This window comes from Dama dama, chromosome 20, assembly GCF_033118175.1.
Source record: "Dama dama isolate Ldn47 chromosome 20, ASM3311817v1, whole genome shotgun sequence".
In the NCBI taxonomy this organism is placed as follows: domain Eukaryota; kingdom Metazoa; phylum Chordata; class Mammalia; order Artiodactyla; family Cervidae; genus Dama; species Dama dama.
The window spans coordinates 103,688,539-103,832,197 of NC_083700.1; the positions used below are offsets into that span (position 1 = coordinate 103,688,539).

General features: G+C 42.4%; 4 protein-coding genes, 1 long non-coding RNA gene, 1 other non-coding gene and 2 pseudogenes across 8 annotated transcripts; 6 read left to right on the forward strand and 2 right to left on the reverse strand.

Moving 5' to 3' along the window:
- Positions 1-441: 441 nt before the first annotated feature.
- LOC133041814 (U6 spliceosomal RNA) lies at positions 442-569 on the forward strand (annotated as a pseudogene).
- A 7,105-nt stretch (positions 570-7,674) lies between these two features.
- TRNAA-UGC (transfer RNA alanine (anticodon UGC)) lies at positions 7,675-7,746 on the reverse strand. The gene has a single exon. It is a non-coding gene; the product is annotated as a tRNA-Ala (tRNA).
- A 7,745-nt stretch (positions 7,747-15,491) lies between these two features.
- RHBDL2 (rhomboid like 2) lies at positions 15,492-66,727 on the forward strand. Of its 2 annotated transcripts, none has more exons than XM_061122324.1 (8): positions 15,492-15,745; positions 38,159-38,424; positions 41,142-41,290; positions 42,990-43,102; positions 57,792-57,892; positions 59,492-59,552; positions 65,339-65,400; positions 66,165-66,727. In XM_061122324.1, the coding sequence occupies exons 2-8, from the start codon at positions 38,179-38,181 to the stop codon at positions 66,342-66,344; spliced, it is 912 nt and encodes a 303-aa protein (XP_060978307.1). In that variant the 5' UTR covers positions 15,492-15,745; positions 38,159-38,178; the 3' UTR covers positions 66,345-66,727. The 2 variants fall into 2 exon arrangements, with proteins under 2 accessions (XP_060978307.1, XP_060978306.1); XM_061122323.1 differs by lacking the exon at positions 15,492-15,745 and adding an exon at positions 16,468-16,492.
- LOC133041550 (uncharacterized) lies at positions 21,979-30,312 on the reverse strand. The gene is made up of 3 exons (XR_009689262.1): positions 27,330-30,312; positions 25,711-25,803; positions 21,979-24,858 (listed from the first exon to the last, which is right to left on the reverse strand). It is a non-coding gene; the product is annotated as an uncharacterized LOC133041550 (long non-coding RNA).
- On the forward strand, positions 43,110-50,003 carry LOC133041554 (NADH-cytochrome b5 reductase 3-like; annotated as a pseudogene).
- Positions 66,728-70,417: 3,690 nt separating the features above from the next.
- On the forward strand, positions 70,418-73,517 carry GJA9 (gap junction protein alpha 9). The gene has a single exon (XM_061122322.1). The coding sequence runs from the start codon at positions 70,949-70,951 to the stop codon at positions 72,488-72,490; it is 1,542 nt and encodes a 513-aa protein (XP_060978305.1). The 5' UTR covers positions 70,418-70,948; the 3' UTR covers positions 72,491-73,517.
- A 148-nt stretch (positions 73,518-73,665) lies between these two features.
- MYCBP (MYC binding protein) lies at positions 73,666-80,660 on the forward strand. Its single transcript, XM_061122325.1, has 5 exons — positions 73,666-73,821; positions 74,016-74,088; positions 77,803-77,851; positions 78,042-78,171; positions 79,418-80,660. Exons 1-5 carry the CDS (start codon positions 73,738-73,740, stop codon positions 79,460-79,462), a joined length of 381 nt encoding a protein of 126 aa, XP_060978308.1. The 5' UTR covers positions 73,666-73,737; the 3' UTR covers positions 79,463-80,660.
- Positions 80,661-83,733: 3,073 nt separating this feature from the next.
- Positions 83,734-106,376, forward strand: RRAGC (Ras related GTP binding C). 2 transcript variants are annotated; one of them, XM_061122327.1, is made up of 7 exons: positions 83,734-84,046; positions 85,777-85,980; positions 86,936-87,135; positions 89,587-89,701; positions 90,659-90,801; positions 92,494-92,642; positions 106,229-106,376. In XM_061122327.1, the coding sequence occupies exons 1-7, from the start codon at positions 83,810-83,812 to the stop codon at positions 106,336-106,338; spliced, it is 1,158 nt and encodes a 385-aa protein (XP_060978310.1). In that variant the 5' UTR covers positions 83,734-83,809; the 3' UTR covers positions 106,339-106,376. The 2 variants fall into 2 exon arrangements, with proteins under 2 accessions (XP_060978310.1, XP_060978309.1); XM_061122326.1 differs by lacking the exon at positions 106,229-106,376 and adding an exon at positions 96,608-98,155.
- The last annotated feature ends 37,283 nt before the right edge of the window (positions 106,377-143,659 follow it).

Below are 143,659 nucleotides of genomic sequence, written 5' to 3' on the forward strand. Positions count from 1 at the left end.
GGCATTTCTGTTTGATCTCTTCAACTCTCTTCATTGTATCAGTGGTTTTATTCCATAGCTCTCTCTGTTATTTGACAGTGAGAGCTATGGAATACATTTTTCAAATTCAAGTGAATTACCCCTGTGAGTTCTATATAGTTGCTATCCAGAATGCTTTAGTCCATCTGATCTTGTGAAGATTTCATTCTTCTTGAAGTTTTTATGACACTTGGTTTTACAGAATCTGAACACCTTTGGAAACAAACATGATGCTGTGGCCTAGGCAAACAGGGCGGAACAGAAATAACACTTCTCAGTCCGCTTGTTGAACTCAATGGGGATGTGCAGGCTTAAGACGAAGTGATATAGCCCTGCCACAGAAAGTGCTTCTCCAAGACAGACTAAATTTCAAGTTCACTTAGCTGACATGAAATCTGTGGAATTCAGGTAAACAGGTAGGTGTTGCTCACTTTGGCAGTATATATACTAAAATGGGAACAATACAGAGAAGATTAGCATGGAATCAATGATACTCAATGATTTTTGTGCTCAAGAATGACACAAAAATTCATGAAGTGCTCCATATTAAAAAAAAGTGAGGAACATTGCATTAATCAGAACAATCTAAATGTTTTGCAACCAAATGGTCTTTAGTTCTTTACTTACTTCGAAATATTTAAGCAAATGATCTAAATGAGAAAATACTATAAAGCCTCTTTCAGAAAAAATTTATAAAGATCTTTTTAATTGACCTTGATTTATACTTGATTTTTTTTCCCCTTAAACACACAAGCACAGAGTCTCCTATAAGAAAGGATTATTAGGCTTAATTTGCTTGAGGACACTGAGATGTTAATAGAGCTTCCCAGGTGGCATTAGTGGTAAAGAACCCACCTGCCAATGCAAGAGAGGTAAGAGATATGGGTTCAATCCTTGGGTTAGGTAGATCCCCTGGAGAAGTGCATGGCAACCCACTCTAGTATTCTTGCCTGGAGAATCCTGTGGACAGGAGCCTGGCTGGCTATAGTCCATACGGTTGCAAAGAGTTGGACATGACTGAAGTGACTTAGCATGCACGCCCTCACTGAGATGTTGATAGACTTTGAATTTCTAAGTTTCTTCCACTATATTCCATTTTGCATGTAACTTGCATCCTATCAGTCTAGTAAAAGTCTTTTTTGTTTTGTTTTAGTTTTTGATTCTTCAACCACAAACTTAAAGAACATGGTTCACTTAAAGAACATGAAATGTAGAATAGATGGAATCCATTTCTGCTTATAAATAATCTGATAGAAAATGAGGACAGAGCCATCGTTTAAGGTGTAATCAAGACAGAACTTCAAGGAATCCTTGAACAATAGTAACTTGCCAAGAAAATTCAAGACACCTTCATTAACTCTCAATATTCTTTATTCTTTAGTCCCATTCAATTGTATGTACATATTATTTTCCAGATTATTATGTCATAGACTGAGGTGAGAGGGAAATATTTGTTTTCAATATAGTCCAACAACTTTGGTAGCTAGGCTCCAAGATGGTACCCAATAATCCTCTCCTTCTGATATTTATTTATTTGTTATTTAAAAAATGTTACAACCGAAAGGTATTAAGAAGCCCAAGTGTCCATCAATTGATATATGGATAAAATATAGTAATTCTATACAAGGGAATATTTTTTCAGAAAAAAAATTTCCCAGTTTTATTGAGATCTGATTGACATGTAATACTGTGCAAGCTTAAGGGACATAACTTGATAATTTGGTATACCTATATATTGCAAGGTCTTCCCTCATAGCTCTGTTGGTAAAGAATCTGCCTGCAATGCAGGAAACCCGGGTTCGATTCCTGGGTTGTGAAGATCCCCTGGAGAAGGAAATGCAACCCACTCTAGTACTCTTGCCTAGATAATCCCACAGGCAGAGGAGCCCGGCAGGCTACAGTCCATGCGGTTACAAGAGTTGGACACGACTTAACAACTAAACCACCACCGTATGTTGCAAAATGATTGTCACAGTAATTTTGTTAATAATTTTGTTAATGATTTAGTTAACATCTCTTAAACTACATAATTACTTTTTGTGTATCTATGGGAGGTGGGAATATTTAAGATTTACTCTTAGTAACTTTTGTGGCCTTGTGATATTCATTCTCTTGTGTTCTTCCCCTCCACGTTTAATAAAGACTGACTTGTGAGATCTTTAGAGTTCTCCCAAAGTGATAGTATGAACCTACTGAGCGGAGGTCATAAAGTAGGTCTTCTGCTTTTTAGTCTCTTGGGTAACTTGCTTTTGAGGAACAAGTCACTATTTTATGAAGATTCTAAGTAACTCTGGGAGATACTCACATGGAAAGGAACTGGGACCTCTTACCAACAGCTGACACCAACTTTGCCACTTGGAAGCAGATCCCATAACCCCAGTCAAGCTTCCAGATGACTACAACTTTAGCTGACATCTCAAATGCAATCTCATGAAAGATTCTGAACTTCCCTGCCAAATTGCTCCTGCATTCCTGACCCACAGAAACTGCAAGATGTAATAGTTTATTGTTGTTTTACCCCATTAAATTTTGGGGTAATGTGTTATATAGCAATAGATAATTAATATAATCTCCATTTTCAAGAATAATGACAGAAACCCTCAGGAAAGCAAGGACCTCAGGCTGGCAACTATAAGGAACTGAACTCTGCCAACACGCAGTGAACTCCAGATGAGATTGTATTCCTTTTGGACACCTTGATTGTATCCCACTTCAACACTGTGAGATACTGAACAGATGACTCAGCTAACTTGTACCCAAACTCCTTACTCATGGAAACTGTGAGATAATAAATTTGTGTTGTTTTAAAAAAGAAGAGTAATGGTAATCAGGGGAGCCTAGCGGCAATGTGGTCTGTAACAGTGTAACAAAATTGCTGTCTCCAGATTTATCCCTAAAGATGTATTAAACAACAGTACATTTATTTTTGTAAGTAAATTTGGGGAAAAAATATCCTATTTAGTCCACAAAACTATTCCAAGAAGGCATTGCTAGTTTTAGGGGATGAACTATTTAGCAGATATTATGAGAAATGTCACAGGAAAGAGGTCTGACAAGCTTGGGAAGTGCTAGGTGAAGCAAAGCTGAACAGACTTCTCTGTTTGATACAGGACTTCTTAGAGCCTCATGATGCTGACATGCACTATGACTCTTCAAGGGAGGATTATAATATGAAACACTTCCTTTGCTTAATTAACCAAGGAACCCCTTTTTTTGGAATCATCTAATGAGACTAAAATTCATGGAATATACTTGGGACACTGGCCAAAGAGAAATGACCCATACTGTACGATCCCCTATTATCAATATTGTCATTCAGAACCTTCAGAGATAACTGTGTCTGCTTCAAGTATACAGAACAAATAGAAGTTTAAATTTTTTCTTGTATAATCTATAATAGAAAATAATCTGAAAAAAAAGAAAATAATCTGAAAAAAAATGCATATAAAACCAAATCACTTTGCTGTAGAGTTGAAACTAACACAACATGGTAAATTAACAGTACTTCAATTTGTAAAGAAAGCTTTAAATTTTATAAAACTGTAAAATATGGCAATAGAAAAATGAAATCATAGAACTCTGCAAAGAAAATAGAGATATTATGAACAGCCTGGGCTTCTGTGGTGGCTCAGATGGTAAAGAATTTACCTGCAATGGGGAGATCTGGGTTCAGCCTCTGGGTTGGGAAGATTCCTTGGAGAAGAGAATGGCTACCCACTCCAGTATTCTTGCGTGGAGAATTCCATGGACAGAGGAACCTGTAAAACGTCTTTTGCTGGGCAAAGACAGCTTCTTCAATAAATGGTGCTGGGAAAACTGGATAGCTACATGTAAAAGAATGAAATTAGAATACTTCCTAACACCATACACAAACATAAACTAAAAATGGATTAAAGACCTAAATGTAAGACCAGAAACTATAAAACTCTTAGAGGAAAACACAGGCAGAACACTTGATGACATAAATCAAAGCAAGATCCTCTATGACCCACCTCCTAGAGTAATGGAAATAAAAACAAAAGTAAATAAGTGGGACCTGATTAAACCTAAAAACTTCTGCACAACAAGTGAAACTATAAGCAATGTGAAAAGACAACCCTCAGAATGGGAGAAAATAATAGCAAATGAAACAACTGACAAAGGATTAATTTCCAAAATATACAAGCAGCTCATACAACTCAATGCCAGAAAAACAAACAACCCAATCAAAAAGTGGGGAAAAGACCTAAACAGACATTTCTCCAAAGAAGACATACAGATGGCTAACAAACACATGAAAAGATGCTCAACATAGCTCATTATTAGAGAAATGCAAATCAAAACTACAATGAGATATCACTTCACACCAATCAGAACGGCCCTCATCAAAAAGACTACAAACAATAAATGCTGGAGAGGGTGTGGAGAAAAGGGAACCCTCTTGCAGTGTTGGTGGGAATGTAAATTGATACAGCCACTATGGAAGACGGTATGGAGATTCCTTAAAACCTAGAAATAAAACCACCATTTGACCCAGCAATCCTACGCCTACGCATATACCCTGAGGAAACCAAAATTGAAAGAGACACATGTATCCCATTGTTCATTGTATTTACAATAGCTAGATCATGGAAGCAACCTAGATGTCCATTGACAGATGAATGAATAAAGAAGTTGTGGTACATATACACAATGTGATATTACTCAGCCATAAAAAGGAACACATCTGAGTCAGTTCTAATGAGGTGGATGAAGCTAGACCCTATTATACAGAGTGAAGTGAGTCAGAAAGAGAAAGATAAAGATCATTTTCTAATGCATATATACAGAATCTAGAAAAATGGTACTGAAAAATGTATTACAGGGCAACAGTGGAGAAACAGATATAGAAAATAGACTTATGGACAGGAGGAGAGGGGATGAGAGGGTTAGATGTATGGAAAGAGTAACATGGAAACTTACATCACCATGTGTAATATAGATAGTCAACAGGAATTTGCTGTCTGGCTCAGGAGACTCAAACAGGGGCTCTGTGTCAACCTAGAGGGGTGGAATGGGGAAGGAAATGGAAGGAAGGTCCAAAAGGGAGGGGATATATGTATACCTATGGCTGATTCATGTTGAGGTTTGACAGAAAACAGCAAAATTCGTAAAGCAATTATCCTTCAATAAAAAACAAAAATTTTAAAAATGTCTTTTGCCCATTTGTCTGTTTGGTTGCTTTTCCTTTCATTCTCTTTGATGAAAAGCCATTCATTTTAAAGTGGCTAGATTTATCAATCTTCTCCTTAATAGTAAGCATTTATTTACATCTTTAGGAAATTCTTCTTAGCCAAAGTTCTTAAAGACACTTTGTTATATTTTCTTCCAAAAGTTTAGACTTTTTGCCTTATTTGTTTCAGTTCTTTGTATATTTGGAATTTAATTTAAAAATGCTCTTATTTTGTTTGGCTACAGCAGGTTGTAGTTGCAGCATGTAGAATCTTTGGTTGCAGCTTGTGAATTCTTAGTTGCAGCATGTAGGATCTAGTTCTCTGACCAGAGATGGAACCTGGGTCCCCTGCAATGAGGGCATGGAGTCTTAGTCACTGGACCATGATGGAGGCCTTGAAAAAATGTTTTTAATATTTTCACTATTTATAGTAGTAAGCATTGGAAGGATTGATGTTGAAGCTGAAACTGCAATACTTTGGCCACCTGATGTGAAGAGCTGACTCATTTGAAAAGACCCTGATGCTGGGAAAGATCGAGGGCAGGAAGAGAAGGGGATAACAGAGGATGAGATGGTTTGATGGCATCACCGACTCAATGGATATAGGTTTGGGTGGACTCCGGGAGTTGGTGATGGACAGGGAGGCCTGGCGTGCTGCGGTTCATGGGGTCGCAAAGAGTCAGACACGACTGAGCGACTCAACTGAACTGAACTGAAGCTCCTAATGGTCTTTGAAGGTCCTTACCACTTAATATTCACACCCTTGAGTAGTTTCCTCCCTGAGGGAATCAGGGCTGATTTCTATGATGGTAGTAGTGATGATGTGTGACTTTGAGAGTAGATTATAAAAGGCATTGTGGCTTCAACCTCAGTACCTTGGGATGTTTGCTCTGGGGTAAATCAGCCAGCAGGTTGTGTGAACTCAATCAGCCCTGTGAAGAGGTCCACAAGGAAAGGAATGGAGGCCTCCTGCTAACAATGTGTACCAACCTGCCAACAAAGATGAGTGAGACACTTAAAGTGCATCCTCTAGGCCCAGTCAAGCCTTCAGATAACTGCAGCCTCATTAGAGATTCTGAGGACCATTCAACAAGGCTGTTTTAGAGATTAAATGTAAGACATAATAACTGTTTGCTGCTAAAACTGAATCACTAAGTTTTGGGGAAATATATAGCAATCGGTCATTAATACACTGTTTAAATATATTATTTCTCTATAAGTACTACTTTTGCTGCATGCCAAAAAATTTGACCTGTAATATTTTGGTTTCAAGTATTTCCTTTAATTTACTTTTTAAATTGAAGTGTAGTTGATTTACAATGGTATGATCTATTTTCTAGTTTCCATGATGATTTCTTCTTTGACCATCAATCATTTGAAAACACTTTTTTTAAATTTCCAGATTTTTAAATTTATCTTTCTGGTATTTTTCTTACATATTTTATTATTCTGGTAAGATACACATAATGTGAAATTTGCCATTTGAAGCAATTTTAAATATATGATTCAGTGGCATTGGTTATATTCACCATGTTATAAAACTATCACCATAAAACTAAGATCATGGCATCCAGTCCCATCACTTCATGGCAAATAGAAGGGGAAAAAGTGGAAGCAGTGACAGATTTTCTTTTCCTAGTCTCCAAAATCACTGTGGATGGTGATTGCAGCCATGAAATTAAAAGATGCTTGCTCCTTGGAAGGAAACCTATGACAAGCCTAAACAGACTATTAAAAAGCAGACATCACTTTGCCGACAAAGATCTGTCTAGTCAAAGCTATGGTTTTTCCAATAGTCATGTACAGATGTGAGAGTTGGACCATAAAGAAGACTAAGCATCGAAGAATTGATGGTTTTGAATTGTGGTGCTGGAGAAGAGTGTTGAGAGTCCCTTGGACTGCAAGGAGATCAAATCAGTCAGTCCTAAAGAAATCAACCCTGAATATTCATTAGAAGGGCTGATGCTGAAGGTAAAGCTCCAATACTTTGGCCACCTGATGCACAGAGCTGACTCATTAGAAAAGACTCTGATGCTGGGAAAGACTGAAGGCAACAGGAGGAGGTGGAGGCAAAGGATGAGATGGTTAGATAGCATCACTGACTCAATGGACATGAGTTTGAACAAACTCCAGGAGATAGTGGAGGACAGGGAAGACTGGTGTGCTGCAGTCCATGGGGTCGCAGAGTTGGACCTGACTTAGTGACTGAACAACAAAACATCAAGAACAAAGAGAAGACTTAAAAAGCAATGAGAGTCCACGGAGTTGTACACTTAAGGATGGTTAAAATGGTAAACACTATGTTACGTATATTTTATCAAAAGAAGTTTTGAGAAGCTTAACTAAGGTCAGCAGTTCTAAATCAAAACCTTCACCAATCTCTGTAACTTGCAGGCGTGTGTGTGTGTATGTGTGTGAGCACGAGCATACTCAGTCAACTGCGTCCACGTGGGAAGCCCAAAATATGGAGATGCTGGGGATTGAACCCAGGGCCTCATACATGCAAAGCATGCGCTCTACCACTGAGCTACATCCCCTGACTAGCTTTTAGTATGGTGAATTTCAATATGGTGAATATAGCCAGGGATCACGCTGCATATATCAGTCCTTCCAGTTACCCTACTGTTGGTTTTTCTGGCAGTCAAGAGTTCCTAAATTTCTCTAAGTGAAATCAAACAAAGGAAAATGCCCAGGATTTTCAGACTCTCTTGTTACTTGCCTAGACTTCCAGTCATTGCTATTTGCTTTTTCTTGGTTGTAGTTTTAATTCCCTCTAATTTATTGCAACATATTAAACATAATTAAATTATAGCTTATAATTCAAAATAGCAGTATCTCGGTACTTTCCTGGTGGTCCAGGAGTTAAGAATCTGACTTGCAGTGCTGGGGACACAGGTTCAATCCCTGGTCTGGAAAGATCCCACAGGGCACAGGTCCCCACCCACATCCCACTAATCCTGTGTATCACAGGTATTGAGCCTAAGCCCCAGATCCTGGGGGGCCGCAACCATTGAAGCCCAAGTGTCTAGAGTCCATGCTCTGCAACAAGAGAAACCACTGCAATGAGAGGCCCAGGCACCACAACGGAGAGTAGACCCCACTCACCGCAACTAGAGAAAGCCCATGTGCAGCAATGGAGACTCAATGCAGCCAAAAATTTTTTTAAAAATTAAAAATATATATATATTTCTGATCTTTATGGGTATGATCCTCTAGCTGGTTGTAGGGATTTGTTTCTTCGAGTAGTCAGAGACTTTTTAAAAAAATTGTGAGTCATGTTGAAACTTTGTGGGAAATATTTGAGGACTGAGTTTAATCATATTCTTTAAGAGGAAGTTTGGGTTTGCTTCTCCCAGCTGTCTCTCTGTCCTGCCAATCCAGAAACACTCTAAATTTTCATCTTGGGGTGTTTGGTTGATACAGATAAGGAGAGTATGTCCCTAGGTAAACACATATAAGTGGAGGCATGGGATAGAGAATTCTCAGGAGAGGCAGTTTTGTGTTTATTTTTCACTCTTCTCTGATCCGCGTGAGGATATGTCTTCAACCCCACTCCCACTCTCCCAGTTTTTGTTTTTAGTTTGCCCGCTGCCCACTGAGGATATTAGTGGCTTGGGTGCTGGAGAGGTGACTCAGCCTTGCCCTCTGACTTTATTTTCTGCTCTCTTTAGGCCCAGGATGGGCTTCCCTGTAGCTCAGCTGGTAAAGAATCCACCTTCAATTCAGGAGCTCCCGGTTTGATCCCTGGGTAGGGAAGATCCCCTGGAGAAGGGTAGGCTACCCACTCCAGTTTTCTTGGGTTTCCCTGGTGACTCAGATGGTAAAGAATCTACTTGTAATGTGGGAGACCTGGGTTCGATCCTTGGGTTGCAAAGATCCCATGGAGGAGGGCATGGCAACCCACTCTAGTATTCTGATCTGGAGAATTCACCACAGTCCATGGGGTCGCAAAGGGTCGGACAAGACTGAGTGACTTTCACTTTTACTTTTCCGTACCTCCATGGTCCATGAAAACACAGATGCTGAGTCACTAAGAATCTGCATATGACACTGGTGCAAATATGACTCTCACACTGGCTTACTCCTGTTTTCTCCTAGAGACTCCTCACATTCCAGTCTGGGTCAGTCATGCATTAAAAATATTTTCTTTTCATTTTATCTAGTTTCTTTTGTTTGTTTTTGCTTTTTTTTTTTTTTTTTTTGAAGTGGAAGTCCTCAGTCATGTCTGACTCTTTGTGACCCCATGGACTACATAATCCATGGAATCTTCCAGCTCAGAATACTGGAGTGGGTAGCTGTTCCCTTCCCCAGGGGACTTTCCCAACCCAGGGATTGAACCCAGGCCTCCCACATTGCAGGTGGATTCTTTACCAGCTCCACTGTATTAGATTTTCTGTACTTTTTCATAGATGAGTATCTTTTTAACAGTTTATTTGTCTTTTAGACATAGAATGCTAAAACCTATAAGGGAAGATCTCTTATTGGGAGACTTCTCTTTGCAGTTCATCTAACCTGTTTAGGCAAGAGCTCAGCATTCGGGAAACATGCTACTGGGAATCTGGAGGAATACGAGGAGTAGCTTGTTGCAGCCTCAATTATACCACTTTTTGTTAGAGCCTGAGTGCCTGACACCCTGGCCTTAGAGTTGTCTGGGTGGTCACTCTCCATACCTCCAGTGACTCACCTATACTTTTACCAATTGCTATGGATCGGACAAGGAGCTTGGTAGCCAGAAGCCAGAGAGACATGTCCTGACACCTGCTGGTGGCTGAGGGAGTCTTCACCTGGGAAAGGTGGGAACCTCATTTTTGGTGCCCAGTTTGAAAGTTCAACAAACATTCATTGTTTCCTACTTCGTGTCAGATTTGGGGCATAATTGCGTGGATACAAAGATGAAACAGTGAAGGTTATTGTTCTTGAAGAACTCATAATCCCAGGGCATACTTTTTAGCAGGGAGAGAGAGACACACACACTTAGGTATTGTAACTACATTGCGGTAGGTGTTATGGTGTGTGTGAGAAAATAGAACCTATGTGTGGGTCTCTGCAGCCAGTTCCTGGCTCAGCTGCTGAAACCCTTGTAGTTCCTTAATAGATAAGAGCATCTTTCTTTCTAACGGGGCAACTCTGAGTGGGCTCCTGGAAGGGGGCTGGTCACCAGAAAGATCAAGCCATGGTTAGAAGCTTGGAATTTTCAGCCCTGCCTCCACCCCCACGTCTCCAGTGAGGGTAGAGGGCTTGGAAATGGGAGTAAGTAATTGATTACGCCTATACAAGTAAGCCTCTGTAAAATGCCAAGAGCATGGGCTTCTGAGAGCTTCCATGCTGGTGAATGCAGCCAAATACTGGGAAGTTGTGCGCCCTAACTCCATGGAAACAGAAGCTCCTGCTCTTGGGATCCTCCCAGACCTCATCCTGCATGTCTTCACCAGTCTCTTCATCTGTATCCTTTATCATATAATTTTTTTTTATTTTATTTTTTCAGTGGGTTTTGTCATACATTGTCATGAATCAGCCATAGAGGTACATGTATTCCCCATCCCGATCTCCCCTCCCACCTCCCTCTCCACCCGATTCCTCTGGGACTTCCCAGTGCGCCAGACCCGAGCACTTGTCTCATGCATCCCACCTGGGCTGGTGATCTGTTTCACCATAGATAATATACATGCTGTTCTTTCAAAATTCCTTTATCATATAATTTTTTAACACACTGGTAAATGTGTTTCTGAGTTCTGTGATCCACTGTAGAAAGTTAATCAAATCTGAGTAGAGGAATGCGGGAATGTCCAATTTGTAACTAAGTTGTTTAGAAGTTGTGGGTAACCTGTTATTTGGGACTGGCATCTGAAGTGGGGACTGTCTCATGGGACTGAGTCCTTCATCTATGCCATGTGACACTCTCTTCAGGGCAATCATGTCAGAACAGAGTTAATTGTAGGACGCCCAGCTGGGGTCATAGAGAATTGCTTAGTGGTCACACATTTGGTGACCAGAAGTGTCAGAAGTTGTGTGGCAAGTTCAGAGTGCCATGGAAAAGATTTGTTAACTCTGCATCTCTTCATAAGGAACTCTCTGTAGCTCCCAGGCTTACTTTTAGTTACAGCTATAAGCAGAGACAAAGTGGAGTCTCCCTTCCCCTATGGACATTTTTAGGAAAAGGAAACAAATTGACCCAGCCTGAGTCAAATGTCCTCTTTCTGAGGACACTGAAAAACCAATGCAACAAATTCTGGGTTCAGATTACATATACGATAGCCAAAGTTTTGAGGGATGAATGAGGAGGAGCTGGGCGTGGTGAGCTGGAAAGGTGCGTGGCCCTTGCCTTCCTATAGCACCCAAACCCAAATCAGTCCTACCATCCTACTATGTTCTTTGCCAGAGCAGCAAAGCCCAGTCCTAAACACTGGGCTGCCTGGGAATTCCCAGGCAAAAGATCTAGATCTCATGATGTTGGTGGGATGAGGAGGGATGGTTCTGGGTATGTTACTTTACAAAGAAGAAGCCTGGTTCACTGACCTCGAGGGAAAATGATCTTTATATACAATGGAATACTACTCAGCCATAAAAAGAATGAAATAATATTGTTTGTAGCAACATGGATGGAGTTAGAGATTAACATACTAAGTGAAGTAAGTCAGAAAGAGAAAGACAAATACCGTATGATATCACTTATATGTGGAATATAAAGCATGACACAAATGAACTTCTTTGTAAAACAGAAACAGACTTGCAGACATAGAGAGCAGACTTGTGGTTGCCAAGGGGGAGGGGATGGGGGTGGAAGGATTGAGAGTTTGGGATTAGCAGATGCAAATTATTACATACAGGATGGATAAAGAAGGTCCCACTGTATAACACAGGGATATTCAATATCTTCTGATAAAACATGATGGAAAAGAATATGGAAAAGAATGTGTGTGTATATATATATAAGTATATATATATATATAAAATCACTTTGATGTACAGCAGAAATTAACACAATCTGTAAATCAACTATACTTCAATAAAATACATTTTTAAAAAGGGAATGAGTATGATTTTGGTGAATTCACCACAGTGCAGGACCAGGCTCTGAATTTTGCAGGTTTAGAAACATGAGCTTGTCAATGTTTCAGAACTGACATGATTTGTAGGTACTGATCCATATGAATGGGGTTCAACAGCAACCAATACACAAATCCTAAACAAGAATTTTACAAAATGTATTTAAAGGCATATCAGTCTTCTCCAGATCTGTTTCTCAAATACCTTTTTGAACCCCAACTGAATGCTGAACCCTGTGCTGGGTGCTAGGGACACAGAGATAAATTAGATACAGGCTTTGCTCTCTGAGAGCTCCCTAATTTAAGTGTTTGTTGGGTGTGGGCAGACACCTTCCCTCTGTGAAATCACACAGCTTGAGAAACCAAGTCATAGTCAGGAAGCAGCTTGTTGAGGGTGAGACAAGAGCAAGGGAGACTGGTTGGAGGCTGGACTGCACTGTGGTGTCTCTGACAGCCTGGGTCCCGCTTTACTTGGTGGGGAGAACTGGATCCTGGAGTTGAGTTGGCACAGCCACTGTTCCCGTGCAGTTCTGCAACCCAGCACTTCCACTGCTGGCCTCAGAGGCTCTTTGCACTTTTATGGCTGCCCATAGTCCCTTAAAGCAGGACCTTTTCTCTGTAGACGGTTCCCCTCTTATGGAAAATCTCCCCCCAGATCTGGGAGCTGAACAGTGTTGGTGGCATTCGCCATGAGTCTCATCCATTTCCCATTGATCTTACCATCATGTCACTTAGGACAGGAGCTGCCCTGAGGGCCCCTCAGCCTTGCTTCCTTGTTAATCTGTGTTGTTCTTTTTATTTAAGGGTGCAGGCTCTGGAGTGCATGTGCTGAGTAGTTAACAGCACCCAGGCTTGGTATCTTTGTTTCCCCACCCCGGATCAAATGTACATCCCCTGCATTGGAAGGCAGATTCTTAACCCCTGGACCACCAGGGAAGTCTCCACGTATATGTGTTGTTCTGATTGGACTCTCCATACTCCTCTGTGAGCCTCTACATTACTTTGGTCGAGTTTCTCTCCTCCCAACAGTTTTTTCAAACATTTGACAATTCCCTTCAATCTTCCACCCAACCTTTATCCCTCTAACAGGTGACCGTGCTATCTACTTTAGTTAGGAAATAGGAGTGGGGTGCCACTCCATTAAGCTCCTGAGGAAAGGCTCAGCTATCCATCTTTAGTGCTTTGGGGCATCTTCCAGGGCCACCCCTCCTCACTTCAGCTTACTTGCTCTGTCCACTCCAATTTGCATCTGTTTTTCTGGCCTTTCTGCTCAACCCCTATAGTGGGGCCGTGTTCCCTTTCCAGCCAGTTCATGTGTTGAAGCCCCAAGCCCCCATGTGATGGTACTGGACATGGAGCCTCTGGGGGGTAATTAGGTCAGGAAGGTGGAGTCCTCATGATGAGATGAGAGCCCTTCTGCAAAGAGATGCCAGAGAGCTTGTTTCTCTCTGCTTTCCACCAGGTGAGGACCTGGAGAGAAGGTGACTGTCTGCAAACCAGGAAGAAGGCCCTCTCTAGATATTGATCTGCCAGCACCTTGATCTTGGACTTCCCGGCATCCAGAACTGAAAAATGAGCTTGTTTAAGCCAGCCAGACAGGAATTTGTTTTTCACTTCTGGCTGCACCCTGCGGCTTTTGGGACCTCAGTTCCCCAACCAAGTAGCCAATTCGTTGGAAGGTGGAATCTTAACCACTGGACTGCCAGGTCCCTATAGTATGTTGTTACAGGAGCCCAAAGTGACTCAAACCCTTGGCTCTCACTTCTGGCCATTTCCTCTTTATTTATTCCCTCTTTATTTATTTGGCTGTGCCAGGTCTTAGTCACAGCATGCAAACTCTTAGTTGCGGTATGTGGGATCTAGTTCCCCGACCAGGGATCAAACCTGGGCTCCCTGCATTGGGAGTGTGGAGTCAGCCACTGGACCACCATGCAAGTCCCCTTTCCTCTTTCTTTCTCCTACCCTATGCTCTGCATGTCTCTTGGTATTTCCTAGGGTCCTGTCTTAGATTCCCTTTTCTCCTTTCTCTGGTTTCTCTCCCTGAGTGACCTCACTCACTCCCAGGGCTTCAGTTGCTATTTCTGTACCACTCCTAAATATCTTTTTTCCAGCTGTTTGGTTCCCCTGTGTGAGATAATAGGGGAACTATTACCTGGTCTCTGTCCCAGGTTCCTGGTTTAGAGAGAGCGCCTAAAAGTCTTGTAATTTCCCAAGTGATAAGAGCGCTGCCAGCATCTTTTTGTTCTAATATTTGGTTTTTGACTCTGTCCCTGACACAAGGCTCTTAAAACACTTGTAAAACTTCTCAGTCCAGATAAGAGCACAATGAACATCTTTTGTTTTAACGAGGTCACTCTGGGTGAGCTCCTGAATGGGAGTTGGTCACCAGAAAGACCAAGCCAGGCAGTGTTAGAAGATTGAAATTTTCTATCCTCTGACAGGACAGAGGGGCTGGACATGGAGTTAATAATTGATCATGCCTATGTGAGGAGGTCTCCATAAAATCCCAACATTAGGAGTTCAGGGACTTTCCATGTTGGTAAACGCATCCACCTACGGGTAGGGTGTTGCATCCCAACTCCACGAGCACAGACACTCCTGTGCTTGGTAGTCATCCAGACCTCACCCTATAGATCTCAGGAAGGGAACACAGGAACCTCTGATGTGTAGCTAAGTTGGACGAAAGTTGTGGGTGACCTGGGGACCTACTTCTTGCAATTGGCTTCTGAAGTGGGCAGCAGTCTGAGCCCTTCACCTGTGGGATCCGACATTCCCTTCAGGTAGATTGTGTCAGAACTGAGTTAAATTGGAGGACACCCAGCTGCTATTGCAGAATTGTTTGGGGTGGGTTAAATCCACACATCTGGTGTCAGAGTGTTGGATGGTATTCCTATGTGAGTAAAGAAGAAACACAGGAGGGAAGACCGTTTTTTCCTTAGACCCCCCCTTTCTCCCACCATCCATTCTCTGTCTGGTTCTGTCTTGCTCTGGGTCTTGGGGCACGGACCCCTGTGGGATGCATCAATAAGTTCTCTTGCTCTCCGAAGGTGGGAAAAGAAAGGAGTCCTCCGGCTGCGGTCTTTCTCCAGAGAGCTGCGAACGCAGAGCAAGAAACCCGGGAGGGTAGGACTAGGAAGAGGATCGGAGTTCAGGGCCGGGGCCAAGGAGAAAGAGCAAAGGGGCGGTCACAGGCTCCCTGGCTAAAACCCAGACAGGCGGAGCGAGACGGCTCTTTCATCCAGGGCCAGCCCAGGGCTGAGGTTGCCGAGCTGGCTGGCCCGGCCCAGGCCCTCTCAGGGCTGGGAGGGGATTTCCTCGGGATCCCTCCCCCGGGGGCTGGGCGAGCGGGAACCTGTGCGGAGGATTTTAATTTGAGGAGCGACCTAGGAGTGTCTGGCAGGGCGGGAACTTCAGGACACCTGAGGCAGCCCCTTGGGCTGGAAGGCAGGGAGCAGCCTGTCCTGCCTGGGTCGCACCTTGGCCTCCCAAGGTAAGCTGCGGGCCCTGGGAGCCGTCGACCGGGTCCCTCCGTCCAGCGGGTGGGGTGGGGTCGGGGGGAGCGCCCGAGGCCCAGGGCCGACCAAGGTGTGCTCCCTTGGCAGCCTCCTTCCGGAGGAGGCTTCAGGAGTGTCCGCTCCTGCTACTTTCATTTTAAAAAAGTTGGCAGCAGGTTGGGCCAGGAGTCAGGGGGCTCTGACTCACCCCTCTCCCCGATGGTAGGAGGACCAGGTAATGCCATTGCCCCTCTGAGCCTTGGTCAATCTCTCGTCGTCTTTCTCTTCCTTCATCCCGTTCTCCTCAGTAACCTGTCCCCAACTCCAGGCCCCCAGAGCTCTCCTCCCTCCAACTGAGCCAGACCCTAGTCCTCCCTAGAATTCTGCCCCGGGGGACCACAGCCAGGGCCGGGCAGTCTCTGGCTGCTTCCTACCCAGCAAGTCTCCGAGATTGTTTCCTCCTTCCTGCTATGGGTGTCTGAAGGATTCTGTGCACTCCTTAATATGTTACTTTTTATTCTTTATTCATGATTATCCGCCGGGGGTGGGGTGCTGGGATGGGGTGGGGCAGGGGTGACGTTATGGGTGGGACACACAGTTTCCCTCTGCCTGGGAATAAGAGGACTGAAATTTATTTCACAAATGTATGGTGATCATCTATAAGCAGGTGGCCAGCGTGACAGAGTGGAAACATTTTGGAGTCTTAGAGGCATTTGGATTGATATCCCCGCCTCTTCCTGAAGGTCAGTTTCCTTATCTCTAAATAGTGTTGTTATGAAGAGGACATGAGATGTTGTTGTTGTCGGGACTCCATGGACATGAGATGATACATATCAAACACCGAGTCCAATGCTGGGCACACAGCAAGGCCTCCAGAAACACCTGTGCGTCTTTGACCGCTTCCTGCCATGACCCGCCCTAACTGCCGCCCTTCCCTCTTTATCTTGTAAAGATGTAGCAGACGCCCTTGGCCTTGAAGGCGCTTGAGCCGACCTGTAAACCCTGAGCTGGGAGTGAAGGGGCTGAAGGGAGGGGCTGAATAGGGAAAGCGCCGCCTGCCGTTTGAGGTTAGAACAGCATCAGGGCTGGGACCTCTAGCTGGAAGGAAAGGAAGGCTCTCCCGCGGTTTCTGAATTTGCATACTTAGAGTCAGCGATGGGAACCCGTCAGTTCCTACAACCCACTCTACCTGGCCTCAGGTTACACCCTTTTAAATGGGTAATCTCATTTAATCATAACCCTATTATATTATCCTCAGCCCCATTTTACAGTTGAGAACATGAAGATACAAACAGACAAAGGGATTTGCCTAAGGTCACATGGCTAATAATAAGTAGTGGATCCAGAATGCAAATCTAGGTCAGACTCTGGATTTCTTGCATTTTGTTCAAATCCTTATTGTCCTTCAAGTTTCTGTGTATCAGAAAGAACAAAAGGCCATCAGCCTTCCCCCAGCTTCCTCAACACTGGCTTCTCACTTGCTGTACATCAGTTCATCTCCTGCTCTGGGCTGCTTCATCCAATTGGGAAGAGCATAGTCCTCCCCTGATTCATTCATTCAGTCACTCATTCACACTTCATTCATTCATTCATGTGCTCTGTTGGTCCTATGTATATGTTCACAGCTTATAGTGAGCACCCTGTATGTTTCTGATACAGAAATGTTCGAGGAATCTTTTGTGAGTAAGTTAATTCAAACAATCTGATTTGTTCTGTGGGTTCCATAATAGGGATTCAAAGATGAATAAAATAGGTCTTCCCTGGCGACTCAGTGGTAAAGAATCCTGCCAATGCAGGATACACAGGTTTGATTCCCTGATCTGGGAAGATCCCACATGCCGTGGAGCAACTAGGTCCCATTCACCACAATTATTGAGCCTATGCTCTAGAGCCCGGGAGCTGCAACTACTGAAGCCCACTCACCCTAAATCCCATGATTTACAAGAGAAGCCACCGCAAGGAGAAGCCTGCACACAACAACTAGAGAATAGCCCACACAGCAACAAAGACCCAGCACAGCCAAACATAAATAAATAACTTTAAAAGATGAATAAAACAGAAGTTCTATCTTCAGGGCTTTCAGAACCTTGTGGAGGAGACAGTGATAATACAAAGAAGACAGTGGTACCCTAAGGGGCATTTAATTCTTCCCTGTCTGCTTTATTCATTACTGTATCCCTTGCTTAGCACAATGGCAGGTGCATAGTAGAGGCTTAATAAGGCTTTGCAGAGGAAATGTTAGGACAGAGTCTTGGAGGGGGTGTTAGGACTTGGCTAGGAGAACAAATTGGGGAGGGAAGATGTTCTAGCAGAGAGAGATGCTCATGAAAAGGCCTAGTGGAGGGTGGGAGCTAGAGTTGCTAGGCTCTCTGTAAGACCAAAACTAGCAGTTACCAGTGGGGAGAGAGAAAGGGATCGGGCAAGATAGGAGTAGGAGACTGAGAGGTTCAGGCTACTATGTGTAAAATAAATAAGCTACAAGGATATATTATATAGCACAAGGAATATAGCCAATATTTTATAACAGCTTTAAATGGAGTATAACCTATAAAAATTTTGAATTACTATGTTGTATACCTGAAACTAACATATTATCACAAGTCAACTATACCTCAATAAAAAATTAATTAGAGGTAACAAGGAAGAAAAGAATGAAGGTGGATTCTCTTACAGACAGAAGATTATTCTGGTTTGGCTGATCGATTTGACAGTGAGGACTGGTTTTGACAATTGGATTATATGGCAGACATTTTCCATAAATTGAGCAAGCTAAATCTGTAGCTCCAAGGTTTGGAGGAAGATATATCTAAAGCATGTCTCTAATAAAGACTATGCCAGAAAGTTCTATCTTGCAACTGATTTTAATTTGTGAGAAATAATTTATTGTTGACTTTAAAATGTATGAGAGTAACATAGCTTATCCAAAATTCTTATGGGGCTTCATGAGTAAGACTGTGAACACTACAGGTGTATGGCACACACAACATCATTGTCCAGGGATATTACAGTGGGGACTGATCAGGTGAGGTGAAGTGACTTGTCTGGAGATAAGCAGGAAGCAGAACTGTAGCAAGGACCAGGGTTTTCTAGGTGTGGCAATTCAGTGTTCTTTCCAAATCTCCTCCTTCTTCCTTCTTCTACTCACTTGGTGGTTTATTCAGCAAACAGTAAGCATCATTAGATGGGATAAAAAGGAAAACGTCCTACTTTCCTGGAGCTTATATTCTAGTAGAAAGAGACAGACAACAGATAAACAAACCAGATTTTTACTTTTACTTATTTATTTGACTGCATCAAATCTTAGGCAGTGAAAGGAGAAGAGAATGGCAGAGGATGAGATGGTTAGATAGCATTACCGACTCAATGGACATGAATTTGAGCAAACGCCAGGAAACACTGAAGGACAGGGAAGCCTGGCTTTTGTGCTCCGGTTCATGGGGTTGCAAAGAGCTGGACACACACAGCGACTGAAAACAACAACAACATTGAGTCTTAGTTGTCATACCAGAGATCTTCTTTTTTGTTGCAGCACGTGGGCTCCAGAGCTCCGGCTCAGTAGCTGCTTAGTTGCCCCATGGCATGTGGAATCTTCCCTCATAGCTCAGTCAGTAAAGAATCTGCCTGCAATGCAGTAGACCCGTGTTTGATTCCTGGGTTGGGAAGATCCCCTGGAGAAGGAAATGGCAATCCATTCTAGTATTCTTGCCCGGAAAATCCCACGGACAGAGGAGCCTGGAGGGCTACAGTCCATGGGGTTGCAAGAGTCGGACACGACTTAGCGACTAAACCAACCAACCAACGAATGTGGAATCTTAGTTCCTTGACCAGGGATTGAACCCATGTACCCTGCATTGGAAGGTAGATTATTAACCACTAGACCACCAGGGAAATCCCCAAACCAGATATTTTTAGATAGTTAAGAGTTGAAAGTGAGTTAGAAGGGGGACGTGATAGAGCATATGGGGTGGGCAGAGGTTGGGCTGCCACTACAGAGAGGCCAGAAAAAGAGCTAGCCTTGAGTGTATGTGCTGGGGTGTGGGGGGTGAGGTTTGGGGGGTGGGGAGGAGAAAGGGTTAGGTAGCGGGAACAGCAAGTGCAAAGACCCTGAGACAGGAGAGAGCTTGGTGTGTGCTTGAGACAGAAAGAAGCCCTTCTGGTTGCAGCACAGAGATGTTGGGAGAGTAGGAGAAGGTTAAAAGAAGGCTGGAGCTAGGTGTTGCAGGATTTATCAGCCATGCCAAGGATCCTGTATTTACCTTGAAGACAATGGGAAACCCTGAAGAATTTTATTCATTTATATATTTATTTATTATTTTATTTATTTATGTATTGGCTGTGCTGGGTCTTTGTTGCTGTGTGTGGGCTTTCTTTGGTTGCAGTGAGCAGGGGTACTCTCTAGTTGCTTTGTGGGGACTTCTCGTTGAGGTGGCTTCTCTTGTTGCAGAGCATGGCCTCTAGCGCGTGGGCTTCGGTAGTCGCCACACATGGGCTCAGTAGTTGTGACGCATAGGCCCAGTTGTTCCAGGGCATGTGAGATCCTCCCAGACCAAGGATTGAATAGTGTTCCCTGAATTGCCAAGTGGACTGCCAACCACTGGACCACCAGGAAAGCCCCCCACTGAAGGATTTTTAAGCAAACAGTTGGTGTACTCTGACATGATTGTGTTCTGTTTTGGAAGGGGGGCGGGAATGGAAACAGATGGAGATTAACTGAGAGGCTCTTTCAGGTGAGATAGCTGCCGTCCACTCTGGTAGGGGGTGTGAAGATGAATGGTGATCACGGGAAGGCAGAATGGTGTGGAATGTCATGTCATCCTCTAGACCTGATGAGGGGTGCTAGTAACTGTTGCTATATAACAAATCAATATAAAGCCTAGTAGCTTCCAACAACAGCCATTTGATTTTGTCATGAGTCTGTGGGTCCGGAATTTGGGTTTAAGTGAGGAGTTCTGCTGCATGTGGTGTCAGCTGAGATCATGCCCTCGGCTATATTCAGCTGGTGGATGAACTGGGCTGGAAGGTCCAAGAAGGCTTCACTCATAGGTCTGGCATTTTGGTGCTCTTCTACGTGGTCTCTCTCTCCTTGAGAGTAGCTTGGACTTCCTCATGGGATGGTGGCCTCAGTGGAGGTCATTCTTCTTATATGATGTCAGACCTCAAAGAGGGAACATTCCAAGTAGGGCTGCAGATCTTTGCAGGCCTGGCCTTGGAGGTATCTGGCACGACTTCTGCCTCATGTTATCAGTCAAAACTAGCCACAGGTCTGGCCCAGATTCAAGATGGGGAAACAAAACCACCTTTTAGTGGAGAAGCAGCAAGTAATACGCTCCATCTTTAATCTACCAGACTGAGCTTCTGGAAACTGAATAAGCACAGCTGCCCTGATGATACTGACCCACCTCAAAATCTAAAGCACCGTTCAGTAGCGCCCTCTTCTTACCCGAGGTTTTGCTTTCCCCGGTTTCAGTTACCTGAAGTCAACTTTGGTCTGAAAATATTAAGTGGAAAATTCCAGAAATGAACAATTCATAAATTTTGAATCGTGCACTCTTCTGAGTAGCCTGATGAAATCTCAAGCTGTCCTGCTCCATCTGGCCTGGGACGTGAATCATTTCTTTGTCTAATGTATCCTGCCCAGTCATCTAGCTGCAGTCTTGGTTATCAGTCACCCTTATTTTACTTAATAATGGCCCCAAAACACAAGGGTAATAGTGCAATTAATTGGCATTAATAATGCCAATTATCTGTGACAATTCGGATATGCCACAGATAAGCTGTAAAGTGCTTCCTTTAAGTGAAAAGGTGAAAGTTCTTGACTTAATAAGGAAAGGAAAAAGGGAACTTCCCTGGTGGTTCAGTGGTGAGGACTCTGTTTCCACTGTAGGGGGTACAAGTTTGATTCCTGGTCAGGGAACTAAGATTCCACAAGTCACATGGTGTGGCCAACAACAACAACAACAGTGGTAAGAAAAAAAATTGCATTCTGAGGCTGCTAAGATCTGTGGTAAAAATCAATCATCTATGAAATTGTGAAGAAGGGAAAAAAAAATTCATGCTAGGTTTGCTATTTCACCTCAAACTGCAAAAGTTACAGCCACAATGTGTGATAAGTGCTTAGTTAAGATGGAAACAGCATTATATTTGTACAATAAGATATTTGGAGAGAGAGAGAAAGATGACAACATTCATACAACTTTTATTACAGAATATTGTTTTAATTATTCTATTTTATTATTAGTTATTTTTGTTAATGTTTAATTTATAAATTAAACTTTACCATAGGTATGTGTGTATAGGAAAAACCATTGTATAGATAAAATTTGGTGCTACCCACAGGTTCAGATATTCCCTGGGGACTTGGAATGTATTGCTGTGGATAAGGGGTGACTACTGTATACTGTGTTGGAACAATTTATAGATCTTTATTCTCCACTGGGGAATAAAGAGGGCCTGGGGAATAGGAGGTGGTTTTGTTTTTGTTTTTTGGTGTGTTTCCAGAGTATAGCATATACAAGGCATTCAGGGTATGTTGTCGAATAAATTCACACATCACGTAAGAATTCATTGGTTGTCAATCATAGCATACATGAGAATCCCCCAGGGAGCTGTTACAAAGACAGGCAGATTCCTGGGCAAGACCCCAGCCCAGAATACAAATTTCTAGGGCAGGGGGTTTCAACCTTAGCTGCACATCAGAAAATCCCAATGCCCAGGCCCTAGCACCAGAGGCCTTAGTTCAACTGATCGGGGGTGAGCTCAGACATTAATACTGCTTTACAATCTCCTCAGACAATTCTGATGTGTAGCCAGGGTTAAGAACCACTGCCCTGGGATTAGAACCAGCCATCTCCACTTGACTTTTTCAGATGATTCTGTAGGTGGTTAATGTCAGGGTGACCAGCTGTCCTTGGTGTGCTCAGGACTGTCCTAATTTTAGCACCCTAAATCACTTATCCCTAGTCCCATGCAAAGCAGCACAGTTGCTTACCATCAATGGACCATTTTTTAAGAAACATTGAAGATGAGGCAGTGAAAGCCTTTTTGAAGAATACCTACAAATACCTAAAAAGAGCAGTGATTCTGCCTTCTTACTGAAGGGACTGAAATAGTATCATAATGTTATCAAACAGATCCAACTCCTTGAATTAAGGAGGTTGGGAGTTTTCTTTCAGCCCTGTGCTCTGGTGGGCTAGGTCATTGCGTGCTGCATGCTAAGTCACTTCAGTGGTGTCTGACTCTGTGTGACCCCATGAACTGTAGCCCGCCAGGCTTCTCTGTCCATGGCATTCTCCAGGCAAGAATACTGGAGTGGGTTGCCATTTCCTCCTCCTCCAGGGGATCTTCCCAACATGGGGATCAAACTTGTGTCTCTTACGTCTCCTGCATTGGCAGGCAGGTTCTTTACCACTAGCACCATCTGGGAGTTTTCCTTTAGCTCTGTGCTCTGGTGGGCTAGGTCATTAGCCTAGTTAAATAGTGTGTCTATCTTTGGGACTTCTTCCATATTCTATTTCCTAGTGTGCATGAGGCAACTCTGAAAGTCTGATCACAATCAACAAGGAAAATGTGTTAAGAATAGTATGGGATACAACATAAAGCTTTGGTCTTTACAGTATGTATTATTATTACTATTATTTATTATAATAGAAAACAAAAATGTTATAATAGAGTATTTAAATAGCTCTGTGGGGAGGCAGCGGGTATACTAATAGTGGAGTGGCTCAGGATCTAGCCTCAGAAGAATGGGACAGTGCTCTGGCTTTGCTTTTGATGTGCAGTCACAGGTACCTCTTTTTGCCTTAGTTGTTCATCTGTAAAATGGGAATAAAAATGGTGTCTTCTTCACAGGTCAGCTAGTAGGATTCATTGAAATACCACAAGTGATGGGGATTCCCTGGTGGTCCAGTGGTTAGGACTCAGTACTTTTACTGCTGTGGGCCTAAGTTCGATCCCTGTTCAGGCAACTAAGATTCTGCAAGCCTTGAGGCGTGGCTGAATGAAACAAAAACAAAAAATAAACTAAAAACCCCACCAGTGAAAGTGGTTCTGTGGATTGGGAAAGGGCAGTACCATGATGGTCTTTGAATGGGAGAGACACAAAGAAATTATTCCACTGAGAGGTCTTGTACATGACCAGAGTCTTGGTCCCCCCACCTTGAACCACAGCCACAGTTGTGGGATTCCAAAGAAGAATCTTTTAACACACAGTAGGCATGCAGAGACCTCAGGAAGAAGAGCATCCCTACCTTAGGTGCCCTCACAATTGAGGGCAAGTGTGTTTTGCTTCAGGAAGAAGGAACACTTTTGGAAAAAGGGATTTGTGAAGGTACTTTCTATTTTGTTTTGAAATCTTTTGCCTATTTATTTCAAGTGTATTCTCGGAGATGTAGCGAAAAGAAAACAACCACAACCACAAACCCATAAATTGGAAAGGCTGGTTCTTAATTTCTGTAGCTAAAAAAGCCCTCTTTCAGGCTATAACCACAGAGAGATTGCTGCAGGACTCTGGAATGAGGCATAATGATGGTCTGCAGTATGATGAAGGAGGCTGTTCGTCTCTGTGGCCCAGAAGCCCAATCCGTGGCCTCTCCAATTACCCAGGTTGCCCGGCAACACCACCCAAAGCCTCCCCACCAGGCCCAGCTGGGCAGCAATTGGGTACACCCAGCATAGTCTGTTGCCCAGCCTTCTGGACACCCCGGCCACATCAAGGCTGGACTCAGCCTCTGCAAGGGCCCGCCTGGTACCAATGAATGGGTGGGGCCAGCTGTTTAAAAAAACAATTCAGATGTCTGAAACCTATTTGTTCGCGTGCAGCTGGGAAAGCAGCACAAGTTAGTGATCGAAAGCCTCTTCTGCCAAAGAGGAGTTGTCCTAAGGTTGGTGGCCTTGGCAGTGCTCTCCTGGGTGAGGTGAAGAAGGAAGGTGAGCCTGACTTAGTCCTCGGGTTCTCAGAGAATCACATCCTTTCTCTTTCCTGGACGTCCTTCTCCATCTTGACTCCTTGTGGCAGTGATGGGAGTGGTGGGTGTTCCCAGTCCTGCTTGCCAGTTCTTCTACAGCTCCCATCTGGGAACTCTCAGGGCCTAGTTGGAATCTGATTGGAGAGCTGGAGGAGGAAGTGGGAGGAGGAAGGAGGGAAGGATGGGATGAAAATACTCAAAACTATGCACACTTCTTGAACACTTGTTACATGGAAATCACAAGGCAGAGGAACACGTGGGATCTTTGGAGTCAGATGCCATCAAAGTCTCCTGTTCCAGCCTTCTTCTCACTAGCTCTATGACCTTAAGCCAGGTACTTGGGAAGCCTGAGTTACCTTATCCATAAATTGGGGATGTTATTATCCCAACTTACAAGATTGTTGTAAGAAGTAAAGAAGAGTGTGCTCTTAAAGTGTTTGGCATAGAACCTGGCACACAGTAAGTGCTCACTATTATGGCAACTCTTAGGATTTCATTTGATTCTTACAATAATTCTGTAAGACACTGAGGGGAGTAGAACTCGAGTCTTAACAGTGCCAAGCACAAGGAATAGTGCTCCCTGAAGACAGGTAACAATTCTTTTTGTAACCAATACAGCATGGTAGCTCTGCAGTCTCAATGAAGGCTCAGTGGTGGCAGAATGATGACAGTGGGGGGGGGGGGTTGTGCGGAGGAAAAGGATGAGAGAAGTGCTTCTCGGTTTAAGAGAAATAACCAAAACTCTTAGTTAATATGCTGTACATGGAATTCCTCTCTCCTTCCCTCCCTCCTTCCGGTATTTATTTCTTTTTTTTTTTCTCAGTTTGTTTCAATTGTTTATTAACGGACCAGATTACAAAAATAATCCTGGTAGATACCTTAGTTCATCCTTCTAATAAGCCTGTTGATCTGGTCTCCGGTATTCTTTTAAATAAACTTTGTATTTTGGAACAATTGTAGATTTACTAATACATCATAGTTGCAGAGAGTTTGTTTACCTTTTACTCAGATACAAGTATTTTCTGAACACCTTCGATGCATCAGGAACTTTCTGGGCCTGAGGAATACGGCAACAAAACCATGTCAGCCTCCTGTTGGAAGATCACAGAGATTGTGAGATAGAGTGGACCTCTAATAGTACTCACACTTCTGACACCAAATGTGTGGGTTTTCCATGTCAAGCAATTCTGACGCTGACTACCCCACAGACTAAGGACTCAGTCCCACAAAGCTGCTGCCTATTTCAGATGCCAGTTGCAAGCCTAGGCTTCCAGGGCTTTTGACCAGATGGCTATAATTTCAGCATTTCTGTCACCTCCCTCCTTGGGTTCCATAATTTGTTAGAGCAGCTCGCTGAACTCAGGACAGGACATTACCTACTATTGTCAGTTTATTATAAAGACTACAACTCAGGAGCAGCCAAATGGAAGAGATGCATTGGGCAAGGTATGTGGGAAGGGACGTAGAGCCTCCACACCGTCTGTAAATGCATCACCCTCCCAGCACCTTGAACTGTTCACCTAATCTGGAAGCTCTCCTAACCCATTTGTTTAGGATTTGTATGGAGATTCAATTACATAGGGATGATTGATTAAATTATTGACCACTGGTGGTGAAACTCAGTTTCGAGCACTTCTTCCCATCCCAGAGGTGGGGGACTGAAAGTTCCAACCCTCTAGTCACATGGCTGTTTCCTCTGGCGACCAGTCCCCATCCTCTAAGAATAACTTCATTTACATAAACTCAGGTACAGTTGAAAGAGGCTTATTAAGAATAGCAAAAGATAGTCCTCTCACATCTATCGCTCAGGAAATTTCAAGGGTTCTAGGAGCTCAGTGCCTGGAGCTGGGGAGGAAGACCAAATATATATATTTCTTAATGTATCGCAATGTCATGGTAGATTACAAGATCACTGGAAGGAAATAAGCAGAAACAAAGGGAGTCCAGGCAATTGGAAGTACACCAAAATTACAGAGCCAGGTAGGCAAAAAGAGCCACCTTGTCGCTGCTGCATGCTCACTGCTTCAGCCTGCATGAAGCACACAGCTGGCATTGGACGCTGGGTACCACACTGACCCCAGTGGCAGGCTGGATGGATACCAGATACTGCTGCCATTGCTTCAAAGTGCACCATGTGAAGAATCTTCCCCACCCACAGCTCCAGTCCTCCACATTTTAAGCAAATGCAACTGATTGCTGAAGCCCAGGTCACATACCTGAGCCTAATAACCTGGAAAAGTGGGTATCGGACATTTTTAGCTTTTGTACTGGGAAGTGGTCCCTGCTGCCCACCTAGATTCATGAAATGAGTAATTGGCTGAGAAAATTAACAAATGACCATTACATAAGCATTATCAAAAGAATACCGTGGAAGTGTTAGAGAACCAAACTTGGGTCCACTCATCCACGCACTGAAGCCAATCTACTGACTCTGGGTTGTGGTGAAGGAAAGTCCTGTGTTTATTGCAGGGCATCAAGCAAGGAGTCCAGGGTGGCTAGTTCTCAAAACACCTGAACTCCCTAATGGGTTTCAGCCAAGCATTTTTTTAAAGGCAAGGTGAGGAAGGGGCGACCCAGGGTGTGTGATCAGCTGGCACACAATTCTCTGATGAGGTACCAGGGTGGTGCCACGGGGTTAACATCAATCCTTAGGTTCAGTAGGCCTGGGGGCTCTGTGCTCATGGTCATCAGGAGTCAACATCTTTCATCTGGTGGGGGTTTTCGTATCTGCAAAACAACTCAAGAAATGTGCATCAGATACTGCTATCTAGGTACTTTAGAGAGGAGCTGAAGCAGAGGATATGGCAGAGAGGTCTATCCTGGGAAGGCCCCAGAGGGTCCTGCTCAGTTACAGAAGTCCTTAACTTACATTTTTTTGACTTAATTTATAACATAATTTTGAGAAACACTATATTGAAAATGCTATATGGCATTTTGAGGGACTCCAAGGAGTTCCAGTCCTTCACGTCTCAGTGCAGAAAGAATTCAGTGAGAGGCAAAGTGATAGATAAGAAGTAATTTATTAGAACAGGATGCTTGTGAGGCTTATAAGTGGGCAGGCAAAAGGTGCTCCACCCCAAGAACTTAATGGGCTACAGTTTTATAATCAAAGGAGAAGTCAGAAAAGGAGAAAACCACTTTCTTCCTCATTCTTGAGCAGATGTCATGCTTCCATCGTCACCTCCTCCTCTATGTCAGGTGGGGGAGTCTTTTTTGTCCCTACATGGTCAAGACACTATGACCGTAACTATGATTGTCATGACGCTATGGAAAAATTATCTCAGATCTTAGTACCTTGAGGATCTTTCACTTTGAAATGTTACCTTTCCATAAATTATTGTTTTTTATGTGTGCAGAGAGCATGTCCTAGGGGGTCATTAACTTACCGGGCTCACTGGGCAAGATGCAGGTCTCATGCCACCATGGTTTACTGTCAGGGGGCATGTCTCATGCTTGTGTTGTGTGGTTTTGTTGCTAAGCAGCCCTGCTTGGTTTTGTGGTTAAGCAAACCTGCTTTCTTGAGTGATCATTAACTTACAAGGGTCTCCCATACTTTTTTCTTGATTTATAGTCCCCTAGTGGGATTAACTATTTAATTACCAACTTTGTCTCTTTACTCTGTCCTGTCAGTATTCTCAATAGTGAATAAGGGCACCTAAGAGGTCTTTGGGCTTCCCTGATAGCTCGGTTGGTAAAGAATCCACGTGCAATGCAGGAGACCCCAGTTCGATTCCTGGGTTGGGAAGATCCACTGGACAAGGGATAGGCTACCCATTCCAGTAATCTTGGGCTTCCCTTGTGGCTCAGCCAGTAAAGAATCTGCCTGCAATGTGGGAGACCTGGGTTTGATCACCTGCAGAGGGGAAAGAATACCCACTCTAGTATTCTGGTCTGGAGAATTCCATGAACTGTATTGTCCATGGGGTCACAAAGAGTCGGACATGACTGAGCTTCATGACTTTCACTTCACAAGCGGTCTTCAGAAAAATCCCTTGCCAATGTCTAGAGTCTCCTATGTAAATCCTCTTATGGAAATCTCTTTTTCTACAGATATATATTTTTTAAAGGCAAATCACCTATTCTGGGTAAATGAGCACAGCCCTCCCCTTTCCAATCGTTGGCCAGCACACTGGCTCCATGATTCATAACAAGAGCAATGGTTATACCAGGTAAGGTCAGGAAGTAGAAAAGTTCTTTCCATTTTTCCTCTTTTTGAGAATAATTGCTAACTTGAAGGGAAGGTCTTCAGTTCTTGCATGTAGGGGAACATCTCCATTTTTAACCAGAAGGTTCTGAGTGTTTTCTACTTTTCCAGTATTCTTTTTAATAATCTACCCCAGTTGTTCTCTAAGTGTAGGATGAGAACATTTCACAGCAGTTCCACCCAGTTTTGATCTGAATGTGTGTGCGTGTGTTCGTGTGTGTGTGATTTCAACAGAGTTGACAGCCAATTGCTGCAGATAAAAGGTAGCAGCTGAGGCATATTATCAAGTTTACATTCAAGAAAGCTTAAGAAACCTGCATGATCTTTGCTTAATGAATAAGGAAGCAGTCAATGTAGTAAACAATTCACTCCCTGAGTAACACTGATGAGAGTGACGAAGTAAATAATTGGATAGCTGTAGACGTTTTTATATTTCTGAGACTTATATTGTGTTGTAATCATTGCTGACTTGTTTTGAGATCTTGTGCTATGGACCGAGCCTCCAGAAATTCTGGTAATCCGGAAAGTTCAGATAATCTATCCCAACTTTGATTTATAGAACCCATGGCGTATATAGGCTACACCCTCATGATTAATGACATGACCCTAGCTTAGACTTGCTTTGTGAGGCCCTAGGGAGGGGAACCTTTGACCCAGGAAGTGCTGGCGAGCAGATTTCAGCACAGTATTAGGAAGTAGAACTATCAGAAAATACAACAACCTGATTAAAGTACTTTAAGGTTCTTTGTAATTTTTCACTACTCTAAATGGTTCTGCTCTGAACATCTTTGAACGATAGCCTTGAGTACTTGCTCAAATACATTTCTAGAAGTAGATTTCTACAAGTAGAATAAGTCTGTTGAAAGGTATATGAATTTCATATTTTATAGAAACCGCCCAGTTGCCTTGTGAAAGCCTGCATCCATTACACCTCATAAACGGCGTCCATTTCCATATAGCCTCATAAGTATGGATCAGTGTTTTTCATTGTTGCCAATCTGGTCAGTAGTGTTTCCATGGTGGTGAATTGTGTTCAGAAATTCAGCTGTGGGAGCAGAAGGTAAACAGGAGTGGGAGGGACAGGGAATGTCGGATGAGAAGCAGCACCCGTGGAGATGAACCAGAGGGAGGCCTCAGTATTCATGCGACAGGCGCACAGGCAGGTACGGAAGTCACAGTGTGATAGTGTTTGAGAAGAGAGATCAAAACAAAAGGCCGCCATCTCTACCAACATGTTCATCTGTTTCTAGAATCTACTACAGTAGGTAGACCTAGATGTCAGATCCCTTTACTGCATGGACCAAGGAAGAAGGTCTTCCCTTGTGGCTCAGACAATAAAGAATCTGCCTGCCATGCAGGAGACCCGGGTTCGATCCCTGGGTTGGGAAGATCCCCTGGAGAAGGGAGTGGCAACCCACTCCAGTATTCTTGCCTGGCGAATCCCATGGACAGTGGAGCCTGGTGGGCTACAGTCCATGGGGTCGCTAAGAGCTGAACACGACTGAGTGGCTAATAAACACATACCAAGGAAGAAAGCAGACACAGAGTGAGCTCAGCTAAACTGAATGTGTCAGATACTTTTGCAACACAGGAAATATATTTCACTAAAGTAACTAAAATGATGGCCTTGAGTTCATAACATTTCTGAAAATTTTGAAGTCTGGAAAAAAGAGAAAAATTGTGGGGGGAGATTGGGGAGCTTGTTTTTCCAGCTTCTTTTGTAGGGGCGTGTGTGTTAGTCACTCAGTTGTGTCTGACTCTTTGTGACCCCATGGACTGTAGCCCGCCAGGCTCCTCTGTCCGTGAGATACGCCAGGCAAGAATACTGGAGTGGGTTGTCATTCCCTTTTGCAGGGGATCTTCACAACCCAGGGATTTAACGTGAATCTCCCAGATTGCAGGCACATTCTTTACTGTCTGAGTTGCCAGGGAAGCCCTTTTATAGATGTAAAGTTGTGTTATTAACAATGTGGAATTTTATTTCCTCATGAAATGATCATGTATGACTAGGGCTTATTAACACAATGTTAATCACTCCTACTTAAACTAATTTAAAAAAAAATTATTTATTTACTTTGCTGCATTGAATCTCAGCTGTGGCATGTGGGATCTAGTTCCCTAACCAGGGATTGAACCCAGGCCCCCTGCATTGAGAGTGTGGAGTCTTAGCCAGTGAACCACTAGGGAGTGAGTCCCTGAACTTCTTTTAAAAGTGCCTTAGTATTTGCATTTAAGAGCTGCTGATCTTAAATCCATACTCTGTTTCGCCATTTATGAGACATGAGACAAACTAGAAATAATCATCAATATTCAAGGAAAATTAATAAAATAATGGATTGGCCAAAAAGTTCATCCAGGTTTTCCACAAAATGTTGCAAAAAGCCTGAATGAAATTTTTGGCCAACCCAATAGTTATCTCTATACCCTTAAGAGTCTGACCCTCAGAGACTGGGTGAGTATGAGGGAAGAAGCCTTTATTTTCAGTAAAGTTACTGGGAAAATAGTAATAAAAGGGGACTTCCTTAAATTTATTAACTATAATCTATTATAATATACAACCTTGCCTAATGGAATGCATTTGAAAAAAAATTAAATGTGACCTAATTCCTAGTAATTTGCAGTGTGAAAATAGACCCCAGACCCAGTCCCACCCTTCCTTCTAGCCATCTATCTGCCTATCCACATACCCACTCATCCATCCTTAGCTGATAAGACTAATAATTGAGGTGTGTTTACTAAGTGCCAGCAACTGTTCTAAGGCTTTATATGTGTTATCTCAAATAATCTTCCCCAAAATGCTATGAGGTGGTGATGCTAGATGCAAACTATTACATTTAGAATGGATAAGCAAGGGCCTACTGTATAGCACAGGAAGCTGTAATCAGTATCCTGTGATAAGCCATAATAAAAAATAATACAAATAAAAGATTGTCTGCACGTGTATAACTGAGTCAGTTAGCTGTACAGCAGAGATCGGCACGACACTGTAAATCAACTATACTGCAATACAAAAATTAAAAATGTCATGAAGTAAGTGCTATCCTTATCCCCACTTTAATTTTTTCTTCCCCACCTCATTACTTGGCTTGCGGGATCTTAGTTTCCCAACCAGGGATCGAACTTATGTACCCTGCAGTGGAAGTGCAGAGTCTTAATCACTTTATTTTTTTTATTATTTAATTAATTAATTTATTTATTTTCAACCACTTTAAAATGGGATCTAGGATTTCCTGAAAAATTAAACATAGAATTACCATATGACCCAGCAATTCCACTCTTAGGTATATACCTGAAAGAACTGAAAACATGTATTTAAATAAAAACTTGTATTGGGATGTTCATAGCAGCTCTATTCACAGTGGCCAAAAGGTGGAAAAAATCCAAATGCCCTTAAACACATGAGTGGATGAACAATGTGGTTTTATTTATTTATCTATACAATGCAATATTATTCAGCCATAATAAGGAATGATATACTGACACATGCTACAACATGGGTGAACCTTGACTTTAAGTGAGAGAAGCCAGGCTCAAAAGACCACATATTTTATAATTCCATTTATATGAAATATCTAGAATAGGTAAATCCACAGAGACAAAAAGCATATTAATGGTTGCCAGAGGCTGGAGGGATGGAGCAATAGGGAAGGGACTTCTTACTGAGTATGAGGGTTTTTTCTGGGGTGATGAAAAAATTTTGGAAATAGATAGTGGTGATGGTTGCACAACACTATAAATGTATTTAATGCTACTGAATTGTATATTTTAAAATGGTTAATTTTAGGGACTTCTCTGGCAGTCCAGTGGTTAGGACTTTGTGATTCCACTGCAAGGGGCCTGGGTTCGACCCCTGGTTGGGGAGCTAAGATCCCACATGCTGCTCGATGTAGCCCCCCCACCCCCCAAAAAAACAAAATTCCAGTGAAAAAACTTAGAGGGTTTCTCAGGTGATGCTAGTGGTACCACTTGGGAAGATGTACCACCTCCAGTGCAGGAGACATAAGAGACGTGGGTTTGATCCCTGGGTCAGAAGATCCCCTGGAGAAGGAAAGGCACCTTACTTCAGTATTCTTGCTGAGAGAATCCCATGGACAGAGGAGCCTGCTGGGCTATACTCCATGGGGTCGTAAAGAGCCAGCCATGACTGAGCATCTGAGCATGTGCATGAGAGGAAGTTTAGCTACCTTGGACTAAGCTGAAAATGTCAGTAACATTGGGTACTGTTGATTAAGCACATGCTGATGACAAACAGTATATTCTATCTAGTCTTTCCAGTGACCTTGAAAATTTATTATTATTATTTAGTTTGTGTGTGTGGTAAAATACACATAACATAAAATTTACTATTTTAACTGTTTTTAAGTGTATAATTAATTCACAGCATTCACATTGTACAACCATCACCTTCATCCATCTCCAGAACTTTTTCATCTTCCCATACCGAAACTCTGTACCCATTAAACATATACTTCTCCATTCCCCCTGCCTCCCACCCCGCGAAGCCCCCATTCTATGGCTCACAGTCCCAGATCCAGGGCTATTTACTGGGGTGGCATATAAAAATAAGACATGGCCATTCCTCAGATCTGTCCAGCCTGTGTACCTGCCCTTTAGTGACCTTGACACTGCCTTTTCCCACCAAGTTAGAGAAGGCCAGTTGCAGGAGGACAGTGTCACTGAAGCGCGCAGAGGGATGCCTGTGGCTGGGTAGTGGGAAAAAGTTAGCCAATGGAATGTGGTTGGGATGAAAGGCAGGGATGAAGGGTTTTCAACAGGAAGCTCAGTTAGGAAAGTGGAAGGTGAGAACTGGGAATATTGCTTGCCTTTTCTTCCCAGATTGTTCAAAGGAGTACGTGAGATTTGCATGATGATGTGCTTTGAAGAGACTGGGCTACTCTGCACACTTTGTTAGAATTCACATTACAACAGAAGTGGATTTGTTTAAAGGGCATAACTTAGCAGAGCAGTTTCGATCGGGGTTGCAGATGACAAGGTGTTTAGTGGGTACAAACTCATCTTTCAGACATTGACCCACATGGGAAGGGAAGAAATAGTACAGTGCTTGAGACTTTAGGGTCCAGCAAAGGTCTCATACAGATGGCTCTGTTTTTATTATATATATATATATATATTTTAAGTTTAAGGTGTACAACATAATGATTGTTGTACAACTTACATATATCATGAAATGATTACCACAGTACATTTAGTGAGCATCCATCATTTCATATAGACACAACATTAAAGAAATAGGAAAACAATATTTTTCTTCATGACTAGAACTAGTGGGATTTATTCTCCTAACAACTTTCATTTATAATGTACAGCAGTGTTAATTATCTTTATGATGTTGTAGTGTTACATCCCCAGTACATATGTATCTTATAACTACAGGAGAGGTAAGAGATGTGGGTTCGATCCCTGGGCTGGGAAGATCCCTCTGGAAGAGTAAATCACACCCCACTCCAGTATTCTTTCTGGGAGAATTTCATGGATAGAGGAGTCTGGCAGGCTACAGGCAATGAGATCGCAAAGAGTCAGACACAACTGAGTGAGCAGCAGCAGCAGGAATTTGTACCTTTTGACTACCTTCATCTAATTCCCCTTCCCACCCCCACCTTTGGTAGTCACATATATCTGATGTGGCTGATCTTTTTTTCTATGACTTTGTTTTTGAAATAATTGACCCACAACACTGTTATTCCTGGTATACAGCATAGTGATCTGTTATTTCTATACTTTTCAATATGATCACCATGAAAAGTCCAGTTGTCATCTGTCACCATACATAGCTATTACACAATTATGGACTGTATTCCCCACACTACATTTTTTTCCTGTGACACTTATTTTGTAACTAAAATGTACCTCTTTATCTCCCATCTTTTTCTTACCTCCTCCCAACCTCCTCCTCTCTGGCAAAAACCTGTTTGTTCTCTGTATCTATGACTCTATTTCTGTTTGGTTGTGTTTGTTCACGTGTTTTATAGATTACCCATATAGATGAAATCATACAGTATTTTTTGCCTGACTCATTTCTCTTAGCATAATGCCCTTTCAGTCCATCCATGTTGTTGCATAGCAAGATTTTATTCTTTTTCATGGCTGAGAAATATTCCTCCGTGTGTGTGTGCATGTGTGTGCATACCACATATTCTTTATCCATTCATCTATTAATGGGCACTTAGATTGCTTCCATATCTTAGCTACTGTAAATAATTTAGCATTTAACAGAGAGGTACCTTTTCATTTTCTTTGGATAAATGCCTAGAGATGGAATTTCTGGATCTAATGGTAATTCTACTTTTCTTTGAGGAATCCATATACTGTTTTCCATGGGCTTCCCTGGTGGCTCAGTTGGTAAAGAAACCACTTGCAATGCAGGAGACTCTGATTTGATCCCTGGGTCAGGAAGATCCCCTGGAGAGGGAAATGGCAACCTACTCCAGTATTCTTGCCTGCGAAATTCTGTGGACAAAGGAGCCTGGCAGGCTACAGTCCACAGGGTCTCAAGAGTTGGACACAACTTAGCAACTACACCACCACCATGTACTATTTTCCACAGTGGCTGTACCAATGTACATTTCCACCAACAGTGCATGAAGGCTCTCTTTTCTCAGCATCCTGGCCAACACTTGTTATGTTGTCTTTCTTGATAACAGCCACTCTGTCAGGTGTGAAGTGATTCTCATTGTGTTTTGATTTTTGTTTGTTTGTTTATTTTTGTCTGCACTGCATGACTTGTTGGGTCTATTTTCCTGACCAGGGATTGAACCTGGGCCACAGCAGTGAAAAATGTGGAGTCCTAACCGCTGAGATGCCAGGAAATTCCCCTCGTTGTGGTTCTGATTGTGTTTCCCTGATGATTAGTGATTTGCATCTTTTCATGTGTCTGTTGGCCATCTGTATGTCTTCTTTATAGGAAAAATATCTATTCAGGTCCTCTGTCCATTTTTCCATTGGGTTGTTTGTTTGTTTTTTATGTTGGGTTGTATTATGAGCTCTTTGTATATTTTGGATATTAACTCCTTGTCAGATCTATCATTTGCAAATATCTCCTCCCATTCAGTAGGCAGCCTTTTCCTTTTGTTGGTAGTTTTCTTTGCTGTGCAAAAGCTTTTTAGCATGATATAGTCCCATTTGTTTATTTTTGCTTTTGTTTCCCTTTCCTGAGGAGACATATCCAGAAAAAATATTGCTAAGACTGATGTCAAGGAGCAGACTGCCTGTGTTTTCTTCTAGAAGTTTTATGGTTTCAGGTCTTACATTTTAGGCTTTAATCCATTTTGAGTTTATTTTTGTATGTGGTGTGATGCTATCGTTCCCCCATTGTATACTCTTGCTTCCTTTGTCATAGGTTGATTGCCCATATGGGTGTGAGCTCATTTCTGGCCTCTGTTCAATTCCTTTGCTCTGTATCTGTTTTTGTGACAGTACCATACTGTTTTGATTACTGTAGTTTTTTAAATTATAGTTTGAAATCAGAGAATGCGGTACCTCCTGTTTTGTTCTTCTCTTTTAAGATTGTTTTGGCTGGGTTATCTGCGATACTAACAAAGCTTAAGCTTCAGATTTCTACTTACACAGGCTTCTTCTAAAGCACTCTAAGTACTTTTATAGTTTTTCTATTTTATAATTTTAATTTTGTTATTTTTTCCAAAGAAAAAATAACATTTTTATATGTTTAAGCTTCCCTCCCCCATATTGTTTAAGCTTCAGCATCCACAAAATGTGGACCACTCCTACATAAAGGGCAAAAATCTAGTGAAATCCCATCATGCAAATTATCATCATGGTTAATTCTCCAGATTTTTTCCCTGTGTATCAGTACATTACTTTCTTAAAAAAATGGATTGTACTCTATGTAGTGTCTGGCAACATTATTTTTTTCCTTTAATGTATTTGAGCCTCCCCCATCCCTGCCAGGGGCTCTCCTGGTGGCTCAGTGGTAAAGAATCTGCCTGCAATGCAGGAGACCCGAGTTCGATCCCTGGGTTGGGAAGATCCCCCAGAGGAGGTCATGGCAACCCACTCTAGTACTCTTGCCTGGAGAATCCATTTTTTGACTATGAAAATACTTGATTAAATAGTTCAACCAGGAGTAAAATATAACAGAACTAACTAAACCAAAAGGAGAAAGACGGTACAGATAGCACCATGACACATGGAGAGGAGGGAGTATGTGGTCCAGGCCTCGCTGTTGCAGACACGCTGCCTTAGTGACTTCTGCATCTGCATGGTGTCTCTTAGCATAGCTGTAATTACACAATTATTTGTGTGATTTTCTTGACCTCAGCCTCCTCCATGACACTGTAAACACTCTGGCATAGGAATGGTCACCTGATACATAGTAGGTGTTCAACAGCTATCTGTTGCATAAATGCTTGAGTGTTTGGATATTGAGGATTGAGTTCAAGGGGATACTGGCTGTAGAAATTAGCAGGAACTCAGCCAAGAGTGCCAGATGTCAAAGAGTTGTTGGGAAGAAGTGTTTTAGCGAGAGTTGCAGCGCTGCCCCTGGAGGACCAGGGAGCAATGGCCCACTTAACTCATGTGCCACAACGGCACCGGTGGCATGTTAGAAAGGACACTGATAATTTAGAAAGAGAAGATGTGGCTTTAAATCTGTTTTTTTGGGGGAGTAATTTTTAAAACTAAAATGGGTGCCTGATACATAGTACCTCTCAGCATGGTACCTGATACATAGTCGATGCTCATTAAACAATTTTTGATTTGGAATCAGAAACCAGAGACCAGTGTTTGGCTCGGGAGTAGAAGCAAGATGAAACTAAGAGTTGAGAGGAGACTAGTCAAAACTGAATTCGTTTACGCATGTGCGTGGCTTAGACTCTGAGATGCATTGCCTCGCGGCAAAGTTATCTCTTACAGTAATGATTGCCTTGGGAGTCCGTGGCAGAGGGGAAGGAAAGGGTGTATGAGGTAGAGCTGCCATCCCAAAGCTCCAGTCCGCCCTTTGGGTGCTGACAGTAGGTAATTCCATAAGTGACTTCTGGGGAGTCCTCTTCCTCAGCTGGGGAGAACTAACTACTTTCTCACAATTATATTCGGATGGTGAGGGTGTGGATGTTACGTGTATTTGGGCAACAGATCTTCAGCCACCTTCTACTGACTCACGGGGAAGGCACTGGAAACCAATGGTTGTGCCAGAGCGCCCAGGAAAGAGCTACGGCCCAAAGACTATAGGGTCGTCTGTTTTCCCATGACAGTCTTGTTCCTTTCAGGTGGAGGAGGACCCAGGACAATGGCTGCTGCTCACGATCTGGAGATAGAGGAGGCTGTGAATCTGAATATGGATAGAGAGATGAAGGAAGAGCTGGAAGAGGAGAAAATGAGAGAGGGCGGGGCAGATAGAGACCCCTTCAAGCCTAGAAAGGTCCACAGGATTGTCTCAAAATGGATGCTTCCTGAACCTGTGCGAAGAACATACCTGGAAAGAGCCAACTGCTTCCCGCCGCCTGTGTTCATCATCTCCATCAGCATCGCCGAGGTAAACATGCCGGGTGGTGTGCACTGCTGCGAGGACTCCGGGGGGGCTTTAGATCAGATCTAGAGGAAAGACTGGGAAACATGAAGAGAGCTTGGGGGTGGCAAGTACGGCACACACTGAACCTGGCCTCGTCCTCCTCAGAGGTCGGTTCCCAGGTTCTTCCTGCCTTCCCAGGCACTTTCAGTCAAGTGTTGAGTTATTTTTCAAACAACTCCTCTGCCCAGCAGTGACCACAATCACAGTGGCTTCATTTCATTTTAGTTGGTGGGGGCTTTAGAGATCAAATGATCTCTGGGTTTCCAATTGGTTTGATCGCAGGAACCAACTTTGATTGATTGGTAAGGTCTCTCAGGAGCTGTATGTTTAAAAGAGCTATAGGTTGCCTCCAGATTTCAGTAGGAAAAAATGGGACTGGGATCTACTAATGATGTTGGCTCTGGGCAGCATGCAGTGAGTATCAGACTCTGGTCCAGTCAGCTGTTTTGTTTTCCAGAAAAGAGTGGGGTGACTTGCTCAAGGCCACATACTTAGTTATTTGACTAGGACTGGGCTTCTCCTGAGCCTTATCTCACCCATCTTTTTCTCTCACACAATGATGCCTCATAAAGGAACTGACAGAGGATGGCTGCCTGTGGGATGTGACTTAGGAGCATTGAGTGTGTGAGTGTGTGTGTGTGTGTGTGTGTGTGTGTGTGTGTGTGACTCAGTCATGTCTGACTCTTTGTGACCCCGTGGACTATAGCCATTCAGGCTCCTCTCTCCATGGAATTCTCCAGGCAAGAATACTGGAGTGGGTTGCCATTCCCTTCTCTAGGGGATCTTCCGGATCCAGAGATTGAACTCAGGCCTCCTGCATTGCAGGTGGATTTTTTTTACCCTCTGAGCCACCAGGGAAGCCCTGACTTAAGAGTATTAGGAAGTTCCTAATGTTATTCTCTTAGTTCCCACTGATGCCTCAACTTATTTTTATCAAGGACTGTATTAGTCAGGGTTCTTTAAAGCAGCAGCATCAATAGGATGTACACACACACACACTATCTGTCATCTGTCTATACACGTATGTGGAGAGATTTATTTTAAGGAACTGGCTCATGTAATGTGGAGGCTTGGCAAACTTACTACCTACAGGTGGGCCAGCAGACTAGCAGCCTGGGGGTGAGCTGAAGTCCAAAGGCCACTTGTTGCACAATTCCTTGCTCAAGGAATGTTTGTTCTATTAAGCCTTCAACCGATACGAGCTCACCCACATTACGGAGGGCAGTCTGCTTTATTCAAAGTCACAGAAACATGTAGGATGATATTCGACCAAATACTGTGGTTTAGTTACCTTGACATAAAAATTTAACTATCACAGGGACCTGGCCTCTTATGGCTTATATAAAGATAAGGCCAAAATGTGGTGTTCCTGAAAGAAGCTTTTGTCAATGCTGTTTTGGTTGGGGCAGACACAGAAACCAGCCCTGATTCACTGAAGGAGGAAACTATTCAAGGGTGTGAATATTAAGTGGTGAGGACCCTTGAGGACCATCTTAGGGGCTTACTACTACAAACAGTGAAATGTTAAAGTCGTTTTTTCCTTTAGAATCAGAAGTAAGACAAGAATGCCCATTATCACCATTTCTACTCAATATTTTGCTGGAGGTGATAGACCGTACATTAAAAAAAGGGAGAATTCCCTGGCAGTTCAGAGGTTAGAATTCGATACTTTTACTGCAGGGGCCTGCGTTCAATCCCTGGTCAAGAAACTAAGATCCTGCAGACTGAGTGGTGCCGCCAAAAATTTTTTTAAGGAAATTTTTTATTTTGGAGTAATTTTAGCTTTATAGAAAAGTTATAGAACTAGTAAGAGAGTTCCTTATGCCCCTTACCCAATTTCTCCCGATGTTAATATCTTACATTTCCATAGTTTTACATTTGTCAAAACTAGGAAACTCATATTAATATGTTAGTATTAACTAAACTCCAGGCTTAATTTGAATTTTACCAGTTTTTCCATCGGTAACTCTTTCTGTCCCTTTTGTACTTTCGAACCCAGGGTATCACACTGTGTTTAGTTGTCACATCTCCCCAGTCTACTCTGATCTCTGACCCTCTCTGTCTTTGCTTTCCACGGTTTTGATCGTCTCGAGGAGTACTGGCCAGGTATCCTATACAATGTCCCTCTGTCTGGGTTTGTCTGATATTTTTTCTCATGGTTAGACTGGAGTTATGAGTTTGGGGGAGGAAGACCACATAAGTGAAGAACCCTTCTCATCACATCACATTAGGGAATGGGGGACATCCCCATGACATGAGCCTTCATCACTTGGTTAAGGCCATGTTTGCCAGGTTTTCCCACTGTCAAGTTACTATTTTTCCCTTTCCCTCCTCTATTTTTCAGAAGGCAGCAGTGACCTAATTTCATATTAAGTTGTAAATGAATGGTCAAATGGTGAAGGTGGGAAGAGGAGGGCAAAGGAGGAGGGGAAAGTGGGTGTAAGAAAGATACTTTGAAGTTTGGTCTAGGGCTGCTCCTAATTGCTGGAAGAAGTAGGAGATGCCTAGTTATATGGTCCAGATATACAGCAGGGAATTGAATTCCTGCCATCTGACCACACGCTGTGGAGCGGCCCTCTTAAGAGCAAATTGTTTCAAACAGACGTCGTGCCCGTGGGCTTTAATGGGGCCGCTTTCTGCAGCAGGTATGGTTAACTTTAGTGTCTGCCCCTCCCTGTCAGCTGGCGCTATTTATTTACTATGCTGTATGGAAGCCTCAGAAACAGTGGATCACCTTGGACACGGGCATCTTGGAGAGTCCTTTTATCTACCGTCCTGAGAAGCGGGAGGAAGCCTGGAGATTTATCTCATACATGCTGGTTCATGCTGGGTAAGTAATGACAGTTGAGTCACTGATGTCAGAGGTGACTGTAAGTAACCATAACCCTGAACATTTGTTGGGTACTTTATTATTATTAACTTTTTATTTTATATTGGACTATAGTTGATTAACAATGATGTATTAGTTTCACATGTACAACAAAGTGATTCAGTTATACCTGTACATGTATTTATTCTTTTTCAAATTCTTTTCCCAATGAGGTTGTTACAGAATATTGAGCACAGTTCCCTGTGCTATATAGGTGGTATATTATTGATCAGGTACTTTTATATCCATAATCTTGTTTGATGCAACCCTTGGACTAGGCAAGAACTGCTTCTGCTGTTTTATGTGAGGCTTACGGGATGTAGTCATTTGTAGAGTGAGATCTCAACCCATTAGTGCTAACTCCAAGTCCAGTGTACTTTGTATTGTATTGTAACTGCCTACTACTGGTATTTATGTAGGAAAATAAATGAGAAGAAACCAAATTATCACCAAACTAGAATTGTGTCCCCCAAGTTGTGTGGTGTTAAATGTTCCCTTTAAAATGTGAATTGTCAGTGCCTTCCTCCCCACCTCTGCCAAAGTTAAAAATGTAATTCATCAACATTTTGATGGGTGTAAAATAGTTTATTTAGAATAATACAAGCAATAGGTGATGCAGTGCCTGCCTTTCAGTTTTGCTTACAGTCTCTTAAATGCTAATAGCCTTTTATGACCTCACTCAGAATTCTGATTCACCATGCCCCCTCAAAAAAACTAAAGCATTTTGCTACATAGCAACTAAATTAAGGATTACTGTTATATGGAAATTTGCCAAATGACATTCAGAGAGTTTCCATAGATGCTTGTGGGGTTTGACAAGCAAAATAATGTCAATTTCACTTAAAAATATTTTTCCATGTTTATAAACTATAATAAAAAGCATTTCTACTCAACAATGTTATATACCAAATTATAGTATATTTATGTGAGAGAAACCAAGTTTAGCTAGTGTTACTAGGTAAACATTTTTTTTTCCCCATTCTGGTAAACTTAAAACCTTTTAAATACAGAACTGGGAATGGGAATGAAGTTTCTCCTGCCATATCTGTTTTATTTATTTCTTTGGCTGTGCCAGGTCTTAGCTGTGGCATGTGGGATCTAGTTCCCTGACCAGGGATCAAATCCAGGCCTGCTGCATTAGGAGCGAGGGCAATCTTAGCCACTGGATCACCAGGGAAGTCCCACCACCTCTGTTTTATTAAAGACTACCCTGAGCTTGCAAGAGATGTTTAAAAACCTACTGAAATTTCAACTCAATATGAGTGAATTAGTATTCTCTCAATACTACTGTGCAACTAAAACAAAATCAAGTGCTGAGGCTGACATGTGATGGCAACTGTCAGCTAAACCCATAATTGCAAGCTTATATTCCATTCCTTGAAGCTTCCTCACTGCTCTCTATTTGACATTATCAGTAATTATTGTAAAACAAAACTTATAAAGTAAATGTATATTTCTAAAATGTCCTTTTATCTGCTTCACATATTGAAGCTCCATGTAAGATTTTATCTCTTTAAAAAGTCACCTAAAAAAATTAGAAAATGGAATTCACATTAAGCATGTTCTTAACTGGAAACAACATATCAATGCCTGTTAACCTCCCAAGGAAATAACTGCCTGTGCTAGTCATAATGTTTGACAATGGTGTTTGTCTCCGCAGAGTTCAGCACATCCTGGGGAATCTTATTATGCAGCTGAGTCTGGGTATCCCCTTGGAAATGGTCCACAAAGGCCTCCGAGTGGGGCTGGTGTACCTGGCAGGAGTGATAGCAGGTTAGTGTTCCGAATATAACACAGAATCAACATCTTTGGACTCTTAGGAGGTAATAAGCAAAGGTAATAAATTTTTAAATCAAGATTTGTGGCATTCTTAATATATGCTAGGGCACCTGGTAAGTTTAGAAGTTAGTTAACTAGAGATAAGCATATCGAGAGGTCTTTGTGCCCATTCTCAGGTACCTCAGAGTCAGAGTTCTGCACAATTGGAAACTGTGAGTGCTTTGGTGTTCAGGTGTATATACTGGATAAAGGATAAAGCCAGAAGGTCCTTATGTCCCAAGACTAATGATTTTGGGAAATAACGTGATCAAATTTGCATTTAAGAAAGATAACTTCAAGAGAACATTGAGAATAGCTAAAGGAACCCAAAGACTGGGTAGGAACTAGCATCCTGGGACTAGCAGCATATGCCAATGATCTCTCAAATTGAGTATGCCAAAAATTCATTAGGGTGTGGGCAGGAAATATAAAGAATTCCTATCTATCCATTTCTTTATTAGAAACTTCAAAAAATTAAACTTTTTGAGATAATTATAAATTCACACTGTAAGAAAGAAATACCTATAGGTCTCATATACCCTTTAACTAGTTACCCCCAATGATAACAGCTGACAAAACCATAGTACAGTATTCTAATCAGGATGTCCACACTGATACAAAGTACAAAATTTCCATCACAAAGATTCCTCACAGTTTCACTTTTATAGCCATAGCCCTTTTTCTTCCATCCCCCTGGCAACTCCACTAATCTGTTCTCTGTTTCTATAATTTTCTCACTTCAAGAATATAAATGGAAAAAAAAAATATAAATGGAATTTATATAAATGGAATAATACAGTGTATAGCCATTTAGGATTAGCTTTCTTCACTCAGCATAAGTCTCTGGAGAGTCATGTAGGTTGTTGCATATATCAATAGTTTAGTCATTTTTATTGCTGGGTAGTATTCGATGGTACGGATGGAATACTACCATTAGTTTAATTGTTCACTCACTGGAGGATGTCTGTATTGTTTCCAGTTTTTGGTTATTACAAATAAAGTTCCAGTAAGCATTTGTGTACAGGTTTTTAAAAACTCAAGTATAGTTTTGTGAACTTGAGTCTTCATTTCTCTAGGATAAATGCCCAAGAGCAAGTTGGTTGAGTTGTATGGTAGTTGCATATTTAGTTTAAGAACCAGCCAAAATGCTTTCCAGAATGGCTGTTCCATTTCACTTTCCTCCCAGTACTGCGTAAGCAATTCAGTTTTAAACATCCTCACCAGCATCTGGTGTTGTCACTATTTTTTAAAACATTTATTTATTTTTGGCTGAGCTGGGTCTTTGCTGCTGCACCCAGACTTTCTCTAGTTGTGGCGAGTGGGGGCTACTCTGGCTGTGGTGTGCGGGCTTCTCATTGCGGTGGCTTTTCTTGTTGTAGAGCACGGGCTCTAGGCACGCAGGCTTCCGCAGTTATGGCACATGGGCTTAGCTGCCGGGCAGCATGTGCAATCTCCCTGGACCAGGGATCGAACCTGTGTCCCCTAAGTTGGCAGGTGGATTCTTAACCACTGGACCACCAGGGAAGTCCACTCTCACTATTTTTAATTTTAGCTGTGCTCACATGTGTGTGATCTCATCATGGTCTTACCTTGCATTTTCCCTAGTGGCTAATGATGTTAAACATCTCTTCATGTGCTTATTTGCCATTTATGTATCCTCTTCAGTGAAATATCTGTTCGTGAATTTTGCCCACTATCTAATTAGATATTTTTTAACTGTTGAATTTTGAGACTTCTTTACATATCCCAGACCTAGTCCTTTATAGAATATGTAGTTTACAGATATTCTCTCAGTCCATAGCTTATGTTTTCATTGTCTTAGCAGAGTCTTTCATAGAGCAAAAGTTTTTAGTTTTGATGAGGTCTAGTTTATCAGCTTTTTCCTTTTATGAGTCATGCTTTTGGTGTCATGTCTAAGAACTCTTCATTGAGACGTAAGTCTTGAATTTATTCTCTATGTTATCTTCTAAAGTTACGTTTTGCACTTTACATTTAAATATGTGATTTATTTGAGTTGGTTAGTTTTTGCATAAAGCATGAGGTTCAGATTTTCTTTTTGTTTGTGAATTTCAGAATAAACTGCTGGAAAAGACCATTCTTCCTTCACTGAGTTGCTTTTATACCTTGTCAAAAATCAGGTGGTTGTTTCATGGAACTATTTCTGGGTTCTCCTTTTTGTTTCACTGATCAATGTGTCTCTCTCTCTACCAGAACCACACAGTCAGTACCACTGTAGCTGTAAGTCCTGAAATCAGCGAGAGGGATTCCTCTCATTTTTTGCTCATTTACTGATAAGTTGATGTATTTTTCTTTTAAAAACAGTTGGGTGTCTGTTTTTTCTGTGATAACAAAAGGCTTTCACTAGTAAGCTACTTTACAGATTTTGAAAAACAAACACAAAATATGTCCTTTTGAAGACATAATAGTATTTTTCTCTTAAGAAGTGAGAATGTAACTGCTTTTCTAAAAACATGCATGCTCTGAAAAGGGCATTTTGAAAACTGGCTATTGGAAATCATTCCATCATTATGTGGTTTTGCTGCTGAAGAAGATGAAGTAAATCTTTTAAGTTCACACTTAAAAAAGCCAGCAAACACTTTTCTCATCTGATTTAAAATTTCTCAGTGGAGAGTTTTAGTCAATTTTAAACTTACTGATTGTTAACACTTTCTGATTAGTTTGCAAGAACAACTGACTGATGTTAGGGAAGGTGGGAATTAATAGCCATATTACAACAAATTTTTTGGATAACTGGAATAAGCATAGACAATGACAGAGCTTCCCTGGTGGCTCAGAGGGTAAAGAATCTGCCTGCAATGCAGGAGACACAGGAGACGTGGGTTCTATCCCTAAGTGGGGAAGATCCCCTGGGAAAGGAAATGGCAACCCACTCCAGTGTTCTTGGCTGGAGAATCCCATGGACTGAGGAGCCTGGCGGGCTATAGTCCATAGCCTCATAAAGAGTCAGATGTGACTGAAAAGACTGAGTGTGAATGTGCGTGCATGTGCGTGTGCACGCACACACACACACACACACACACACACACTGATGGAATTCTTCCAGCTGAAACTGGACATCACTTTTTTAATTTCATATTTTAAGTGATTAATAAAAAAATTTCTATGGAAAATAACTGAACTTAAAAGTACATCTTTGCGGGGCTTGGTGGCGGCGACTGTGGAGCGAATGCAGAGTGGTGCCAATGTGGGGGCCCAGCTGGGCACACTGGGCTACGTGGCCCTCTCCTCAGTCTGGCTCCCATGCAGCCTCCTCGGGAAGCTGTTCCACTGCTTCGCTCCGGCCATCAGGCTCCAGAGTTGGGACGGCAAGTACCCGCTGTGGCTCATCAAGGAGGTCATCCGCCAGGACACTCGGAGGCTCTGCTTTGCTCTGCCATCACCCCAGCACATCCGGGGCCTCCCCATCAGCCAGCACACCTACCTCTCTGCTCGAATCAACAGGAACCTGGTCCTTTGGCCCTACACGCCCGTTTCCAGTGATGACGACCAGGGCTTTGTGGACCTGGTCATCAAGGTTTACTTTAAAGACACCCATCCCACGTTTCCCTCTGAAGGAAAGATGTCCCAGTACATGGAAAGCATGAAGACTGGAGACACCATTTGACTGCTGGGGCTCCAATGGGCTGCTGGTCTACCAGGGCAAAGCAAAGTTTGCCATCTATCTGGACAAGAAATCCAACTCTGTCTTCAAGATGCTGAAGTCTGTGAGCATGATCGCTGGAGGGACTGGCATCACCTCAATGCTGCAGGTGATCCATGCCATCATGAAGGACCCCAGTGATCGCACTATGTGTCACCTGCTGTTTGCCAACCAGACCAAGGACATTGTGCAGCAGGCCGAGCTGGAGAAACTGAGGAACAAACATTCTGCACGCTTCAAGCTCTGGTACACGGTGGACAGAGCCCCTGAAGCCTGGGACTACAGCCAGGGCTTCATGAGTGGGGAGGTGATCCAGGACCACCTTCCATCCCTGGAGGAGGAGCTGATGGTGCAGACGTGTGGACCCTTGCCCATGAGCCAATGTACCTCCCTGGACCATGTGGGCCACCCCAAGGAGTGCTACTTTGCCTTCTGATGGATGGGCCCTGGCCGCTGGGCCCACCCCGCATTCACTGTGCCCTGTCCGCACCCACTTGTCCTGCCACTGTTCATTACCACCACTTTCCCTCGCCTCTCCTGCTGTGGCTAGGTTCAGCCTGGCTTGCCCATGCCTGGGAAGTCACAGGGCTGGCCCTTTGCCTTTGGGAGCAGGGCTCTCTTACAGGTGGGCCGCTTCGGCCACCTTTAGGGCAGGTTCCTGTTTGGGCCTCACCACAGGTGCTTGGGCCCTTGCCCTTCCCCGCCCCACTCTCGCCCCCAACACACACACTACTGGGTAGAGTACACACACTACTGCCAGCACCATGTGCCCCACCCTCCCCAGAGCATCCCACACTCTGGAAATAAACATGAAGGTACCGGCAGCCCCTAGCTGCAGGTGCCAAGCCCCTACCCCCTGCCTCGGGACCCTTGCCTCCTCCTCCCACCTGCTGTTCCACCCTGGCAAGGAGCCTCAACAGCCCTTCACTCTCTCTTCCTAAGGCCCAGCAATCACAAATCCACCCCCTGGGAAGAAGGACAACCCCGTGCCGATATAACTAACAGTGTCTTGGGCAGTCACCATTTCATGTGCATTTGGCTTATTTCTGCTTCAGGGCCACTGCCAGGCCTCAGCATCTGACACTGCATGGCAGGGGACACCAAAATGTCCCTTTGGCAGGGGCTGCTGGGGTGAAAGCCTGCCCCCATCCCAGGGCCCAGCAGGCCTGGCCAGCAGGGAGTGAGGCTCTCCCTGGGGCTGGAGTGGGAGGAGTGAGCTGGCTGAGGGCCCTTCCAGCTGGCACATGGGCCCTCCCAAAACCTCAGCCTTTCCCTCAAAGACCCAAACCTTTGGGAGGCTTTGGAAGTTCCAAGCAATCGACCTCCGATCATGTGCCTTGGGGTCCTGGGCCGCCAGCCCTGGTGGCAAAGCTAAGACCATGTGTGTTTATTTGTCTGTCCCAGTACCCCCTTCTGGTGCTCTTGCCCCAGGTGGGGGAGATTTAGAGTAGTCTTTTTCCTGAAGGACGTTCTCAGTGGCCTTGACGTTGCTTTAGACCACAGCATGTTAGTCTCTTGCATATCAGCTTTTTCAGAGTCATTTATGAGCAAATATAACATTAAAGTAAAACTCTGCTGAGTTGAAAAAAAATCTCTGCATTTCTGTGGCATGATATTTAACCAGGGTTTTAAAGTACAATAATGCTTATTTAATAATGTGCACACGTGCTAAGCTGCCTCAGTCGTTTCACTCTTTGTGACCCTATGGACTGTAGCCCACCAGGCTCCTCTGTCCATGGGGATTCTTCAGTCAAGAATACTGGAGTGGGTTGCCAGCCCTCCTCCAGGGGATCTTCCCGACCCAAGGATTGAACCTGTGTCTCATGTCTCCCGCATTGGCTGGAGGGTTCTAACGCCACCTAGGAAGGCCTTATTTAATTAACACTGCTCATTGAAAGATTTTTTTTAAGACTAATTTTTAGAGCAGTTTTGGATTCATGGCAAAACTGAGAGGACAGTACTGAAGTTTCCCATTCATCCCCTGCCCCAACACCTGCATAGCTTCCTCCATTATCAACAGAATGGTACATTTGTTACAACTGATGAAATTACATTGATGGCATCATAATCTCCCAAAGTCCTTTAAAACTAGGGTTCATCTTTGGTGTTGTACATTCTGTGGTTTTGGACAAATGTACACTGACATGTATCCATCTATATACAGTATTATATACTTTTACTGTCTCCATTGTTTCCTTTTCCAGAATGTCATATAGTTGGAATCATACACTATGTAGCCTTTGCAGATTGGTTTCACTTAGTAATATGCATTTCAGTTTCCCCCATTTTTCTTATTTCTTGATAAGAACTTTTTGTATCATTAATGAAGAAAAAATAATTTAAAAATATCATGTTACCAGTATGTCCCATCCTTAAAAATTCTATGTTTGTGATTTTACAAAACATTAAAGTAGTAGTACATACATAAATACGTGTAATTTATAAGTGAATATACCTATACTGGAGAAGGAAATGGCAACCCACTCCAGTCTTCTTGCCTGGAGAATCCCAGGGACGGGGGAGCCTGGTGGGCTGCCGTCTATGGGGTCGCACAGAGTCGGACACGACTGAAGTGACTTAGCAGCAGCAGCAGCATACCTATATTGCAGAGGGTGGTTGTATTAGTTTTCAAGGCCAATATGACCTCCTCTTAACCACTCACATCTGTAACAATCCTGTTTCCAAATAAGGTCACATTCTGAGGTGCTAGGGTTTAGGACTTAAACATATTTTGGGGAGGGGGAGGACCCAATCCGACTCATGGCAGTGCTCAAAACTTTACCAATCACAACTGGGCCTGCTTCCTAGAGCAGTGGGGATGGAGAGTGGGTAGCCATGGCAAAGATGCGGTAAAGAGATGGGCTTGGCCAGTCTAGTGACGTAGCTGCCCAACTTACTTCCCTCCTGCCTTTGTGGATGCTGTTGTTCCACCTCCTCCTTGTGTTCCTGCACACGCTCGTTTTTCCTGGCTCCAGCATCTTCCCCCACAGCTGGGTTTCAACCTGTGGAATCAGCTGTGCCCCAGTTTCAGCGTAGAGAGAACGTGAATAACCTGTTCACATCCCCTGCCTATTTTTGCAATACCTTTTGGCAGGTATCTCTTTGCTGTGTCGGTCTCTCCCTCACACTGCTGCTGGTCACCTTCCTCAAACACATCCTTCCTAAAACATTTACAGTGGCTGATAGAAAGTTGAAACATCCAAGAATTTTTTTTTTTTTTGGGGGGGTGGGGAGGGGAGCTGGGCTGGGTCTTCATTGTGGCAGGTGGGCTTTAGTTGCCATGGGGCAACTAACCCAGGTCCCCTGCATTGGAACATGGATTCTCAACCACTGGACCAGAAAGTCCCTGAAATGTCTGAGATTGCTCTATATTACCCTCCACCATCTGGCCCCACTGCCTTTATTCTTTTCTCCTTTTTCTTCAGGGAAAGAATATATATGAAGATGTTAGACATGTTTATATAACATAAAACATTAAAAAATCACTTTTGAGGTATAATTGACATACAAAATTTTGTATATATTTAATGTATACAACTTGACAAATCTGGAGAAAAGTATACACCCATAAAACCATCACCACATTCTATGCCATACACATATCTATTATCTATGAAGTTTCTTCCTGCTTGTGTCTTTCTTGCTTTGCTTTTTATTTTTAAATGAGGGAAGCAGTAATACTTTATTTTTACCTTTTGACCCCTTTCACCTATTTCTTCCATTGCTTTGCTTTTTTCCTGGATTCCTTCATAGGTAACATAATTCTAGCTTCCCTATCCTTGCTCCCGGCAGTGTGATCACTGAATCAGCAGCACTGGCCTCAACTGAGATCTTGTTAACATGCAGAATTTTGGGGCCCCACACCAGACCTACTAACCAGAATTTACATTTGGACAAGTCCACAGGTGATTCATAAAAATTGAGGACCACTGGCCTGCACTCCAGACCTGCGTCCCCCAATCTGACTGACCATCAGAATCACCTGAGGAACTTGTTACAACTAAAATTATTCAGATCGCACACAGATCTACTGATTCAGAATCTCCAAGAACATGGCCCTAGGATCTGTGGGGTTTTTTTTTGCTTTTTCATTTTTCTGTTCAGTGAGGTTTTTTTTGGTTGCTGTTTAGTTGCTCTGTCATGTCTGTCTCTTTGCCACTCCATGGACTGCAGCCTGCCAAGCTTCTTGCATGGAATTTCCCAGTCAAGAATACTGGAGCAGGTTGCCATTTCCTTTTCCAGGGGATCTTTCTGACTCAGGGATCAAACCTGCATCTCCTGCAAATCTCCAGCACTGAGCCACCAGGGAAGCCCTTAGAGAGGTATAATCAACATATAATAACTGCTGACCTTTAAAGATTATTTATTTTTGGTTGCGCTGGGTCTTCGCTGCGAGACGCAGGCTTTCTCTAGTTGTGAGTCTTCGTTCTGGTGCGTTGGGGTGACTTCTCTTGTTGGGGGCACAGGCTCCAGGGGCTCAGGCTCAGTAGTCGTGGCGCGTGGGCTTAGCTGCTCTGCAGCACGTGGAGTCTTCCTGGACCAGGAACCCACGTCCTCTGCGTTGGCAGGTGAATTCTCATCCCGTACCACCAGAGAAGTCCACTGGTGACGTTTTGATACGTGTATATAACTGTGAAACTATCCACAGTCAAGGTAATGAACATTACTCCCCTCAGAGTTCCTGGAATCTGTGGGAATCACTTCTTCCTGCCTCTCCTTGTGCTCCTTCTGCCTTCCCCTGGCAACCATTGATCATCACAGATTAACTTGTATTTTCTAGAATTTTATATAAATGGAATCATGAAACATGTACTGTTTTTGGTTACTTATGTTATTCAGCATAATTATTCTGAGGTGTGTTCATGTTGTTGTTGTGTATAAACAGATGATTCCTTTTTGTTGCTGAGTAGTATTTCATTGTGGGAAATTTGTTTATTCACTCTCCAGTTGATGGACATTTGGGATGTTTCCAGTTTGGGGTTATTACAGATGAAGTTAGTATGAACACAGTACAGTCTTTGTGTGGACAAATGTTTTCAGTTCTCTTGGATGATTACCTAGGAACAGGATGGCTGGATTCTATCATAGGGTTATATTTAACTTTTGAGAAACTATCAAACTTTTAAAATAGCTTTTCTAAGATATATCAATAATTTGTACAACCTATAATGTGCCCAAATCAGTTGTCCATATATATATATGTGGGTTTATTTCTGGACTTTCTGTTGTGTTTCCCTCATATATTTGTATATCTTTACATCAATTCCATACTATCTTGATTAAGTAGTTTTCTATTAAGTTTTGAAATTGGGACACCTCAGTGCTCCAACTTTGCTCTTTTTCAAGTTGTTTTGGTTATTCTAGGTCCTCTGCATTTCCATGTAAACTTGAGAATCAGTTTGTTAATTTCTATAAGATAGTCTACTGGGATTTTGATTTGGATTGCAATGTATCCTTAGATCAACTGGGGGAGAATTGACATTTTAACAATATCAGAGTCTTCCAACTCAAGAACAAGGTATGGACTTCTGTTTATTTAGGTCTTTCAGAATTCCTTTCAGCATCTTCTTTAGCTTTCAGTATTTAGGGCTTGCACATTTTTGGGGTCATATTTATTTCTACATTTCATATTTTTGATGTACTGTAAATGGTACTATTTTTAAAATTTCTATTCCTGATTTTCATTGCTATTACACAGAAATACAGTTGATTTTTTTGGTATTGATCTTGTACCCTCTAAGCTTGATAAATTCACTTATTATTTCTAGTAGTCCAATAGTTTAACTGTTAAATAATGAACTTGTAAAGAGATTTAAGTAATAAAAAAATCTTGTATATTTGCCCATGTTCTTACTATTTCTAATGCTCCCTTATCCTTTGTGTAGCTTTTTCATCTAACATCTTTTTCCTTCTTACTGAAGATTTCCTTTAACATTTCTTATAGCATGGAAATGCTAGTCATCAATTATTTCAGCCTCTGTATGTCTGAAAAAGAAAATCTGTCTTTTGCCTTCATTTTTGTAATATATTTTGAGGTTTGGAGTCCTAGCTTGACAGTATTTTCCTTTCTTTACTTTAAAATGGTGCTCTACTGTTGTTCTCATTTGCATTGTTTCTGATGATAAATCTCTCGTCATCCTTATTTTTGTTTCTCAGTATGAAGCCTGTCTTTTTTTTTTTTTTTGATAGTGGAGTGCAGTTTATTACACCGGCGGGCCCAAGGCAGAGTCTCCTCTTAGCCAAGGACCCCGACCAGCATTTGTGAAAATCTTTTATACCCCATGTGTCCAAACCCACTACCCCAATTCCCTTGAGACTTACATAAACAAAGGAAGGGTAAATACAACTACAATAACCCCATCATTCACGTGTTATGTGTTCAAACAGTCAATAATCAATAAGCCCGCAGTTACATTCCGAATAGTTAATAACTGATAAGCCTGTGCTTACATTCTGATAGATAGTGTCCGGAGGCAGGGGTGATTAGTGTCTGTTCTTCAAGATTCCCCTGCCCAGAGGGGGGTCTTATCCTTCCATTGTCATTCCCACAGGCGCTAAGCACAGAGTTCAGAGTCCACTGGAGAGGTGGCCGCGCACGATCAGCACAGACAGGCCTGAGATGGAGTCCAGGCCCTATGAATTCCTTCTTCATTCCCCGCTCTTGATGCTCTTAGTTTCTATAATGAGCATCATTTATTGAGATATATTGTACCTTAGCCCTCCTGCCACCCACATGAGAGAATGCTATCAACCTCTGGGTTACAAAATTCACAAGGCATTGTAGGAAGCAGGGTCCACAAAGCAGTATGATCAAGATTACTATAACAACAGTTCATTAGACATGGCTTTCACTTGATTTTGCATATCCTCCAAGGCAGCAGATACATCTTCAGACAGGTCAGGGATGTACACACCATTCGCCAAAGTCCCTCCTTGGGCTGCTGTGAGTATGTCTAATGCCATCCTATTTTGAATTACTGCCTTCCTCATCTGAATCTGTTCTTCGTTCAAAGCTTGAATGGCTTTAGTACTGTCTAAGAGGGCCTGTTTAATGAAATTAGTTAAGGCCTCTACCTTAACCATGATATCCGTTGTCCCTACAGAGGGTATAAACAAGGCAGCAAGATAGTCATACCATTGGAACATAGATCGTGTCCATCTTGCATGCAGATAAGGCAGGTTTACTGGAGGCTGGTGTAGGCTAGGCTTAATTCTGCCATGGGCGAAAGCAAATCCTAATGTGCAACGCCGCACCCAGCCAACTGGTAACCATGGCCATAAGTTAAGCCCACAGAGCCACTGGGTCCCATTGGGGGCTACCCAGCGGATTCCATGAAGCCTGTCTTTTATTCTAGATACTGTTAAGACTGTCACTGTTTTGAAGATGTGATTTTGTTACGCCTTGTAGTTTTCTTCATGATTCCTGTGCTGGGTTTGTTGAGGTTCTTGGATCTGTGCGTTTATAGTTCTCATAAAACTTTGGAAAAAATTTGGCTATTATTTCTTCAAGTAATTTTTATCTGCCTTCATTCTTCTTTTCTGGGGACTCCAATTATGCACTTATTATTATAGATATTATGAGGCTGCTTGAAATTGACCTATAGCTCATTGATGCTGTATGTATTTAAAAAAATATTCTTCTTCTTTTTTTTTAACCCCACGGCATGGGGGATCTTAGTTCCCTGACTAGGGATTGAACCTGTGTCTCCTGGAGTGGAAGTGGTGAGTCTTAACCACTGGACTGCCAGGGAAGCCCCTGTGTGTTTTATTTTGGACAGTTTTATTGCCCCATCTTCATGTCCACTAAGCTTTTCTTTTGCAATGTCTAATCGGTCAATCAACTCAACTACTTTATTATTTCATCTTAGATGTTGTACTTTTCATCTTTAGAAATTTGATTTGAGCCTGTTTTATTGCTATTTAACTTTTGAACACATTGACTATATTTGAAATAATTATTTATTGCCCTTATTTGCTAAATCTTACACCTATGTCAGTTTTTTAAAATTACAATATAGTTGATTTAAAATGTTATGTTAGTTTTAGGAGTACAGAAGTGATTCAGTTGAACACACACACACACATTCTTTTTCAGATTCTTTTCCCTTATAGATTACTACTAGATATTGAGTATAGTTCCCTGTTTTATACAGTAGGTCCTTGTTGGTTATCTATTTTATATATAATAGTTGTATATATTAATCCCAGACTCCTAATTTATCTTCCCCCTTCCCTTTTGGTAACCACAAGTTTGTTTTCCATGCCTGTGAGTCTATTTCTGTTTTACAAATAAGTTCATTTGTATCATTCTTTACAGATTCCACATATAGACAATATCATGTACTTGTCTTTCTCTGTATAGCTTACTTCATTTAGTACGATAATCTCTACATCCACCTGTGTTGCTGCAAATGGTATTATTTCACTCTTTTTTTATGACTGACTAATATTCCATTGTGAGGCTTCCCTGATGGCTTGGTGGCAAAGAATCTGCCTGCAATGTAAGAAATGTGGGTTCAATCCCTGGGTCAGGAAGACCCCTGGAGAAGGAAATAGCAACCGACTCCAGTATTCTTGCCTGAGAAATCCCTTGGATAGAGGAGCCTGGAGGGCTACAGTCCAGGGGGTCGCAAAAGAGTCAAGACATGACTTAGCGACTAAACAACAATATTCCCTTGTGTATATATACCACACCTTATTTATCCATTCATCTGTCAATGGATATCTAGGTTGCTTCCATGCCTTGGCTATTGTAATTAGTACTGCAGTGAACACTGCGGTGCGTGTATCTTTTCAAGTTATAGTCCCCTCTGGGTGGGACTGCTAGATCATAAATAAGTTTACTTTTAGGTTTTTTTGTTTTTTTAGTTTTGGTAGGTTTTAATTGATTTTTCTCTCTTCAGCATGGGTCACAATTTCATGCTTCTTTGCATGTCTTGCATGTCTTGCGTTTTTGTTTGGATGCTAGACATTTTATCTTTGGATGGTGGGTATTAACTACTATATTTAACTACCCCAGCTCTAGCTTGTAGGTTAACATTTGAGAACAACTGCTTTAACCCTAACGGACTCCTTCTCACTGATCTTTAGTAACCCATATAACTTTGTTTCTTATGTCTTTGCTTTTCCAGATCCCTAAATCCTGGCCTTCTTCCCCCTTTTTTTCCTGTCCAAATCTTAAAATGTCTTCAGAATTTAATCAAAATGCTGTCTCCCCATGTGTACCCCAATGTTCACTGCAGCACTGTTTACAATAACTAGGACATGGAAGCAACTTAGAAGTCCATCAGCAGGCGAATGGATAAGAAAGTTGTTGTACATATACACAATGGAATACTACTCAGCTATTACAAAGAATGCTTTGAGTCAGTTCTAAAGAGGTGGATGAAACTGGAGCCTATTATACAGAGTGAAGTAGGTCAGAAAGAAAAACACCAATACAGTATATTAATATATATATATGGAATTTAGAAAGATGGTAACAACGACCCTATATGTGAGACAGCAAAGGAGACACAGATATAAAGAACAGACTTTTGGACTCTGTGGGAGAAGGCGAGGGTGGGATGATTTGCGAGAATAGCATTGAAACATGTATATTACCATATGTGAAATAGATCACCAGTCTAAGTTCGATCCACAAAACAGGGCACTCAAAGCTGGTGCACTGGGACAATCCAGCTGTGGCTGATTGATGTCAATGTATGGCAAAACCCACCACAATACTGTAAAGTAATCAGCCTCCAATTATAATAAATAAATTAATTAAAAAAAAAAAAAGCTGTCTCCCTCCTCTCAGAGTAGCAGGGCCTCCACCTTTCTGCTCAGAAAGTCATTCTTTCCTAAGTGCTTCCATAGCAAATTTATCACATTAAAAAAAAATCACAGTAATTATTAGACTCTGCATTTTTTGATAACTGTTTGATCATACATTTGTGATTTCTAAGGTCAGACACTTCCCCTTTTTTGCATTAAGTAGCTAGTTTTTAATGAGAACTTTTAAAAAAAATGATTTAATTTCTTTTTGGCTGCACTGGGTCTTTTTTGCTGGGCTTTCTCTAGTTGTGGTGAGTGGGGAGTCAGGAGGTACTCTGTAGTTGGCTTCTCATTGCAGTGGCTACTCTTGTTGCAGAGCATGAGCTCTAGGGTGTGGCATGTGGGCTCTTCCGGGACCAGGAACTGAACCTCTGTCCCTGCACTAGCAGGCAGATTCTTAACCATTGGACCACTAGGGCAGTTCTAAAGTAGGTACTGAATTGTACTGTATCTTAAAAAATGAAGGAGGGACTTGAAGGCAAGGGAATGACAGAACTAAACAGTATAGAGAACACTTCAGAGTTCGCATAAGGTGGTTTTAAAGCCTTATTTTGGTTCAGACAAGGTAAGATTGAATTAGCAAACAGAATTTCATCTTGCTTGGTGAAACTGATTGAATGGTATATTAAGAAGGATTCTGAGACTACATCTTGACTCCATGAGAAAGCTAGCCCATAGATAATAAAATGTTGGAATGTCTCAGGTATTTTGATAGTTTTGGTTAAGCGTGTAGGATATTTTGAAACAACAGCTAACAAGTATATAACACATGTCGGAGTATTCTAATCATGATGTACATGTAAACTCGTTTATTTCCCCTGACAACCCACTGAAGTAAGTTTTATTTAACACCTCCATTTTTATAGAAAGGGAAACAAAGGCATAGAGACATTAAAAAACTTGCTCAAGCCACACAGTTGCTAACTCTGGCTTCAGAGTATTTGTTTTTGTCACTGTTATATTGTCTTCATATTGAACATTTAATGTTTCATAATAATTGAGAGAGATCACATGGCTATACTTTTCTAGTATGGAAGGAACAAAGTGAATTTGTTGTTTGTTAATATAATGGCCCAAGCTTCCCCAACTTTTACCTTAGATTAGAAAGATTTATCCTTCATGATTCTTATAGTCATGTCTGAAGTTCTTTGTGTTTCATTTCTTTAGGATCCCTTGCCAGCTCCATCTTTGACCCACTCAAATCTCTTGTGGGTGCTTCAGGAGGAGTCTATGCTCTGATGGGAGGCTATTTTATGAACGTTCTAGTGGTAAGAATTTTGGGAAACAAATCTATGGACCTTAAGAAAAAATTTTAAATAATTACTGGTATTTGGTTCAGGGACTCTTGTTTATCAATATTTACTAAGCACACATCTTCCATCTGACAAGAGTTTTCCTTTCATCTCTGATCTCAAAAGTAATAAATACTAAATAATGTTCAAAATTGAAAAACAGAAAAGTCAAAGCCCCCAGTTTAGTATCTGTTACCAGTCTGATATACATCTGTTGAGATGTTTTCTGTATGTATTCAAAATTCTACCAATAGCAACACTACAAAAATGGAACTACCCTTACATTATTCTGCATCTTAACATAAAGTATCCTATCTACTCATAGGATACTTGAGTAGGACACAGAAATCCACCTCAGTCTTTTCAAGTGCTCCACAGCACCTTCTATATAGTAGCCCTACTTCTTCAATTTTTAATTGAAAGAAAAGATTCAGGGTGATTACAGCTTTTTACATTTCAAAACAATGCTGTCAGAAATGTTCTTTCCCCTGTCTTTTTGTAATTCCTAGAAGTGGATTTACTGGGTGAAGGCTTTACATTTTTATATATAAATGCCTCCAAAGTTGGCATACCATTTTACACAACCATGATATAGTATGTGAGATGCCAATAACTTTTTAAAACAGGATAAAATCCTGATTAAATTATCCCTTTAACCATGTAGGTATGCCTTAAAAATACTCTAAGAGGAAAAATTTGAAGCAATTAAAAAACTGTTCCAAAACTAGAAGTCACTTAGAAAAGTGTTTTTCAAACTTTGGGTTGTATCACATTAGTGGTTGTGAACTCAGTTGAAGGGATTGTGAAAATCCTTTTACACAAAAATTTCAGTATGCATCTTTTGTGTAATAAAGAGTAAGTACTGTTTATGTGTGTGCTGGATTGTTAAGTAAATTGTTACTGTAGGTCTTGGTCACAACAGTTTGAAAATAATTGATTTTTAATTAACACAGATGTTTTAGCATCTCTCTCTGGGAAGAGAGCTAGTAACTTTAAAGGGAAGGGACAGGTAATTTGGGTTGAAGTGGAGGTGTCTTTCTGAGTCTGCTTGGTCCTCTAGCAACACATGAGGGTAATGCAAGTTGGTCTGAGGTTTTTCGAAACTAAAATTAAACTGAGTGTTTTTGGACCAGTGTTTTAAATTTTTTAAAAATTATCTTAAAAAAAAATCAAGGTAATGCTCAAATTTTAGCTGTCTTTGCTAACTCCTACTTAGAAAGAGGGTAAAGCTGTATCAAATGAATATTAAACCAAAAACCTTGAAATATTTTCACCAGATTTAGTTTGACAGCATCTATTAACTATTTGTGACACATTAAGAGTTGATTTTTTATTACTTATAGAGTATTTCTTGCTATATCAAGGAATATCATGTTTCATTTTCACTCCAAAGTATATTGGCATTGTACTTCCCAAATACATTTGAAAACAACTGTTAACACCGGTGCTTTGATTGGCAAACATCTGACACACTTTATTTTAAATGAAAAAGCAGATGGAGGGGGCATACAGTTGAGATTTCCTTTGCCAATAGATAACTTATGTTATTATTACTGTCATTTATCTCTTTGCAAGAATTTTAAAGAAATGATTCCTGCTTTTGGAGTTGTCAGACTACTCATCATCGTTCTTATAAGTAAGTGTGTTTTGTGAATACTTCACATCTTCAAGTTTATGGGTTCAACCTTCAGAAGGCCTTATTTTTCCCAAACACATCTTACATGTCCTGATGGACACGTAGGATGACCGTTAGCCCAGAGTCTGAAACAGTGGTTCGGCTACTAGCCCGAAGTAGAAAGATATGAGTGGAATTTTCACAGACCCTGGTGGGTGGTTCTTAGAGGTGCCTGTTTCTGGGGTGTGGGGAGTTAGTAGAGTAGGGCTCGAGGTATTCCGTCCACTTCATCCACAATACCATCACTTATATTTTTATTTTTTAAAAATTTTTATTGGAGTATAGTTGCTTTACATTGTGTTACTTTCTGCTGTCATTTACTTTTTATTAAATTAAAAAATTAATTATTCAACTTTACTTATTTTGGTTGTGCCGGGTCTGTTGCCACGTGGGCTTTTCTCTAGTTATAGGGGGTGGGGGCTACTCTCTAGTTACAGCGCTTGGGCTTCTCATTCCAGTGGCTTTTCTTGTTGAGGAGCAGGAGCTCTAGGATGTGCGGGCTTCAGTAGCGGCAGTGCTAAGGCTCCAGAGCATAGGCTTAATAGTGGTGGTGAATGGCCTTAGTTGCTCCATGGCATGTGGGATCAAATCCATGTCTCTTACATTGGCAGGTGGATTCTTTACCACTGAGCTACCAGGGAAGCCCTATTTATTTCTGACTGTGTGGGCTCTTCATTGTAGTGCGAAGGCTTCTTTAGTTGCAGTGTGTGGGCTCAGCTGCCCTGTGGCATGCGGGATCTTCATTCTCCTACCAGGGATCCCACATTCTCTGAATTGGGAGGCAGATTCTCACCCACTGGACAACCAGAGAAGTCCCTGTCATTTATTTTTTATACACTGGATTTTTCTCATTCATAAACTAGATTCTGTACACGATTTTGTTTGAAAGGGAAAACTTAAAAGCTATTCAGGTTATCCATTTTCTTCTTCAATTTCTACATTTTCAGATTAAAAACAGAACTGATCTAGGATGTAAGCATGGAGCGGTGGCTGAGGACTGAAGACCTGAGCAGAGGTGGAGGAAGAGAGGGGTCAGGGAATCGGGGATGACTGACGTGGCTTTGGAAATCTCAAGAATGGTAGCGGGGAACGACATGCTCAAGGAGCTTAGGAAGCCTCATTCTGGAGAAGAGGTGGAATTTAGGTGGGTCTGAAAGTCAGGATTTTGGATGATGGCAGACCATACAGAGCAGAAGCAAACAAGATCAAAGGCAGGGCTTGTAACTTGTATTTCCCAGCCTGCTCCTGCTGCAGCTCTATCTGCACAGAGGGTGTGGGGAGAAGGCTGACCTTAAGGCTCAGACTTGAAGACAAAGACAGAAGTGACATTTGATACAGGCTACTTTTGGCTGTCAGGGCTTCCCAGGTGGCGCTAGTGGTAAAGAACCTGCCTGCCAATGCAGGCAACGTAAGAGACGTGGGTTCGATCCCTGGGTTGGGAAGATACCCCGGAGGAGGGCACAACCCACTCTAGTATTCTTGCCTGGAGAATCCCATGGACAGAGGAGCCTGGTGGGCTACGGTCCATGGGTTGCAAAGAGTCTGACATGACTGAAGAGACTTAGCACACGCACATGCAATCTTGGCTGTCCACATAGTAGGAAAAAAATGATCCTGCAAATTGATATCAAGTGTTCCAAAAAGAGACTAAGTTTAGTTTATGAATGGCATAATTATAAAACAGTATTTCACCCAGATAGAAAAGAAGTGACTTGTTTGTAGTTTATACCATAGCATATATAATGTTTTTCTCCATAGACATCTCCGAGAAATTTAAAAAGAGGGGAAGTAGTCAGCACAGGAAGGAAGGCAGATGTCTGGGAGTTAGTTAAGAGGAATCACTGTGTGGGCTGAGCTACGTGAGTTGTTAAGGGTCACAACCAGAACCAAGGAACAAGCCCTTAGACAGAAAAATATTCTTATACAAGTTACCTAGGTTTTCAGTTGATCTGTTTCAATAATGACATTTGTAAAATAAGCCTCAAACTCTCAGTGGGGAAATGATTTTAATTCTCTAATACTCTTCAATGGTGGAGTAAAAACCCTTTCCTCATGCACAAAGTTATCTCCAAATACAGTTTATGTAACATTCCGTCATTCTTGAGGTAAGTAATACAGTCGCTGAATAATGTGTTTTTTTTTTTTTTTGCAACTGACTCATACATGTTTATTGAGCTAAATCAATAGGGCACAAAAGAAGCTCAGAAACTTTCCCACAATACAGAAAAAATTATGGGCTCTTATCATATCCTACAAACACAGGTAGGACAGCTAACATCAACCTTCCCCACATGACATTTTTTCTAAAAGTTTTTTGGCCTGGTTGGGGTTTCCCTGGTGGCTCAGCTGTAAAGAACCTGTCTGCCAGTGCAGGAGATGCAAGATGCGGGTTGGATCCCTGGGTTGGGAAGATCCCTTGGAGAAGGAAAGAGCAATCTGCTCCAGCATTCTTGCCTGGAAAATTCCATGGACAGAGGACCCTGGCAAGTTACAGGGGTCCTGCCTTTGGGGTCCGAAAGAGTCAGACACAACTGAGCATGCATGCAGACACACCTACAACAAACTCCAGATTAATGAAACACAAATACATTTTAATTTTAAACACGTTTCCTTGGGAAAATTTATAGCTTTTTTTAAAAAATGGTAAATATTATTCTTAATTGTGAAGGACAGTTGGCCTTAAGGACTTCCTTCATTAAGCACCAATTTTTAAATGTGTTTTCTAAAAAAGCAACTGAGCTTCCCTGGAAAAAGTTCAGGACATCTCGATTTTCATCCTTCAAAAAACCCATATAAAGGTAACTCCCTTAAAATGAGTGTTAGGTTTTACTGAAGATAATGATTTGGTTTATTGGAATAAGGGCTTCTTTTCAGGTGGGAAGACAGGTCTCAGTTTAGAGACTGCAGCAGTTTAGAAGTAAACTCCCCTTGGAAGCAGAAAGGGCCAGGCAGATACAAGTCAGAAGGCAGGAGACAAACTGAAAGGAGAAACTGACATGCTAAGAGTTACATAGTTTTTGAAAGGAGGCCTCCTACTGTGAAAGTCTAGACCACAGTAACTGTTTCTAGTAAGTCTTCCTTGTGGTGGTTTTCTTACGCTTTCCTAGCACTTTATCTGTTATTTACACTCCATCAGGAAATGCAAATGACTTAAATACAATAATAGCCATATTTATAGCATTTGGTGTGATAGTCATTTACAATTAAATTAATATTGAGTACTTCCTCGACCTCAATTCCTACCCAGTGACTTCAGGGTCAATATTATATTGAAAGGGAAGCTAGCCAGAACACATGGTCCTGATGCTATTTTCCCAAAGGCAAGGACTAGGTCTTTCGGTCTCCTAGGACACTCACTAAGTAGAGCATAGGGTATTGGGGGACGGGTGTGGAATGGGACAGTTGCAGGACATGTTTCCAAGCACACATGTAGGGCAGAGTTCTTCTAACCCAAGAAGCCTGGAAGGTCCTTTAGCATCACCAACATGACTTATTTAAGGAATGTCTAAATTCTGGCTCTTACTGTTCCATTATTGACTGTGGAATCACTTCCTTTCTTGGGCTGTCTTCTGTATTCCTGATGGTAATTATGAACGGGTTAATGGGTAGGCAGGTCTCACTAAGGGGGCCAAAGGTCCCCAAGCTGCAGGAGGAGATAAATGGCAAAGGATTTTTCTACATTCCTTTGCTCCAGCTTTAGCCAGGTAGGAGACTCCTTTAATTCTGTTGCAATCGGCTGTTCCTCAAAGTTACTTTTTCCCAACCTTGAGGGGCTGATTGCCCAACAAAAGAATACATCTTACTCATGGGAGTGTTTTTCTTAGGCTATGTTAATAAAACTATGTATCTTGCTTGGAGGTCTGTTTTCCTTTAGTATCTTGCCTGGAGACATCTGGGTCCAGAGATGACTCCCCTTGTGTAGATATGTCTGTTGTGGGAGAGACTGCACCCGGTACAACTCTCTGAGCCTTGAGGTGTTTCTTTTATCTATGATCAACTGCTTGCTAAAGCACCTAAGATGACTTGCAAAAAACTGGAAAGGGGCTACTCTCCTGCCCCCTTCTGATGTTTATGTGAGAAGCTTTCTCTATCTCTTTTATACTTTAATAAAACTTGGCTACACAAAAGCTCCAAGTGGTCAAGCCTCCTCTCTGGCTCCACATCAAAATCCTTTCCTCTGGAGGCCAAGAATCCCGGCATCATTCACGGCTCAGAGCCACAACCTTCCATCTTGGGGGCTCGCTCGGGATCTTCAAGACAAGGTGTAAGCTTTCATCTTTTAATTTGGGGTGATTAGGTGGGTGAGAGTGAAGCCCCCACAGTCAGACGGCTTAAGGTTCAAATCCCACCACTGCCTCAGAGCTATGTGGCCTTGGTCGAGTACTTAGCCTGTGTGTCTTGGTTTCTTTATGTATAAAACACCAGGTCTTTCCTCACTCGAGGTGGTGCAATAGCAGTAATTAGTTTGCCTGCCTGCTTCTGTCTTTGCTACTTTAGAGTATGTTTTCTATACGGCAGCAAGAATCAGCTTTTAAAAATGTGAGTCAGGGGGTTTCCCTGGTGGCTCAGTGGTAAAGAAATCGCCTGCCACTGCAGGAGACACGGTTCGATCTCTGATCAGGGAAGATCCCACATGCCATGGAGCAACCAAGACCACGCGCCACAACGATCGTGCCTAGGGGGCTGCAACGACTGAAGCCTTGAACCCTGGGGCCTGTGCTCAGCAAGAGAAGCGGCTGCAGGGGGAAGCCTGTGCACCGCAACTGGAGAGTAGCCCCCATTGGCCGCTCATGCATCAATGAAGGCCCAGTACAGCCAATAAATAAATAAATAAAAACTATTAAAAACCCAAGTCAGACATGTCACTTCTGTGCTCAAAAGCTTTGGAAGGGTAAAAGTCAAAGTCCTTACAAGGGTCCATAAGACTCTACGTGATGTGCCATCTGCCATGGTTTGATCGCCTCACCTACTTGAGTCCAGAACCATCTGCAGGTCTTGGTAAAGCACAGACTGTCGAGTCGTACCTGTAGAGTTTCTGGTTCAGTAAGTTTGGGGTGGGCCTGAGAGTTTTCATTTCTAGTAAGTTCCCAGTGAAGCTGGGAATCCCCAGTGGGAAAGGGAACCATCCTTTGAAAACTGTCGATGCCATCAGATCAACTGCTTTGGTATTCCTCACCCATTCCAGGCACGGCTCGTCCTGCCTTAGGGACTTTGTACTAAAGTCTGCCTAGAAGGCTCTTTCAAAGGTCAGCATGGCTTGCTCCCTTATCCTCATCAAATGGCGTATTCTCCTTGAGATCCTTCCTGTCGCTCCGGTTAAACACCACACCCTGCTCCCAGCATTCTCAATTCTCCTCTTTGTGCACTCTCTACAGCACTAAGCACCCTTTGACAATACTGTATGTTTTACTTATTCACTTGCCTTCCCCAGCTAGACTTTCAGTTCCATGAGGCAGTCTGATCTTTTCTTGGCAGTATATCCACCACCTAGAATAGTGGCTGGCACATGGGAGATCATTAACAAATACTCGTATCAGTGCATCTATAAAATGAGGTAATGACAGTACCAATTTCATGGCATTGTTGTGAGGATTAATGATACAAAGGTAGTACATGTAAAGTTCTCAGAACAGTACCTGGCACAGAGTAAGTCTCAATAAATCTTACCATTGCTAGGGGGGAACCAAAAATAACTGGTACGCTGTTGTGGAGATCCTGGGGCTTCATCAGGCTGTTTTCCCTTCTAGTTGTGTCGGACATGGGATTTGCTCTCTACAGACGGTTCTTTGTTCCTGCAAATGGGTCTCCGGTGAGTTCAGTTTATTATTTTTTAAATGAAAATTTGTTTACCTATGATATCAATAGCTAAAAAGGGTCACAAAATAGGGGCAGCAATAATTCAGAGATTTAAAGCTGTCAGATTTCCATATGGAAGTTAAGAAAATTCCTGAGCAAACTGGCCTTTTGGGTATCCTTTTCACTTCTCTCATAGCCCAGATAATTGGCTCTAGTTCTCTGCACCTGCTATACGGGTAGCTATTCCAAAAAATGGGAGTGAAGGGACTTTACTGTCTATGGAGAATAAAATGCAGATTGGAAAGCAGCAATGATATGGGTCCAGATGAATTTATAATATAAAGAAAACTGACAAAGATTTCCAGTTTTATTGAAATTGGTTCCTGAATTTGGTAATTTCTGAGTATCTGTGTGTGTTATTACCTGTGTTTTAATTCAGACATTCCATTTATGTGGGATAGATTATGCTCCTGTAAAGAACCCTCACTAATCTCAACTCTTACTCTCTTGGCTGGCCTTGTACAGAACCATCCTAAATGTAATGATGGCCTCAAGAGAGACAGGATGGCTGTTGCGTGTACTCAAGAGTCAGTGAAATGACATTTCTTTTAGCTTTGCATGATGGAGTTTTGTTGTCTCTTTTGTCTCACTACCTTGCTGTTCAGACTTTAAGACTCTTTGACTGGGATGGTATTTGTTCTCTAGTAAGAGAGATGCAGCTGAAATATACAATTACCATTTTCTTCACTGATTTTCATTTTCCCCTTTTCTCCCAAGGTGTCTTTTGCAGCTCACATTGCAGGTGGATTTGCTGGAATGTCCATTGGTTATACCGTGTTCAGCTGCTTTGATCAGGCACTGCTGAAAGATCCAAGGTTTTGGACAGCGATTGCAGCTTATTTAGCTTTTGTTTTATTTGCTGTGTTTTTCAACATTTTCCTATCTCCAGCGAACTGACGCCCTTAACACAAACCAGTGAATAAAAAGGGCCATCTGGGGGGAAAAAAAACAAAACTGGAGAACTCTCTATGAAGAAACAGAGAAGTCCCAGCAAACGCTAACAATTTGATAAAGAGAACACCCCTGAAGTTGTCGGTTTCAAAGACTGCTTACAAAAGGGGTTATGGTTTAAGGAAGAAGCTCTTCTGAGGGAATGAAGGGGAAGAGGAAGAGAGAAAAGGGAAGGGAAGTGAGAACCAGAGACTGGCTCTTTTCTAGGCATGCCATGTCAAGGGTATGCATTCTTTAAAAGAACTTGCTCTTAGGAGGATATGGTATAGAGACTGCCTGATAGAATCCACAAATAATGTACTCTGCTGATAATAAAAACTTTTCATATCTGTCAGACTACTGATTATCACTTTCCATCACTGTTTGAGTCAATAGGTCACTGTTTGGGGTGCTTTATGTGCATTATTGCTAATCTTTTTAACAACCCAGAAAGGCAGCTGTTACTCTGCATCTTAGAGAGGAGGCTATGAGAACTCTTAAAAAAAAAAAAAAAATCAAGTAATTTGTCTAAGAAGGGGCAGGACTTAAAGGTTGCAAATGACAGGGCTTCCCAGATGGCTCAGTGAGTAAAGAATCCATCTGCAATGCAGGAGACACAGGAGACGTGCATTTGATTACTGGGTTGGGAAGATCCCCTGCAGGAGGGCATGGCAACCCACTCCAGGATGGAGAATCCCATGGGCACAGGAGCTGACGACAGTCCATGGGGTCACAAAGAGCCGGCCATGACTTAGTAACTAAACAAAAGAGATGTGCTATTGTTTCCTTAACCATTCCTCTTATTGAACACTTAAGTTGCTGCTGATTTTGTACCATTACCAACACTGCTATGTGATCACTCTAGTATGTATGGTGTGTCTTTGAGAATGATTGAATGAATAGATATTTCAAGCATCCAGAAGCAGAAATGTTATGTTACTTTTGATAGATTTTAACTACCTCTTTTTTTTTTTGGCTGTGCCACACAGCTTGCAGGATCTTAGATCCCCAACCAAGGATTGAACCTGGACCACCACAGTAAAAGTTTTGAGTTCTAACCACTGGTGTGTGCTAAGTTGCTTCAGTTGTATTCAACTCTTTGCAACCCTATGGACTGTAGCCTGCCAGGGTCTTGTGTCCATAGGATTCTCCAGGCAAGAATCCTGGAGTGGGTTGCCATGCCCTCCTCCAGGGGATCTTCCCAACTCAGGGATGGAAACCCGGTCTCCTGCATCTCCTGCACTGCAGCGATTCTTTACCGCTGAGTCACCAGGGAAGCCCCTCTAACCACTGGACGCCAGGGAATTCCCTAAATTACCTTTTAAATAGTTGTATCCATTTATATTCTTACTGATATTACATGACAGTAACCATTTCCTCATACATTTGCCAAAAGGTGGCTTTATAAATCTTGAAAAAATTTACATTTTGATTAAAAAATAATATTTTAATTCATATGTAACACTAATGAAGCATAGCATTTAAAATTTTATTAATTTACTTATAATTTATATATTACACATAATATATAATTTATATAATATGTAATATACAAGTATGAATATATATATATTTCCTGATGAAAGGGTTGAATTTAAACTGAAAAGTAGCTATTAGATGGCAAAGAAGCCCAAGGAAGAAATATTTATCTGCCATCGCCAACCCACCAGGTCAGTACTCTGGAGATCTTTAATGACCTAAAAGTGCAAAGTAATTGTTAATAACAGAAAACTAGACAGAGAAACAGGATTCATCTAACTATGAAATCGGACATGACCCATTGATTATTAAGACTGATGACTAAGAAGTTATTATCTAGTTAGGTTATTTTGGTACTAGAAACATTGTTTACATTACCAAAAACAGTGATATCTTTCTGGGTCTCCAGGGGGCAAAGTTACCATTAAAAAAGCACACGTCTGGCATTTTAAATTTGACATTTCTGAATAATAGAGGAACCATTTATTCAGCTTAATTTGGGGCTTATAGTTTTCGTCTTCTAAACTGTGCTGTATTAATTAGAAATATTGGAAATATTCTTTCTGTGGGCTGCCCAATAAGGTAGCAACTAGGCACATGTAGCTGTTTACATTTAATTAAAATTAAATGAAATTAAAAACTGTGTCTCTGTTACACAAGCCTTGTAGAAAGTACTCAATAGCTATGTATTAATAGTGGCCATCTTATTGAACAGTGCAGACAGCACTCCAACACTGCTGCAAAAAGGTCCATTGGATTAAAAAAAACCTCCATTGGGTGGCGCTGTTTAAGAAGCAAGAATGAAGGCAGGGAGATTGAGTTTAGCTGATGGCTGACTCACTGCGCTGAATCAAACTGAATCTGCTCTACACCTGCAAAGGGACACATTCAGAAAACACGATGAAGATGGCTGTGGTATAACTTTTAAGCGTGATCTGCTTCAAATTTACCTAAATCAAGAAAGGTCTGTGTTAATCTCTCTGTCTTAGCTAACGAAGAGTCATTTGAAATATTTTTTTCTTTTGAATTTTATGGTACTGTATCTGTGTATATTAGTATTCATGCTATTTGCTATGAAAGCTTTAGGACCTAAGATTTGAAGCTACATAACAGTACTTCCTCTTTCAGAAAATACTATGCACTTGTCCTTTCAGGAAAAAAAAAACAACTTTAATTTTCTTTGGTAATTTTAAAAGTAAAGTGCTCACGGTAAAAGAAATTAAACATATATATAATTATAAAAAATTAAGTCAATTATTATCATTCTACCCATAGATAATCACAGTTAATATTTTGATGAATATCCTTCTAGGCTTTATTGTATGCATCTCTACATATAAGTAAATTTACAATAATGGGGCTATATTATTCTGTTTTATAACCCGAATGTCACTGAAACAATATATCCAATGTCTTTTTATATTAGTATATATTTGTTATCTCTACTGGTTGCATAGTACCATACTGTGGATGTATTATTGTTTATATGTACAATACAGTCTTGTATTGATAATTATTTTGGATAGTTTCAAGTTATAATTATTAAAAACAGCAATAAGAATAATATCTTTGCTTATATTTTAAAGTGCTTTTGACTGTGGGTCAAAGAGTATACTGCTATTAACATAATAAAATCAAATATAAAATTTCTCTATTTCAGGAATACAGCTAAATTTTAGAAGGCTGACGCTTTTGCAACTCTTTTGAACTATATAAAGCTTTCAAAAAGGAAGTAAAGACTCTAGAACTTGTTATTTAAAAAATCAAAACTTTCACTATTTGACATACCTAATTTAAATAATTAAAATTATAAGAGAAAATAGGTGATTTCTTAATATCTCTTTCATAAAAACTTCAAGTGTGTTTAGAGAAGAAAAATAAGTTTAGTAAAACAGTTAAGAGGTGACTTTAGAACCACATTGATCTTTGAATACCAGTTCTAGCTGTGTGATCTTGGGTAATTTAAAGTGTACCTCAGTTTCCTCATCTGTAAAATGGGAAAACAATATACCTAGCTCACAGGAGTTTTGTGATGGATATATCTTGTAGCTACAATATCCCATTATGTTGTTTGATTGTGTAACATTTCCCTTTCTATGAGGAATACAGGACATTCATTTACATATTAAATGAAAATGAATGAAAACATTCCCCCATTTTTTTCTTTCCTTTGAGATGTATTTCCTCTTAGATATCCCAGGGTATCAGCTCTAATATGAAACCTACTGGCTGATAATCCAAGCATCTAAATTATAACTTGCCCTAATGCTCGTTCCACAAAGCAAGCTATATGTCTTAAAAGGGTCAAATACTGTTGTAATGAAAATTTCTATAATACTACCAACATACCAATGATCCAAGCAATACATAATAACATCATCATAACAATTTTTCATAGCAAAGTACAGTAATAATTACATAAATATTTGTAAATATTTTTACTGAAATGATTTCTGAAAATGCTCAAAAACTGCAAGAAGCTAGAATTTAGACATTTAAATGTGGACTAAAAAACTGATCTAAATTCTTATAGCAAGAGCCAGATCTGTTTCCTTCAGTTTCATAAAATGCTGTACCTTACTGGATTATGAAATGAAACATATGCCTTTTCCTTTGTACATAAATGAGATTTTAAAATCACTGACATTGGTCACAGCTTTCATATAAAATAATCTTAATAAATAGGTTTGTAAGATCAAGTCAGTAGTCTCAGGAACCTCTCTAAGAGTTCTCAGTTTAAAATAACAAAGCAAAAAGCCAAGTAAGACTCCTTTCTTCCAGGAACTCCTATAATTCTATTCTTCATAGGGAATACATACACCCCTCCTCCAGGTATCTTTCTTCCCCCCACTGCATTATAAGGTCTAAATGTAAGTGACCTCCTATTCTTGACATCTTAAACATATTCTTGGTAACATATTATTACAACTTTCTAGGGAAAAAAGAGAGCAACCAGCATGCTGAAAGAGTGATGCTTTGTTCATATTTTGGCCACAGGTTTGCTTAAGAAATAGCACACGCTTCAGAAATGGAAGAATGTATCTGCCTTCTATTTGGTGGGGTTCAGAGATAAGGTGACTGACTAAATAAGAATGGGGGACTGGAATTTCCTTGGAGGCATCCTGGAGGAGGTTCACATCCACTCCACCGTGATTGGAAAGATGTGGCTCACCATCCTGTTCATATTTCGAATGCTTGTTCTGGGGGTAGCAGCTGAAGATGTCTGGAATGATGAGCAATCTGGCTTCATCTGTAATACAGAACAACCCGGCTGCAGAAATGTATGCTATGATCAGGCCTTCCCTATCTCCCTCATTAGATACTGGGTTTTGCAGGTGATATTTGTGTCTTCACCATCCCTGGTCTACATGGGCCATGCTTTGTACCGACTAAGAGTTCTGGAGAAGGAGAGGCAGATGAAGAAGGCGCAACTGAGAGGTGAACTGGAGGAGGTAGAGCTTGAAACACCTGGGGATCGGAGGCGACTGGAGGAAGAACTGTGTCAGCTGGAGCAAAGGAAAGTAAATAAAGTTCCACTTAGAGGAACCTTGCTTTGCACTTACGTGATACACATTTTCACTCGCTCTGTGGTTGAAGTTGGGTTCATGATTGGACAGTATCTTTTATATGGATTTCACTTAGAGCCTCTATTTAAATGCCACAGCCACCCATGTCCAAATACAATTGATTGTTTTGTCTCTAGACCCACAGAAAAGACGATATTCCTATTATTCATGCAATCCATAGCGACTGTTTCACTTTTCCTAAATGTTTTAGAAATTTTCCATCTAGGTTTTAAAAAGATTAAAAGAGGGCTTTGGGGACAATATAAATTGAAGGATGAACATAATGAATTTTGTACCAAGTCAAAACAAAACCTTGCCAAATATCAAAACACATCTGCAAACTCACTGAAACGACTCTCTTCTGCACCCGATTATAGTCTGTTAGTGGACAAGCAAACACACACAGCAGCGTATCCTAGTTTAAATCCCTCTGCATTTCAGACAGATCCTGATAAACATATTGGAAATGATGACAAAGGCATTTTGGATGAACAGGAAACTCTACTTTCTGAGATGTGCACATTTAGTATGGCCTGTGGTCATCTTCAAAATATCAGCTCAAGTAATAAAGAAGACACTCATAAACTATCTGGAAAAGAAGTTAATGGTAACCAGTTGAGGGGAAAAAGAGAAACTGATGGCAAAGACAGCAAAAGAAACCACTACTTGAAAGGTCACTGTTCTAGTCCAGGTGATGCTATAGAGCTTAACAACCACGTGGGACAGTCACCCCAAACAGCTTTCTCTCTGCCAGCTAACTGCACCTGGAAACGGAAGTGGCCCCGGGCTACCCGGGGTCCCTCTGCAGAAAATGAAAACCAGGCATTACCTCCTAAAGGTAACCTCAAGGGCCAGCTCAGGGAGAGCACAACCAGAACCCTTCCTCCTTCACAGGGAGACTTTCAACCACCTGACATTCCAGACACTCCTGATTCTTTGGGAGGGCTGTCCTTTGAATCCGAGTTGGTCAGAACCTGCGGTAACCCTACGGCTTGTACTCCAAATCATTTAGTGTCATTGACAAACAACCTCATTGGAAGGCGGGCTCCCACAGACCTTCAGATCTGAACATCCGTTGGCGCTTAGACATTGAACATACTACATTATCACAGAAGTAGTCTAGTGATGGTGGAGCACAGAAAAAATAGATAGGGCAGCTCTAAAGACCAGCTGTTTATACAAACGACTACAGATCCATTTTAAAAAGGGAAAATGGCTCTAGTTCTGAACTGGGAAGGATCAGTTTCAAGTTTAAAGACACAGAGTTACCAAATCAGGATTACTTTTTTGTGGGTTCCCTTCAGAAAAACACTGATTTTGGGAAAATCTATGTCAGAATGAAAGCTAAATAGAACCAGGTTTTTCCTTGAAGAGAAAACAGCCTTCGGAGATTGTTCTTGATCTATGTAATTCCCTCTTTTAGTTATTGATCTTATTTCTGGACATTGATTTAACTTTGTTTGCCCTTGCTTCTTAACATAGTTTCCTTATAGACTGCAACCCGATGTGTCCTGGACATAATCATCATGTTGCTTCTAGTAAATAAAATGTTAAAAAGATGTCGCTTTCTTTTACCAGTTTATAGCATCGTGATTCAGTGCCAGGATCCGAGTCTTGGCTCTACTACACTGGCCACCTAACCATTACAGTTTACTAACAGTGTCTACCTTACGGGGATGGTGTGAGGATTAAAATAAGAAACACAGGTGTTTAACGCGCTGCCAGGCATACAGTAAGCGCTCAAAAGTGCTAGCTATTATTATTACATTACTGCTCACCCTCTGGAGACCCACATCAAGTCGGCCACAAAACAAGGAGACTCCAAACGTCAGAGCTGGAGCCCAAACAGACGATTCTAAGCAGTCTTCCAGCCATTGGAAATGCAAGGGTTGCCCTCGACGGTCGCGCGCCCTCTTTCAAGACGAGCGTCTACAAACCAGTACCGGCCGGCTGCCAAGGCTCCTGAGGTCCTAGTTGAGACGGGTCCGCCCACTCTCGGCGTTAGGAGTGAGTCCTCGCGCTCCAGGGCTCCGCAGGCCCCGCCCCCTGGCGCCACGCCCGTCTTCGGCCCCACCTGGACACTCGCCCCGAGTTACCAAAACCTAGCCTCCTACTAAGCAACCAAATCTTGGCGAGGACCGGAAGAGGAAGGAGAGGCGAGGCTTCGCTAACCAGAGGGGCGGGTGCACGCAGCCTCCCTCGGCTCATCTCAGTATGGGGCATTCAGAGCGTCCTGGTCGCCATGAAAACAGGCCACACCCCGGCGATCCCGGCCCGGGGATCCCAAGTGCGCAGGCGCCCGTGCCCTTCCGCGCATGAGCAGTGCTGCTCCGAGCCCGCCAGCCACGGTCTCCGGCGCCAGCTACGCCGCTGCCGCTGTCACTATGGCCCATTACAAAGTGAGGGGGGCGCGGCGTGGCTGGGGGCGTGCGGGCGGTAGCCAGCCGCTGGTCGGCTCGGGTGGGAGTGGGGGCGTGCGCGCAGGTTTGGGGGGCTTGAGGTAGTGAGGCGCAGGCGGCGTTGCCGGACTCCCAGCGCCTTCTTCCTGCTCTGGCCCCCGGGCTTCGGCCACTCACCCGCCGTGTCTCCTCAGGCCGCCGACTCGAAGCGCGAGCAGTTCCGGAGGTACTTGGAGAAGTCGGGGGTGCTGGACACGCTGACCAAGGGTGAGCATGGGCCAAGAGAGGGTTCCTCATGCCGTCGTCGTGTTCCTCGGCGCGGTGCCCCGAACGGGTCGTGGTGTGGGGCAGGAGGGGAACAGGAGGGACCCACCCTGGGTCCAGCGAGGTGGGCCTCGGGGGTCAGCGGGGACCGGCGCACGCCTGGCTGCCGGACGCTGCCCGGGTCGGGTAGCCTCACCCTCCCCGTGGTGAGTAAAACTCTTGCAGCTGTTGCAAAGTCCCTCCAACTTCCGTTGCTCTGCCTCTAGCCGCCGCAGTGAGCATGTTGCTAGAGACCTTGGGAGAGCCCAACTCCTCTCTCCTGACAATTTTTCCCGAGCCCTCCAAATCCTGTACAGAAACATTTCCCCTCGAACAAAGGACAAATGGGGAAATGACCAGATTTGAAAGCAGCTTATAAAGTAGCTAAGTGAACCTAATCCCTAAAATAGCTCTTTGGATGTGGCTTTCCAACTGAACTCCGTTTTGTAGTCTATATCAACTCCTACATTGTGCATATTTCATAATTAAAGTAGAATTACAGTTTAAAGAACGTGACGACACATCAAAATGGTTCTATTGTTTTCACCTTTAAAAAGGAAAGTCGTTATCTCTTAATCTATAGTTCAAGATCTAAGTAGATGAATAAGGTGATTGACACTGGACGGTTCCAAGAGCTAGTGTGGGTACTGCTTATTTCATCAGCTAGGCAGTAAGGCGAATGCTGTTATCTATCACTCAGCTCACTGACTGGGCCTTTCAAGGGTGTGGAACAGAAGAGCTGGCAGGGATGATGATTTCGGTCCATATGAGAAGTATAGTTTAAGTATCTGGAAATACTTTGGTACCTGCTCTTTGTCCAGAAGCAAAAGTTAGGAGAAAACTCTGGGAGAATAACAACTCTGGGTCTTAGCAGAAAGCAGGGCTTTTAATTCTCAAGCCTGGGTTGGTCATTTTGAATTGCTACCTACCTTAGGTTCAATTTCCTATCTCTTTGCAAATTTCAGTCAACGTTAAGGGAGTGTGAAAGTACTGTGCTGTCATCCTGGAAAGTATCACACTATTAGAATTTCATGGACCTCCCTCTCCCCTCAAAAAACTCCACAAGCACATTTCTTTAATTTATTTCGCCATTTTATTCAGGTGTCTGTTATAGGCACTGAGTATACAACAGTGGGGGTGGGGGTGGGGAAGCCCGTGCTTTAAATGAACTTATATCCTAGTTGGGGAAGACAGATAATAAACACAGAGTGTCAACCAGTGGTAAGTGTTGTGAAAAGAACATTGCTTACAGAGTGATGGGTGTGGTATTTTACCTAGGGTGGTGGGGGAAGGCCTCTCTTAAGAAAGTAACCTTTGAACAAAGACCTGAAAGAAATGTGCTGTTGAGTTTCAGGAAGTGTAAGGAAGCCAGAGTGGCTGGATGGAGTAAATGAAACATACATTGGTAAAGGGTAGAGAAGTGGCCATTGTAGGAGGTAAATGAAGATATTAAGGCTTGTGGCCAGACCTGGATTTTCCTTCATGAAAAACTAAACCTTTGGAGGCTTCTTTTCCCTCGCTGACATCTACTGGTATTCCCCCTCAACCTTCCTGGGTTTTCAGTTTCTTAAGTAATATCAGACAACAGAGTATCTACTGATATGATGATCTATTTAACATTTGATTTTGTGTACTTCACACAGATTTAACACATAATTTTTATCCAGCTTATTTCCAAGAGGATTTGAAACTCCTTCTAACATTAAAACACTATAAGGATGGCTAAAGATAAGTCATTTAGAAGAAAAGGCATTTTAGTTATCTTGAGCACTATATCAACCTCTAAAAATCCGGGCTGCTAAGACAAAAAGGGAAACACTGGGTATAGAGTTCTTGTCTGTTTAAAAGGAAGTATATTTCATCTATAGAAAAATACAGGAAACTTGACATTTACATTATGTTCTGTAATTATCAAACTTGTAAGTACCACTGTCAGAAATTTAGAAGCTAAAAGAAAGGGTAGGAGAAAAAGAGGAAGAAAGGGTAAGAATATTTATGTCTTATAAAATTAGAACTTGGTAGGGATCAGTGGGAATTAATGGAAAAAGAAACATAGGGTTGAGTATATAGTTTGAAGAAAAAGGTAGTAAGTAGAGAAATAAAGTGTCCTGTAACACTGAAAGAAGAGGGAAGGAGAGGAGAGGGTAGTGGTGAAATAAATAAGCCAATTTCTCAAAAAATAGTGCTGTAAATACGTTTAAAAGTTTAACTATCAGAACTTAATATAAGTTGTTTGTAGTAGTTGACCATTTGATTTTTTTATGATGTCTAAATTATTTTGATGTTATTAAAACTAAAAGAGCAAAGCATGTTAAGTTGGTTTACAGGAGTTCTTAACTTGGGGCCTAGATATGCATGTTTTTTGTATATAGTTACAGCTTTTGGTCTTTGATCAGATTGTTCAGAGTTTTGTGCACAAAAAACTTAACCACTGATTTAGAGAGATTTTTATCTGAGTTACTACTCAGATCCTAGAAGGAATGTGTTCAATAGACGATGAAAAAGGTAGTGCTGACATGAATTACTGGATATGAAACCACTAAAGTATGTATTTTAATTTGAGCACTTTGATTACTGGCAGTTTTTGGTTGGTGGTTATTTAGCATGTAGTGTGTGAAACTTCATTCTTGAAGTGTATTTTGGATTCAAAGCTTTCTCCCAAAAATTAACCACAGCCTTATTGATTCTCTAAAAATTTTTCTCAAATGTATCTACCTTGTTTTCATCCCTCTATTACTCTAGTACAGGTCACTTCTCTTTTTTTTGGTGGTGGTGGGGGATGCCACGTGGCATGCAGGATTTTAGTTCTCTGACCAAGGATCGGGCCCATGCCCCCTGTAGTGACAGCTTGGAGTCCTAACCACTGGACAGCCAGGGAATTCCCAGGTCACTCTCTTTTTAAACTGATTAGCATGTTGTTGTTGTTTAGTTGCTAAGTTGTGTCTGAGACTCTTGCGAGCCTATGAACTGTAGCCCACCAGGCTCCTCTGTCCGTGGGGTTTTCCAGGCAGGAATACTGGTTGCCATTTCCTTTTCTAGGGGATCTTCCCCACCCAGGGATTAAACCCCATCTCCATTAACAGGCCGATTCTGTACCACTGAGCCATAATTGCTCTTCTTGCGTTTAAATCGTTGTCCCCCTTGTTAGCCTGCTTGACTCCACACAGGAGTCAAGAGTGATCCCGTCACTCCACTGCTTAAAACTGTTTTAATTATATGCCATTTTGTTTTTAGGATAAAGGCCCTATTGAACTTGCAGGATCCTCCAGTCTCCTCCCTAACTTTCTTTTCAGCTTCCTTTCAGTTCACAACTCCATCTAGCCACATTTGAATTTTCAGTTCCTGAATACATTGTTCTTTTGCCCTTGGCCTTCCCTTTTTATCTGAAACCTTCATTGCCTAGGTCTTAGGTCTTATTTCCCTTCCCTGGGGAAGCCTTCCCTGGGCTGAGTTAGGTGTTCTTCCAGTGTGCTCCCATTACCCTTATTGATACTTGATACTCTTTTGCACTAGACTGTAAATACGTTGAGAACAGGGACCTTGTCTGTCTTGTTCACCATGGTATGTCCTAGCGATGTGTGTGGTGTATAATAGATGCTTAATATTTACTGAGGTATGGCATATAATTTTGGCCATTTTAAGACTTTAATTTTTTTTTTTCTGCTTTTTGATTTGCAGTATTGGTAGCCTTATATGAAGAACCAGAGAAACCTAATAGTGCTTTGGAGTATCCTTTTCATTTTTCAAGTCAGAAAAAGGCCTTTATTCTATTGAAAAAGTTACTTTGAGTATTTGGATTTTGATCTCTGGGTAAATATTGGTGGTAGGGTTGGGATGACTCTCATCAGAGTTATTTCAATAGAGGGCTATTTCATTAGTTTTAATGAGCTCAAGTAAATCCTTAACTTTTATATTAGTTTTTTAAAGCATCACTTAGGAGCTGCTACCCCAGAAAATCCAGAAATAGAGCTGCTTCGCCTAGAATTGGCAGAAATGAAAGAGAAATATGAAGCTATTGTAGAAGAAAATAAAAAACTGAAAACAAAGGTAAAATTTTTGAAAGAATTCATGTTAAAAATAATTTCACCTTTAATGATTATATGATCAGAACCTCACTAAAATGGACAGTAGAGGAGGGAGGAGGGCAAATATCAATCTCAGCTAACTGCAAGGAGAAGCTGATACCCTGTCTAGAAAACCACAAGCAAATTGTAAACAGGATGAGCAAAGTGTGGTCAAGAAGAGGTTCTTGGGAAACTTCATCAACAAAAAGATGAAAATACTGGTGAAGAATACTGGTTTGTAAGTAAATGGGAATTTCTGGGAGTCTTAGGCAGTTAAGCAGGTCAGTATGGGGCCACTGCTTTGCGAATGGCACCCCTTAAGACTGTGCAGTGCATGATCTGTATAGTTATGTGGTGGCCCTGAAATGTGTTAACTGTAAACTTGTTTGCACTTAAGCTCTGTACATTTGTTTGCACTTAATTTTGTCTAGTGCTGAAGTTTTTTCTTTGTTTAAACTCCCATGAGAATTTTCATAAACTTTTAGTCAACTAAGCCTTTGAGGTTTTACTGCATTCTGAATCACATTTCACATGACTAGGCATTTCTCATGATGTGTTTTATCTTCTCAACAACTTTGTGAGATAAATGACACAGGTACACAGACCATTTTATAGGTGAGGAAACTAAAGCACAGTGAAGTCTAGCTTCTCAAATCTGACAGCTAACTGGAACAACTCATATCTCAGTGTTCTTGCAGTAAACCACAGTTCGGTATAAGAGATCATTCAGTATCTTAAATTAGCCAAGATTCCAGTGTATAAATGTTAGATAACTTTTTTGGCATCTTTTACAGTCAAAGACATTAGCTGCTATTTCATTAACTGGCTAGCTTAATATATATCACATGCTTATTTTTTTTTCCTACTTTCTAGAAGAAAGTTTTCAGTAAACTTATGGTGGAGAGGAAGAAAATACCTTTACTATATAAGCCACAACATCTTTGGGAAGATATGGATTATTGCATAGCAGATGTTTGTGCAGTGCAGTCATGAATGAGAATTAAATTTTAGTTTCCCAGTAATTTTTAAGGTTTATACAAAAAATACTTTCACTAGATTTGATTGTATTAAATATTAAAAAAAATCACTGGTTTAAAAAGGCTAGGATTTTATAAACTGATTCAGTCATTGAACAAAGTAGTTGACTCATTTTGTTACTGTTAAAAGTTTTCTTTTTTACCCAATTTAGAATAAAATTCACCTAAACACCTCTGTCTTTGCCCCCATAGCTTGCTCAGTATGAACCACCTCAGGAGGAGAAACGTGCTGAATAGGATTCATCTCAATTGAAAAGACACTGAAAAAATGGTTTTGTATGACTCGAATAGTTTGTACAGTATATAATCTTTTCTGAACAGATGCTATAGCACTCTTTTAAATATGTTAAATTCACCTATCACACGTTAACTGTTATAAACACATATACTTAGAATCACCAATAAAAACTCAGTATAACTTTCTTTGGGTCTTAAAAAAGCAGGAGAATCAAAAGTGCATCCTGAAAGAAAAAAAAAAAAAAATCTATAAACACAGCCATCAGATTCATTACCTTAAAAGACATTCTATCAGTCTGACTAGGAATGATGGTACTGGTTGTATTTTAGCCAAGGAAGTTTAGCACGGAGCTATTCCTTGGTTTAGCTCAGGATTATGAGCACAGGTACAGTCATTCTTTAAAATGAAGATGACACTGTCGTTTTATATTCTCTGTAGGCAGCTGGAGAGATCTGTGTGATACGCGATGCTATTTCATGAGGATCTGTCTCATGAATCTTCTGCTTTGTTTATACTAGGTGGAACGAATGACTTTGCCACCACTTTGCCTTAGATAACTGTGTGTGCCAGTGTGAACTCTGACACCACCTTTCCTTCTATGCAATTATGCCCTATCTGATAATGTTGCCTTGCTTTACTGTGCTTCCCTGGGTCCCAGTTGCACATTGGCCTTTCTGTGTTGTTTTTCAATTTCCTGTAATAGCAGTTGCCCTGACTGTAATTTATATAAACTTAAAGAGAATCACACTGTTCCCCTGCCTGCCTTAGTTGCTTAGCGGAACACAGAACAGAGGCAATATAAAACTCTGGGTTCACGCACAAGCCTGGATGACAAGGGGAATGAGCCATATATTGTGGAAAATTATAGTTTGTGGGTATAATTATATAGTGCTTTTTTCCCTCAAAGTATTTTTCTAGCTTTGAATTCATTTTATCTTCATTATCCCTGTGAAGTAGGTAGGCAAGTGTGAGGGGAGGTGGGGTGCTGAATCGTTAGGCCAAAGACTGATATGAATACCAATTATTTACCAATTGTAGAACCTTGGGCACATTAGTTAATTACTCCAAGACTCACTTTCCTCATCTGTTAAATGAAAATAATATCTGTGCTGCCTACCTCACAGGGTTGTTGTGAGGGTCAAATGGAATGTATGTGAAAGATTTGTAAATGGTAAAGCACTATATTCTTGCTTGTTAGTCCTTTTTCCTTTCTTGGAAGACCTACAGTCAGATGTTTTTGTGTTCCTCATCACTTATTTTCCTTATTGATTGACCAGCATTATTAAGAAGTAGCCCTATTTCATGTATTCTGTCCCCAGTGTTATAGAAATGTCTATTTTTTGGTCAAAACACACAGAGAAAACAATACAGTGAAAGCTGGTTTTTAACTAGCAAAAGCCTCAGCACCTGCTAGAAGCTGTGACCAAGCCAATTATAAGGGTATTTTAATCAGTCACATTGGCAGGAATGTGGCAGTGGTCTGTCTCTTCCAGTCACAAGTTTGTTTTTGTAGGGGAGTCAGATACGGCTGGAAGAACACTTACTTGAATTGGTTTATCTTTTACCAGTTTGAGTGCCTCCTACAGTGACAGCCGTGGGCTGAGTATTATAAAGATGAATGACTTGAAGTTAACTATGAGACATGTGTATAATCACAATGTGGGATAGGATGTGCTAAGAATGATAAATAATAATAAAACATGGCCTCATGGGGGGTTTTGGAAGAGAGGGAGACATGGCTTCTTTAAGCAGTTGGTGTGATAGTCCCTTTGTGGACAGGCAAGTAGAATTTTTTTCTGGCAGCCAACCCTCATTTGCTTTCTTCCCTAATGAGAATGGTATTAATATTTATGTAAATCAGGTGATTGCCTCCTGTGCCATGGCAATGGCAACCTGTGGGTTGGATAATCAGACTTTTGGGGGGAACTGACATGCTTACACTGCTGTATCAGTCAGTGCTATGTAAGAATTCAGGGTGAGCCTGGCCTCTGCAGGTCCTCTTCAACATTTCTATCAAGGATCTGGATGAAGACAGTACACATGAGGCTCAATGGAGTAAAAAAAAGGATCCGATCTGTTCGGTTCCTGCTGTTCCAGCTGCCTTATCTGTAAAATGTAGATTTCATATCTTGCCTATCTCACAAGGTGTTATAAGGATCAAATTAAATGTAATGGATGTAAAAAGTATCTTGCAAATTGTAAAGGACTACATATGGGTCAGATGGTAGTAATGCTAATTCTCTAACTGCCACAGAGTTGGAAGGGCTGGTGAGTAGACTATATGAGATGAGCTTGAAAATGATTCACAACTTGGGAGTGCCTAAACTTCACAGCCTAAACGAAAAAGTTGAGATATCAAGTCTTACGTTTAGGTTAAAAATGCAGCTGTACAGGCTTAGGCACTTAGGGAGCGCTGACAAAGTCCTGGTTCCAGTGACTGTTAGTGTGAACCACTTACAGTCTGTATATTTTTTTAAAAATTCCATTCTGGAAAGCATTAATAGAAATATTGTCCAGGTGCTAAACAGTCACCCTGAAGGCTCTATTGGTCCTTATTGTGTTGTAGGTGTCAGACATTTGATGGATGTTGACCAGCTCAATTGCATATAAATGTGGAGAGTATGTTTGAAACCACAAAGCTGTATTGTCCAACATGGTGGCCGCTAGTCGCATCTGGCAAGTAAAATTAAAAATTTAGTTCCTGAGTCACACCAGCAGTAATTGAAGTGCTCAATCCACACTGGCTACTATGTTGAGCAGTATAGATGTGGGACATTTCTGTCATCATTACTGTAGAAGCCCTGGCTGAAGTATGTTTTAATGTGGAACAGAGAAGACAGTGGGTAATGAAGACTGTAATCCAATATCTGAGGTGCTGTCATAAAAGAGATGACCACTGCTAATAGGCTGTGGTGTATAAGCTCCAAGGAGCGATTTTTGGCCTGAATAAGAGACTTTCAAGCCAAGTTTTACCACAGTGGAGTTGTTTGCCTATTGAGACAGTGCGCTGTCTTCCCTGGGCTCTACTGAAATGTACGCTGCAAATCTTTGATGCAGCGTCAGAGACGCTGTACAGTAGATTCTTTTTAGGTGAGAGGTTGCACTAGATGACCTCTAAGGATGTCCTACCTTTAACTTCGAGATTCAGACAAAACCAACTTCCAGATATGCACACCTGCTTTCCCTTCATAGTCAAAGAAGTTTCCTTGAAAGATCAATACCACCACCCATGTCCACTTTAAGAGGTTAAATTTCCAATTCTAAAGCCGCCCTGTGAAGAGTAAAATTCCTCTAGCTTTCCCGTATTTTGGTAACAAGCATTTGTTCTGGTTTGCTTTCATTATTCATTCCTTTGGTCTCTGATCTGAAGGAGGTCACACAAGATGCAATGTTCCACGAGGTGATGGAATTACTAAAGAAGTAGACACTGGGTGGGGAGGAGGGGGAGTCAGATCCTGATGAGTGTGAAACAGTAGCAGTATTCATTGTCCGTGATTTGCTGAAGAAAGAGCGTAAGACATTCTAGCTTGCTAGCATTTGCTTTCCTATCAGGGTCCAGCTACCTGCTAGAACAAACTATCTCACCGATGACTCTACCTTGTTTGAGGTTTTGCCCTCACTCTGGCTAGCTCCTCCTCTCTACCTTTGAACATCCCAACCAATGCCATCCTTCCAGACCTGTTCAGACGCCAGTTCCTTAGAGATGCTCTCACCCACCCATGCCGAGCATTTTTATCCGCACCTTTGACCTTCCCACTTCCTATCTCATACAGAAGCTACTTACTCAGAGGTCCGATCTCCATTAACCTTGGGGCAACTTGAGGGCAGGCAGGGTCCAAGGTAGGTCCAGTTTTGTGCCCCAGGACTTCGCGGGCATAAGTATTGGTTGGGCAAGCACAATAGTAGGAGGAGGAGAATCAATTCTCCCAAGTGTCCAGAAAGCGTCACTCATTGCGTTGGCCGCCGGAGTCCCGAAGAAGGCAGAACGGTGAGGAGCAATGCGCGTGGCTGGGTCGGACCGAAGTGCGGGCTGGGGCGGAGGGCAGAGGGCTCGGCCCGGCCACCCTCCTCGTGACTCCTCCTCCCCCCTCCACGGCTCCGAGTCAGGTGATTCCGGGCACGTGATGGGCACCACCTACCTTGCTGCTCCCGAGTGGCAGCTCAGGCGACCAATGAGGGGCCGGGATCGGGCGGGGAGCCTATGAGAGCCGGACGCCGGGGGGCGGGCCGCACAGCGGCGGCGGCTGCCGGGGGCGGCGGCGGCGGCGGCGGCGGACTGGGGAGGCGGCGGCCTGGCTTGGCCTGGCCTGGCCTGTCAGGGCACGGGTGGCGGCGGCGCCAGCACCATGTCCCTGCAGTACGGGGCGGAGGAGACGCCCCTCGCCGGCAGTTACGGCGCGGCGGATTCCTTCCCAAAGGATTTCGGCTACGGCGTGGAGGAGGAGGAAGAGGAGGCGGCAGCCGCGGGCGGCGGGGTTGGGGCGGGGGCCGGAGGAGGCTGTGGCCCGGGGGGCGCTGACAGCTCCAAGCCGAGGATTCTGCTCATGGGCCTCCGGCGCAGCGGCAAGTCCTCCATCCAGAAGGTGAGTGGGGCCGTTCGGGCCCTCCGCCCCTCCCCCTCCCTCCCTCCCCGGGGGCGCCGGGGGCCGGCCGGGAGGGGAGGCCCTGAGGAGGGCGGCGGCCGGGGTGGCCGGCTGGGTTTGTCCCAGCGCGCTTTCTCTTCTCCTTTGGGAAGCAGAGCCCGGGCGCGGTCGCGCCGGGACCCCGATCTCGGAGTCCACGCCCAGGTCAGCCGAGGCCGAGTGGATCCCCGCGCTCCCCGAGTGGCCGGAGCGAGGCAGGTGCCCGTGGCCTCACCTCCTGGGACCTCACTTCCTGGGACCCAGCCCCTGTGCCATTCACGAAACTGAGACTTGCTCCCCGGTTCTAACTCGGAGAACTTTCCCACACTCCCTCCCCGACCCCGGCTGTGTGTGTGCCTCTCACTTCAGGTGACCTGAGTTTGCAGGGCTTCCCAGGTGAGCCCCAGGCAGCAGCGTCAGAAAGAGTTGTGACTAACTCCTTGGCCTTTGTAATGCCTGCTCTTGTTACTAGTCCGAAGGAGACTTCACTGTGGCATTCCTTAGTGGGAATGGGGGCTGTTCTTCCACCTGTTTTAGTACTTTTAGCCCGGTGAGTATAATTAGTAGTGATTTCCCCTCTGTGTGTGTGTGGCTACAAAAGTCTTGAGACCTGGAGAATATTTACAGACCTTTGTACATGTGCTTTCACTTGGGAAGTGGCAGGGAAGGATGGAGGGCTATTCGCTTTTTTAGTAAGGGGGAATAGAGGCAGGGTTGACCACCTCCATCAGCCATTCCTCTTAAACGCAAGGTGAGCTGGCGATAAAATGCCAGATACCTGGCCTTTTGCTCTTTTCACTCTGTGGCAAAGATCTCCAAAATAAATCTCTGCGTGATATTCTGTAGACATGATGATTTTAAAAAGTAGCCTTCCAAATGTATGGGATTACTGTGTTTTACTTATCTTTTCACCATTACAGCAAAATCTGAGTACATTGATGGCAGGTTTTAAGCAAACTGATTTTGATTCGTTACATTGTTTCTCACCGTCGAAACCTCAGGAGTAACTATCCATTTTTCTCATCCAGCGAATAGAGAGGGGGAAATTAGTTCTGTGTTGAAATTGTGTGGATTGTGGTAATTGTGATTCTTAACAATTGCGTTTATTTTTTTTCTCATGGGAGCTGTCTTTTCCTTGTCAGGTCCCATTCGTCCCCTCCTCACAAATATTCCTTCTCTACCAATATGCCTTTTCCTATTTGGTATAATTTGCCTTTGTTTTATTTCTTCCACAAGACTGCAAACCCATGAAGGACAGGGTCCAGTCAGTTTCTTTTCTGACTATTCATTAGAACCTGATGTGGGCATTCTGATAAATTTTCAATGAACAAAACTTCTTAAACTTTAGCTATAAATTTTCATAATCTTAGAGCAGATTTTGGCAGAATTTATACAATGTAATGGGGAGAAAAAAAAACTGAGGAGAGACATTGCTACTGCTAGTATTGTATACGAATAAAATAGAAAAGTTTTAGCTTTTCTGGGTGATTTGGTTTTAATAATTTGGTGTTTTCTGTTCTGTTAGAAGTTAGAAGATAGTGAATACCAATGGATACCCCATTCACTTTTCATCTCTTTTAAATTTTTTGCTATAGGATCAAATTTTTTATGTTAATTCCGGGTGGAGTTTTGTACTTACTTTAAATACAAAAGTGGAAGAGTCATTAAATTGTCTTTTTTTCTTTTAACAGGTGGTGTTTCATAAAATGTCACCCAATGAGACCCTCTTTTTGGAAAGTACCAACAAGATTTACAAAGATGACATTTCTAATAGTTCCTTTGTGAATTTCCAAATATGGGATTTTCCTGGGCAAATGGACTTTTTTGACCCAACTTTTGACTATGAGATGATCTTCAGGGGAACAGGAGCGTTGATATATGTCATTGATGCACAGGTAGTTTGAAATGATGATGTTTACTTTTCTTCTCTGATGGCAGAAGATGTAGGAACAAAGGAAGGTTGTTTATCTTGTCATGTGCTTCTTACAGCTTGTTTCTTTGCCACTAGGTTTCCTAACTGAGAGAGATGTACCTGTAGAGGTGCTTTAGGAGTAGGCATGCCTTTCTGCAAGTACAGAATATGAGATGACTAGGAGATAGGATTTATATTTCTTGAGTTCTAGTTAATGAGCAGTGTTCCATTTTTGTTAATAGTAGATACTGCTATATTTTTATTAACTGTTGTAATGTTGTCACCCACTGAAAAGGTCTTATCAGTGCCTGTAATGAGGAATGTGAGAACTGAGTCAGTAAATATTAAATGAATAGTTTCTTTAGTTGTCCAAATTCAGTTTAGCTCAACTAGCACTTATTGACGGCCTAGCAAGTGGGAGACACTCAGATAAATGGGACATGTCTCTATCCTTAACAATCTTAATTTTTTTCTAAGCTTAAGCATTAGCTAGGAATGAGTTCTGAGGTACAGATTCTGTTATGAGTGTGTTCATACATATGACCTAATTTAATTTCTTCTTCACAGTGTTGTAAGGTAGGTATCGTAATTACAATTCAATGGCTGAGTAAACTGAGATCACAGAATTTAAGCAACCTACTTAAAGTCACACATCTAACAAATGGCAGAGCTGGGATTACTTAAAAAAATTTTTATTGGGAAGAAGTGTCCATTTTCATTTCCTTTTCTTATCAGTATTAAAAATTATAAGCATTAACTTGGTAGTTGAATTCTTTATCAAGAGATTGAAGATCTATTTAGTGGTATAAGTTAATGTAGTTGTTTGAATACTTATGAATGATTAGGGTAATATATACTCTGTGGTTGGGGAAAGAGGTGGTTTGAGGCTTTCCTAACGTAAGATTTCTTTTTAAAAAATATTTTGTTCTGACTTACAGGATGACTACATGGAGGCTTTAACAAGACTTCACATTACTGTTTCTAAAGCCTACAAAGTTAACCCAGACATGAATTTTGAGGTTTTTATTCACAAAGTTGATGGTCTGTCTGATGATCACAAAATAGAAACACAGAGGGACATTCATCAAAGGGCCAATGATGACCTTGCAGATGCTGGGCTAGAAAAACTCCACCTTAGGTAACAACCTGTGTGTTTGATATGGGAGCCCTGAAAAGTGTGTAAATGTATTCCCATCTCTGTCATTACAAACACGTAGCTCTCTGTTACTGGTATACCCTTCCCAAATGTGTAATGTTTTTGATCTCTGTTGAATTCAAGCAGTTTTGGGAGCCTGATGTTATTGAGAAGTTAGTTCCCCTGCTGTTTTTGCATTTTCCCAGAGGTTGAAGTCATGCAAGGTCTGTTTCTGTAGGTGTGTTTACAAATTCATCTCAAGAGACTGGAGTCAGGCTGTTTCCTCATGGCATTAAATCTGCTTTGGGATTCCCCTTTCTTGGTTTCATTTTTTTCCCCCCTTCCTTGCCTCAGTTCAAGGAATCTCACATTTGTTGTAGAACTCTGTAGCTTGATCTTTCACAGTATCTCTCTCAGTAGGAAGAGCTTTTTAAAGAGGGCACATTTTAAGTGTGGATTCTAATGTTTCTTGTTTATGTTTTTTAAAACACTTTATGCTTTTATGAACCTCTAAAAATTGGGTGAAGTGATTGTATCCATGAAATCTGCTTAGGGTTGCTATCAAGTTAACTGCTGATTTGTAATTCTCATTGCAAAATTAATATTAAAGAACACTTACTAGATAAGCTCAATGGTTTGTGTGCTTGTATTTTAAAAATATGTGAGAATTATTTCCTGCATCTTATTTTTTTATGGTTTAGGTAGAAATGAGTAATAAAAAGTACCCAAGAAAATGTTCTTTTGATGGTACAAAAAACTTAAAGGGGAAGCAGTGGAGAGACAACCGTAGCTATTTCCTTATCCATGGTCTATTACAATGACTTCCCTCTAGGCTTAAGCCAACCCCCATCCCTACCCTAATTTTCCCTGGGGCCTCTGGCTGCAAGATCTTTTTGTTACTCTCCTAGGAAACCACATAGAAAAGTCCCATTGACCTTTAGCCTGGATTAAAATACGTACAAGTAATTCATGCTTTTAAAAAAATTCAGCAGTATTTGTAGGAGAAGGTGAAAGTATCTTCCAGTAAAATTCCTCAGTCTTATTTTTCTACCATGAATGATGGATTTTAAGCTATGATTATCCTGTGTTCTTCAGGACCCATAGGAACCCTTCTGATCCTCTTAGCATCATGTCCGTGTCCCTTTCCAGAGAACCCACCTCAGTGGTATATACTGTCCCTTTTTCCAGTTCTCTGTGGGGCCCAGGGCCTTGTTAACAGCATTAAACTTTTATTAATTACTGGCAGACCTATGGATGAGGTTCTTTTAATTTCTAGTTTCCAGAAACTCAGCTTCCTAGAATGCCCTGTACCTTGGGAGGTTTTTTCCTGTCCCCATCCACCTCCAAACCTCACAGTTCCTGCAGGACCTTCTTACATTGCTGACCTAAAATATTCCTTTACCTTAGTGCCTGTTGGATAATCTTCCATTGTTCTAACATCTAGATTAGAGCCCCATCTAAGATAGGTTCTTAGGTGTACTCTTTGGAAGTATCTTTGAATTATGGTAAAAAGTGTGATATAAACAGTTCTGTCTCTGACTTTGTTATCTGTGTTTATAATTATGTAATGGATACAGCTGCGTAACTAAAGAATATACTTCCTGAGTGAAAAGCAAGTAGAGTTGACCACACTGTTTAAGTTGTAAAAGCCTCTCTCTCTCGAGTACGTGTTTTGTTAAATCTACAAATTTACTTTGTGTATCCTTTTAGGCCTCCAGATAGCTGTCCCTTCTCTCTAGAGCTCCTGCTCTCATCTTCCTTAGCATGTTATTTACATAAATTCTAAGTGCCAGTTTTATTCATTTGTTTACTCAACAAATATTCATGAATACAGGGCAGTGGGCATGCAGCTTCGAGCAAGGCTGACGGCCTTTATTCTCATGGAGCTTACATTCTGATGAATGAGACAGCTCAAAAGCACATAAACAAACATATAGTGTAATTTTAAGTACTCATCAGTACTATGCAGAAAAACAAAGGGGGAAGAGGTTGAAAGCAAAGGGTACAGGAGTACGATTTTAGGTGGGGTCAGGAAGGAACTTGCTGAGGAGGTAACATTTTAGTAGAAACCTGTACTGTATTCTTATTTAATAAATGTTACCTGTCTCCTCTAAGCTTTCTCTTGTTTTTTGGTCAGTTGTGGGCTTAAGAAACCAAGCTTTTTGGATCAGATTGCAAGGACTTAGGTGAATGTTCAGGTTTCTGCATCTGAAAATGTTTTCCAAGCACTACCTCAGTTGCCCTCTGTGTAAATGTATTAAAGGGATGGAGAGCTACAAGCCAGGTGGGAAAATTGCATATGTCATCTTGAGTGAGGGAGATGGTGCACAAAATAGGCTTTGTTTGAACTTACTGAAATCAAATGTGAAGAAGCTTAAAATTTTATGTATTGTGATAATTGTTGCTGGACTTAAGATATTTTTCAAATTAATCAAACTATGTTGTGTCTTTCAGCTTTTATTTGACTAGTATCTATGACCATTCAATATTTGAAGCCTTTAGTAAGGTGGTGCAGAAACTTATCCCACAGCTACCAACCTTGGAAAATCTATTAAATATCTTTATATCAGTAAGTGTGCTATTTAATATTCACTGTCATTTCTGGTTCTGTTTTTGTTGAATATATTTGTATTATCAAATTCTCCAAAAAATGCCTTGAATTAATCTGAGTCAAGCTTAAAGACTAACGATACAGTTAAATATTAAATAAATAATAGAAACATTTAAAAAAATGGCTTGAGTTATTGTCTAAAATTTTCCTTAATACTCACCTTTTTTTGTCTTAAAAGGCCCTGATGAAAATTTTTTCATGCTTTTCTTAATTAAAAATATCTTCGTGATCTGTTTTCCTGAAGGAAGAGTAGAAACTGGGATATACTGGGTATTGGGAATTAGACTCAGTTTAATCTCTGCCTTATTGGAGGTCACATTGAAAAATTGATGTTTGTTAACTGTAATCTCAGTGTCATATTTCACATTTCTTATTTTGAGGATTCAGCTTAATTAAAAAGGATATTCTTCCCATCAGTTTAGCATTCAGCGATTGTGTTTTCCAAACACTGCTTCGAAGGACTCTGTGTGTAGTGATCCCAACTCTTTGGGCTTTTGCACTATGCTAGATGTTGATGTGAAACATTGTTTGCTGAGTGCTCCATCGAACCTTCCTGGTAGCAGGATCGTTTGAATCAGAGATTGATTATTGTCAAGAAAAGGATTATCAAAAATATAGCCTGGCTTGATTTTTGAAGGATTTTTTTGTTTGTTTCTTAGAAAATAATTCATTTAAGTTAAGAGGATGAAAGAAGAACAAATTTGAGTGTGCTATTATGTCAGTAAATCAGAGCAGAGAAACAATTTGACTTTTCTCCTTTGGATAAGAGAATTGTCTCCTAAGCAAGTACTGTTTATTCTTGGTATTGGATTGTATTGTTAAAAATTCTCTTGGATGTTAATGATTCAGGATCTTTGATAAGTTTACGAATTGTGCTTCTTTAAAAAATGAACACTTGATTTTGTTTTTTTCAAGAATTCAGGTATTGAAAAAGCTTTTCTCTTCGATGTTGTCAGCAAAATCTACATTGCAACAGACAGTTCTCCTGTGGATATGCAGTCATATGAACTTTGCTGTGACATGATTGATGTTGTAATTGATGTGTCTTGTATATATGGGTAAGTTGTGTTCGTATATATTTTTGTAAGATCTCAAACAAGTGGAAAACCACCAGTTTGACTTGTTGGGGGGATTAATTTCTGAGGCATCTAGCAAGTACTGTATGAAGTAGAATTGTTCTGACCATAGTGCTTCAGTTTGGAGCATAATTTCTCTGTGAGTGGACTGCTGGGTCTTAACTGTTTCCGAGTGGATGGACAAGAGCAGTTGAAAAGATGTGACTAGTGCCAGACTTAATTATCAGTGAAAGTTTCACCTGCTTTAATTTGGGGGTTTGTACTGTGTCTTCCTACTACTGTGACTTTTGACTACTGTTAGATCAATAAACTAAACTAATTTATTTAAAACACTGAACAACACGAGTATGTACTGGTTCCTAATTTGATTTCAGGCTCTGTGGAACTGAGGAATCCTTAATCTTTCAGAGAATACAGAAACAAGGAATGTTTGACTTACACATCTCCGTTTCTAAGAGGTCTCTAAAATATAAACTCTTCTTTTATGCAAATTAACCACATTTTATACAGAAACTTGTAAAGAAATGGTTTTGTAGAATAGTCCAGAAGACAAGTGAAAACTTTGGTGGATTTACTAATAATCATTTCAAAAGCCAGTAACCTCTGCAGCCTCTAATAGTGATGGTTCGTCTTGTATGTTAATATCAGCCCTCCCAAGCACTGTCCTGGTGCTCTGACATTACCTTTGCTTTTTGATACCTGTGTCCTTGATCTCTTGTTCCTCTGTGTTCCACCTAGTCTAAATTCCTCTTTCATCTCTCTGTCCCTACCCTGCACGCTGGTCTTTCTACCTAACTTGTCAGTATCATTCTCCAGCTGCCTCGGGGTAGGAGAATGCTTTTGTCTTAGCTCTTCTTTACGTGTCTATTCTTGTTTTCCATTCCTGTCAGTTTTGTGATTACATGCTTGCCTTTGTTTTTGTTCTTTCCCCAGCAAAAATGTGATTTTTGTCTGTAGGTCATGCAGAAAAGTTTCATGTTCCTGTTCCTAATTTTAAAAATAGATGAGTAGAATGTATTTTTTATAATTAAAGAATCAAATTTAGTTGTAAATCTTATTTTCGGTCTAAGGCACATTGTAAACTGCATTACACATGATAAAGTACATTATAAAAAAGAAAAGAAACAGCCATTACTTCATTATTATTAACCTGTGTGTGAAACTGTATGCTTTATTGAAGTTCAGTTTGTTGTTTACTTGGCTCTTGATGTGTGTTTTTTGAAGGGGGACTCCATGTAATTCTGACAGTCTAATCTGATAAATGAAATAGCTTTCAGACCCTGTAAGGCTCACTTTACAGGCATCTGGATTCCACAGTATCTTTGATAGACCATATTTACTTTAGTTTTTGCACTTACTCCTTTTTCACTACTGACAGTTTTCATATTTCAGGTCCTTCTTTATTTGCGGAGGGTGTCAGCACTGATTAGTGTGAGGGAAAATTAGAAGTGTGCTGCATTCCATGCATCCTAGGTCAACAAGGTGGTGTGAGCGTGGAATGGTTATGCAGCAGGGGCTGGGCACCCACAGCTAAACACGGCTTCTGTTCCACTGTGGTCAAGCCAGCATGTTTTCTCAAAAGATATTTAGGAAACTGGGTAGAAAGCCTTGTGCAAATGTGACAAAATGCCCAGTTGGGAAACCTATAATGAGCAATACTTTGTATTAAAACAGGTTAAAGGAAGATGGAAGTGGAAGTGCTTATGACAAAGAGTCCATGGCCATCATCAAGCTGAATAACACAACTGTCCTGTATTTAAAGGAGGTGACTAAATTTTTGGCACTGGTTTGCATCCTTAGGGAAGAAAGTTTTGAAAGAAAAGGTAATGACATTTTAAAAACCGTCTTTATATAAAGGTCTTTGTCATAATTTCTTAGGTTCGAGAAAACATTGTTGCAGTGTTAGAGGATTTACCAGTTAGTTTGATCCCCTGGAAAAGGGCATGGCAACACACTCTAGTATTCTCGCCTGGAGAATTCCATGGACAGAGGAGCCTTGCGGGCTACAGTGTGTGGGGTCACAAAGAATTGGACATGACTGAATGACTAACACTTTCACTTTCATGATGTTTTCAACTGCTTTTGTGCCTTTCCCTCCATGCACAGTCCATGCTTTTTCATGCCTTCTTTTGGTCTTTTATTTTTAAATCACATTTTTTATTCCAGCCTCTGATTTCACGTCCTTCTGTTACGTGTCTGCCTGTATTTGGCTTCCACCTGAACCAGTCTGCTGAGGTGGTTTGAGAAGTTAGCAGGTCACCTTCTTGCCACATTTGGTGGCCCTTCCTCTTCAGCCTTCCAAAGCATGTGACCCTATCATCCAGTCCTCCCAGCTCTCTTCTCTCTGCTTTCCCAAAGCAGAACTCTTTGGGTTCTTCTGTGTGTCTGTTTCTCTGACCACCTGTTTCTTCTCTTTATTTTCTCTTTTTCTCAGTTCTGAGTGCCCTTCAGAGCCAGGGCTTCTGGCTCACTTCTTCACTTACTCTCCTGGTCAGCACATCACATCTCTGGCTTCAGTTAATCTCCGTGTAGTTGACTGAAAAATTCACCTCTCCAGCTCTGATTTGGGCCTGTTTCCATCCCGTGTTTGAAACTGTTAGTAAGGCATCTTCACTTAAATATTTATCTTTCCATGGTGTCAAAAACTGATGAATATTTTCCCCATTGTTTCATGACTCTCCTGGCTACTCTACTTCTGTTACTAGTTATGCCTTTCTTCTGGTGTCCGTGCTTAGCTGTGTGCAGTCTGGTGGTATAATTGCTTCTGAGGCCCTTGCACAGCATCTCACAGAGGGTGTTCTTTGTTTTCCTTTTTCCATTCTTTTCTGTGGTTTTCATTGAATCTTCACCAAATCTCAACATTTGTTTCTTGTGGAACTTTATATGGTGTCCTGTCCATTTCCACTCTTGGTGTCTCCAGTTCAAGTCCTCACCCATCCAGGCCTAAGGTGCTGCATTCAACATATTTATTGAGGGCTCCGTCTGTATAGTCTTTTATTCTAAAGGCAGACTAGTTTTCAGGATATTCCTTTTATCATGTTATTTAACTACTGAAGGATCTATAGTAGCTCTGTTACTCAGTGAAACAAGTTCCTGTTCTGTCTGGGTTTGTGATATTAATTAATATTGAATGAGTTAATATTATTTCACTGATGCTCGTATTAATGAAATATTTTAGATATACAAAGTTTTTTTGATAAAACAAAAATGTATATATTTCCCTTGAGCTTAAGATCTGAAACGTGACCAATACATATTTGTCTTTTGTGCATTTCTCATTGAAACCCTCACTTGTGCTCCATTGAATGTAGCGTTTTCTTTTTCCTGTGTCTGAATTAGTCTTTTACTTCTTATCTATCCTTAAACTATATAAGGTATTATGTATCTGTGTAAACTATGTCAAAAAGTAAGTCGTCTTCTGCAACTTGCTTGTTTCTCTTCATTCAAGATTGGTTTTGAGGTTTATCCATATCAATAGCATGTTGTTTCAGTTCATTCTTTGTCACTGTGGAGTGCAATATCATAGTTTATATTCTTTTTGCTGTATGTTTAGATGATTTTTAAGATTACAAATAGTTTTGCAAGAAATGTTGGTGAACAAGTTTGCCTTTGCGCGTACGGGGAATTTCTCTATTATAGAAAGTATTTAGGAGTGGAGTTTATGGAGGGCATACACATTCAGTTTCATTGTTGTTGTTCAGTTGCCCAGTCTGACCTTTGTGACCCCATGGACTGCAGCCCCCCGGGCCTCTGTGTCCCTCACCATCTCCCAAGGTTTGCCCAAGTTCATGTCCCCTGCTCAAGTTCATGTCAGTTTTATTAGGTGTTATTGAATTGCTCTCCAAAGTGGCTTTATCCTTTTCACTCCAGACAGTGCTTTGTGAGAGTTTCTGTCACTTCATGTCCTTGCTAATGTTTAATGTTCAGTTCTTGTCAGTCTGGTAGGTGCGAAACGATGTCTCATTTGGGTCTCATTTTTTTCTCTCTAATTACTGGTTAGAGCAAGTGTCTTTTTCATTGCAGGTCCTCTTTCATGTCTGTTTAGGCTTCTTCTCTAGTAATTTATTTGTTCCTATACTTTTATCTTTTTTGTATGTCTTAGGAGTTTCTTACTTTTCTCCATTCTAATCTTTAAAAATTTAAAAAAACTTTTGGTTCCTGGAAATTTTCAAGTAAACACAAAAGTTGAGCAGCACAGTGATTCCATGTACCTGTCTCTGCTTTCAGGGTCATGAACACATGGTCAGTCTTATTTCCTGTATATCTTCACTTTTTTTAATCCTTTGTTGTGGAAACTGTCAAACATAAAACAGAGAAAATAATGTAATGAAGCCCTTCTTCTCTATCACCCAGGTTGAACAACTATCAAAATCATAGCCATTCTTATTTCATCTCTATACCTTTCTCCTTTTGGGTTATTTTGAAGCAGATCTCTAACATCAAATCATTTTGTCTGTAGAGATTTAAGCAGGTATCTCTAAGAAGTAGTGCTCTTTTTGAAGCATAATAGTATTACGACTAATAGATGTTTAAAAAAAAATTAACTGATTTCATATCATCATCACATATCCACACATTGTTCAGGTTTCCTTGATTGTCAGTTTAATTTTACCATTTGCAGAGAACTCAATTTTAATGTAGTTGAACTTATCAAAACCGTTATTTTTTCCTGAATCTGAAGAACTCCTTAATTTGACTCTGACCTGCTTCTTCAGACTCCACTCCCAGTACTTCTCCCAAGAATTGTCTACTCCCATCTGCAGTCAGACCAGCTTCTTTCCTGTCTTCCACCTGTGTGCTGTGTTCTCTCAGTGCAAACTCCCTGCTGTTTTCTTGTGATTTTGTTCCTCTTTCCTGCCTATTTAAATCTTGCCCATATCCTCAGAGCCTTGTCTCCGCCCTGAAGTTTTCTTGGCTGCTTTGGCCTTGCACTTGACTCTCCTGCCTTCGGGCTTCTTCCCCATCTGTAGTCACTTTACCATCAGACGCTTGTGGTTTGTTTCTTGTGTGTTGTCTTTCTGTCCCGGTATGCTCGAGGACCCAGGTGCTTCTCTTTCAGTCCTGCTGTTCTCAGCACTGGCTACTAGTTTCAGGTTCTTCTCGTGATGTGGAAGGACTTCTGGATCTCCAGCAATCTTGTGCAAATTCTGGGCACTAAGGAGGATTTAGGGAGGAATAGGGAGCTCTTCCTTTTAAGGAGGTTCCATGGAAGTCTCACACACTTGTACTTTTCTTGGTGGCCGGAATTGGTCATATGTCCATATGTACCTGCAAGGAACCCTTTGACTAAAATCTGATTTGGAAGCCAGTTCCTAAGCAGAAAAGGACAGAGTTGCCCTCCCTCCCCTCCGAGGTAGGGGAGCTGGCTTCCTGAGGCTCTGCCCTATGGGCCTTCCTGATACCTCCCATCCCCATGGCTTTACTGAGCAGTTTGCCCAACTATTGTTCCAACTGTTTCCTTCAGCTTTTCTTTGCCTGCCCCAGAGACTTGTAAAAGGAAAAACTTGATGTATCGAAAGTATTTTACTTTCACTTTAGAGTTCATTGTAGATTTTCTTAGCAAATTTGTCTTCCTAATTGCTTTTTTATTTACCCTCTTCATTTCCAGGCCCAGAGGTAATCAGTGTTAACAACTTGGGCATATGCTTTATCATGCTTCCATTGTAGAGAATTTCTCAATTGGATATATGTTTTAAAATACATACCAATTATTTCTTTCCGTCACCAAATGTTTCCTAGCAGATAGTTGACATTCAGGGTGCCTGATCTCCCTTTTTCTCTCCTGCAGGTTTAATAGACTATAACTTCCATTGTTTCCGAAAAGCTATTCATGAGGTTTTTGAGGTGGGTGTGACTTCTCACAGGAGCTGTAGTCACCAGACCAGTGCCCCCAGCCTGAAAGCGTTGACACACAACGGCACACCACGAAATGCCATCTAGCCTGGACGCCAGCGATCGGGGCTCTGTGCCAGCTTATTCTTCACTCCAGGGTCAGATGCCACGTGCGACAGGACATGGGAGTTGCCGCTAATGGGAACCTGGTACCTGTCCCTCTAGAGACAAGGGGTAGAGTTTCTCATTTGGATGAAAACCCCTTCAGCCAGTGGTGTGCAACTGAAGCTACTATTTCTTAAAAAAAAAAAAAAAAAAGCAAAAAAGAATTCCAGAGGCCACAGAAGTGTGTGTCTTTCTCCTCTTGGGGGCCCTACTTTAAGTAGTTGGGATGTCTTGGACCTGGAGATAACAGCCCTTAACCTGTCCTTACCAGGGAATGTTGCCATCAAATACCAGTTGAAAATAATAGAAGGAACTGAATTTTTATATGCTTCACTTAGATTTTCATTTGAGTAGTCTCTAAAAATCCTGCCTCGCTTAAGTTCTAACACTGCCTCTCAGATTTCAATTTTGGACCTTGCACACCTCAGACCTTCTAATTGCATTTGCTTGCTAACTCAGAAGACACATGGTCTGACTACAGCAAAAAAGAACATTCCTGTATTGGTTTCTGAAGAAATGAGAAAATTTTGTGCTGCATCAAGTCTAGAGCAAGTCTCCAACAGTGGCTGCTGTGTTCGTTCCCTCTGAAGTGTTGAGGAGCAAACTTTGAGACAGAAGAAAATTTTGCACCTGTGTTTTGGATACCAGATACCTGGGTTCCTTCCCTCACATTTGATAAATGATTCTGATCACTGTTTTAAAAAAAAGGAATTAAAAAAGTTGTTTTCCCCACAATCTCTTCCTCCTCTTAGGAGAAAAACTCATCGTGTCATTGAAATATTTAGCTCATTTTTCTTTAAACTTGATACCAGTCCCCACATACCTTTTATTCTAAGCTGTTGAGATTCTTTTAAGAATTGCTGTTTTGTTGACCCTGAATGACCCAAAGGCACTGGTGGACTGTCCACTGGGGGTTGAAGAGAGCATATGACACCATGACATGTGTTGTTAAACATACTTCGTCTCCGGTGTTCCGACACCAAGTGTCAGCTGTGGTACTTTCTTCACCTAGGATGTTGATTATAATTGTCTTTTTTGTTGAAGGTTGATACCCTTTTCATTGACTTAAACTTACACATTACTTTTACTCCACATGCCCAGTTGTTAATGTATTCCAAAGCCACTGGACCACTTGAGTACGTAAGTGCCACTGTTGTATGAAGTGTGTGTTCAGGCCTGTAAACCCCACTGTGTGACTTGGCGTGCTTCCTGCAGGCGACTCTGACTGTTGAGTACTTACATGGACCATGGTGATATCCAAAAGAAAACGCTTTTATATTTATAGGTTATTTCATTGAACTATATAAAATGGGTATCAATAAATGTATTTACTCCAGAATCAGTTTTTTATTTGCATAAGATATGGAGGGTTGGGGCAATGAAATGTTGGCTTGTCCCACTCTGATTTTATTGTCCATTTCTTCTTTTGTTGCCTCATATGGTTAAGATGCTGTATGTTTCAGGACTTAAAGTTCTGTCCTGATGCAGGGATTTCATGCCTTGTGTCCAGACATCTCTCTTTTGCCCATTTCTGTTTAGGAGATCTAAAGATAGGTAAAAATGTGTCTTTTGGTTGTGGTGGTTCACGGGACTATCCAGGGCCTCTCATAATTGATGTATGATATCTAAGCCAGGAAGCATGTGAAGGAATGAGTTAAGTAGAGCACATTATACAAAATATGTGTTGATTGCAGTTGAATTTTCATTTCTTCCAGTTTCTGAGATACTCATTATTGACCCTTAAATGTCTGTTCTGCTTATATAGTTAGGCTGGATCTTAACTGGTTTGGGAAAATAGATATATTAGGAGGGAGGTAGGTAGGTAGAGGTTGAAAGATCTTTAATATTGTGATTGGGCTATTTTAAAAAATGGAAATCACAAAAACAGATTAAAACAGCAACAAAAAAAACCCCTTAAAGTACTATCTAATCCTATATCCATTTTCAAATTATGGAGACTGAAATCCAGAGGAGTAAAGAGCCCTGTCTAGGGTAATAGATGGGATGAACATTGTAACTTAAACTCTAAACCCAGGGTACTGTTGAGAGTGAAAGGGATGTCGTCGATAACTACACCAGAGCAAGAGGTGTGTACTGTGCTGTTGGGGTAAACCAGGTGGCCGCTCGGTCACAGATGCAGTTAGTGAGGAAGGGGCGCCTGTGCTCCAGACCTGGCAGCCCTGTGCTGCCTGCCTGCATCTCCGGCCTCAGGCTCCCGTCGACCCAATGGAGATGATGCCTTAAGAGGGACACGGGTGCCCATAAAATACTTTTTTTCTACTACTGTGGGAAGTTATAAATCCAGGGAGTGATAAGGAGAACAAGTGAAAAATGGTGAAACAGACTCAGGAAAAAGGAAACGAAAGTCAGAAAACTTAAGGATTTGCCTGAAATGTGTTGCATCTCCATGGATGTTTATGTGTACCAGGCTACCTCAGAGAGCTGGCAGAGATGGTGGAAAACCTTTATCTTTTGCAGCAGGGTGTTTGAAATGTTTCACATAACACTGCCTTTCCTGTTCACACACATTCATACATACATACATGTGCGTATGTGTACACAGACACACTTATGTAATAATGTCTCAATAACCGGATGCTCAAGGTATTTGGAATTGTATATATTTACTTCCTACATTTAGGATTCTGTGTGTATACACAGAAACAAATGACTTGAAAGATAAAATTATGATTGTCACAAGCTTAATGTGTGTGATTCGTGGGCTTTGTTAAGGTTCTGTATCGGTCCTGTTTTGTTTTGCAAATGCTGAAGCTCTTGGAGTTACATCCAGAAGAGGTTAATTAGTGAATTCGTTATTTTTCATCTAAGCTACCAAAGTAACTTGAAATTCTCGCCTTTTATCCCCCAGAGACCTTGAAGGAGCACAGTCTTCCAAGGGACTGTAGGCGGCAGCTGGGCAAAGCTGGAATGTATTTCCATTAGTAGTGCTTGAACTGGTGGTATGGAGCTGAGAGTCTAGCCATAAAGAGCGTGGAGGGAGGGACATGAAGGGGCAGCAACTACTACTTATTTCAGGTATTTTCTCTGTGTATTACCTCATGTAATCTTCATAGTACCTGGTGAGGTAGGTCCGCTAGTTCTATTTGCAGATGGGGAAACAGGCCTGTGGAGGCGTAGTGGTGGAGCTAGAATTGAAATCCATGCAGTTTGATTCAAGAATCCTTCAACCACCACTTTACCTCACTTCCTTCATAGGGAGGGAGGGTTTGCTCATGGAAAGTTGTGCAGAAAACAAGTTCTGTAAAGTTTGGAAACAGCATTCTGTAGTTCGTGGAGATTTACTATGTACAGTGAAATACTAAATTCTTTAAGAAGACCTGCAGTAAAGAAGTCTGATTACCTTTGTTTATAGCTCATGTTCCTAAATTTGATTGTTTTAAGAAATGCCTTTTCGAGAGCATGGGCTTCACAGATGGCTCAGTGGTAAAGAACCTGCCTGCCAGTCCAGGAGACTCGGGTTTAATGCCTAGGTTGGGAAGATCCCCTGGAGGAGGAAATGGCCACCCACTCTGGTATTCTTGCCTGGAGAATCCCATGGACAGAGGAGCCTGGCGGGCTATATAGTTCATCGGGCCACAAACAGAAGGGCATGACAGCATGTTAAATAAATAAACAGAAGGACACTTTACTGGCATGTTTTCAGTGGGATTGGAAATATGATTTTTATTCCATTTTCCAAGTGGCTTAGTATAACCTGTAGTGAACTGGTGATGAGTATATCTTGTATATTTTCGTAATTGAAATTAGTAGTTCCTGCTGTTCCTTCAGCTCGGAATCTGCTTCCCTTGGCTTATAGAAATTCTGTTCATCCTACCAAGGTCAGCTTAAATGTCCTATCTTCTACAAAAGCCCTGTAACCACTGAGCCTCCCTAGCACCTTGACATGGGTGGGTTTGTTCTCTGCCCCCCCTTTTTTGGTGACTTGTTCAGCAGCTGTCTTTGTAAGTAGTGATGGGAGAAGCATATTTTATACTCTGTAGAATTTCTCCAATATCCCATATGTTGAGGAAAACCCAGACTCATTTGAAGATCTCTCATTGCAGCTTTGATGTGAAGGCAATGGTGTTTTTCCTGGCTGGGCAGTAAGCTTGTCAAGCTTTTTACCGGGTTTGGCTGCAGTGTCCAATTCCTCATTGCTTGACCTCTAGGTGGCGGTGTTGTATCATTTAAACTCAAGCTTTCAGGCTCCCAGAAGTTGGCTGTGTTTTGCAAGTTTCTCAATTGCCTGTATCACCCAAGTGTACACCTAACTTAGAGAGTCAAAGGATTGCTGAAGATATTTCCCCTGAAATCATACTCCGTGCTGATTTGAGACAGTGTGTTGGAGGCGAAGCAATTTGTGATTTTCACTTTCTCTGTTCATTACCAGCTTTTTAAGGGGTTGGATAGGATGAAGGTCATAACATCATTTTCTACAATGAATTACAGGTTACAAAGGAGCTTTAACAAGCCCATGCTGTCCTTATGCCTATAGCAGGCAGAACAACTTGCTCACCAAGCCATCTGCTGTAGATGAGTGTGCTCTTAAAGGAAGGAAGGAAATTTGCATTTCTCTAATAATTAGCAATGTTGAGCAAAAGGATGGTTTTTGAAGTGCAAGGGTCTTAAAGTGGAAGTTGCAATACTTTTCTAACGACACATTAATAGTAATGGGCACTAGGGGTGGGTAGTAATGGGCACTTGTTTGGAAGGAAATGCCACATGTTTGATAATTTCTGCATTCATCACTTTTTTTTTTTTTTTGCCTCAGATGAGGTTTGTTGTAATTATTTCACACTTGAGAACTAAAACACTGCAAAGGAAAAGGCTGCAGCACATTATCCTTTCATGGGCATATCCTCTTTCCACAATCCCAAGCTGTGACTTTGTTCCACAAATACAAATTTTAATGTAAAAAAACTAGATTCATCAGTGTAGCTTCAGAACTGTTTAAAATATAACTGAGAAAATTGCAAAAGGACAGTTATAATGAGGAACTGAGGAGAAGGAAACCAGTTACCCCTCGACCTCCCCCCGCACCCAGCGCCCATTAATGCCACTGTGTCGTTCAAAAAGTACTGCAACTTCCACTTTAAGACTCTTGCACTTCAAAAACCATCCTTTTGCTCAATATTACTAATTATTAGAGAAATGCAAAACAATGAGGAATCACCTCATGCCAGTCAAAATGGCCATCATCAAAAAGTCTATAAATAGTAAATGCTGGAGAAGGTATGGAGAAAAGGGAACCCTCCTACAATGTTGGTGGAAATGTAAATTTGTGCAGCCACTATGAGAGCAGTATGGAGGTTCCTTAAAAAACTAAAAATAGAGCTACCATATGAGCCAGCAATCCCACTACTGGGCATATAGCCGGAAAAACTGGAAAATCTAATTTGAAAAGATACATGTACCCAATGTTCATAGCAGCACTGTTTACAGTCGCCAAGACATGAAAGCAACCTGTGTCCATCGACAGATGAATGGATAAAGATGTGATATGTATGCAGAGGAATATGAGTCACGAAAAGAATGAAATAATGCCCATTTGCAGCAACATGATGGACCTAGAGATTATCATACTAAGTGAAATAAATCAGAGAAAGACAAGTATCAATGGATACAAATGAACTTATTTAAAAAACAGAAACAGACTCACAGGCATAGAACAGAGTCTTAGGTTAACAAAGAGGAAGGAAAGAGGGATAAATTAGGAATTTGGGAGTAGCAGATACATACATACTACTATATATAAAACTGATAAATAACAAGGACCCACTGTATAGCACAGGGAACTATATTCAATATCTTCTAATAACCTGAAATGGGAAGAATCTGAAAAAGAAAATATATATATATGTTTGTGTAACCGAATCACTTTGCTGTATTCGGGGTGGTGATGGTGGTTTAGGTCCTAAGTCTTGTCTGACTCTTGTGATCCAATGGACTGTAGCCTGCTAGGCTCCTCTGTCTGTGGAATTTCCCAGACAAGAATGCTGGAGTGGGTTGTCATTTCCTTCTCCAGGGATCTTCCCAACCCAGGTCTCCTGCATTGCAGGCAGTCTCCTTCACTGCAGGCAGATTCTTTATGGACTGAGCCACCAGGGAAGCTATATACTTGAAACTGATACAAAGTTGTAAATCTACTATAGTTTAATTCTTTTTTTTTTAAAAAGCAGCTTTTGAGCTAAAGTGATGAAATATCAGAAGGGACACTGCAGATAATTAAAATTTGGTTTACTATAATATAGATAGGCGCTTGGGTTGTAAAAATGGAATATTGATCTTCTATAATGTTCTTTTTGCTGTTTTTGTTTTTTAAGAGAAGTGCTGTTACACTCATGTTAGTAAGTTGTGTACATTCCTTCCTTTTCGTTGTTCTCTCTCCTGTCTCTATTGAAACAGGCATGCAAAGTTTGTGTTCTAGGTAATGAGTCAGCTGAGAAGGGAATGTTAATTTATTTGAGCCTGAGTGTGTGAGTGCTAAGTTGCTTCAGTCCTGTCTGACTCTTTGCAACCCTAAGAACTGCCAGGCTTCTCTGTCCATGGGATTCTTCAGGCAAGAATACTGGAGTAGGTTGCCATGCCCTCCTCCAGGGGATCTTCCTGACCCAGGGATCGAATTCGCGTCTCTTGTGTCTCCTACATTGGCTGGCAGATTCTTTACCACTAGTGCTACCTGGAAAGCCCTTCTTTGAGCCTATCTTACTCTAAAAAGCAGTACTGGAACTCTCTGGACTGGAGCCTTGTCCCAGACAAGGCTTTACACTTTTGCAAGATGAACTAAGAAGTAAGCTTAGAGCCCCACGGACATTTTCTAATACCTGTCTTTGGCGATTAGAGCTGTTTGCCGTTCCATGCTTGGAGGATGCTTTATAGCTGCCCTGCAGCTCTTCCTGGTTAGTTGCTAAGACTGGAAGTTCTCTGGGCTCTGTCCTCACCGCATGACCCTTGTGGCGGGGTAGTGATAGAAATGGGATGATTCAGAAAGGCAGCCTATTTGCAAAAGGGAACTCATTTAGGTGTCAGAGGTCACAGGATCTTAGTGGAAATGTTCCCTGGTCAACTCGAGTGACAAGGCTGAGCTGGAGGGTGAGCTGAAGTTTGAAGGAGGGATTGGGGGCAGGACTGACTGAAGGCCATGGTTGCTTAGTGGAAAGAGGCTCGCTGGGGAAGAAGTCAGAGTGATCCTTGCCGTGAGAAGAAAACCAGGTAGATTGTGAAATGTGAAATGCAGCAAGAGATCTGAAGGGTGAGAACAAATAGATCTTAATTTTACCTAGAAGTACTGGAGACTTGGAAAAACCTCTGAACTGGAGATCTGGACCATTTGCAACTTCTATAGGTTCTTTACTTTCCTCTCCCAATGTATTGTTAAATCTTGAAATTATTTATTTTTTAAAAAATCTTTTGGCTGCACCACGTGGGATTTTAGCTGTCTGACCAGGAGTTGAACTGTCACTCCCTGCACGGGAACTGCAGAGTCTTAACCTCCTGAGCTACCAGGGAAGTCCCTAAACTATTTATGCTTGATTTCTTTCAGATCCAAGATAATGGTTACAATAGTACTTGTTGAACACTGGAATTTTTTCATTTTACCCCAGGCCAAACCTTCATCACACTTTATCAAAATTCTTACAGAAGCCTTGGCTTATCTCTTAGATTCTTCATTTTCAAAATCTGGACTAGCCTATAAAAAAAGTAAGTGTAAGTGAAAGCGAAGGTGGTAGTCACTCAGCCGTGTTTGACTCTTTGTGACCCCACGGACGGTAGCCCACCAGGCTCCTCTGTCCATGGAATTCTTCAGGCAAGAATACTGGAGTGGGTAGCCATTTCCTTCTCCAGGGAATCTTCCCAGCCCTGGGATCGAACCCAGGTCTCCTGCATTGCAGGCGGATTCTTTACTGTCTGAGCCACCAGGAAAGACCCATAATAATAGCTCTGTTTTTGTTATGAGTATTATTAGCAGTAGCATTGGTATTAGATTATTTGAGTGCTTACAACTCATCAGCCATCAGGCTAAGAACTTTACTTGTGTCTTCTCATATATTGCCTTCACCAATGTTATGTTGCTGTTGTTGTCTGGTCACTAAGTTGTGTATGACTCTTTGCAACCTCATGGACTGCAGCACACCAGGCTTCCCTGTCCTTTACTATCTCGAAGAGTTTGCTCAAATTCATGTCCGCTGAGTCAATGATGCCATCCAACCATCTCATTCTCTGTCACTCCCTTCTCCCCCGTTCCTCCCCATCTTTCACAGCATCAGGGTCTTTTCCAATGAGTTGACTCTTTGTATCAGGTGGCCAAAGTATTGGAATGTCAGCTTCAGCATCAGTCCTTCCAATGAATATTCAGGGTTGATTTTCTTTAAGATTGACTGGTTTGATATCCTTGCAGTCCAAGGGTCTCTCAAGAGTCTTCTCCAACAGTTCAAAAGCATCAATTCTTCAGCGTTCTGCTTTCTTTATGATCCAACACTCACATCCATACATGACTACTGGAAAAACCATAGTTTTAACTATCGGGACCTTTGTTGGCAAAGTAATGTCTCTGCTTTTTAATATGCTATCTAGGTTTGTTAGAGCTTTTCTTCCAAGGAGCAAGCGTCTTTTAATTTCATGGCTGCAGTCACCATCCACAGTGATTTTGGAGCCCAAGAAAATAAAATCTGTCCCTGTTTCCATTTTTCTCCATCTATTTGCCATGAAGTGATGGAATAGGATGCCATGATCTTAGTTTTTTGAATGTTGATTTTTAAGCCAGCTTTTTTCACTCTCATCTTTCACCTTCATCAAGAGGCTCTTTAGTTCCACTTCGCTTTCTGCCATTAGGGTAGTATCATCTGCATATCTGATGTTGTTGATATTTCTCTGGGCAATCTTGATACTAGCTTGTGATTCATCCAGCCTAGCATTTTTATGACGTACTCTGCATATAAGTTAAATAAGCAATGTCATGAGGTTAGAGCTATTGTTGTGGTCCACTTTATAGATGAGAAAACTGAGGCACAGAGATGAACTTCCAGGAACATATTGCTCATTACTGGCAGAGCTTGGATTTGAAGTCTCACTTGTCTGATGCCTGAGCAAAGGGCTTCCTTCTTGGGAGTGGCAGAACTCCTTAGAGGCTGAGTCTACAAAAGGAGGAAGAAAAATGGCTAGTGAGGACTCTGAACAGCTTGCCCAAGAGCAGTTTGAGAATAGCTGTAGTCATCCATCGTGGTTGAGGCAGGATACCTGTTCACCAATAAGCTTTCTCCTCTTGGGCACAGGGATAACATTTCCAGCCTCCCTTGCAATTACAGATAGTTGTATGATTGAATTCTGGCTGTAAGAATGTGAGGGAGTGGTGCACACCACTCCAAGTCTAACCCATAAAATCATCTCTCTCATTATCCTTTCTTTCCACAAGATGGAAAAAAGAGCATGACAACTCTTCAGAAAATGCAGAGCTTTGATGTGGATGGAGCCTGGATTCCCGGACAGACTGTGAGAGCCTCATCTGCTGACCAGAAACAGTAGCATTGGAATGTTACATAAGCTGTGAATAAATGATGTGAAGTCTTCGAGATGACAGACTTGATTTGTTTTTTGTTTATTTGACTGCGTCGGGTCTTAGTTGAGACATGCAGGATCTTCATTGCGTCAGGCAGGGTATTAGTTGAGTCGTGCCGGGCTCACTCATTGTGGCACATAGGCTTCAGCGCATGAGGGTTCAGTAGTTGCCCTGGGACATGTGAGATCTTAGTTCCCAGACCAAGGGAGCCGAACCTGCATCTTCTGCATTGGAAGGTGGATTCTTAACCATTGGACCACCAGGGAAGTCCTTAGACTTGATTTGTTATAGCAGTTGGTATTAACTTACACACCTACACACTCTTTTGGTTGTGATTCTTAGGTAGGAACTTGGACAGGTAGTGAATGAAAAAGGAAATCATCTCTCGAAAGAAGTAAACTGGAAAGATTCAGATTTTGTAGCCAGTTGCAAAATGCCCAAAATAATCCTTTTCAGGCCAAGGAGATTATAATAATTACAGAATTTGAAGGCTGCAGTTTGCCGGTTACTCTTCAGGGTCAACTTCTGATGCAAGGGGTTCACTGTATGACGCTAGGAGTCACTGAATGGGCTACAGGGGTTCTAAAGGCTCCTGCATTTGTGTGCAAAATTACATACACCAGAAGGAACCCCATGGACAGAAGGAACCCCACTTTTCTTCTCATTCTCTAGTGTGTCTGTGCTCAAAAAAGTGAAGAATCAGTTGTGAATCTGAACATAAACCACTTAGGTTGATTTAGAGCTGAAATGAAAGCCTGACTTGGCCGAATGTTCTGGATTTCACATTTTTTCCCTGCGGTTTCCAATCCTAAGAGGAAAAGGAGAGCTTTTCTAGAAACCAGTACACTAGCATATGGCATGATTGCCAGTGAGCAAGTAAAATAGTCTGGGTGAGGGAAATCATGAATATATAATACAATAGTCTTGTGGTCAAGTAGCACATTAGGCCAATAGTCTAAGGAGTAAAAGCAAGCCTGGGTCCTTGTTTACCATCCGGCCTCGAAGCCTCCTCGCCTCTGCATGCTGAAAGAGCCTTCATCCTTCAGATCTCTTGCTGGGGGCCTCCTTCTTTAACGAGCCCTCCGAGGTTCTGCTTTTCCCTTCTTGATCTCACTTCTCAGTGAGACTCCTGGCCCACATTCTGGCTCATCTCATCTCTTTTAATTATTCTGTACGTACAAGGAAATCCTACAAGAGCTGTCACTAGGCTGAAGGCAGAGTTTGTGCAGTAGCCCTCTTTCATATCCACCAGGGATGCTCAGAACAGGACTATCCTCATACTAGACACTCAATACATACATTATTGTACTTGGGGAATCATGGCAAAGATGTAAATGGCAGGACTACAAGATAAAGATTCCGACAGCTTAAGACAGTGGCATCTGGGCTTGCTGTGAGTGACCACAATGTGTTGATTGCCTGCTCTGGGCCAGAGTCCAGGCCAGATGCTTATCCACTCATTTAACAAATATTTGTTGAGTGCCTACTGAGTACTCTGTTTAGATCCTGAGGATGTATCAGTGGGCAAGTTGTTGCCATTAGAGTGGTGACTGAATTTCATCCTGATAAAAGCTGGGATGCTGATGAAGGAAAACAGATTTAGAGACATGAAGTTGGGCGCCCTCTATTAAACCCTGGTAAGTGACTATTTAAATGATCTTTTGACTCCAGGTCCCAGAGGCTTGTCGACACACATAGAGTGTAGGGAGGAGAAATATGCAAGATATTAGAGGCAATTTAACAGAATTCTGTTTGTTGTCTGCTCCCCTCCCCCCCCCCATGAGAATGGAAAGATTTTATGTCAAAATGTACTATAAGCAAAACAGGAGAACCCAGGGAAAACGTTCACTAATGTGTAATAGACAATGTTAGTATTCTTAATGTAATTTTACAAAATGTAAGAAACACGTTCCAAAATAGAGCGAGGAGAAAAAATGACACGGACACAGAGCAGAAGAGGCCCAGAACATGAAAACCCGCAACACCTCACAAGTGATAGAAAGAAACGCAAAGTATAATAACAACCGGCTTCCCGTTCCCGTATCAAATGGGCACTTTTTCCCGAGGGATGATGCTGGGTGAGCATCTAAGAATGGGATCTTTCACACATGTGTTGCTGTCAGATCATTTTCAGTTCAGTTCAGTTCAGTTGCTCACTCATGTCCGACTCTTTGCCACCCCATGAACCACAGCACGCCAGGCCTCCCTCTCCATCACCAACTCCCGGAGTTCACCTAAACTCATGTCCATTGAGTCAGTGATGCCATCCAGCCATCTCATCCTCTGTCGTCCCCTTCTCCTCCTGCCCCCAATCCCTCCCAGCATCAGGGTCTCTTCCAATGAGTCAGCTCTTCCCATCAGGTGGCCAAAGATTGGAGTTTCAGCTTCAACATCAGTCCTTCCAATGAACACCCAGGACTGATTTCCTTCAGGATGGACTGGTTGGATCTCCTTGCAGATCATTTTAGGATGGTTTAAAAGTGATTGATTCTTGTGCTTCTTTAAAATAACAGATTTTAAAAATAAAAAAGAAAAAAAATAATAGATTTGAAAATTCTTCCATTTTTTTACCTTAATAGTTTTCTAATTTTTCTACAATGAATATGTATCCTTTTTATAAATAGCTATATATGTATATATAGTATATATACATATATACACACACACATGGATTTAAAAATATCCTATACAAATTGAAGGGAAGATGAGGAGGAGGGGTTTTGAGATTTCTAACATGCAGTAGAGCGTGGTCCTAGACTCAGAATAGTGTTAGGGCTTCCCTGGTGGCTTAGACATTAAAGAATCTGCATAGGGGACCAAATTTGTTGTCTGTAGTTTCCAGTACCTCACATTGCCCCTCTTTTGTGCATCCTCACCTGGCCAATGTATGACTCTTTTCCTTTCCATTCCTAGTCAGAGCCTGATCATCAAGTCCCCCAACTTTCTGAGTGTGGTCTGAGCAGTTTCTATTGTTGTTATGTTGTATGCATTTTAAGCAGTGATTCTGAACCCCAGCTGTACTCCAGAATCACTTGGGGCTGATTTAAAAAAAATAGTGATACCAGGTTGTCCTAATAAGGCTGTCCCCTTGTGACTTGTTGTCTTTTAGTGTTGTTGAGATCCTCTGGATCCAACCAAATCTAGTTACTCTGGGTGTCCAGGTTTAGGTCATGAACATAATACATGCTTGTTGAATTGAGTTAAATAGGTTTGGTCTGCCAGCTCCTTGATCACAAAGAATTCGGATTTTGCCAATCTTTATTATTACTGCTATTTTTTGATGCTAACTCATGTGTCGATAGAGACACATAAGAGGTGTCAGATGGATATCTGCTAGTCTGTACACTGTTCTTTTTTCTTTTAACTTCCTGGGTTGTGATAGCTCAAACTGTCTGCAGTTATTACCAGGTTGCAAAAATTTCAAAGCAAGATGAAGTTTGATTCACTTGGTTAAACAAAGAAATATATTGCATTGCACTATTTGACAGAAGCAATCATTAGCCCCCATAGAGAAGTGACTGTATTTATCTATCTCTGGCACTTGATAGGTGCCCAGTAAATATAGGCAGAATGAATGAATGAGTGAATGAATGAATCACAAAATTGAAACCATGGTAGTACAGTGTCTCTAACTTTATATTTATCTCTTATAAGGGTCTCCAACTCCTCCAACTACTCCCAGGCTACCTTGCACCACTACATTATTATTTTGGACTGAATATTATTGTTTTGGTGGTGTTTTACCCCAAACAACTTTCAAGCACTAAATATTCTTCAAAGGAAACCAGTTCATGGGCTAGGACAATGCTCAAGAACATTCCCTCTAGAACTGAGGTTCCTATAGATGGTCTGTCATTTTCTCAAACACCAGCATTTGCTCTCATACAAAATTTCCCCTTCCTCTCTCCTCTGACTAAAGACTCTAAAACACAGGTAGGAGCCTCATCAAACTTCTCTTGTTACATTTGCTGTCGGCAGACGTGGTACTGTGAAAGCAAATGTCACTGCAGCAGCCATAATTTAAGACGTCCTTTTAAAAAATTCCAATTTCATCATTTCACAGAAGAATAGATCAATATTTCTACAGTTAAGAGTTTAGTTAAAAACCCTGCTGTGCAATGAAATAATGCATCTGCTATTGGCGTAGAGCGACTGGGATGTTAATTCCCTGGTTTTGTGTCAGTTAAGGGCAAATTAGCCTTCCAGCACCAGTCATGACTCATTATGTCATTATGTAGAAGGCACTTACTGTACCTCCACTACTATGCAATTTAGATCCAATAAAAATTGTGACAGCGTTTTTATCCACTTCATTAAGCTACTAATTTCTTGTAAAAAAATGTACATTAATCTTTTTATAGCTTCATGCAGAGTGGCATATTTTTAGACTCTAACATTGATTAGGTCCTGGTTAAGAATAATTTTCACAGTACTTTTAAGAAATGTAAATAAAGTTACAATAATTTAATTTTTCAACATAGTTATGACAGTATTGATCTTAAAATGAACATGTTGGCTGAATTAAATGTGGAGCCCAAATGAAATACAGACTGAATATTTAAACATGCAACAAATTACAAAGCGTGGCTTAACAATACCCTGCAAACAGAATGAAGAGAGGGAGCGTGAACCTCCATGGAAAATATTAATTGCTCACATTTTAAAAGATGTAAATGGGGATTTTTTTTTGACATCTGACTTTTCTTACCCAAATGTTTAAGAAATACAGTAAAAAATTGTCTTTTTCCTTTGATTTTTCATTCCTTGTGAAGTATTAATGACTCTTCTGCCTGAATGCATTAGGGAAAAGTAGAAAAGGGAAAAGTTCTCTCTGTCAGGGTTGCGGTTTTAGTAGGTTAGAGTCGAAGGATGTGCCCAAGGTTTTCAGAGGGTCCAGTGCATGTCAGGGTACTGGCATGGGCAGGGGCTGCTCCTATTCACTCCAAGCACCCATCCTCTCCGAGCTTTTCTGAACAGGGCTGACCAAGCCATGAGTCAAGTCTTCATTGGCTGTAAAGGTGAGCTCTAAATGCTGACTGGAATTTGATGCAATCACACAGATTTTCCACTAGATCCTGACCTGCCTGGCTGGACTTACCTTCTCGCTCCGGACTCAGAGCTTCAATTTGACTTTGCTCCCATCTGGCAGTGGTGTCTTCTGCTTTCCAAGGCCAGGGAACTCCAGTTCTGTCCTGACCTCCAAACCTACCCCGTTGTAGCCCTTGACAAGTGTCCACTATGCTGGCCCCAAGAGGCATATAAAGAGGGAGAAGGTCTGTGGGATGATTCCGCTTTTATCACAGGAGCTACATGCAGTAGAGGCACCGAGGACTTAGATTCTTCCAGGAAATAACGATATCTCCTCTCTGAGTCTGTCCCTATCTCCCGTGTGAAGGCTTTGTGCTGGCCGATTACAAAGGGTGGCTATAGCTACTTTTCTGGGACTGAAGACTTCCCTCTCAATGAAGGAGTTCCTCCCTAGAACAGCATTTGGTGGGCTGTGAATGGATGCTTCCTGTGTCGGGAAGCTCACTTCTTTTTGCTTTGTTTTTTGAATTTATTGAGCCCTGTATCTCTCCCAAAAGGATTTAAAATGGGATTAGAGAAGAGCTTCTTGCCTTACGGTTACTTTTTCACTTTTCATTGAGACAGTATAGGTCAGAGCAGTTCTAAATGCCGCTGCCAGCCAGTCACGTCTCAGTATGAAAGGCCTGGCAGCTGTTGCTAAGAGCAATTATGTTCCCATTACCACTGTCCAGGTTCCTGGTTCTGGGAGTCCGTTGTTCCCAGATAGCCCCAGTTCCCATCTCTCTGGCCCTCAGTAGCTCTCTAGCAAGCCCATTGTGGTTGGAAACACTTGTTCTGCTTTTTGGCTGCCTCAGACCCTGGGCTCAAACAGAGCCTCCTTCCCTGGTGCGTCCCCAAAGCCACTCATCTTTGCAGATGCTGTTGCTGCTTCCCAGCTGTTTACTGCTGGTCCACACTGCTCTCCCAGGAGCAAGGCTAGGGGTTGCTCTTTTCATCTGTGCAGTACTTTACCCATTAAGAGCCGTTAGTCTTAGCCTTCATCTCCGAAGAGCGTCACTGCCACTCTGTGAGGCAGAAAGACAAACTTTGACCCAGAGAGGCAACGTGACCAACCCAAGGTCACACAGCTAGCAGTCAGTGGGGCTGGGACTGAAACGCTGGCCTTCTAATTCAAGATCCTGTGCTCAGTATATCAGAGCTTACCAAATGCTTTTGGGAGGAGGGTGGAATTGTGGTCAAGAACTTGGGCACTAGAGCTGGGTAGATTTGATCTCAAATTCCAGCTCTCCCACTTAGTAGGTTACTTAGCTAAGGTGAGCTTAGGTAGCTCACCTAACTTCTCTGAACCTCTGTTTCGTCTTGTATGAAATGGAGATCAATACTTTTTAACATGATTGTGGTGAGGATTAAATGATAAAACATGAAGCACTCTGCCTTGTACCTGAATATACTCCATAAATGGCAGCCATCAACATCATCACCATCATCATTACCACTTCACTCAAAATCTCACCATAGCCCCATGCAACAGGTATGCATTGATTCATTTATAGCCATCTATTCCCAGGTAGCTCAGTGGTAAAGAATCCGCCTGCAATGCAGGAGACATGGGTTCCATCCCTGGGTTGGGAAGATCCCCTGGAGAAGGAAATCATAGCCCACTCCAGTATTTTTGCCTGGGAAATCCCATGGACACAAGAGCCTGGCAGGCTATATATATAGTCCACGGGGTTGCGAAAGAGTCGGAAATGACTTAGTCACTAAACAACAACAGAAACATAATCATAATAGCGACAGTTAACAGACGGAAAAAATGAGGCTTGGCATGGTTTGTGAGGATCTCCTGAAAGCCAGCTCTTGTGTTTCTTTCTGCCTGTGCTCAGCACCACTTTGACGAGCCCACACCTACAAGGCTCCCGCCTTCTCCGTTGCCTTCACATGCCCAGGCTCAGGGAGGATGGCCCTATGGCCTGGTGACCCGTGATTCTCAGGGGGCCATCTGCTGACACAAATGCAGTGGCTGAGGAAACGGGATCCAGCCCCGAGGAGGAGCTGAGCTGTGCCCCAGGCACCCAGCCTCTCTCTCCAGGAAGAACTCGTGTTCGGGGGTCACCTAATTACTCCCCGCAGAAAGCTCTTTCAACTTAAGTATAGGGTTCTGGAGATGACGCTGTCTGCAAGGCAACCCCAAGGACCGGCAGGCGGTTAAGTTCTGTTTCTCTTCCAAACAATGATTCTTTCGAGGTTTATATAAATACTCAATCAGTTTCCTATTATGACAATGTGGAGGAGCAGTTGACTGCATCTTCATAATTAAGACTTGAAGAAAAGTCAACGGCAGTGAATAAATTAGATGTTTTTGCTCTTCCTGTCTTGCTCTTCTTTGTGTATATATACCTCAGTCTCCTCCCGGGATCAGCCTACTAGCTGGGCCCCGATTCCCTGGCAGGCCTGTCCCGAGCATCAGGCTACAGGGGGAGGAGGGCTCTGGGCCACCCTCACCCCACCAGGCTGCCAAGTCCCAGAGTAGGAGGGGTTAAGGCTGGAGGGCTTCTTTGCCAGATGGCATTTGATACGAATATTGACGTTAATGGCGTTTGGATAATGACGCTGTCTGTGGCAGGGGCTTTATTACTGTTAAGAACAGTGTGGTCCTGGAGGGAACCATTCCGATTAGTTACCTTTGTGTGTGAGTTGCAAATGTTTAACAGACAATTATCAGGAGACGGTGTTCTAGGGGATTCAGGGTATCCCTGGATTCCCAGGCAGGTTCTGAAAGCAGTTCGTGCCGCAGAGCTCAGCGCCTTGGAGAAGTCGGTTGGGGCTGCCTGAGATCATTGCGTTGTGTGCAGAAGCCGGTCACCCCGGTCTTCCCTGTTTGTCCTCTGACAAGGCTTCCCCGTTCTTGGAGGTTCTGCTTTGTTGCAACCTCTCCACATCAGATACATCAAAACCCTACCTCTTACACTTCCTGGGGGAGTCTGAGCCTCTTCCTCCTATTAAAAATGAATAATAAAATCCTCCGCTTTCATCCTAATGGGGTTAGTAGGAGGTGTTTAGCTTTTTATAGCTACCTAGATGATGGAAGGAGGCACATGAAGCCATCACAAAATTAAGGAAGAGGTCATCATCAGAAGGCCAGGGACTGAAGTCTTTTAAAAGCATTTCTGGTCTTAATTCAAAGGGTCTCTCTGGAGAGCTTCAGTGAGCAGAGGCCATGGGTTTCCTCTGTTGGAACCAAAGCTTTGGCAACACGGGGATGTGTGTATAGCAGGTTTCTCTGCAACTCCTGTGCAAGGAGCAGTTCCTTCAGAGTGAACAGGACCCTTCCAAGATGGACTTTCTGGTGGAGGGTTAGGGCCGTTTCCCTGCATCATGCAAAAGCCTTCTACCCTTGTGAGAAATGAACGAATGAATGAATGGGACCTTGGGTGTTTGGTGGGTCCTGGAATGGCTTAAGAGCACAGGCTGGCCTTGGCTCTGGATCAGATGCTCCTGGGATCTTAGCTCTCAGGCAAAGTGGGAAATCAGGAGGCTGAACTGAACTTCTGGAAACAGCATAAAAATGGATTGTTGTGTGTGCTCCCAGTGCAGCTCTAAATCTGAATACAAAATAGAGAAGATGCTCTTTTGCTCCTTTCAGACTAATGATTTTGTCCTTTTTCCCTCTCCTCCTCATTTTATTTCTTCATCTATAACATCTACAAGAGGGCAGCCAGACTAATAAAACTGTGCTAAGCTCGCCTAATGCCAGCCATTGATCCAAGGGTGGGACCCGATTAATCAATGAGATTTTAGCAGTGTTCATGTCCCCAAGGGCCATCAGGCCCAAAGACAGCTCTTGCCTTCACCAAGGGGAGACATCTGAGAACTGAAGGCGCTGGGATTCTCTGGGCGTGGATGCTGGGAGGTGGTGAAAGACTGGGTGCTTATGGCAGTTTCAGACAGCCACCTGGAGTGTTTGATGGCCTTGCTTTCAGGATGTGCACTCACTTCCTCTGCAGTGTGACATCACTGTGAGATTTGCTGGGCCCCACAAATATGGGTCCTTTGGGAGATGGAAGGGGATTTCTAGAATAGAGAAAACCTCACTCAACATGCAAGATACCTCTCACATAACTACAGACCTGGGGAATCGTCTCCTCTAACCCCCTCATTGTGTACTAGAGGAAACTGAGGCCCAGAGAGGGAAGGGACTTGTCCAAGGTCACACAGTAAATTAGTAATACTACAGAACCAGAATTCCAGCTCCTGGGCTGAGCTCTTCCTCATCTGTGTTATCTATAAAGCTGAGTCAGGATTAGAATCTGTTGCTGTCACATGAGAGAATCAAAGGGTTGATACAGCTGTTACAGAGAATCCAGGAAGGGTATAAATACTCAAACTGAAGGATTCAGTTTGAAAAAAATTGTAATACATTAAAAAATAGGTTGGATATTACTTTTCTACCTATTTCTTGAACATGTTTTTATTGTGAGCTATCGCACATATATAGAAATGTGCATAAAGCAGACATGATTTGACAATTAATATATAAAGCAAATAATTTTGCAGCCACAATCCACGTTAAGAACTAGAGTATTACCAGCTCCCCCAAAGCCCACTCTTTGCCCCTCCCTTATCTAAACCTCCTCCCTCCTAGAAATAATCCCTTTCTTGACCATTATCCTTGCCTTTCTTCATAATCCTACCCAAATAGCTTATTGCTGCTTGCTTTTAAACTTTGGATAAGTGGAATCATCTTATATGTATGTGTCTTATTTCTTGGTTCCAACATTATGAGATTCATCCATGCTGTTTCCTATAGTTGAATTTCATTCATTTTCATTGCAGGCATTTTTTCCTTTTACATGGGAATTACCTTAAAGAAACTTATTAGAACCCAGCCTTGTGAAATAAAGCACGATAAAACTCAGCTTACAGGGCAGGAGCTGGAACAAGGGTGCCTCAGAAAGGTTGTTCTTTGGACTTTGGTTCTGGATGCTCTGATCAAATGCCATCCTCTTTTTATAGCATTAGGGACCTGATTGCTTTATGTATTCCCTCAGAGCATACACTAATTTAAAGGACACAGGATTGTGCTGGGGTCCAGGTCTCGACACAGCCAGGCCAGGGAAAGGGAATTCCTAATTCCTTGCTTTGCAAAGCAGAAACCAGACTTAAACTGTGAGCCCCCTAAGGGCAGGAGGTGTTTTATTTGCCTTACATCATCAGGACCCAGTATAGAGTCAGTCCACAAGTCACGCTAGTGGTAAAGATCCTGCCTGCCAATGCAGGAGACATGAGATTTAGGTTCAAACCCTGGGTTGGGGAAATCCCCCTGCAGAAGGGCATGGCAACCCACTCCAGTATTCTTGCCTGGAGAATCCCATGGACAGAGGGCTACGGTCCATGGGATCGCAAAGAGTGGGACACGACTGACACAACCTAGTATGCATGCACACTAGGAGAGCAATAAAAATTTGCCCACTGAAGGAAAGAATAAAAGTTATTCAGAATTACCCTCTTTAGGATGCCTGAATTTCCTCAACAATATAACCTTTAGTGATCAGTGAGGGAGGAACTATTTCCTTGGTGGGCTGATGGAGGCCCCCCAAATGCAAAAACCAGCTTAGTGATGGAAGCAGGAATCTGGATCATCCTTAGTGCACTTGTGTCTTATATTCAAAAAGACCTTAAAAAGGTCAGTGTTAACCAGAGACTCACCATTTCTCAAGAAATTACATAAAAGGGAGTGCAGGGAAGAGAGGTTTATTAAAAACAAACACAGCCTGCAAGGTGCTTTTGCAGGGAGCTCCGGCGAGCTGGGTGGGGCTGCTCCAGGTCTCCTGATCTGAGGGGTAGGGTTTGCAGCCACTGCAGCTTCTCCCGCTGGCACTGAGCTTCTTGCTTTGTCGGGAGCAGCAGCTAAAAGTGAGGCTCTCTCTGCTGCTTTGTGGGTTGCACTGGTTGGACTGCAGTCTGATGGGCTATCTGTGTTCTCCTCAAACTAAGGGTGCTCAGTGATCCCCACCTTACCCAGTCAGGTCAGGTATCACCATGGCTACCACGTGCAGCAGATGTCTATACATATTGTTGAATTGTTTTTAAGCTTTTTTTTTTTTTTTTAAAGTTCATCCGTTGAAGAAATACTGTGAAATATTTAGGATACTCAAAGATCAACCCTTAGCCCCACCCTCCAGAGCCACTGGAAGCTTCCAGAACTTTTATCGACTCCATCCTTGGAAGTTAAAAATCTATACTCTTGCTTTTTTTCCTTTTTGAGGCACTCACTGTAATTTGCATGGATTTATTTCTAGGACAGTTCATTAAGTCGAACTTACCCAACCAGATGTGAATTCTGTGTCTGTTTTGATCACCAGGTTTTAGCTAAGGGTTTGGTAGGTACTTGGTGATGGGTAAATATTTGTTGAATGAATGATGGGTGAATGCTGAGGGGTCTGACTCAGTTGCGGACTGAAGGAAAAAGACCAGTCCTCCTCTAACCCTGTGCAGGTCTCAGTCAAGGGCAGTTCAGAGCTCTCGGCCGGGAACCACCGCCTGGAAGCCCCCGGTGAGCCCTGGAAGGCGCCGCGGGGAGGCCCGCCTTCCTGGAAAGCTTCGCTTGGAATTGTCTTCAAAAGCTGCGACGCAGCCCCCGGAGTTTGAGCACGAATAAATCATTAGCATTTTATTTACAATTCTGGGTTTACAATTCCTAGAAAAGGATCCTGCTGTTCAGTGCGGATTCCTGCTTTGCTGGCTTTCCTCAGCGCCGCCTTCTTCTCCCGTCTTCGGGGGACTGAGTGTGCTCAAGACTCATTTGGGCAGGAGTGGGGTGTGAAGGAGGCGCGCGGAGGGCTGGCCTGGAGGAAGGGACTGCACCTCTCTCCCCGACACATCTTTCCCGACGACCCTGAGCGGAGAAGTCGTTCCCTCTCCGTTTTACCAGGAAAACAGGTTTGATTCAAAAAGGGTCGGGGGCTTGTCCAGGGTCACACAGCTTGCGGTGAAGTTTGCACCGAGTCCTTGGCTTCCAAACCCTGCCGGGCTGCAGCGGACCCCGGGATCCCCCCGGCTCGGGTCCCCCCGGCGCCCGCCCACCGCGCCCGCTAGATGGCAGCCTTGGTCTCCGCCGCGCGCGCGGCCAGCTAGGGCTCAGCGGGCGCCGCCGCCACGCTCCAGAGGGTCCGGCCGGAGGCCCGGCGGGCTGCTCCGAGGGAGGCGCTGCCGTGGGTATCCAAGGCCGGGAGACAGGGTCCAAGTGACCAGCGGAAGAGGGTTGCTGGAAGCGGTCCAGGCTCCCCTGCCTGGAATGAACGGGGTCTTGTTCCGGGCTCTCCTGGCGCGGGGTCCGAGAGAGCTCCGGGATTCTCCGCGGGGTGGCGGCGCTTTCAGCCCTGGCAATCCAGGGCGCGCGGGCGCAGGGCCCTCAGGGAGGCCACCTAGCCTGTCCTAATCCGATCCCTTTAGACGTGGCCCTCGGTTAAGCCTTCCCCCTTCTCTCTGCCCCAGACTTGAGCGTTCTGAGCCTCACACTAGGGGCGTGGTGACCCTGGGCCAGTCCCTGCTGGCCTTTCAGTCACAGCGAAGCTTGGTCCACCAAGACCCGCAGGGGCCGACAGAGTCACCCCTCCTCTCCCCATCCCCACGGCCCCACCTTTGGGGAGCAGCGACTGGCGTGTCTCTGAGGCTAGCACACCTTGGGACCTGGGCCCAGCCACTGGAGAAAGACGTTTGTGTAGAGAAGGGGGCCACGGTGGTCCTGGGTCAAATCCTGTCCTTCCTGAGTAGGGGGAAGGTAGGATCCAGGGGCCTGTGGTCAGTCCTGTTGTCTCTGGAGTGTGTGATATGAATTTTTGGATTTGTTTTATTGGCCTCTTTCTTTTGGGCTCCAAGGTTTTCTTTTGGGAGCAGGTGAGGTTTACAAACACCCTCTCCCCTCCCTTCTCCAGTCAAGTCCCTTCTCTCCAGGTGCCTTCTCTGCTTTCTAGAAGGAAGGGGGCTGCACTGGAATTTGTCTTGGCCTAGCGGCCGTCTTTATGCACTAGTCAGGGACAGACCTGATCTGCTTCAGATTCTGAGAAATTGGGCCTTGTCGTGGCACTTGGGGGGAGGGGTGGTCACTGAGGACCCTGGAGAAGGCCTTTCTCAAGGTCACTCCCGGGCATCCATGTGTCCCGCACAGCTGCAAGCCTTGTTCCAAGGACTTTTCTACTTTAGATCTGAGAGCCTTGCAAAGTTCTGCAGTTTGCTTTGGTTTGGAGAAGCATCTGAACATTCTTGGTAGAAGGCCTGGGTCTAGGAATTGGGTCAGGCACGGAAGGGACATTGTTTCCCCTGCTGTGGGTCTCCAGGCCATGCCTTCCCCAGTCTCGGCCCTGCAGGTCAAGTCCAATGAGGACAGGTCTGTGGAGTTAGGTCATGGTGATGGGTTAGGTCAGGGATGAGAACAGCCCCTGATCCCATTAGTGAGGCAGGGAGAGGGGCCTGCCAGCCAGTGTAGGCTGGTGCAGGTAACTGGGTATCCACCACATCCCCCTCTATTAAGACCACAGTTTCCATGACACAGCCGCTCTCTAATGGAGCCTGTCAACTCAGAGCCCTGCGAAAAGTAGGATACCGGATGTTAACCGAGCCTTACCCACGCAGGACGCAGACGGCGGTTTTGAAGGGGACTTGGACTTGGCACCTATCAGGCCCGCCATCAATTACTCGGTAATTATTCCGCACAACCTTGCAATCGGCCCGGGTCGCCGGCGTGCCCACCGGCGGACAGAGCGGGGAAGGTTGAGCGTCCCCCGGGGGCCCCAGCGCGCGCCGCGGGCGGAGAGGGCCTCTCCGAAGCCGCTGCAAAGGCCCCCTTTGACCGCGTGCCTGGGCCTAGCGCCGCCGTCTTTATTGGCAGCCGCAGAGGCTGTTTGGGGAAATGGAAAAACTTGTGTCGGCGGCGTCAGTCTTGCAAAGAGGGTAGCCAAGCAGTTTGCAGCGCGTTCTGTTCCTCGCGCTGCCGCCACCGCCCCGGCTCCTCGGAGCCTGCAGGGGAAGGGAGAGGGGGAGGAGGTGACCGAGTTCACGTCCCCGCCGCCTCTCCCAGAGTGATGGATGGCTGTCTTCCCGGGCGGGGGAGCGCCGCTCAGCCTCCCACACCAGGCGCTGTGGCTTCAGCAAGCTCCCTTTCCCCCAGTGCTCGGGGAAGATGGGCTCTGGGTCAGTTAACCTGGCCGGTTACTTTGTGTTAATGAGACCAGTCTTTTCCGTTTCATCCCGACCTGTGCCAGTCTTGCTTAAACGTCCGTCTCCCGCTCCGGGCTCCGCTGACCCCACCTTTTACTAGTACCAACCCTTGAGGGTCTTCTGTCCTCAGATGCCTTAGGCTCAGGAGGTAACGGACAGTACTCACCTGAGTTCCCTTGGGATGGCACTTTGCCCTTGGGCTAGGGAACAACTCACCCCTGGGAAGACAGATGAGAGATGGTGGGTATCCATCCCTCTCTTCTTTAAGAGATTCCATTAATTGAAAGCTCTAGTTAAGCAGTTAATTACAGAAATAGATTCTATTTTGTCTTTCTTTTCTCCCTATCCCCAAATGGCCTTAATAAATCTTCAGTAGCTGGGAATTCTGAGATCAAAACCAGGGGGTGGGGCTGAGGGTTGGGGAAGAGAAACCTTTCCTATTGGAAGGCGCCTTTATTTTGCAGTTTGTCTCCTGTTAGGAGATCCTTGGGTCTAGCTCATGAGGCAAAATCAAATCCCAACTGTTGGTCTCAGGGCAGGATGTGTGGATGCTATTGCATTTGGGGGCCTTGAAAATCAACCTCCCCAACAATAAGGATGATGAAAATAATAACATGAGGCAGCTAACATTTCTTGGGCACCTAGTATGTGTCAGGTACCGTGTACTCTGTCTCCGGTATCTTATTTAATCTTCAGAGCAGACCTATAAATTAGGTGCTATTGTCATCTCCATTTGGCAAGGGAGGAAACTGAGGCTCAGAGAGGTTAATTAACTTGCTTATGGTGACACAGTTGCAAAGGAACAGAGGTGGAACTCAGCCTAAGTCTTTCTGATTTCAAAACTCTGGACTTATTCGCTCTGCTTTATTGTTACAGAAACTTGCAGTTATTTGCTGCAAAGCACATTTGTATGTTGGGAAATACCCTTTACCATTATTTTACAATTTTGCAATGAGTGGCTGTTTGGTTTTGCCGTTTCTCTCTTTCTCTCTCTCTTTTTTTTCAAAATAGAGTGAAAAAAAAAAAAAAAAAAAAGCCCCAGCTCTTACTTTCCAATGGGTCAGCCAGCTCAGAGGAGGAAGAAACTGCTGAGTTTCATTGCTGGCTTGTATAACAGAGAAGTTGCCTTACAATTATTTGTCTTAAAAGTGATCGATTAATTTAACTAATATTTAATGCACTTACTGTGAAGTCTTATGGAGTGTCTTCCTTTTGCCACTGTGCCTTTTTTACAGAGTGGAGCTGGATGAATCTGTCCTCCCTGGGTACCCACTGTACTTGCCCTTCACCCTCTGTGAGGATGGGGAGGGCTACCCAATGAGAAACCTCTGCACAAGCTGTTCAACCAAGTTGGCTGTGAGTTGGCCCAGAGCCATGGAGAGTGAGAAACTTTCAAATTTCAAAACTGCCCTGGGCCAATTTAATAAACTTCTGCCACCTCCATCCTCTCCACATTTTTGAATTCTCAAAAATGCACTCCCATCTAAGATGCGTACAAGAGTGGAAGGATTTTGGAATATTAATAATGCAGACTTTTACAGCACAGCAAGGTGAATTCTCAAGGGGTAGCGGTTAACATCTGCTTTCTCTTTCCCAAGATAACAATGGGGAAGCCTGTGCTCTGCACACACACACACACCAAGCCAGGACTGTGAGAGCCGAATTTTTCTCTCAGCAAAGAGGTATATTGTCCCCAGATCTGGCACTAGAAACAATAACCAGAAAACTTGGATGTAGCAAGAGTGACAGTGATAGAAGTTAAAAAAACCCAACAAAACAAAGCCAAATCTCTCATGGGGCTGTGAACAAGACCCTTTCTTGCAGGGGGTCTGAATGATGGTAAGAAGCTCTCTGTTTCCTCCCAGTGGGGCAATTCTTAGCAATCAGCATCAGAGCTGTGGTCCTGACATGTCCCCTGAGGAGCAGCAGGATGCTTTGTATCAGGAGACAAACAGATTCAGCCTCTGGTTCTAGACACAGGCTCTGGGGCATTCTGAGGGGGTCTTGTGCATGTCTTCTTTGAGGGTTTCTCTGCTTCTGCCATCATCTCTGCCCTCCATGGTAAAGACTATGGCTGCCAGTGAACTCTGGAAAGAGAGGAGCCTGGGTCCCCATCCTAGATCTGCCCATGTGAACCTCAATAAGTGAACTCTCTAAGCCTCTGTCTTCTTAGTTACAAAATGGGGATAGTAAAACTGGCCTGGTGGGTTGTGGGTTGCTTAGCACAGAGTATGGCTCAGTACAAGGTAGCTATTTTTTAAAAATCACACATAAATAGCTACAGTCCACACTTGTTTTCTAAGACCCATTTCACACCCTTTGAGCTGTTCATTTTAGAGAATAAAATGCTCTGTAACTTGGGAAGAAACTAGGTGACCCAGAATATAATTTCTGATCTAGCCTCACCCTATAGATTCACTTGAATAGTTTTACGGAAATGATCCAGAGTCAAATCTAGAAGCAGTGCAGACATTCTTTTAAAGGGAATCTCTTGGTTAGTTTTATTGGTTAAAAAAAAAAAAATGACCTAGAAGTTATTTTTAAAAATGAAGGGTGCCAACCTCATGCTTGTAGCTACCTAGGGACTCATCATGCAATTTTGGGGCTGAAACAAATATTCTTATATGTTGCAGCAATATCTTGTGGCTCAGAGAAATGTGAAGAAATGGTCAGGCTTCATCATACAAGTGCCAGCCTAGCTGAATATTGGAAGCCCTGAGCTCGCATACTGGCTTCTTGGTTTCTATCTTTCGCTTGCATAATGCAATTTAAATCCCTTGTTAATTTCCAGGTCGAGTTTCATTCATGAGGATAATCTTTAATTGATGTTAAATATAGGGATCAAGTTAAGCGCATTATTTCTTTTTTACAAAGTGCTAATTGTTCATGTTCTCATAAATTATTTTCTCTTCTCATGTAGCAGGTTTTATGAAAGAACTTTTCAGCCAGTGCTTTTAACCTCATTGTATGAATATTATCCTGTAATCAGCAGGTCGTTCAGATCCTTCCTGTGCTGGTGATCTTTATGTCACCCTTCAGAGCAGAAAGGAGAAGAAAAATGAGCTCGTTTGGAGCGTATGAATATATGAGTGGCTCATGGACATTAAAACAAATTTTATACACAAATATTTGAAACTTTAAGAGCATCTTTTCTGCTGCTCTGTTCCTACTAAGACTCTTGAGGGATTCAGCCTATATCTACTCTTTTTTTTTTTAAAGTCTGAGCAAATTATTGATTTTTATCTTATTTAGTTTTGTGATAAAATATACATTGCATAAAAGTTACTATCTTAACCATTTTTAAGTGTATAGTTCAATAATGTTAGTTACGTTCACAGTGTTGTGCCACCAATTTTCTGAATGCTTTCTATCATGCAAAACGGAAACTGTATCCACTAAACAACTACTCCCCATTCCTCCCTCCTGGCTTCCTTTGATACCACCATTCCATCTTTGCTCTCTATGAATTTGACTACTCTAGGTACCTTGTATAAGTGGAATCATATAGTTAATATTTTGTGACTGGCTTATTTCACTTGGCATAATGGTCTCAAGGTCCACCCATCCATATGTCAGAATTTCCTACCTTTTTAAGGCTGAATAATATTCTATTTTATGTAAATGCCGCACTTTTTTTTATCCAGTTACCTGTTGATGGACACTTGGGTGGCTCCCACTTTCAGCTGTTGTGAAAAATGCTGCTGTGGACATAGATATATAGCCTGAAACTACTTCTGATTGTTTCATTTATTCTAAAAATGTTTAAACCATGCTCAGGAAGGACCCTGTGTTGAGCTGTCAGGAGGAAGATGCTATGTCCTCCTTCAAGGTACTTGCATCAGGAGAAAGACAAGGCGATAGTAATACCAACTGTTTATGGGGCTTTAACGTACATCATTTTATTTAATCTTCACCAAGACCCTCTGACGGAGAGGCTGTGTTACTCCTGTTTTGCATCCTAGGAAAGTGAAATTCAGAACCATTATGTCACTTGCCCAAGATCATCACAGTCCAGGAAACCAGGATTTGAACCTAGGTCTATTTGACTCAAAACTTGCATCTTTTCTTTTTGCCACGCCTGGCTTGCAGGATCTTAGTTCCCTGACCAGGGACTGGACCTGGGCCCGCTGCAGTAGAAGCACAGAGTCCTAACCACTGGACTGCCAGGGAATTCCCCAAACCTGGATTATTGACTCAAACAATATTGTGCCTTTTGGGACAGCATAACCTGCCCCACCACCCCAGGAAACAAAAAAGAGGGGAAGACCACCGACATCGTGCTGGGAGAGTGTGGAGGGGATGAGATGTCTTCCTCTTGGGACTGGAGCAGACTTCTTGGAGGAAGTGATGTTTGGGCTAGGAGTAGCAGGAGGATGTGGGTGGGCAGAGATGGGAGGGAAGAAAATGTCACAGAAAGGATTATCATGAACAAACAAAGGGGAGAGAAAGCATGAGGATTCAGGACAAGGCAAGTCCTTTGGGTGAAGTGTGAAAGGCTGAGAGAGGGGGCTGCAGAGAGACCCATGAAGTCTAGCCGTTAGAGCTGGAAGGGCCGAGGGATGTGGACGCTCTTTTCTCAGAGGAGGAAGTCAAGGTCCCAGGAGGAAAACGAAGTTTCAGATCGCCAGACTCCAGACCAGTGCTTGCTCCACAGCAAATTGGAAAAAGGTTGAGGGGTCTGGCTGTGGGGATGATGGGAAAGCCTTGAAGATGGTTGAGCAGAAATATGATGTGGTGTGGACTCCGTGGGCATTTGATCTTGTATCCTGAGCCCCAGAACCCCAGGGCAGTCCGAGACAGTGAGGGGCAGTATTACCCACACCAGGGCTGTTGTGACTCTGCCCCTTTCTGTTGCTCTCTGGGCCAGTGCTGAGTAGCCCCCTTCCTCAAATCCTGCTGTTGTGTGTGTGTAGTCGCTCAGTTGTGTTCAACTCTTTGTGACTCCATGGACTGTATCCCTCCAGGCTCCTCTGTCCATGGCATTCTCCAGGCAAGAATACTGGAGTGGGTTGCCATGCCCTCCTCTAGGGGATATTCCCAACCCAGGGCTTGAACCCAGGTCTCCCCCATTGCAGGTGGATTCTTTACCTTCTCAGCCACCAGGAAAGCCCCCAAATCCTGCTAGAAGCTAGTAATTGTCTCCCAGGAAACTAGTGAATTTTCTTCTCCCATCACGGGTAAATTTCCAGACTTTTAAAAAAACCACGGGAGGCAGTATGTGTGAGGGAGGTTAGGAACACAGCCTCGGGAGTCAGACAGATGCTAGTTGAACCCACTTCTTTGTGCTATAATTTTCTTGGTGTCAAAAGAGGAATGCAGGGACTTCCCTGGCAGTCCAGTGGTTAAGACTCCTCGCTTCCACTACATGGGGGCTCGGGTTGGATCCCTGGTTGGGGAACTGAGATCCCCTGTGGTGAAAAAAGAAAAAAGAAAAGAGGAATGCAGTAGGACTCTCCTGCAGATTAAGTGAAATACCATTTCAAAGAGAGGAGGGTGCTGGGCATTCGGAAAATAGTGTTTAGTGTGCAATGTCAGGACGGTTGTGGGTATTCCCAGGATGGCAGCAAGATGTTTTCTCTAAAGTAGCAGCCCAGTTGGGGCAGTCAGTGCCAGCAATCTGGCTGCAGATCCTGCCCTTGGTCTAGAACAACAGAGAAACCAAAGAGAAACCAAAGGCCAATGTCGGGTATCAAGCAACTGAGTTTTGAATTTTGAAGGCCCTACTTAAGTTGGAAAAGCTTGCTGCTTGGGACTGAAGAAGTCAGACCTTTCTCTTCTTTCCACAAATTATTATTTGCCTGCCACACCTCCTGTGGCAGGGCATTTCTCAAATGATGTTTCCACGTGGAAGTAACTGAAGCCACGCTTAGGCTACATAACTCCTACCCTAGGCATGGCCCTTCACGATCTATTAGAGCTTTTTTTGGTACATGCTTGTGGCAGGATCTATTTTTGACATATGAATGCATTTTTCTTTTTTTTTTTTCTTTTTTTCCCTATTCTCCAGTCATTATGCTCTAAGCCAGTAGCATGGCCCTTCAAATTCCTGGGGCAAAGCAGGAGTTGATTGGAGAGAGGACTCTTGTGTAAAAGCCAGAGTTCCTTGAAAACGTGATGCTGGCTGGCTTAGAAAGTAGGGACTGCCTTGGAAAGCACCGAGAGAGGGAAAAGACAGAGGCTTCATGGGCCTGGGATGGGAGAGGGTAGTGGATTCCTCCAAAGGGATCCCAGGGACCAATTTCTAGGAAAGAGAACACAGCCTTAGAAGGCTGGCAGAGTATGGGGGTAGCAGAGTTGATCTGGCCTAAGGGACTGTAAGGCTGGGCCTCCTGGCACATCCTTTGGAACAAGTAGGGCAGGTAGTGACCAGAGGGCCTGTCTGAGGCTTGGTCCTGCCCAAGACGCCGGTATCCTGGAGCAACCCTGGGGCAAGGAAGAGACCTAGTCATGCCTGTTTAGATTTCCAGTGGTTTAGAGGGCTGGGTCTTCAGAGCTGGACTTAAACTTATTTAAAGAAAAGAAAAAGATTCCTTGGCCACTTGAGTGTGCAGATTGCACTTAATCCCTGCCATACTCCATTTGAGTCACTCGGCACGGGCAGGGAAATGGGCAGGCACTGCTGACACTGTGGCGGATGAGTAAACGTGCTCCAGGAGGGCAGCGCAAGCTCCCACAGCCAGGAGCTGGGGGGCCAGGCAGCGTTCTGTCTGTGGTGCCCACCCTGCTTCAGGGTAGGACTTTGCTTGTGCCTTGAGATTTTCTCCAGGGACCCAGGGGAATGTGGATGGCAGCTTTCAGCTGAAGTCACTCTTTCACCTTCCATTTGGTCACTCGTTCAACATGGATATAGACCACTTCCTATACTGGAGACAGTGCTGGCTGAATATTTCATTGTACTGATATGTCATATTTTATTTTTCCATTCATCAGTTGATGGACATTTGTGTTATAACACACGCGTGTGTGCTAAGTCACTTTAATCATGTCCAACTCTTTGTGACCCTATGGACTGTAGCCCTCCAGGCTCCTCTGTCCATGGGATTCTCCAGGCAAGAACACTGGAGTGGGTTGCCATGCCCTTCTTTAGGGGATCTTCCTGACTCAGGGATCGAACCTGAGTCTCTTATGTCTCCTGCATTGGCAGGTGGGTTCTTTACCACTAGTGCCACCTGGGAAGCCTGGGTTTTAATACATTTTAGCTATTATGAATAAAAGCTGCTGTGAACATTCATATACAAGTTTTTGTGTGGACATATGTTTTCAATTCTCTTGGGTATATACCTAGGAGTAGAATTGCTGAATCATATGGTAACTCTATGTTTAACGGTTTTCCAATCACTACAGCATTTTGCATTCCCACCAGTAGTGTATGAGGGCTCCAGTGTCTCCACATCCTACCTGTTTGGCTATAGCTATCCTAGTGGGTGAGGTAGTAGTTCATTGTATTTTTAATATGATTTCCCTGATGAATGATGTTTAGCATTTTTTCATGTACATTTGGTATATCTCTTTTGGAAAATATCTGTTCAAATTCTTTCCCCATTAAAAATAATCAGGTAGGTATCTTTTTATTATCGAGTTGTAAAAGTTCTTTATATATTCTAGATAAAAGTGCCTTAACTAGATATGTGATTTGCAAATATTTTCTCCTATTTTGGGGACTGTCTTTTCTTTTTTTACCTCAAATGTTTCAAATTTTGATGTAGTTCAGTTTTCCTTTGTGCATATGCACACACACTTTCAGTATCATATGTGAAAAACCATTGCTTAACATGAAGTTACAAAGATTTACTCCTATATTTTCTTCTAAGAATCCTGTAGTTTTAGCTGTTACATTTAGGCCTATGATCTATTTTCAGTTCTTTTTTGTGTATGATGATGTGGCTATCCAGTTGTGCCAGCACTATTTGTTGTAAGGACTGGTCTTTCCCCATTGAGTTATCTTTTTTAAAAAAATTTATTTATTTTTAATTGAAGGATAATTGCTTTACAGAATTTTGTTGTTTTCTGTCAAACCTCAACATGAATCAGCCATAGGTAAACATATCTTGACTCCTTTGGAAAAAATCAATTTACCAATAATGTAAGGGCATGTTTCTGGACTTTCATTCTCTTCCACTGATCTATGCCTATCCTTATGCCAATGCCACGCTGTCTTGATTACTGTAGCTTTGTAGTAGGTTTTGCGCCCCCTTCTCCAGTCCCTTTCCCCAGGCTATGGGCAGGTGCACCAATGGTGGAAAGAGGCAGCTGCTCTTTTTAACTGATGCTGGGGCAGCAGATGCATGAACACTTACATTTGAACCAAGCATAGCCTTCTCCAGCATCCTCATTTAAACTCGTGGGCCTGAAAACTTCAGTCGCAAAGGGAACTCAGTCTACCTTAGAGACAAATACTTCTGCTCTTGGCTGCTTCCTCCAGCCGTGCGGTAGCTCCCTAGCTGTCAAGACCTCTGCCACTTCACCCCTCTGAGCTCCATTTACTTTGACAGTATTAATACCCACCTCTCAGGATTGTTGAAGAATAAATTAGATAATGTGTCAAGCACTAAGTGCTTTAGAAGCATTTACTCCGATGAGATATGTACTCAGCTTCATTTTTAAGGTGGGGAAATCGAGGCACACAGAGACGAGCCTGTAGATCAGGGCACCATATTATTTCGTGGCAGAGCCCGGACCCAAGCCCACTCCGGTCTCTGGAGCCTGTGCGCCCCCGCCGAAATTGCAGAGACCACGGCCTCCGCTCAGGGCATATTCTGGGGGGAAGCTTGTCCCTGCCCGGTTCCCTTCCCAGCCTTTTCTTCCCTGGAGGGCCGTCCCCAAGGATGTCTGGTCGGGCAGGGCGGGAGGCAGGGGTCCTCCGGAGGCCACCGGGCCCCCGGCCGGTGCGCCTTCCCAAACGCGGGCAGCCGCGTTCTGCCTCGGTGGCCCCGCTGCTAAGGACGCGGCCTGGGATGTGCTGAGCATTCGGGCTGGAAAATGAGCACAAAAGAACAAACAGGAAGGCCTCGGAAATGCTAATGCGGCGCCCGCGTGGCTGGCGGCGGCGCAGCCCGGGGCCGCGGTCACGGCGCTCTGCCTCATTATTGCTGCCGGGGGCCCGCGGCCGCGAGCAGCGGGGGACACGGGGCCGCACGCAGCGCGGCTGATGGTGGCGCTGATGGCGCGGCGGCGAGGTCCGCGGGCTCAGCGGGCGCCCGGCTTGCCCGGGCCGCACAGTCCGGGGCCCCGCGCCCCCCGTGGCGGTGTCCCCCCTCGTTCTCTGCTCCCGCGCGCCCCCCTCCACCCCGGGTCCCCCTTGGCCCCCGGCGTCCCAGAGGTCCCCGCGCCCCTCTCCACCCCCGAATCCGCCGCGGACTCCTCCACCCTCGGTCCCCAGACCCCGTCCCGTCCCCGCGGCCCCAGTGAACCCGTGTGCCCCCCGCGGCCCTCCAGGACAGGGGCGAGCTGGGGGGAGGGCAGGGGCCGGGGAGCCGGTAGGGAGGTCTGTGTCAGGAGCTAGGAGTGGGCGCCTTGCCGCCGCACCTCCCCGGCCGCTGCAGAAGCCTCCCCCTGATTCCTCATTCCCATTAATTTTCTAATGAAAAGGACTTTACTTCTTTTAAAATAAAAAGTGATCAACGCTAGTAGTGAGAAGCTCGAACAATGCCGCGACGCAAGAAGTAAAAAGCGAAAGTCCTTCCAACCTGTATTTCCCCAAACTTCCTCTTCAGAGATAAACACCGTTTACCATTGGTATGGAGCCTTCCAGACTTTTTAATATAGCAATTTGATTTTTAAAAAATTCATAATCGAAACATAATATAGGTCCTCCCTCCCCGCAGGCTGCAATCCTGTTACGCATTCTGGTCTCTCACTTGCTTTCTTCGCCTAAGAATGTGCCTGGAGATCTTTCCACGTTTATCAGGCCAAGTCCTGTGTAATTCCTTTCAAAACCATATAATAATATTCCAGAGCACCAGGGTATGATAATTAACTTAACCTTTCCCTTGCTACTACTAATTAAATGCTTGCTACATGCCAGGTCTTTAAGCACCTTACCTGCACCATGTCATTTAATCAGCACAACAGAAGGCAAGTGTAATAATTCGTTTTTTAAGGAATGAAGAAACAGGCCCAGAGAGGTGAAGGAACTTGCCTGAGGTCACACAGCTAGTAAGTGGTAAAGTGAGGATTCAAGTGGACTTGACTCTGAAGTCTTGTTCTTCTCCCAAAGCTCAGTGCCCAGCTAGACGTATCCTCTAGGTCACTAAGTGTTGGCAGGGGGGCTCTTTCGCTACCTTGCTATATATATATAAAAATATTTTAAATCTCACACACAAGCTCTACATCTTTTTCTGTGAGATTCTGCTGATTTCATCATGGTGATTCTAGACTAGTGACTCTGATCTGAGGATTAAATAATTGAAATTGTATTGCATTCGTTTGTTAAAAAAACAAGCATTAGTGGGTATGAAGTGAAAAGTAATTCTTTTACTCCAGATTTCTAGTTTCCTTATTAGAGAGGAAACTGCTGTTAGTAGTTTCTTATGTATCTTTCTAGACATTTTCAATGCATACACTTTGCCACATAAATAGCATACTCCACAGGCTTCTGAACCTTGCTTTTCCCCCTGCTAACATTGTATTTGGAGATCATTTTGTATTGGCATGTACAGATCGATCTCATTCTTCTCCTTGTTGTTGTTGTCTTTTTTTTCAATTCAATTTTGTTTTTGAAATAGGTAATACATTCAAAAGATTCAGAAATCAGAATCATTGAAAGAGGAATATATTGAGAAGTCTTACTCCTATCCCTGTCTCCCCTGCGGGTGTTCCCCTTCCACCTTGAGCTTCTGCTTATATTAGTGTCTCTTTCCAAGGTCTCTTTGTATGACATTCACTATACTTCTTGAAGTGTTTAGCTATCCTATTGACAAATGTTTAAGTTTTTCAGTTATTATTATTTTTTTGGTGATCCCATAAAAAAGCTGCAGCAAACATACTTTTGGTGCATATGTGTGAGCATGTCTGTAAGAAAAATTCTTAGAGGCAAAATTGCTGGCTCAGAGAATAAGTAGATTGAAAATGTGAAACTTATTGCCAATTTGTCCTTCAAAGAAAGTTGTACCCATTTATACCCCTGTTGACAATTCATGAGCATGCTGGTATCTCCATTTCTTTGTCTACACTAGGTATTATTACATTTTTGATCTTTGCCAATCTGCTAGGTAAAAAATAATTCATTGTTTTAATGACTGAGGCTGAACATCTTTTAAAACATTTAAGTCATTTGTGTTCTTTTTATCATCTTTTTTTCTATTGGGTTGTTGGACTTTTTCTTCTTGGTTTCCAAGAGCTCTTACATAATAGTATGGAAATTAGCTGTTTTCCAGCTTGCCATTGTCTTTTGATTTGGTTTTTGTTTTGTCTGGCAGAAATTTTTACATTTTGGTGTAGTTCAATTGATTAATTTTGAAAAAATTCATCAGATGTGTATTTTACTTAGAAAGATCTTAAAAATATTTTTTACATTTTCAAAAATGTTATTCATGTTTTCTTTCATATGTTTCTAATTTTATTTTTTAGTGTTTAAATCTTTCATCTTTTCAGAATATGTTTTAGTATAAGAAGTGAGGTAAGAATTTAATTTTTCTCCCCAAAATGGCTAGCCAGTTGTTCCAAAGGTATTTATTAAAGAATCAAACATTTTCTCATTGTTTTGAAATGCCATCTTTATTATATACCTAATCCTGATATATGTTTGTGTCTATTTCTAGACCCTTTATTCTCTCCATTGATTGGTTGGTTTATTCATGTTTCAGTACCAAATTATTTTAATTACTGATGTTTTATATTTTAATGTGTAATAGGATCAATTGCACGCCATTATTCTTTTTTTCCCCAGAATTTTTCTGACTATATTTATATGCTTATTTTTACACATAAACTTAAGATTTACTTGTCTTGTTCCAAGAATTATTCTTCTGATATTTTGGGATTATGTTACATTTATGACATAATTTAGGGAGAATTGATTTCTTTATTCTTTTCTGTCAAGGTCATAATATGATTTTCCTTTACTCTGGAGGAGAAAATGCTCAGCAAGTATTTAATTTGTCCTTCTATATTGTGCAGCATCTCGGACATAATGGGGCTACCTTAACTGGTTCTGCCCAGTGAAATATGAGTAAAGGGGACATGTGACACTTTGGGGCTGAGACAATGACAAACTCACGTGTGGTTTTCTCTGTTTTCTTCCTTTGCTTTGGTTATTGTAGAAGCATGAGGTATTGTAGGATCCAAGCAAGCCTATCGCTGAACCACATAGGAGGATAGCTGCTTTGATACTTAACTGACTTCAGGTGTGTTAAACCATGGAATTTTGGTGCCGGTTGTTTCTGCAACATCGTTTAGCCTATACTGCCGAATGCACCTTCAGTAGCTTTAAGGCTTTGTTCTTTTAGATCCTGCTCGTTTCTTTTTTTTGTTGCTATTATAAATGAAATTTTTTCCCTTCCTGTATATTTTCTAATGGCCTGTGATTTATATTTAGGAAAGCTATCAGTGTTTATTATATTACATCTGTAATTACTCATCTTACTGAAACTCTTAGATGCTCTAATAGATTTTCAGTTGATTATTATTTTGGATTTACTTTCCTTTTAAAAGTTTTAATTCTTTAAGTTGAAATATAGTTGATTTATAATATTATTTTAGCTTCAGGTGTATAGCATAGTGACTCAGTATTTTTATAGATTATACTCCATTAAAAGTTTTTAGGGGATAATGGCTCTTTTCCCCTGTGCTAGACAATGTATCCTTATTATTTACCTATTTTATACATAGTAGTTTGTATCTTTTAATCCCATAGCCCTATTTTGCCCCTCTCTCCTTTTTGGTAACTACTAGTTTGTTTTCTATGAGTCTGTTTCTGTTTTGCGTATACATTCATTTGCATTGTTTTCTGGGTTCCACATATAAATGACCCTCTTTTTCTTATTTATTTGCCACTCTGGAGGTTGATAACTAAGTGTTCTAGGGCCAGGTGTATTTTCTGTATTTGCAAAACAATTAAACCATCTTTTAAAAAATTGAGAGCTTTCCCACGTACACCAAAAGCTGGAATCCTAGCTTCATGTGAAATTTTAGGTGATTAGACCACACTGGGCTGGTATTCCTGCAGGAGAAAATGCATTGGACCTCATGAGCTGCTGTCCTAAGACAGGTCAAGACTCCAGAATTTAACCTGTCCCTATTTTTTTAAACCGAATTCTCTTTACTTTTTTCATTACCTGCGTGGCCCCTGAAGGCATTTGAGTTTGTAACCTTGCCGGTACTTTCAGAAAGAAATTAAGTTAATATTGATGGATAGTGGATATCCTTGACTTATTTCTGATTTTAATGGAAATGCTTCTAGTCTTTTACTGTTAAGTATGAAGCTGGCTTTTTCCTCTAATATTTTATTATGAAAAATTTCAAATATCAGAAAAGTGGAGAGAATTGTATATAGCAAACACTCATATACCCAGTACCTGGTTGCTACAATTAACATATTATTACATGTTTTATTACATATCTATCCATCTACCATTTGCTTCATCCATCCATCATTCTATTTGATTTTTTTGGATGCATTTCAAAGTGAATTGAAGACATCAGTGCAATTTACTTCTAAAAATTTCAGCATGCATCTCATTAACCAGAGTTCAATGTTTGAGATGGTTCCTTTTTTTTAGGAGGGTAAAATTTACATACAATTCAATGCACAGATCCTAATTCTACCATTCTGTGAATTTAGATGAATTAATACTCTTCCATAACCTAAACTCTTATCAATATATGATATTACTATAATACCAGAATACTATTGTATTCATTCCTAGCTCAGTTCCCATCCCTCCACCTCAGTCAACCACAGTTGTGATTTTTTTCTTACCACAGATTAGTTAGATCTCTTCTGGAATTTCATATAAATCATTCTCTTATGTAAGCTTTATTTCACAAAGTGTCATGTTTTTTGAAATACATTCATGTGGCTATAGGTATCAGCAGTCCTTTTTTTTATTTTTTTTTCTTTTTATTTTATTATTATTATTTTTTTTCCAGTGGGTTTTGTCATACATTGATATGAATCAGCCATGGATTTACATGTATTCCCAATCCCGATCCCCCCTCCCACCTCCCTCTCCACCCGATTCCTCTGGGTCTTCCCAGTGCACCAGGCCGGAGCACTTGTCTCGTGCATCCCACCTGGGCTGGTGATCTGTTTCACCATAGATAGTATACATGCTGTTCTTTTGAAATATCCCACCCTCACATTCTCCCACAAAGTTCAAAAGTCTGTTCTGTATTTCTGTGTCTCTTTTTCTGTTCTTCAGCAGTCCTTTAATTGCTGAGTCTTATTTCATGTTTAGGAAGTGAATGCTGTGTTCCCCCCAAAATTGATATGTTGAAGCCTCAGCCCCCAGTGTGATGGTATTTGGAGATGGGGCCCTTAGGAGACAGTTAGGGTTAGACGAGGCCGCTGCGGTGGAGCCCTGGTCTGATGGCATTAGTGCCTTTATAAGAAGAGACACTGCAGACCTCTCTCTCTCTTGCTCTCTTTTTCCTCTCCATGTGCAGATGCAATGAGAAGCTAGCCATCTGCAACCCAACAAAAGTGTCTTTGCTAGAACCAGACCATGCTAATACCTTCACTTTGGACTGTCTAGTCTCCAGAACTGTGAAAAAATAGACTTTTGGGTTGTTTAAGCCACCAGTCCGTGGTATTTTGTTATAACAGCCCGAGCAGACTAAGATATTCTTTACATGAATATACTACAGCTTGCTTAACTATTATCCTATTGATGAATACCCAGATACTTTCCAGTCTTAGGCTAATATGAATAAAGGTGTTATGAATATTTATGTAAAAGTCTTTTGGGGACATTTGCTTTCATTCCTCTAGAGAATATACCTAGGAAAATCGCTGGGTTGTAAGATAGGTATATATTTAATTTTATAAGAAAGTACCAGACCTTTTTCCAAAAGTTTGGCATGTCCACCAACAATATACGAGAGTTCCAGTTGCTCTGCATCCTAGCCAACACTCAGCATTGCCTAAATTTTGTGTTGATGCTTAAGATGTATAAATCATGTTAATGAACTATCTACCTATTCCTATTTTATTGAGTTTCTCTGTTTTAAAAATCTGGAATGAATGTTGAAATTTATAAACCTTTTCCAGCACCTGTAAGATGATCATATGGTCCTTATTCTTTAATTGGTTGTTATAGTGAATTATAGTAATAGATTTTCTAAAATTGAACCAGCCTTGCATTCCTGGGATGAACTCCGTTTAGTCATGGTATGTTAATCTTCTAATATGTGGTAGGAGCCTATTTGCTAATAATCTGTTTAGATTATTATTCAATATTCATGGATAGGATAAGATATTTTCACTCTTGGTTCTCTGTAGAGTTTTGGTTTTGATATTATACTGACTGTGAAAACAGATTTGGAAGCTTTTTAGCAGCCTCTACTCTGACCAGTGATTTTGGACTTGTGGTTTCTGTATGAATTTTTTTTTTCCAGCTTGTTGGTTGGTTGATTTTTGGCCTCATAAAATTTACTGGTCTGAGTTCCATCCCTGGGTCAGGAAGATCCCCTGGAGAAGGAAGTGCCAACCCACTCCAATATGCTTGCCTAGTTAATCCCATGGACAGAGGAGCCAAAGAGTCTGACAGGACTGAGCAGACACATACTTGCTGCCTATTGTGTAAGCACCATGCTTATAGCCACAATATCCTGAGGCAGTGTAGCTAGGGATTAAGAGCACAGGTTCTGAAACCTAGTAGGGTCAAATTCCAGCTCTGCCACTTACTCGTGACTTGGGGCAACTGAGGCTCAGTTGCCAATGACTGGGTCGGAGCGCAGAGATAAAGAAGACTTTCACATCTTCATCTATAAAACAGGGACAATAATGGTATCCGCCTCCCAGGGTAGTTAGGAGATGCAGTGACAGGTGAAGATTCCAGCAGAGATCCTGGTATACCATAAGCACATGAGAGATATGGCAAAGCTGGTTCCAACTCCTTAGTTGAGTTGAATCAGTCAAACTGTTGCATTTCTCTGCCCAGCCACAAAACTTGTGCAGTGTTTCCCGCCCTAGACATGGTGTAAAGATGTGAGAAAAGCCCATCCACATTTCCCTGAATGTTCACCTGGGTTGATGATAGGAGCCATCTCCCAGATGTGTCCAGCTGGACTCACTCAGACCCATAGAGGGATGTCCTCTCCATCGCCTACTGCCTTCACCTGTCCCCATTTTCCTTAGAAAAGGAAAATTGACGAGTACTTTGGAGCAGGCTGTATTGTCAGTTTTTGTTCCTCTTTGTTTTGAATGATTATTTCTAATTTTAATTTTTTAAAAGCTAGCTCTGAGGCTTCCCTCTTATCATTCTACCTCAGTGGGTGTGAAAGTCTTCCTGGCTTTCCCCAGTGGAGAGGCAAGAAAGGGTAGAGGAGCTGATGGGGGACAGAGGCTGCTTCATAAGGGAGTGAGCCCCCTACCACTGCAGGCGTTCAAGCAGAAGCAGGATGGCCACTAGATATTTGGAAGTTGCAGAAGGGATTCAGGCATTAGATGATGGGGGTGGGAATGGGAAGTGGGGTGGACTATGAAAAGCCAATGAGAAAAGCATTAAAGCTGGACAGAACTGAGTACAACTTCCTACCTCTGCAGTTCCCTAATAGTGTGATTTCTGGCAAATCACTGCTGAAAAGAGCCTCAGTTTCCCCATCTATGAAATGGGCACAGGCATATCAACTCCACAGGAGGTTGTGAAGAACAAATGGGGTAATGGGGAGAAAATGCTGTTTCTTTTCACCCCAAGATTCTGTGAAGTAGGGAGGATTCTTCCTAACATTCAGGAAGATGAATGTTGTTGTTTTTAGCACTTGTCTGTCTTTGCAGCTCAATCCCATCTTTTCCACACAGCAAAAGGTATGCTTGAGTTTAAAGGTTTTCATATTAGAGGGTCTAGATTATATGAAAGCTGTGACTGTGGCCAGACCAGACCAAATATCATGATGAGTGGGTGCTGTTGTGTGTTGTGGTTTCTGTTATATTTGGCTTCACTGTCTACTTTTCCTAAGTTTTGTGAATTAGTTATTGAGGCATTATTGCGATGTCCAGTTTGGTAAAGTGACCTTCCTTGGACAAGAAGTGCAGCTGCTTGGTTGCTTCCTGTGGAGCCAAGGAAAGTCAGATTGGAGTGTTAATTCTATTGTGCTGAAAAAAGAAACCATTGCAAACCATTACATTTTTAACACTTTAACAATTCACGATGCAGAAATTTCCAAGAGAGGAAAGATCTGGAATTTTGAAGGACAAGCCTGTCTTGAGGTTTGATAGTTAAACATTACATTCTAGAACTACAAGATGTAATAATAAAAAAATTTGGGAAAATTTCCCTATAATGGCAGATGGAGATTAAAATGCATTTGGGGACATTTCCAACATACACGAACAGAGTGGATGAAAGCAAGTCCTAAATGAGCTAACCTGTGGGAGCCAAGCTTGTCCTCACACCTCCAACTGAGGGGGGTGGCATTCAAGAGACCAAGGGGTCTTTAGCAAATTTGATTTTAAGGGGAGGAGTAAGAACTAAACCACCCCAGGTTGTTGAGATAAATTGATTCTGGGACAGAAAAGTAGTTTTGGTTTGGAGTTTCAGTTATAAAAGATGGTAGCATTGGTAAAGATCCATTTAGTACCAGTATGGACAAAAAATGATGCCCATTCTTCAGCTGGGGTAAACTGAGGCTCAGAAACACACAGCTTTCTAGAGGCTACCTGAGGAGTGAGGCATATGTGAGACAATAATGCACATCTCCTTATCCTAGTCTTACACATGGATCCTCTCCAACTGGATCTCAATACCCTGTTGTTTGGGCTGGCATGAACCCCACCAGGATTATAGATTCAGCTTCAGCAGGTGCTAATTAGCAATGTGGAGGAGAGAAACCTTCAAATCCTAGCCAAAGGCTGTATCATCTGCCCCATGCCCTGCAGTTGGTCCTCCCAGGAGGCTGAGTGTGGATGACTCTGGGTGCTTTATCTCCCGCCCCGCTGCATAAACAATTCAGAGGCAAGAGTGCCTGCTGGAGGGAGTGTCACTGAGGTGGTGGAATGCTCATTGCTACTTAAAAGCTGTGGGCTTATCAGTGAACTGGTACTGCAAGATGGGGGAGGGGTGGCATGCTCTGTACTGTCTGATGTGGCCCCTCCCTCTCCCCTCTCCCCAGTTCCCTTGCTGTTACCGTCTTCATTGATTCTACTGAAACTCACTAAATGCTCAGAGTGAATGGATTTCCAGTGGACACCAGTCAAGTGACTGAGTTTTGCACCTGGGGTGATGTGGGGCAGAACAGAGGCATGATGGGGGAGCAGAATTAAGACCACAGGTGTGTGAGTCTGGGGACACAACCCACAACCTGGGAAAGTTTGAAAAGCCCTTCTGTAGCTTCCCCAGGCTGGGGTTACATCTGGCTGACATTATCAACACGCTTTATTTATAGTGGAGGCATCTGAACCTTGAGAGGTTGTTGGATGACTGGTCAAGTGTTGGATTCTTCTCCCATCTGGAGCTTTAGATCCTGCTAGCAACACCCTACCCTGATTCTCCTGAAATCTCTCATGTCTGGAGAGAGACTTGGTAGGCTGCTGGGGGTCAGGTGGAGACCTACTGAAAGATGAGTTCCTTTCAAGGGGGAGTAAGGTAGTCCAGGAAACAGGACATTACCATGGGTCAGGCTACTCATAGGTTGATCATATTCTGAGGATTTTAGAGGCTGCTTTCTGGAAGGCTGAAACACCCAAGGACCTTTTTGTTACTGGCTAGTCAAAGGCCAGACCACTTCCTGCAGCAGCCCTGAGCTCCTGCCCATCACCTTGTACCCTGGGCCCTGGGCTCTGGGGGTCAGCTTCCATGCCAGCATCCTCACCAACCTCACATGCATATATTTTTCAGTGGGAACAACAAAAGCACTAGAGAAAAGGGGACTCTTTTCTCTAGAGCATTTATTATTAGGGGCCAATGGTACCCGGAGGAAAAACACTGGCTTCCAAATTCTGCACTGGAAACCAAACCTAATTTAGGGAAGTACAACGTGCTGAAGAAAGATTGCCTCTTAATTTTAGATTCATGCGGAATGCAGGCAGGAAGGCAGAATCTCTTAACATAACACAGGCTTTTTGGTGGTGTAACAGAATAATAAATCCTTGAGGAATTCCCCAAGCAAGGTAAAGTAGGATAATATACATTTCTTAATATTGCAGAAGTTTCCTTAATCTTATTGTTTAAACTTTTCAATAAACCGTAATGTTTATTAGAAGTTTTTCATTTCCAACTGTCAGATAATTCCTTTTGCTAAGTTGGGATAAACAGCCCCCCACCCCCAGTGCCTCTGGTTTTAGTTTCCTTTGATACAGATCTGACCAGACATTTGATGTAATAGAGAAGTATTGTGTTTTCTACTGCGGTGAACTTAAGAGGTTCAAGTGTGTTAATGCAATTGAATTGATTGTAATATTTTATAAAAGTTTCTCCAAACGGAAATATTGTTAGCAATTCGACTTCTCAGAGGTTATGAGAGAAGAGACGGAGGTTTGCTTGCGGTGCAGAAAGCTTCTGGTTCAGCACAGGGGTGAATAGACAAGGAGGCTTGGTATTGGGGAGTTCATTTCCCCATTTTCTAGAAAGAGACTCATTGGCAGGAAGAGCAGCCAGGCTTTCCCCAGAAAGGTCTGCAGGAGGGACAAAATGCATTTTTATTTCGTAAGGGCTATGCGTTTGCCCACAGTGAACACGGCATGGCTACTTCCATATAAAATCTCCTTTGCTGAGCACCCCAGATTAGAACGTCAAGGAGACTACACCAAGCTGGAGATTAAGCTGAAGAATTCCAAGCCCCTTTTGCAGGAAAGGGGTGGGACATGGCAGTGATAATCACCAGTGAGAAAGAACTTTTTCTTTAGCAAATGCCCTAGAAGTACTGTTTTTTCTTTGCAGTAGCTCTGCAGGGGAAAATCCTGTCTTCAATAATCAGTACCAATGATGGAGAAATTCATTTTTACCCTCTCTCTCTTTTTTAATTGATTTTTTCCCCTCTTGAAAATGGCAAAAAATTTAACGTTGTTACTCCTTCTGCTCAACAGCAGAGAGGGAGGAAAAAAAAAAAAAAAAAAAACCAACAACAAACCTCAATCACAGTAAGGAAAGTGGGAAAATCCCATCCCTTAATGAGGTCTGTAACTGAGCCATTAGTTCTGCTTGAAGCCCCTGTCAGCCCCAGATTAAGCTGAGGGCTGGTCCTGGTGTTTTTAGATTCCTTCCCTGAGCACACTCTGCATACTCTTTCACCACCTGCTGGGTGGCTCCTGCATTCTGGTCTTTCAGAATTAAAAGTCAAAAAATGGACCTTAGATGTTTTCTGCTTTCTGGGCAGGTGCTGGGATGATGGAGAGGATACTCAAGGCAGAAGCCTGTTGGTTTTCTACTGATGAATTCCTGCTCCTCGGCCTTCTAATATTTAGTGAGAGAAGCAGTCTGACTATAATTTTCAGAAAAGATCAGATTGAATGGAGCAATCAGTGGAGAAGGGTTCTGAGCTCACCTTTTGTTATTTCTTCTTTCCTCTTTAAATGATGCTCCAAGCTAGTCAGGACCCAGGGGGTCCAGAGGCACGGTGGTGAGCCTGTCTCCTGTAGGGTCATCCTTGAGCCTTGAATCTCTTCTCTGTCTTAGAAGCTAGACCTGCCTCGAGGCCTGAGAATGGAATCTGCACTGTCCAATATGGTAGCAAGTAGCCACATGTGGCTAGTTAAATCAAAGTCCAAGTCCATGAAACAAAAATAAAATTACAATTTGGTCCCTCATGCAGACATAGAGAATAGCCTTGTGGACACAGTGGGGGAAGGTGAGGGTGGGACGAATTGAGAGTAGTACTGAAACATGCACTACCATATGTAAAATGGATAGCTAGTGGGAATTTGTATATAATGCAGGGAGCTCATCCTGGTGCTCCGTAACAACCTAAAGGGGTGGGATGGGGTGGGAGGTGGGCGGGAGGTTTAAGAGGGAAGGGATGTATGTATATCCATGGCAGATTCATGTTGATGTATGGCAGAAACCAACACAACATTGTAAAGCAATTATCCTCAATCAAAAACAAATTTTTAAAAATTGTAAAAAATCAAAGATATCATCCCTCAGTTGTATTAGCCACATTTTCAGTGCTCAATAGACATTTGTGGCTGGTGGCTATTGATCTGTAAAGAGCAAAACATTTCTATCATTACAGAAAGTTCTACTGGACAGTGTCTGCATGAGGCCGGGTCTTGTTACCCAGGCTGGGGGGCTTGATTTTACTCAAGGCATAAAACTGGGAAGCCCACAGAATTTGATGTTCTTTAGACAGCAAAACTTTTTTTTTTTTTTTTAACAAAAACTTAAAATATTGGCTTGCTGGGTCTTTGTTGCAGCTCATGAGCTTCTTCTCTAGTTGCAGCATGCAGGGTCTTCTAGTAGCAGAGCATGGGCTCTAGAGTGCCTGGGTGTAGTGGTTGTGGTAGGTCGGCTCAGTTGCCCCTCGGCATGTGGGATCTTAGTTCCTGGATCAGGGATAGAACTTGTGTCTCCTGCATTGGAAGGGGGACAATGGACCACCAGGGAAGTCCCAGCAAAAACTTTAATGAGGGTTAATTGACATGAAACATTATATTGATTTCAGGTACAGTACAACATAATGATCTGATATTTGTATATATTGTGAAATGATCACTGTAATAAATCTAGGTAATATCTATTATCATGCATAGAAGGCTTACTGTTTATTGGCAGAGAGCAAGAAGGAGCCCATATAGAGTTCGTAGAGGAAAGAACAAATGAACTTGGGCTCATTTTGAACAAGGCTGCTGGTAGCCACAGGCTGAGATGAAGCGGGACCCTGCCGTATGTCTCTGCCAAGTGACCTGAGGATTCCCAGCAGAAGAAATGCCAAGGCCCTGGGGCAGAAAGAGAATGGTACATTCCAGGCATAGGAGGCATCACTCATTCTAAGGAATCGTCAGAGTAAATTCCAGGCAAAGGCACTGGCTGTGGTTGGACCCTCTGTGTGCAGAGGCTGAGCATGATGTCAAGGTAGCACCCTCAAGACTTCTTCCCACTCACAGTTTTAGAGGGTCCATGAAAGTGAAAGTTGTTCAGTCATGTCTGACTCTTTGCGACCCGATGGACTATACAGTCCATGGAATTCTCCAGGCCAGAATACTGAAGTGGGTAGCCTTTCCCTTCTCAAGGGGATCTTCCCAACCCAAGGATCGAGCCCAGGTCTCCCACATTGCAGGCGGATTCTTTACCAGCTGAGCCACAAGGGAAGCCCAAGAATACTGGAGTGGGTAGGCTATTCCTTCTCCAGCAGATCTTGCTGACCCAGGAATTGAACCAGGATCTCCTGCATTGCAGGCAGATTCTTTACCAGCTGAGCTATCAGGGAAGCCCGAAGGTCTATGGCTGACCCTTGACTGGGGCCCTGGGTTTCACATCCTCACTTGGAGCTGGAGCCATGAGCCTTCCCTGGAGATGGGGTCAGTTTGGCTTCTAGGAGAGTCTCGTGGAGAGTGTGGCAGATTGTCATGTCTGAAGATGGCCCCACTGAAAAGCATCCCAATCTTGCTCTTCTTGCAGTGTGAGGTTGACCCTCTCCATGAACCTGGATGGACTTTGGTAACTGCCTTGACCAAGAGAGTATGGAGGAAGTGAGGCTGTTTGACTTTGGAGGTCAGGTCATAGAAGGTGATAGGTGGCCTCTCCTCCCCTATACTTTCCTCCCCTCCCTTTCCTGGCCTCTGCATGCCCCTTGGGAGCCCTGGGCTGCATGTAAGCCATTTGACTACCTTCAAGCTCATGTGCTGGAGAGATCATGTGAACGGGCTACATGGAGAAAGAGAGAGATGCTTGAAGAGCCCCAACTGGCCCAGCATCTAATGGGGCCCCAGGGATCGTGGAGCAGAGACCG

Coding starts and splice junctions, on each gene's coding strand:
- GJA9 (XM_061122322.1), top strand. CDS start 70,949: ATGGGGGACTGGAATTTCCTTGGAGGCATCCTGGAGGAGGTTCACATC.
- RRAGC (XM_061122326.1), top strand. CDS start 83,810: ATGTCCCTGCAGTACGGGGCGGAGGAGACGCCCCTCGCCGGCAGTTAC. Junction 85,981..86,935: donor TATATGTCATTGATGCACAG/GTAGTTTGAAAT, acceptor TCTGACTTACAG/GATGACTACATGGAGGCTTT. Junction 90,802..92,493: donor GATGTGTCTTGTATATATGG/GTAAGTTGTGTT, acceptor GTATTAAAACAG/GTTAAAGGAAGATGGAAGTG.
- RHBDL2 (XM_061122324.1), top strand. CDS start 38,179: ATGGCTGCTGCTCACGATCTGGAGATAGAGGAGGCTGTGAATCTGAAT. Junction 38,425..41,141: donor TCTCCATCAGCATCGCCGAG/GTAAACATGCCG, acceptor CCTCCCTGTCAG/CTGGCGCTATTTATTTACTA. Junction 65,401..66,164: donor TTCCTGCAAATGGGTCTCCG/GTGAGTTCAGTT, acceptor TTTTCTCCCAAG/GTGTCTTTTGCAGCTCACAT.
- MYCBP (XM_061122325.1), top strand. CDS start 73,738: ATGAGCAGTGCTGCTCCGAGCCCGCCAGCCACGGTCTCCGGCGCCAGC. Junction 77,852..78,041: donor AAACCTAATAGTGCTTTGGA/GTATCCTTTTCA, acceptor CTTTTATATTAG/TTTTTTAAAGCATCACTTAG. Junction 78,172..79,417: donor ATAAAAAACTGAAAACAAAG/GTAAAATTTTTG, acceptor TTGCCCCCATAG/CTTGCTCAGTATGAACCACC.